The 144,179-nt window shown below is 44.1% G+C and overlaps 1 protein-coding gene, 4 long non-coding RNA genes and 1 pseudogene across 10 annotated transcripts; 2 read left to right on the top strand and 4 right to left on the bottom strand.

Moving 5' to 3' along the window:
• Positions 1-745: 745 nt before the first annotated feature.
• LOC132452566 (uncharacterized) lies at positions 746-13,362 on the bottom strand. Its single transcript, XR_009524407.1, has 2 exons — positions 11,971-13,362; positions 746-938 (listed from the first exon to the last, which is right to left on the bottom strand). It is a non-coding gene; the product is annotated as an uncharacterized LOC132452566 (long non-coding RNA).
• A 55,425-nt stretch (positions 13,363-68,787) lies between these two features.
• LOC132452094 (uncharacterized) lies at positions 68,788-71,177 on the top strand. The gene is made up of 2 exons (XR_009524236.1): positions 68,788-69,293; positions 70,446-71,177. It is a non-coding gene; the product is annotated as an uncharacterized LOC132452094 (long non-coding RNA).
• si:ch211-161h7.4 (zinc finger CCCH domain-containing protein 18) lies at positions 70,172-141,294 on the bottom strand. 6 transcript variants are annotated; one of them, XM_060044443.1, is made up of 17 exons: positions 140,969-141,294; positions 140,436-140,479; positions 140,278-140,342; positions 127,177-127,286; positions 126,511-126,571; positions 126,156-126,354; positions 112,304-112,423; positions 107,871-108,691; positions 104,533-104,649; positions 103,876-104,415; positions 99,714-99,893; positions 98,818-99,376; positions 97,743-97,813; positions 84,399-84,542; positions 84,020-84,183; positions 75,072-75,162; positions 70,172-71,304 (listed from the first exon to the last, which is right to left on the bottom strand). In XM_060044443.1, the coding sequence occupies exons 1-17, from the start codon at positions 140,990-140,992 to the stop codon at positions 71,234-71,236; spliced, it is 3,381 nt and encodes a 1,126-aa protein (XP_059900426.1). In that variant the 5' UTR covers positions 140,993-141,294; the 3' UTR covers positions 70,172-71,233. The 6 variants fall into 6 exon arrangements, with proteins under 6 accessions (XP_059900426.1, XP_059900429.1, XP_059900430.1 ...); XM_060044447.1 differs by having other exon boundaries at positions 71,106-71,304; positions 104,533-104,639; positions 108,647-108,691; positions 140,969-141,185; XM_060044448.1 differs by having other exon boundaries at positions 71,106-71,304; positions 103,876-104,427; positions 104,545-104,639; positions 108,647-108,691; positions 140,969-141,185.
• Positions 82,523-83,363, top strand: LOC132452091 (uncharacterized). The gene is made up of 3 exons (XR_009524233.1): positions 82,523-82,609; positions 82,707-82,887; positions 82,978-83,363. It is a non-coding gene; the product is annotated as an uncharacterized LOC132452091 (long non-coding RNA).
• LOC132452673 (uncharacterized) lies at positions 90,882-92,722 on the bottom strand. Its single transcript, XR_009524462.1, has 3 exons — positions 92,050-92,722; positions 91,837-91,914; positions 90,882-91,753 (listed from the first exon to the last, which is right to left on the bottom strand). It is a non-coding gene; the product is annotated as an uncharacterized LOC132452673 (long non-coding RNA).
• Positions 141,295-143,532: 2,238 nt separating the features above from the next.
• Positions 143,533-143,648, bottom strand: LOC132453016 (5S ribosomal RNA; annotated as a pseudogene).
• Positions 143,649-144,179: the final 531 nt, after the last annotated feature.

The following is a 144,179-nucleotide window of genomic DNA, read 5'->3' as shown; positions in this document are numbered from 1 at the left end:
TCAATGTATTTTCCTTGAATAATTGTATCTTTCCTTCAACTACTACCAGTGTACCGAGTAGAACATTTATTTGATAGAAAAATAGTCTGTAGAAAAACAGTTTGTTTTCAATGGAATTTGGATGTTGATGTGCCTTTGTGCTATTCTGCTATCACATTAAAGGAAGCTATGGTGAGAAGACTTAGGGCCCTATCTTGCATCCGGCGCAAGTGACTTAGTCACTGGCGCATGTGTCGTTGCTAGTTTACAACTGGCGCAGAGCGTTCTTTTCCCACCACCGCCACTCGCCGGTAAATTAGGGATTGATCATGCGCCCCAAGGGGCGGTTCGGCGGAAGGAGGAGGCGTGTTCTGGCGCAAACGGTATTTTGCCGTTTCTGAATACCATTGCGCTACTGACCAGGAAATACCTGGTTTAAAGTCAGTGGCGCGTTGTTCAGATGCTATTTTAAGGGCGCATGCATACATGCGCATGCGATGCATACGGATTGCTTGTGCACCTCGCGCATACACTTTGCCTCTCCCATCTACCTAGCCGCACATTCTTGGTAAATTATTTGGGAAAGAACAGCTGATGCAGCGGTAATAAGTTGTACTTTTAAATCAATGCATCTGCAAACACCGTACAGCAAACACATATTTTCTTGACAGAGACATCGTATTTCTTGACAGAGACACCTACATGCCCATAACTTTTAGGATTGATGAGTATTTGATCGTGAAAAACATTGTTTTACCGCGAGTGAAACCTGTTAAGCCCCGGCAGTATTTTGTTTTTTTTCGCCTATACACATACCCAAATGGAAAAGCTTATAACACAGTAACCCTAAGTCCTAGATGGATGTATGATACTTCATTTGAAAGCTGACAAGCTCTAGTTTCTGGAGATATGTTTATTTGGCATGTATCAAAACCTAAATGACATCAGTTCAAACATGGCTCTAAAGCTATTTTTTTGTCTTCGAAAATAATAGGTCATAATTGAACTACAATAACTAGGATGTGCTTTATGTAAGGCATATGGCAATATGCCAAATACCTTCTACATCATGCCAACTACACCTGGAAGAAATTTTGGAGTTCTAGGCCTAAACCTTTGGGAGTTAATGGAGTTTTTATGGTGTGTTGTCACTGGCGGCACAAACCTCTCCAAAATGTCTCCAAATGGCCAAATTGTGCCAAATGCATTTACTCACTTCTGTGACACTGGAAACATTACTGAAGCATTTTGGTGACTATAAAACCTTTCTCCGTGATTCAAAACATAATTTTTTCACACATTCATTTGATATGGCCATATTGAGATATTGTCATGTGATGAGACACTGTACATAAACAGAATGATTGTATTGCTAGCTTGACGCAGTGTTGACGCAGCTTTATATCTCGGCTCATACGTATCACACCTGGACACGCCTGGCAGCGTTGGAAAGGTAAACTCATTGGCTAGAAGCCCAAGTGATTGATATATCAATAGCCAATACGGTGTCCCTATACTAAAGCCGCGTAACAAAGTAAACAAAGCCCATTGGCCCTTCGAACTGGGAGCGCTCCATCTACTTCACGGGCTGTACCGGGGTGAAAACTGAACAGAAAAAGACGGGGACACTTTTACTTTGTAGCCAGCAAAGTGATGAAAACAAGCATACCCAACAACTCCATACTGGCGGTAGAGAAAATATCGATACGAGTGCGAACGTCTGGATGTTAGTTGACGAACAAAGTTTGGAGATGGTAAACAAATGGACTTTACACGACGATATTCACAAGCTGGAATAATTTTATGAAAAACCATTTGGATGCTTTTGATCAGTGGATTCCCACGGACAATTGGAATATAAATAATTGAGGAATGGACACATATTACGGTTCTCAGATTGCTTCAAAGGTAGGGAGTCGCTCTGTTTTTTGGCATTTACGGTTTACCATGCTGGTAAATATCAATGATTGATGGTTTTGTGCTCATGATTTATAGAAAAAACAACCGGATGAATAAATTGTGGAGATTCTACCCTTTCTAACGACGTATAGAATGTCTGTAATGATGAAAGTTGAAGCGGGTTATGTCGCTCCGTAGTGGAAACATATCGTCAACAAACCAAAATCGCCCACCGGTGGGCGAATGGGGCTTAAGAGGTTAAAAAGAATGAATGAATGCGGGCGCGCGTGTGTGCTCTGTTTAAACACACGCAAACGAAACACGTAACGCATAATACAATCAATGGCAATGTCTATTACCGCGGGGACACATCATGCATATTAGGATAGCATACAATACTGATAAGAAACAGTTTATAATGTATTGCGTATATCATTAAATAGAACCACAGTTACCGCATATCATATGTTATATCATATACGTTTTCTTTGCCGAAATTTATTTGAGGACTCAGTATTTCTGAAGTTGTGGAAGAAAACCCCTTATTCCATGTGTGAATTAGGCCATATTATTTGGCAATAAACTGAGCCATTTGCAGTTTGAAATTCATGTGCATCTGTCTCATCGGAGACTGCAGACGCGCTGTCAAAATATCAACTCGTCCGATTCAAATGCGCTCATGGCTCTTAAAGGGGATGGGAGCTGGCACTCTCATTGGTTTGTTGGACGTTACGCCCAAACCACACCTACGGGTAACTAGGCTGCTTCAGACCAACCCTTTTGACACTCGCGCCGCGACGCAAGTGTCATTTATCCGCCTGTAAAATAGCGATAGCGCGGTAGAACCGCCGACAAAGCTACTTGCGCTTTGCGCTTCCCACTTGCGTTTCAGACCGTTAAAATAGGGCCCTTAATGTATAATGCATTTGCACATGTTTAATTTGGTGCTTTATGTGACTGACTGCTCACAGACTGACTGAAAACCTATTTAAAGTTGCTCATTCAAGACAAACGTGGATCTCTGACACCAAAGGCATACCAAAAAAAGAGGGTGAGCCGAGCTGTCAGTAGAGGGGACATATTGGTGAGGTTATCACTATTAAATACAATCAGATAGGACTTCTACTTTTATGAAAAGGGCTTAATAGAGAGATTACTAAGAGGTTGCAAAGTCTTCTGTTGCTTTTGGCTAATGCTTTGCTGAATGAATGCATAAAATGACATTTTGAAATTATCCAAAAATAAGCGTTAAAAAGAAATGGGAAAGTGTGACATTTAATATAATGTGAAAAATATGTGTGATGTAAGAGTAATTGGTTTTGTCTCCAGCACCCACTGAGTTTGTGGGGAGCTACACCCAGTCTCCTCACCTCTGTAAATCAATACATACACACCTTCTCTCAATTGAACATTGGATATGAATTATTAAATTGTCCTGACAATCTTTTTAGCCAACTTAAAGGGAAAAGACGTTAAACACATCAAAGATCTGTGTGAGCCATGATAGCCTTCACACCCAATTAATTGATTGAAAACTTTATTGAACAACAATTAACAGAAGTAACAGGCTGAGACCGTAGGCTCCTCCATCGTGGCAGGTGAATTCATGGATTTCTTTGAGAATAAGATTCAACCGATTAGAGAGGAAATTGATGCTTGCCGTGCAGCTTGTCCTACACATCCTGCGGGGCAGGATGGGGAACTCTGACGCAACTCTCCTGGAGTTCAAGGCAATTCCTCTGGTGGAACTTGAAAAGGTGATAAAGGCATCGAAACCATAAACTTGTGTGTTGGATCCTCTCCCTTCCAAGGTTCTCAAAGAACTTCTTCCCACGGTGGGGCCTGCAATCCTCTCGCTTATGAATCTCTCGCTTTCAACAGGAATTGTTCCCTCCATTTCAAAGCTACGGTGATAAAACTGCTACTCAAAAAGCCTGGCCCAGTTGCTGAATTAGTAAGGAACTATCGGACTATATCGAACCTTACTTCCTGTCCAAGGCACAGGAAAGGATTGTAGCAAAGCAAATCGTCGATTATCTGACGATGAACAATCTCTTCAGACCTTTCCAGTCGGGGTTCAGGAATTTCCACTCAACTGAAACTGCTGTTACAAGTGTAGCCCTGTACAAAAACCACAAGTTACAGAGCATAAAAAATAATTAACAGTATAATAAAATGCTGTGTTTAATGTTCATAAATAAATAGAGTTCATAATAATAAAATGGGTTAAAATGTGTGCGTGTTAAAAGCATAAATATAATACGTTTAATAAAACTATTTACAGTTAAAAGATAAATTAATGTAAAGGTCTTTAAGTTTATCAAGTCTAAAATATTTGTGAATTCAGGATATAAAAGAGAAAGAAACCTGACCGGACTGAGAGCTAAGAGGAGGCATCGTAGTGTGGGAAGTTGTAGTTTCCTACAACGAGCCCAGGCCCAGTCTTATTGTATTAACCACTCTAGATTTATTATTTAACTACATGGGACAAGGGTTACATAAATGGAGGCCCCGCTGGGATAATATTAAAACTAAAATGAATTAGACAAGCAAAAGTAACATGACCCCACAACTTTAAGAGCATTTATTTAAAGTAACGTGCTAACAGTAACTAGAAGTAATTAAAGTAAAGTACAACAATGGCAGTCCTAGCAAACAGTCCATCACAACGTGAGCTAATTAACTGGTGCAAAGGAGAATCAATAGATTTAAAGCATGCCTTCCTGTTACATGGAGTGCCTGAAGGTGTTTCAAGAGAAGACATTGAAGAAACAGCAGGGACCATCAAAGCTTGGGGAAGAGTTAGAGTTAAGGGAAAAATGTTTCACCATCAACAGCAATCGCTGATGGTCGACCCCTCTAAAATCCCACCTGAGATAATGCCTATAAGTGGAGGAAGTAGTTGGAAAACTGTCTGCTACACAGAGCCTCAGCTTGATAACTTTGAAGAGAAGCTACTTACCTTTTTGCAGAGTGAAGGGAGAACCTTGGAGGACATCCAAGGTCTATGTTCCCCCACCAAAGAAAGTAAAAGCAACCCTGAAGACATCATCCGTGCAGTTGGTGATGTTATGAGCAGAACAAACAAACAACCTGACAGTCACCCATACAGACGTCTGCGGACATTCTCCGGGATCAGTCCCACTCCCACTGGAGAAGAGACCTTAGACAACTGGTTGGAGCAAGCAACACTCTTAGTAGAGGAAGTTGAGTGCTCGGACAAAGAGAAACGACGTCGGATACTGGAAAGTCTCAAAGGGCCCGCCTTTGAGATCATTCAAGCTGTGCGTATGACTCAACCTGATGCTAGCCCACGTGAGTACATAGAGGCTATAGAGAGCATTTTTGGTACAGTAGAGTCCTCAGAAGAACTATATCTGTCGTTCAGAGCCCTCCACCAACAGCCTGGTGAGCGTCTGTCTGAGTTCCTACGAAGAGTAGAGAGATCTCTTGTCAAAGTAGTACAAGGAGGTGGCTTACCTGTTAGCGCTGCCAACAGCACTCGTTTAGAGCAGCTTCTTAGAGGGTCCACCTCTGAACTCATGTTGTTACAGTTGAAAATTAGGGAGCGGAGTAGTAATCCCCCTACATTCTTGAACCTGTTAAGAGAAGTGATGGAAGAGGAAGGTCGCCAGTCAGCCAGACAAAGCCAAGTGTCACACCTGCGTCCTCAGCGTGTACGCACCGTCCAAGCTGAAAAGGAGAAAGAACCTGAATCAGTCTCTAGGAGTGAACTGCAAGCTCGGATTCAAGAATTGAGAGCGCAGTTAGAGCAGAGAAGCAACCCACAACCTCAGCCACCATCTGATGAGTCCTTTAACGGTCTTACAGAGAAACAAAAACAGAGAAATGAGTCACAGAGTGAACTGCAATCACTAAAGAAACAAGTGAAAGCACTAGAAAGTAAAATGAGTGTAATGGCAGTGAATTACACATCAGAACAAACACCCCAGCCACACCGATACAAAGCAGCTACGGGTTACAAGCCCGCTCATTCCAGAGTCTCCTCTCCCCGACAAGACAATGATGAGTTTTTCTGTTATCGGTGTGGGGAAAATGGCCACATAGCCACCAGATGTACTGCCCCTGAGAATCTTCAGAAAGTCATCAGAAAGCTCATACGCTTGGCGCGTGTTTCCCCTCTTTCCCACAAAGAGAACCCGCAGCCTGCAGCTGAAGAACACTGTGTAGCTAGAACCAATAAGGTTGAAGTCCCAGAGAACAACACTGACTTACCTGAAGGTCTTGTAGGTCCATCATTTATTCACACCATCAAAATTAATGATGTAGCCTGCGATGCTCTCATCGACAGTGGGTCTAATGTGACTATCATCTTTGAAAGCTGGTATAACCAACACTTACTTGATGTCCCGATAAAACCCCTCTCTGGCCTTGGACTCTGGGGCCTTGCTGACACTGAGTATCCTTACAAAGGATATGTTGTTGTTGAGATGGAGTTTTCAGAAGAGATCACTGGTGTGACGGGACGAGTAGAAGTGCTCGCCTTGATTTGTCCTGAGCCAAGAAACCAACAACAAACCCCTGTGGTGGTTGGAACCAACACATCTCTGTCCCGCCGCCTATGGGAACTGGCAAAGACAAAAGGTGACGAGAACACTGTGTACTCAATGAGAATTCAGTCTGTTTATGCCCCGGTTAAAGCACAAGAGCAGTCAACAAAAAATGAAGTCTTGGGACAGATAAAGTGGGAAGGACCCGGTTCACTCTCCATTGCTCCAGGTGCAAAGTACTATGCAACGTGCAAAGTGGAAAGACAGAGTGCCCCGTCCAAGGATCTTGTACTGATTGATGCACCCACTGACCAGTTGCTCCCCAACAGTTTGCTGGTACAGCCTGGTGTGCTCTCAGACGCCAACATAGACAACAACAGTTTCACTGTCCTCATTCAAAATGAGTCCAAAAAGACAACTTCAATCCCAGTTGGGACCGTTGTTGCTGAGATGTATGCTGTGGACACAGTTACCCCAGTCAGGCCTTCCGACCTCACAGCTGAAACCATAGACCCAAGTCTCTTTAATTTCGGAGACTCTCCCATTCCCAAAGAGTGGAAGAGTCAGCTTCAGCAGAAGTTAGCTGAGAGGCGGAATGTTTTCTCACTGCATGAGTGGGAGGTTGGTCGTGCAAAGGGTGTTGAACACCACATACGCCTGCATGACCCCAGACCCTTCAGGGAAAGGTCAAGGAGACTAGCCCCTGCAGACATAGACGATGTGCGGCGGCACATACAACAACTGCTGGCAGCTGGAATTATCACAGAGTCCCGTAGCCCATACGCCTCACCGATCGTTGTAGTTCGCAAAAAGAATGGGAGTATAAGAATCTGTATAGACTACAGAACACTCAACAACCGCACCACACCAGACCAGTACACAATGCCACGCATTGACGACGCCTTGGATTCTCTATCCGGCAGCCAATGGTTCTCAGTCCTAGATCTGCGCAGTGGCTATTACCAGATAGAGATGGCTCCGGAGGACAAAGAGAAGACAGCGTTCATTTGCCCTCTTGGTTTCTATCAATTTGAGCGCATGCCACAAGGAATCACAGGAGCGCCGGCAACGTTTCAGCGCTTAATGGAAAAAGCTGTTGGTGATATGCATCTTCTGGAAGCTCTCGTGTACTTGGATGATATCATCATTTTCGGCAAGACACTTGAAGAGCATGAGCAACGTCTTTTCAAGGTACTGGATCGACTAGAGGAGGTCGGATTGAAGGTTTCTATTGACAAATGTCAATTCTGCCAGCCTGAGGTTAGGTATGTGGGTCACATCGTTTCTGCTAATGGAATAGCTACTGATCCAGACAAAGTGGAAGTAGTCAAGCATTGGAAAGAGCCCACTCACCTGAAACCTCTGAAGTCCTTCCTCGGATTTTGCAGTTACTATCGGAGGTTCATTGCAAATTACTCTGCCATTGTCCGTCCTCTTTCTGAGCTCACCAAGGGTTATGCCCCCACTTGGAAAGACCCCAATTTCAAAAAGAGTGTTGACCCAAGCAAAGTCTATTTCAAGCCATCAGAGCTTTTCGGAGAACGGTGGACTCAGGCCTGCCAGGTCGCTTTTGAGCGTATCCGTGACTGTTTGGTCAATGCCCCAGTGTTAGCATTCGCTGACCCCACTAAGACGTACATCTTACATGTGGACGCCAGTATGAATGGCCTAGGCGCTGTCCTGAACCAGGAATATCCTGAGGGCCTCAGACCAGTAGCTTTCGCCAGTCGGAAGCTTAAAGACTCAGAGCACAACTATCCAGTCCATCAATTGGACTTTCTGGCATTAAAATGGGCTGTCGTGGACAAGTTTCACGATTACTTGTATGGAGCTAAGTTTACTGTAAGAACTGACAACAACCCATTAACATATGTGTTGACCTCTGCCAAACTCAGTGCAGTCGGACATCGTTGGCTCGCTGCCCTTGCCACCTACGAGTTCACCATCCAATATCGACCTGGGAGGCAAAATATCGATGCTGACTTGTTGTCTCGACAATACTCTCCAGAGGAGGCTAAAGAGTGGACTAGTGTCCCACCTGCTGGCATCAAAGCCCTCTGCAAGCAAGCCTGCATCAGTGGAGAGGCTGATGTGCCCGACAGATTGGTGGACCAGTTGGGAGCTCCTGCTGCAGCTGTACCAGAAGCTTATGTGTTCCCAGTGAACCTTAGCATGAACGTGCTGGATCAGCTAAGTCCGAAAGATATCCAGGCATCACAAGACATGGACCCAACAATTGGGCCATTAAAGAAGGCACTGGAAAAGAATAAAGGGCTGACACGCTCAAAAAATGATTCACCTGAGACTGTGTTGCTCTTGCGCGAAAGCCGAAAGTTGGAATTAAAGGATGGATTACTCTACAGAGTAAAAGAAAAAACATGCGGAAAACAGATCAAACAACTTGTCTTACCAGCCAGATACCGCCCAATGGTGTTAAGGTCTCTACATGATGAGTGCGGACACATGGGAATGGAACGCACTACCGAACTGATCAAAGACAGATTTTATTGGCCGCGAATGACAGCTGAGGTCGAGCAGTACATTCGAACCTGTGGTAGATGTATCTCCAGGAAGACACTCCCTCAGCATGCCTCGCCTTTGAATCAAATAACAAGTAATGGCCCTTTAGATTTAGTCTGCATTGACTTTTTGCAGATAGAGCCTGACTCTAGAGGTGTTGCTAATGTGTTAGTAGTGACAGACCATTATACACGTTACGCACAAGCATTTGCTACAAAAGATCAAAAGGCTATCACCGTTGCAAAAGTATTGTGGGAGAAGTATTTTGTGCACTACGGCCTACCTGCACGGATACACTCGGATCAAGGACGAGATTTTGAAAGTCGCCTGATCGAAGAACTCTTGTCCATGCTTGGGGTTCGGAAGTCAAGAACATCCCCCTATCACCCACAAGGGGACGCACAACCAGAAAGGTTCAATAGAACACTTTTAGCAATGCTTGGTACCCTGGACACTGTAAAGAAACAAAGTTGGAGTCAACATATCAACCACCTGGTACATGCATACAATTGCACCAAGAATGATTCCACAGGATACTCCCCTTATCATCTCATGTTTGGAAGGGAGGCCAGGTTACCCATTGACATCTGTTTTGGGATCTCGCCAAATGGTGAAAGTGAAACCTCCTACCAACAGTACGTCGCCAGGATGAGGAAAGAGTTACAAAAAGCCTACCAACTGGCATCTGACGCTGCTACAAAGAGTCATCTGAAAAACAAAGCTCGCTATGACCACCGTGTGAGAGATTCACCTTTGGGGAAAGGTGACAGAATTCTCATTCAGAATTTGGGTCTAAAAGGCAAGCATAAACTCCAAGATCGATGGAAATCAACACCATATGTTGTGGTGGAGAAGTTGCCTAATCTGCCTGTTTACAAGGTCAAACCAGAGCATGGTACAGGTGTGGTAAAAACTCTTCATCGAGACCACCTGTTGCCCATCGGGTACATGGTTAGGTTGTCTAACCAATCAGATGATACAAACTCTGCTCGGAGACCTGTAACAAGAGCTCAACTTACCCGGAAACATCTAAAAACCAAGTCTGAAGAAAGTGACACAGAGTCCTCAGGCTCAGAGTTTGAAACTGTCCACAATCCTCCAGATTTTGATGTGGATGAGGTCAGGAAACAATTAAACATGATAAATCAACCTGTGGAGGATGAACAGAGTCAGAGTTCTGAAGAAAGTGAAAACTCTGAAGAGGAAAACTGTGAAGCTGCAGAAAATCAACAACTTACAGAAACAGAGTATGAGGAACCGCCTGAAGGTGCTGCACCTCCTCTGTCACACTCTTATGTCCAAGAGACATATACTGAATCTGCGGAAGATTTGCAAGATTCAGAAGAGGGAGCAAGCTCACCTCTGTTAAACAGAGCCAGACGTGATAAAGTTGCTAAAAGCGCTAGAAGTGAAAGTGAAAGGTCTTCTACAATCCGGAAATCCCTGAGAAAACCAAAGCCATCTATGAGATTCACTTATGAGAAACCTGGTTATCCATCTTGTGAACCAGTTACCATCATGCACCATGTCATGGTCATCCAACTCAAGTTAAACCCTCCAAACCAAGACAACGAATCAAGGAAAAAGTCCAAAACATCCAAAAGCTACATGGAGGAGGAGAACAAAAAACACCCTTCCAAGTTGAAGAGAGACAAAAGGTGTGATGAGGACATCTACACGTTCAGAAGAGGGAGGGTGTAGCTCTGTACAAAAATCTTCCAAGTTAAAGAGAGACAAAAGGTGTGATGAGGACATCTACACGTTCAGAAGAGGGAGGGTGTAGCCCTGTACAAAAACCACAAGTTACAGAGCATAAAAAATAATTAACAGTATAATAAAATGCTGTGTTTAATGTTCATAAATAAATAGAGTTCATAATAATAAAATGGGTTAAAATGTGTGCGTGTTAAAAGCATAAATATAATACGTTTAATAAAACTATTTACAGTTAAAAGATAAATTAATATAAAGGTCTTTAAGTTGATCAAGTCTAAAATATTTGTGAATTCAGGATATAAAAGAGAAAGAAACCTGACCGGACTGAGAGCTAAGAGGAGGCATCGTAGTGTGGGAAGCAGTTAAGTTTTATCGTGAGGTCGACTACTCGTGGTCCTGATTTAAACTTCTTTGTGACCTGCAAAAAGGAGCTGGACGTTGGAGAGAGAGGGGTTTCCAGCAGATGGCCCTGCTGTTTTCTGTGTTTTCTTCCTTGTGACTTCGCCACCGCCATTGCCCACGTGTGTGTTTGGATTGCCACCGCCATTGCCATTATCTTCGTGAGAATATCATCCCCCAATCCCTTTCTGCCCCTACTAATTACACCCTGGATTTCGTGAGTACTGATTTACACATTGCACGTGCTTTTATTTTGAGCTCAACGCTGAGTGAAGCGGCCAGTACAGTTTTTAGGCCCCACCGCACACAAGCTTCAACTAACAGGCCTGCAACGGGTTAACCTCATTTAAAGTGTCTTGTTAATTTGATTGTGTGTGGTACATTGAGTTTGCATTGTTGTAAATTGGAGAATCCCGTGCATCTGATTTTATTTATTTTATTTGTTTATTTGTTTTCTTTTCCTAAAATACATTCGAATAGTATTTCATTTTCTTGAATAAATATGTGATTGAATACTTTTACATTTAAAATACAGTTGTGGTGGTCATTTATTAAAATTATCCAACAGTAACATATGAATCAAAGTTGTAGTTTCCTACAACGAGCCCAGGCCCAGTCTTATTATATTAACCACTCTAGATTTATTATTTAACTACATGGGACAAGGGTTACATAAGAGTTGTAAATGACATCCTTCTTGCTTTGGATAAAAATACAAGCTCAATGCTTGTGCGGCTGGACCTGAGTGCTGCGTTTGACACGATCGACCACAGCACCTTTCTTCACCGTCTTGAGCACTATGTTGGTTTCGGGGGTAAGGCTCTTGGTTGGCTTAAAGGGACTCTCACCTTTGTTGCATTTCAGAATTACGGCACATTCAAATCATCCCGCCTTCCTCCAAGGCCCAACCAACTAAGCGTTATTTTACTAAGAGTACTGTAACGACCTCGCCGGTGACATAATGATGTCGAGTCATTAGTAGTTGAAGGTAGTTTTAATGAACCAAAACCAGGTCACTGAAACCCGTAACATTGTAACCAATGGCAGAAAACCGACACAAAACAAACCCCGGTTACCCCAGCAACCCCCAACACGGTCTCACTCGCGTGCAGGCCCCCACCCTCCTGTTCTTCCAAGGCCCTCCCCCAGCTGACCTAATGATTCGCCCCCACGCTGATTGACAAGAAGAACATTACAATACATGCACATAGAACAACTGGCATAACGGACAACGAAATATAATGTAACACATAACACACAAAGTATTTAACTGTCCCAGGGTCGCTACAGTACAAAAGTTCTAGACTCCCATGGGTTATGTTTAGACTCCCATGGGTTATGTTTAGACTCCCAGGGGTCATAATATCTACCATCCTGGAGCTCCAGATTAGCGGGACAACGTCGCGTCTGAGCCCGAAATGGGTCCCGTAATCGGACTGAGTGTGGCGGTTGGTTGCCAACGGTCTGGAGGTCTTCCTGGAGCTCCAGAGTAGCGGGACAACGTCGCGTCTGAGTCCGAAATGGGTCCCGTAATCGGACTGAGTGTGGCGGTTGGTTGCCAACGGTCTGGAGGTCTTCCTGGAGCTCCAGAGTAGCGGGACAACGTCGCGTCTGAGTCCGAAATGGGTCCCGTAATCGGACTGAGTGTGGCGGTTGGTTGCCAACGGTCTGGAGGTCTTCCTGGAGCTCCAGAGTAGCGGGACAACTTCGCGTCTGAGTCCGAAACGGGTCCCCTAATCGGACTGAGTGGTGCGGTTGGTTGCCAACGGTCTGGAGGTCCTGAGAATCATCCAGGGGAGCGGGACCACTTGGCTTCTGAGGCCGAATCGGGTCCCCTTGTCGGACTGAATGGTGCAGTTGGTGGCCAACAGTCTGGAGGTCTTCCTGAGGCTCCAGGGGAGGGTAACTCTCTGAGTCCGAGTCCGAGATGAGTCCCCTAATCGGACTGAATGGTGCAGTTTCAGTACGCCGTGGACCACTTTGGTCTGCCATCGTCAGTCGCTACGGTCGCTACTCGCTACTGTCTGCCGTGGAATCAAAACAAACCCTCTAGTTGAGGACGCGCCTTGATGACGCGGGCCCGAATGCGCCACAAGAAGCAGACGGAAAACCTTATCTATCCATGCAGCAAACAGACAGGTCTGTCGGCCAATAAGGTAATTCGGTCCGAAGAATTGTATTGGTTGAAGTTTTCACTAAATATTATGAGAGTAAAATAATTGTTTGTTTTTACTCCTGGTGGGTCTGTCTTGCATATTAGAGTGTTATTACCTTATTAATACCAATTTAACCTTATCCAAAAAAAGTGTAAAAATGCAACAAAGGTGAGAGTCCCTTTAAATCGTACATCACAGATAGAACCCAATTTGTGCTCCATGAGGGTTCAGAATCAAAGCACTGCAAACTACGCTTTGGCGTACCACAAGGGTCGGTCCTTGGTCCGTTACTTTTTGCAAACTACATGCTTCCCCCTACAGGCTTCGGAATTAGTTTCCACTGCTACGCGGAAGACACCCAGCTCTTCATTCCTGTAGATTCAGGGGACTCGGCCCAGATCCAGAGGGTTGAGTCCTGTCTGGCTGCGGTGAAGGGCTGGATGTCACAAAGCTTCCTACAGCTTAACACTGGGAAGACAGAGCTGATAATTATCGGCTCGAGGCTGGACCGGAGAGAGTTTGAGGATGTCTCACTGTGGTTGGATGGCCTCGCCATCCCACAGAGTGCATCCTTCAAAAATCTTGGTGTCCTGTTTGACCATCAACTGTGCTTTGCCCTACATGTTAGAAGTATAACTAGAATTGCCTTTTTCCATCTGAGAAACATTACAAGAATTAGACCAATGTTATCTTCAGCGGATGCATAGACACTGATTCATGCATTTCTTTCGTCAAGACTGGATTATTGCAATGCACTGTTCTCGGGACTACCAAACTCCACCACGAAAAGTCTAAAGCTTGTACAGAATTCTGCAGCTAGACTGCTGACCAGAACGAGAAGGTTTGATCATATCACACCTATTCTCGCCTCTCTGCACTGGCTACTAATAACTTTCAGATCGGACTTTAAGGTGCTACTGCTTACCTATAAAGCCTTGCATGGATTATCTCCATCCTACCTGAAGGACCTGATCATTCCTTATAGTCCTTCTCGGTCCCTCCGGTCTTCGGGAGCTGGCTTTCTTTCACTGCCGAAGGTTAAAAAGAAATCGGCTGGACAGAGAGCGTTTGCCTATCGAGCCCCCTTCCTATTGAATAGGCTGCCACCAGTGATCAGGGAAGCTGACTCTGTGGAGCTATTCAAAGGAAAGCTCAAAACGCACCTCTACAATCTTGCATTTGGATCATAGGAGTGTGAAAACGACAGATGCGAAGTGAAGACCACTCTGTGTTTGTTTGTGCTTTTGTTAAAGGCCCACTATGCAACTTTTTTAGCCAAAATTACATTAATTATGCAGGTTGAGGGTTATTCTGATGGTTCTGCAACCATTTCTGGGTCGTTTGGTGGGTGTGTCATTGCCCCTTGTCGCTTCTCCAAGGAAAAAGCGAACATTCTTCTTTTTGTCGGTGGAACAAAAGAAGAATAAAAAGAAGTTGGACCAGAAAAGAGACCAGACATGAGTGAAAGGGGAACTATGCAACTTTTTTGGCTTGATTTACCTTAATATAACAGGCTAAGATTCATTGCGATTGTTCTATTATACATTTTTGTTCGATTGTTCGTTGTTTCGACTCCCCCTTGCGCATCTTGGCGGAGAAAGGGAATATGTTTCTGCCGGCGACCCGGCGCCCACTCTCGCGGGAGTCACGGGTCTCGCAAAGTAACGAATTGCTTTACGGCACAGACCCCCAAACACGGAACCGGCTCGATATAAACACAAGTAACTAAGGGATTGTTACATTCATCATAGATCAGCCGACTAAAAAGAGACAGAGAAACCCAATGTCGGAGGAACAGAAGAGAAAAGGGAGACTGACCGACAGAGAGGCAAGACATGAGTAAACGTTGGGCAAGCTTTTCATGAATAGCGTGAACTGAAAGAAGAAGAAGACAGCAAATCAGACGCCGACTTGGCCGTGTTGCTTTTGAAATTGAAAGTACCCTTGGGTGAACTTTATCTTCGTGATATTCTTGATGTTGATAGTCTCTGTACAAATGTGTTTGCTCAACCATTTTGTTGTGAGCCCTGTAAAAATGTGTTTTCTCGACCGTTTTGTTGTAAGCCCTGTATGTTTCTAGCTTGCTTGGTTGCAACCATGGAAACGCCTTTGTTTCCATGGGTGTTTTGCTGTTCGTCTGTCTCGTCCCCCAGATACAGGCTGAATCCCCGAATCCAGGTTCTTGTTAGTTTAGATTATTATGTTGGCCAACACTCTTACACTGATTGTTCTGTTCAACCTAAGATAAAACATATATATAATATAATATAACATATTATATTATCTAGGATATCAATTCTCCCCGTCAACTATAAAAAAGGATGGATTTCCTCATCTCATCTCATTTTCGTCCGCTTATCCGGGGTCGGGTCGCGGGGGGAGCAGCTCAAGCAGGGGGCCCCAGACTTCCCTTTCCCGGGCCACATTGACCAGCTCTGACGGGGGGATCCCGAGGTGTTCCCAGGCCAGTGTTGAGATATAATCTCTCCACCTAGTCCTGGGTCTTCCCCGAGGTCTCCTCCCCACTGGACGTGCCTCAAACACCTCCCAAGGAAGGCGCCCAGTGGGCATCCTTACCAAATGCCCGAACCACCTCAGCTGACTCCTTTCTAAGTAAAGGAGCAGCGGCTCTAATCCGAGTTCCTCACGGATGGCTGAGCTTCTCACCCTATCCCTAAGGGAGACGCCAGCCACCCTTCTGAGAAAACTCATCTCGGCCGCTTGTACCCGCGAGCTCGTCCTTTCGGTCATCACCCAGCCCTCATGACCATAGGTGAGGATAGGAACGAAGATCGACCGGTAGATCGAGAGCTTTGCCTTGCGGCTCAGCTCTCTTTTCGTTACAACGGTGCGGTAAAGCGAACGCAATACCGCCCCCGCTGCTCCGATTCTCCGGCCAATCTCACGCTCCATAGTACCCTCACTCGCGAACAAGACCCCGAGGTACTTGAACTCCTTCACTTGGGCTAAGGACTCATTTCCTACCCGGAGTAAGCAATCCACCGGTTTCCTGCTAAGAGTCATGGCCTCAGATTTAGCGGTGCTGATCCTCATCCCAGCCGCTTCACACTCGGCCGCCAGCCGATCCAGTGAGTGCTGAAGGTCACAGGCCGATGATCCAATGAGGACCACATCATCTGCAAAAAGCAGTGACGAGATCCTCAGACCACCGAACTGCAACCCCTCCCCACCACGACTACGCCTCGATATCCTGTCCATGTATATCACAAAAAGGATTGGTGACAAGGCGCAGCCCTGGCGGAGACCAGCACCCACTGAGAACGAAACTGACTGGCTGCCGAGGACGCGAACACAGCTCTCGCTTTGGGAGTACAGAGATTGGATGGCCCTGAGGATAGACCCCCTTACCCCATACTCCCGCAGCACCTCCCACAGTTTCTCCCGGGGAACCCGGTCATACGCCTTCTCCAGATCCACAAAACACATGTAGACCGGATGGGCATACTCCCAGGCCCCCTCCAGGTTCCTTGCGAGAGTGAAGAGCTGGTCTGTAGTTCCACGTCCAGGGCGAAAACCGCATTGTTCCTCTTCAATCTGAGGTTTGACGAACGGCCGAACCCTCCTTTCCAGCACCTTGGAGTAGACTTTACCAGGGAGGCTGAGAAGTGTGATACCCCGGTAATTGGCACACACTCTCTGGTCCCTCTTTTTGAAAAGGGGAACCACCACCCCGGTTTGCCACTCCTTTGGCACTGTACCCAACCATGACAGGCTGGATCTCATCAATCTCTGGGGCTTTGCCACTGCGGAGATGTTTGACTACCTCAGTGACCTCCACCAGGGAAATTGACGACGAAACACCATCAACCTCGAGGTCTGCCTCCAACATAGAGGGCGTGTTATTCAGATTCAGATGTTCCTCAAAGTGTTCCTTCCAACGTCCGACGACCTCCTCAGTTGAGGTCAACAGAGTCCCATCCTTACTGTACACAGCTTGGATGGTTCCCCGTTTCCCCCTCCTGAGGTGCCGGATAGTCTTCCAGAAACACTTTGGTGCCGACCGAAAGTCCTTCTCCATGGCCTCTCCGAACTTCTCCCACACCCGCTGCTTAGCCTCCGACACGGCAGCAGCTGCAGCCCTTCGAGCCTGTCGGTACCCTGCAACCGAGTCAGGAGTACTCCAGGATATCATATCCCGGAAGGCCTCCTTCTTCAGGATTCATGTTTATTGCAATACAAATACACCATTTAAAAAATGTATAACCTTGTCTACACTTTATGAACATCTACTTCAGACATGGGTCCACGCATTCTCCGGCTTCTTTGAAAACAAATGCACATGGCTCGCGTAGAAGTGCATGGGGAAGGGTCGTCAAAGAGTTGTTACGACAGTGTTGTAAAATATCTACTACGAATCTGTAGGGGGCGCTGTGTAGAGAAAAGTGCGTGCCAAACCAAGAAAACAGCGAAGAAATGCCCGATCGTGCATAGATTAGATTAGATTAGATTAGGCTTTATTGATCCTTTTGGGATGACTCCCTCAAGGAAATTGATTGTCCAGTAGTTTACAGAAAGAAACACAATATTAAATTATATATATAAAATATATAAGATAAACAATACATAAAAAGTAAAATAAAAAGTAAACAGTAAACAATAATTATAATAATATAAGATAAACAATAAACTCTTAACTAACTACCTAACTATAAAAAGTAAACAAAAAACAGTAAACAATAAACTCTTAGCTAATATAGAAAGTAGAGATAATAATATAAGTAAAACAGGATTCAAGTAAAATAAAAGATAAATGTAGAGAACTGTATAGAGGATTAATATAAATATAAATAAATAAATATCTATAAATAAATATATGTAAACATATATATAATAATAATAATAATAATACATTTAATTTAATTTAGAGGCGCCTTTCAAGACACCCAAGGTATATATATATACATATACACATGCACACACATATACATATATACACATATATATATACATATATACATATACATACACATATATATACATACATACACATACATACACACATACACATACGGCATTGTGGATAAATATCATATCATATATGAAATGACGGTGAGCAAGGGGTGGCTGACAGTTAAATTAAATTAAATAAATTAGAAGTTCAAATTAAGCAGTGGAATAGGTTATATCGCTCCTCTTTACTCTATTACTTCTATTCTATTTCCTCCTACTTCCCTCCGAGTGAGGAGTTGTATAGTGTGATGGCATGAGGGACAAAGGAGTTCTTTAGTCTGTTGGTCCTAACTTTGGGAAGGAGCAGCCTTCCACTGAACAGGCTCCTCTGGTTGCTGATGACAGTGTGCAAGGGGTGGCTGGCATTGTCAATAATGTCCAGCAGTTTGTCCAGTGTCCTCCTCTCTGCCAGCGTCACCAGTGGTTCCAGCTCCATGCCGACCACAGAGCCAGCCCGCCTGATCAGTTTATCCAGTCTGGAGGTGTCCCTCTTGTTTATGCTGCCTCCCCAGCACACCACAGTGTAGAAGAGGACGCTGGCAACCACAGACTGATAAAACATCCACAGCAATTTGCTGCAGATGTTGAATGACCGCAATCTCCTCAGGAAGTACAACCTGCTTTGTGTCTTCCCATACAGGTAGCTGGTGTGTGTTTTCCAGTCCAGTTTGTTATCCAGCCAGACCCCGAGGTATTTGTAGGAATTCACAGCCTCCACCTCAGCTCCGTCTAGCAGGACTGGTCTCGGACTTGGTCTGGATCTTCCAAAGTCAATGACCAGCTCTTTTGTCTTAGAGGTGTTGAGCTGTAGCCGGTTAGTGTGGCACCAGAGAGCAAAGTCCCCCACCAGACTCCGATACTCCTCCTCTCTGTCACCCCTAATACACCCAACGATGGCTGTGTCATCGGCGTACTTCTGTAGATGACACAGCTCAGAGTTGTAGCAAAAGTCTGAGGTGTACAGGGTGAAGAGAAGAGGGGCCAGCACTGTACCCTGGGGGGCTCCAGTGCTGCTGACCACAGTGTCAGACGTGATGTCCTTCAGCCTGACGTATTGTGGCCTGTCAGTGAGGTAATCATCAATCCAGTTCGCCAGATAGGGTTCCACTCCCATCCTGTTCAGTTTGTCGTGAAGCATAGGGGGCTGGATGGTGTTAAAGGCACTGGAGAAGTCCAAGAAGAGAATCCTCACTGTGCCGCTTCCCTTATCCAGATGGGAGTGGACTTGGTGTAGCATGTAGAGGATGGCATCCTCCACACCAACATCTGGCTGGTACGCGAACTGCAGGCGGTCCTGGGCGTGTTGTACCTGGGGTCTGAGGAGGTTGAGGATGAGCCGCTCCAACGTCTTCATCAGGTGTGAAGTGAGTGCCACCGGTCGGAAGTCATTCAGCTCGCTGGTCCTGTTCTTCTTCGGAACCGGAACGATGCAGGATGTCTTCCAGATCGTGGGCACTCTCCCTAGCCGCAGGCTAAGGTTGAAGATCCGTTGTAGCGGCTCTCCCAGTTCTGCAGCGCAGGTCTTCAGCAGTCTCGGACACACTTTGTCTGGTCCTGCTGCTTTCCTGGGCTGGAGCTTCCTCAGCTGTCCTCTGACCTGGTCTATGGTGATGTGAGGCGGGGATTGTGTTGAGGTGGGGGGGGAGGAGGGGGATGTTGTGGTGTCTGGGGGGAGGTGTGTAGAGGGAAGAAGGAGAGATGGCTGTGGTGAGGGTGGGGGTGGTGGTGATGGTGGTGGTGGTGGTGGTGGGGGGGACGAGGGCTGGTTGAACCTGTTGAAGAAGTCATTCAGCTCGTTCGCCCTCTCCGTTGTCTGCATTGTCCCCCCTGTAGCTCTGGTCTTTGTGTTGTGACCTGTGATGGTCCTCACACCTTCCCAGACCTCCCTCATGTTGTTCTCCCTCAGCTTCTGCTCCACCTTTCTCCTATAGCTGTCCCAGCTTCCCTCACACAGTGTTTCACCTCCTTCTGTGCTGCCTTCATGGCCTCCCTGTCCCTGCTCCTGAAGGCAGCCTTCTTCTTGTTGAGGACAGCCTTGACTTCCCGCGTTACCCATGGCTTGTTATTAGGGTAGCAGCGGACAGTCCTGACAGGGGAGACCACGTCTGCGCAGAAGTTGAGGTACTCCGTCAGACAGTGTGTCATCACCTCTATGTCCTCACCATGCGGGTCGATCAACACATCCCATACTGTGGTATCGAAACAGTCTCTCAGGGCACTTTCCATCTCAGGGGACCACCTCCTGATGGTGCGAGTTGTCACCGGCTGTCTTTGGACCAGTGGGATGTACAGTGGCTGTAGGTGAACCAGGTTGTGATCAGACTTCCCTAGTGGGGGGAGGGGAGTCGCTCTATATGCATCCCTCAAATTAGCATAGAGGAGATCAATTGTCCTGTTGTTTCTGGTAGTACAGTCTACAACCTGGTGAAAAACTGCCAAAGTAGAATCCAAAGTTACGTGATTAAAGTCCCCAGAGATGATCATAAATGCCTCAGGGTGCTGTGTCTGCAGCCTTGCTGTGACGGAGTGTATCTTCTCACAGGCAGTGGCTGCGTCCGCTCTCGGAGGAATGTAAACACAGACGGTGATCACATGACTAAAATCCCTCGGCAGATAATATGGCCGCAGGCTAACAGCAAGCAGCTCGAGGTCCCGGCAACATGAGACTGTCTTTACGGAGATATGTCCTGGGTTACACCAGCGGTTGTTGACATACATGATGAGACCCCCACCTTTGCTTTTTCCGCTCGCTTTAGTGTCTCTGTCGGCTCTCACGGCAGTGAATCCCAGCAGGTCCACGTTAGCATCCGGTACAAGGTGGTTGAGCCATGTCTCCGTAAAGATGAACAAGCTGCTGTCACGGTAGATCCGTTGGTTGTTCAGCGCGGACAGCTCGTCGATCTTGTTCGGCAGCGAGTTCACATTCCCCATGATTACGGAGGGAATAGATGGTTTGTAGCGCCTACGATTATCCGCTAGCTCAGCCTTCAGGCATAGTGGGCCTTTAAGACAGTATACATTCCCACTGTAACGCCCATTGAAATACCCGAGGCTCCGGCTCCTTTTACTGATGGTTTAATCACACCGTAGAACTACAATACAATACAGACATGAAATTAGTTTAACACACAAACAATTACCCAAGAGCATACAAATCCTTCACGGCAAACAAAAGGTAACAAAAACACAACACTCACCACTTTGCCTGCTTGTAGCCAATGGGGTTAACTTAAATCTTTCTTGTTGCCTGCTTGAAACATAAAACCTTAGAACGTTTATAGAACGTGACTTGTCTGCAGCTGCGACACTAGCTTCTCGAAGCTTCTCGACAAAACCAACGAACCAGAAATAGCATGGATACATTTACAAGAAATAACACGAGTCCACCTTGAGGTCAAAGACCGAATTACATATAATACCCCACAGAGCAGGAAAACACTGCCTGCAGTTACACCCACTATGTAGTCTTCCGTTTTAATTCACTATTCTGTCTGTTCTAGCGTGTTGCGGTGACTGGACTGGATGCCTGGATTCTCCTCATGGTTAACCGGCCAGCACCACATCACCAATTTAATATGATGTGCATGTATTTACCTGTATGTCAATTATAGCACCCACTGCACTCCTGACCATCCCTGGAAGAAAGGATCCCCTACTATTCGTTTCTTCTCAAGATTTCTTCCTTGCTAATTTCAAAGGAGTTTTTTCTTGCCCTTGTGGGGGCTTGGGTAAAGGGGGGTGTCATTTGGCCTGTTAAGCCCTTTGAGACTGTAATGGTGATTATGGGCTATACAAATAAAATTGAATTGAATTGAAGCATTCAAAAGGATTAAAAAACACAATAAAGCCCGAAGGCTTGTTTCCATTGTGGTCCTTTAGATGGGAAGGGAGAAATAACAAATGGACTAAAACATGGAGAAAGAACACACAGCACATGGACTACAACGTTGAGGAAAACAGGGAAAGTAAATAAATAAACCAAGGGATAAGTTCCCAGACAGACAAGCAGACACACAGACAGTACAATATTCCTAGTACTTTAGGGATCTTTTGATTTTGTTCATGAGTTAAATCAGCGGTTCCCAAACTGGGGGTCGCGACCCCCCGGGGGGTCGCGGAGCACCGTCAGGGGGGTCACGGAGAGATGGGCCAGTTTGCATATTAAAAAAAAATATATATATATATATATATATACGAATAATTATATGAAACATTATATTAAAATACTGGCGTCAGAATAGGCTTTTAATGCACAGCCACTTTTGCACTTTGGTTTTGGGGTGGGCCAGGGAGGAGGTATTGATTTAAAAAAATATATATATATTAATATACCGGTATATATTGCTACAAGGTGAAAAATATTATATGTTCTGGGATGGGTTGTGGGGGTACTGTTTATCATTGACTGTCATGAATAATTTTTTTATTGTTTTATAATAAAACTTAAGCCAAAAGGCTATATTTGCATATTTACATGGCTGTCTCTGAAGATTTATATTACATAGTAATAATAACATTATTAAAAATAACAATAATAATAATGGTGATGATTACTACTGCAAAATAATAATGATAATAATAACAATAATAATAATAATGATTTTGAACATTATTATTATGCATAGTAACATTAATGCACTAAGTTGGGGGGGGGGGGGGGGGGTGCTGTCGCGCGGGGTGGGGGGTCGCGAAAACAGTCTCAAATCCAAAAGGGGGTCCCCTGAAAAAAAGTTTGGGAACCACTGAGTTAAATAACCATTTTTTTATTCAAGATTTAATGAAAGTAGGAGGAGCTCAACAATTTAAGGTTTAAAGGTAGGCCATTCCACAAGACAGCTGTCGAGTATAGGAAAGAGACCTTTCCCATACAGCTCTTAAAACGGCAGAGCCTGAAATCAGTGGCACACCCCCTGGTGGAGTAATTGTGTGTGTCACTTATTTTAGAAAAGTAATGTTGGGTGCCAGGTTATTTCTTATCTTGTAGACTAAACACAGTTTGAGTTGGGAAACTCTCTCCTCCACTCTGCGCCACCTAAGACTGGAGAGGTGGTTAGGAAGATCTGGGATGGAGTTTGAGGACCACTCTGATCAGTTTATTTTGACAGATCTGTAGCTTGTCTTTGAGGCCTTTAGTAGTGCCAGTGTACCAATATGTACAGGCATAGTCAAAATGGCATTGAACAAGGGCATTGGCTAGGGTTTTCAAGATTCAAGATGCTTTATTTATCCCGAGGAAAATGACTGTGCAACAGTTACAATACAAAGGTGGGAAAGTAATACAGGGTTGGGGTCAAAATAGATCAAATAGATGGAAATAAAATAAGTACAAACTAAATAAGTGAAAATGAACGATTGGATAAAGTGGTATTAGTGGGAAAAGTGGTAAAGTGATAAAGTGATAAATATTATAGCAGCAATTGTTGGCAGCATAAATTAACTAAAGTGATGAAGTGAAAATTGGGTAAAAATAAATAAATAAATTGGGTAAAAATAAATGGATAAAGTGACATTGGTCTCAGGGCATAGTGTCTCCACGGTCCCTTCTGCAGCCGGAGGTAAATGCGTTGAACAGTCTGATGGCCACAGGAAGAAAATACTTCCTCTGGCGTTCTGTGTTACACCGGGGGAGGATTAGTCTGTTGCTGAAGGTGCTTCTGCTCGAGGTCAGCACCTGGTGGAGAGGGTGAGCATTGTTGACCAGGATATTGTGCAGCATACACAGCATCCTCCTCTCAGAACCCACCACCAAAGAGTCCAGCTGGACCCCCAGGATGGAGCCAGCCTTCCTGATGATCTTACTGATCTTCCTGGTATCTGCTGCCCTCAGCCTGCTGCCCCAGCACACAACTGCAAAAAAGATGGCACTGGTTATCATCGACTGGTAGAACATCCTCAGCATGATGTTACATACTTTGAATGACCGGATCTTCCTCAAGAAATAGAGTAGACTCTGGTCCTTCTTGTAAACAGCCTCGGTCTTCTTGGCCCAGTCCAGTTTGTTATCCAGGTATACTCCAAGGTATTTGTAATCCTGGACAACATCCACAATCACACCGTTGATGGAGATGGGTGTAGGGGCAGATTTCCTCCTGCGGAAATCCACCACCAGCTCCTTAGTCTTGGTGGGGTTGATAAGCAGATGGTTAGTTGCACACCACTCGATAAAGGAGTCCACAACGCTCCTGTACTCCTCCTTCCCCTCACTAACACAGCCAACAATTGCAGAGTCGTCCGCAAACTTCTGCAGGTGGCAGGACTCAGAGAGGAACTCCAATGTGTTACTATCCAAGAGGCTGGATATTCTTGACAGGAACTTTGTCCTTTGGCTCACCTTTGAGATAACTTATTGGGCTGTAAACACCCCTGATAATTTGTTGTCTAATATAAAGCCTAAGTAAGTGACCACTTCCTTGGCCGTAATTTCCACATCTCTGGACCCAAAAAGAATGGCTCTGTTTTGCCAAGTCGGAGAGTCAACTTGTTATCTGTCAACCAAGCACTGAGGTTAAGGAGTTCTACGCTAAGCAGACTTATCACCTCTGATTTCTCCTTATGAGAGACTAGAATAGCAGTCATCTGCAAATAAAAACAGATTGCAATCTATGGCTGACGGCATATCATTCACATATAACAAAAAGAAAAGAGGACCTAAATTACTCCCCTGGGACTCCACATGTTAATTTAAGTGGACAAAGTCCCTTCCACATCCAACACCTGTTCGCTGCCAATCCAAGGGCTTTGACTTTGTTCATGAGGATATCATACTGGACTGTGTCAAACGCCTTTTGAAGGTCTATTAACACCACCCCACAAAAAATCCTTGCCGTCCCTGATGAAGTCTGTAAGATGGAGCAGACAGATATCAGTGGAATGGGCTTTTCTAAAGCCTGATTCAAAGTCAAATAAGAGGTTCTGCTCTGCTAAATACCCGTATATAAGGATTCACGACTTTGAGGTTTTTTTTGTACCAACTCCTCTGTTACTTGTATGAAATAAAAGTGTTAAGGGGTGCTGTGGGGGTGCAGGCAGGCAGGTAGGACCCAGACGCAGACGGTTTCAGGAAAACGGCACTTTATTCTCGCCTAAAGGCTAAGGCACAGGAATCAGGGAACTCAGGAGACAACAGGGAACACGCAGGACTAACAACCACAACTAACCACAGCAAACCACAATGACAGCACAAGGAACAAAGGAAAGACGAGGGCTTAAATAACAAACACAACGAGGAACAGCTGAGACACATTAGGGGAGGGAACAGTAATCAACACAGGAGGGAAACACACACACCCTGACAGTACCCCCCCCTTAAGGGTCGACTCCCAGGCGACCCACGACAAGCAAAACAAAGAAGAAAGTCAAACCCAAAACGGGTGGGTGGAGGGGTGCCAGGAGGGGGGAATCAAAAAAATATAAGTGGACTGGGGCAGAGCCGAGGGACGTCAGGCGGGCGGCCAGAAAACTGCCCCAGGGTAAGGCAGGGAGCCTCAGGCGGACGGCCTGGGGGGCAAGCAGAGGCAGAGGGAAGGCAGACCCCTTCAGGAGGCCTGCGGCAAGGACGATGAGAGCTCAGTCCCTCAGGAGGAAGGCGAGCTGGAGGGCGGGTCCCCTCTGGAGGAAGGAGAGGTAGAGGGCGGATCCCCTCTAGTGGAAGGCCAGGTAGAGGGCGGGTCCCCTCTAGTGGAAGGCCAGGTAGAGGGCGGGTCCCCTCTGGTGGAAGGCCAGGTAGAGGGCGGGTCCCCTCTGGTGGAAGGCCAGGTAGAGGGCGGGTCCCCTCTGGTGGAAGGCCAGGTCGGGGGCGGGTCCCCTCTGGTGGAAGGCCAGGCAGAGGGCGGGTCCCCTCTGGTGGAAGGCCAGGCAGAGGGCGGGTCCCCTCTGGTGGAAGGCCAGGCAGAGGGCGGGTCCCCTCTGGTGGAAGGCCAGGCAGAGGGCGGGTCCCCTCTGGTGGAAGGCCTTGAAGGGGAACCCCTCTCGGGAGGGTGTGGAGGAGGGCCCCCACAGGCAGGAGCGGAGGGTGTGCCTCCCCTGGACGGTCTGGAGGGCGGACCCCCTCCGGCAGGAGCAGAGACCGGTCCCCCTCTGGAAGGAGCAGGGGGCGGGCCCCCTCAGGCAGGAGCAGGGGGCGGGCCCCCTCAGGCAGGAGCGGAGGGCGGGCCCCCTCAGGCAGGAGCAGGGGGCGGGCCCCCTCAGGCAGGAGCGGAGGCCGGTCCCCCTCAGGCAGGAGCAGGGGGAGGGCCCCCTCAGGCAGGAGCGGAGGGCGGACCACCTCAAGCCGGCGAAGAGGCCGGTCCCCCTCTGGAAGGCTAGGAGTGGGCTCAGGAACCGGACAGGGCTCGGGGACCGAAGTCAGTGCGGGAGCTGGAGTGCCAGGAGGAACCGGGTGGTACCCCAAACCCTCCCAGCGATCTATTGCCTTATTTAAGAAGACTAATAAATCCTCCCACTCACGGCTAACTGGATCGTCCGCTGGGTCCAATGTTGGTGCTGTCATTCTGTTAGGGTAGCTGGTGGTGTAGGCAGGCAGGTAGGACCCAGACGCAGACGGTTTCAGGAAAACGGCACTTTATTCTCGCCTAAAGGCTAAGGCACAGGAATCAGGGAACTCGGGAGACAACAGGGAACTCGGGAGACAACAGGGAACACGGAACACGCAGGACTAACAACCACAACTAACCACAGCAAACCACAATGACAGCACAAGGAACAAAGGAAAGACGAGGGCTTAAATAACAAACACAACGAGGAACAGCTGAGACACATTAGGGGAGGGAACAGTAATCAACACAGGAGGGAAACACAGGGAAACACAACCACCCTGACAGGTGGTTGGCTGGACTCCCTTTTCTTCATAAAACGTGTGCACCTTCTGTGGATAAAATAAATGCCAGAAGTAGAGGGAAGCTTCTGCACCAGGTTACTTGCAATTGTTGCGAAGAACCTTTTAAAGGTATTTGCCACAATTTTTTTTATCATATGATATGGAACCATTTATAGCTAGGCCTATTTTACTTTGTTTTTTCTTAGGGTATTCTTTCGTCTCAAAAGGCCTAAGAGTTGCCCACAATTTCTTGAGATCCTTTTTATGCTCCTCAATTTTAGACCTAAACAAATATAATTGTTCGCCTCATCCACCATTAGCTGTACCTTATTTCTAAGTGTTTTATACTCTTTAAAAAGGCATTTTGGTTGTTTTAAATTCACTTAAGATTTTATCTCTCAAGTGAATGGTGTCCAAGATATCATTATTTATCCAAGGCTGATATCTCTGTTTAATCCTGGTCTCTTTTAATGGGGCTTTCTTGTCAAGTACTTCCAAGAAAGTAGTTTGAAGTTATCCCATGCTATATCAACATCACATACGTTGGTAATTTCAATCCAGTCAATATTATTAAGTATGTCCTGAAATTGTGAAAATCATACAGTTTTAAACTTCTGCTCTTCAGAGATTTGTGACATTTCATCCGAGCCCTCTTAATTCCATACACAATGAAACCACTTTGTAGGATTTTACATGTGTCAGATACCATAATATGATCAATAACAGTTTGGCTATGTTCAGTTATTCTGGTTCGAATATTAATTAATTGGGTTGGACCATGCGTTTTTAAGAAGTCACAAGAGCCATTGTACAGTGGACCTTCAGTTTATACAGTGGACCTTCAGTATAAGGCCACGTTCACATCTAGCGTTTTTTGTAATAGGGATAAGTTGAGCTGACCGTTATAAAAAAAAAAAAAAAAGCTGGCAGCGTTTTTTGTCCTAAAAGCACCAAGAGCGTTTTTTCTATCGCCTAGCAACGAACCCAGGCTACCCACTGTTCTGCTACAAAATGGCAAGAAACAGGCTATTGGCACTTGCATTGGCCCTAGCTGACGACGAGGAGAAGCATGTACCTACACGTTTGTGGTTGCACGATATCACTCCGGGAAGGCAGCAGCAAGGTGCCTACCATAATTTAGTCCAGGAGCTTCGTTTCGATGATGCGCGATTTGCGGCGTACTTTAGACTGAACAAATGTCAGTTTGAACAGCTGTTGCGGACCGTTGCGCCATCCATCGCGAAGCTGGACACCAAGTTCAGACAGGCCATTAGCCCAGAAGAACGGCTCTGCATTTGTCTACGGTGAGTTGTACTTGCTAACTTCCCTCTTTGATCTAGCCTACCATGTCATGATTATAGTGAAGTCAGTATCATTTTACAAGCTGCCCAAAACTGTACAGTAGCCTATAGGCCTAAAGTCAAATCTGAAATGCACAGCCTAGATTTACAAGGGCGTTTAAAATGTAAGTGTATTTAGTCTTTAAAATGTAAGAGAAATCATTACGTCAATACATGGTCAAGTACATATATAACAGAATTGCTTTTACTGTACAGGTACTTGGCAACATGAGATTCATTCAGGTCTGTTGACTTTTGCTTCAGGGTGGGTGCCAGCACTGCGGCTGAAATAGTGAACGAGGTGTATGCGGCGATTTGGAACTCTCTCCTGGCTGATTACATGCCCAGGCCAGATGCAGCAGAGTGGAGGAAGATAGCTGCTGAGTTCAGCCACCTTGCTTTTCCCAATTGCCTTGGTGCAATAGAATAGGATCGGCAGTAGCTCAGGAGGTAGAGGGGGTTGGCTGGTAACCTGCAGGTTGCTGGTTCGATCCCCGGCTTCTCCTAGCTGAGTGTCGAGGTGTCCTTGACAAGGTACCTAACCCTGACTGATGTCGTGATGTCGAAGACAGACATCCTGTCTGTCTTCGACAGCTGCTGCTGGAACAGAGACTTCCAACTCTCCAGCAGTAGCGCCCCAAGGCCAGATATGCTCCCAGCGGGAAAAACTGATGATGATGAATGGATGGGAAACACGTCGTCATCAAAGCTCCTCCATCCAGTGGTTCTTTGTATTACAACTACAAAGGAACATTTTCCATCGTGCTCCTTGCAGCAGTAGATGCAAAGTACCGATACAGGGTGGTGGATATCGGTGCCTATGGGAGGAACAGCGATGGGGGCACACTGTCGGCCTCAACCTTTTGGTACTGCCCTGGCTCAGAACACCCTGGGGATTCCTGCAGACTCCCCTCTCCCAGGCGCAGAACATCTTGGGCCAATGCCATATGTGTTCCTGGCAGATGAGGCATTTCCATTGCGCCAAAACATCATGCGCCCTTACCCAGGCCACAACACTGGGGAGAAGAACGTTTTTAATTCACGTCTTTCCCACGTGCGGAGGATGGTGGAGGGTGTATCGGAGGGTGCTGGGCGTGTCTCCTGAGGTAGCGGAGAACATCGTGAAGGCCACCATCTTTAGGCCTTCAGAGTGCACCCCGGTTTGGTACTAACAATGCCACCAGAGATGCAGTGGCTGTGAGAGAGAAATTTGCTGCATATTTCATGTCTCCAGCTGGGCGAGTACACTGGCAGGATCGCTGAGGCACACCAACAGCTTCTGCAAACCAACAGCTCTTTTAAGAGCTACCAAAAACCAATAAAGCTATTCCATTCCATCACCATCTAACACTTACACAAACATTTCACAATGTATTATTTTCTTTAATGCAGCTTGACAATTTATCCAATCTGAATTTACCTCATGTTTCCGCTTGTTGTTTGTCTCTGCAGGTTACAGAGGTTCTGACTGCACTGGAAGATAACCTGAAGACTACAAGCCGACCCTCTGATTCCTTGCCACAGCCCCTAGACCCCATCATGCTTACAATTGAGTTATTGGCATAATAAAATAGTGTTGCAATCTCAAAATGTTTGAAATAGTGTGATTCATATGGATACCATAATAGGTAGTTAAAAATCTATAAAATGTCTTGGGACAAAAGGAAGCAAATACATATATTACAGTGTTTTGATTTATTGCGATCGATGAATTAAACAATGTATAAATATTAACTTCATTGGAAAAATGTGGATGTTATTAATTTAATTCATTTATTTACAGCTATTTCATTACAACTAACTATTACTACTAATAAAATAGGGTTTGCATCCTCAGCCTTGGCATTGCCTGTCTGCGAAAATCAAGCCTTCGCAGTGCAGGGGCAAAACTTAATAAAAATTGCTTTTGCTCGTCCTGCTCCCTGTTAATAGCCTCCAGCACCCGTTGCTGGTATGGCGTCACAGTGCTCTCCTGCGACCTCCTCCTCCCTGGGACTCGTGTAGCTCCTCTTGGTGGTGGTGGTGGTGGTGGTGGTTGGGGCCTAGGACTTGCACTGCTGTGCACAGAGTCATCCTTTGCAGCCTGTCAGGGACCAGAAAACACAATTAAATAAATTAACCTTCACGGCTCATACTATTACCATACCAGGTGAGACTTGTTAACAGATATAACCCTTCAGTCATAGCATCACAGCAGGCTACTGTCTTAAAATCACCTACTGCAATATCCTACAGCTTCAGCTACATTTGACATCATGACTCTTGATTTAACCTACTTTACCTCACTCTCTCCTGCTGTTCCTTCTCCTCCACTCTCGTATATGGAATTTAATAAACTCTCTGCTGTCTCTGTAATTTCTTCCTGAAGTTTAGAGTAGTTAGAAGTTGTTTCTCTGTCCTGGACGTGGGGTTCCAAGAAAGACAGGATCCCCATATACTTCCACGGACGTTTGGTGCCTCCCTCTGATCCACTTTTTCTTTCTTTTTGCTCTTTTCTCTGCCCCCGGTACATGTCCCTCAAATACTTCCATTTAGCCTGACAGGCCTCCCCTATGTAGATAGGTAAACAACAGTTAGCTACGTCTGGGTCTAGGTCTGCTTGTTGTGCACTGTAATCAGATAAACTTTATTTCTTTAAACTATCTCCCAGAACACATTTATCAACATTCTCCAACGACATAACCTACCACTCTAAACGGCTGTCTAAGCTACCAACCGGAATAGTTGAAAATACTTTTTATACTTACATGGACATTCATGGATCAACCCGATCTGCTTCCATATCGACTTTTGTGGTGGGTGTCATGGTAGAGCCCATTAGACATGTCGTATATCTCGATATGTTATTACAACTATTAACCGCTCCACCGGCACTTTCCCGACTGATATTTCCGCCATTGTTTCTTGTTTTGACAGTTGAGTTTCCTTCGTGACAAAGTATCAATGTTCCGCTTGTGATTGGTCAGTTGCCCAAAAGACGCCTGACGTCAGCCGCTTTCTTCCTGAAAGTTGAACTTTTTTCAACGCTCCGTATGGCTCCGTACGCTGGGAGAGGCGTTTAATAAAACGGCTGGGACTTTTTCCAGAGGAATATAATGTCAAACAAGCGCTGGCAGATTAAAAAAAAACGCTAGATGTGAATGCGGCCTAACACATTAACACATTATCAAATCAATACATCTGGCTGTCGGGCTAATATAATATAACGTAACAACACAATGTCTTTACAATTACCGGTTCATACCCTCTAAATATCTATATGACCGTAGTTACTCTATGTGTTACCGTATAACAACTCATCACAACCACCATCCAAAGTGACTCTGAAGGTCACTTTGTAAAGTCAACGTGGTACGACCCGCTCACAGCAGGCTAACAGCCAACCAGTTTGAATCCTTGTTTTGTGCGTGTGCTCGGTCGTAGGAATGTGCAGTAGAACAGTGAACTCAGTGAACACATGATTGCAAGATGCCCCTCTTCGTGACCCCCATGGTGAGGGTGAGCGGCCCCAACTCCGCCCAGAGGCCTGGAAACGCTCCAGCCCTCTGTCACATTAATCAGGTGTTCCCACCAGGCTGTTTGGCTTCTTCCCTCTACTGCACATATGTCAATATCAAGGCCCCCGGGCCAGACACGGCCCTCCGCGACTTTTCATCAGGCCCGCCAATAAATTCTGACAATTAATCTAATGTGGCCGGTGTTTAGATTTGCGTCCATGACAATACAACATTTTTCTAAACACGCAGCATCTTGTTACGTATTTTAAGAATCTAAGCTACCCACACATAGACCCAATGATGCAGGACCAAACATATTAGCCGTAAATACCATACATAGCCACAAGGGGAGCAAGACCTTATTGGAGGCTGCTCCAGCCACAGATAGCAGCGCTTTTATATATACGAAGAAGCCGAAGCCAGTACGGCACCCCGGCCACGCCCACTAGGCCACGCCCACTTAACGGTCTCTTACCTGTGCACCCAGTGTGAAGAGACCAGAGATTTGCAGCAACACCCGCGAAGGGTCACGGGCCTTTGCCCGTGGCCCATAGTAGCCAGAGTTATTATCTCTCACACGTGTTCCACTCTTTAGCTACAATTCCCTCCGTATAGCTTCACTTACCATGCCGAAACATGCCGACAACTTTATAATAAATGAAGTGAGTTTAAAGCAACCCGGGATTGGACAACTTTCTTCGAGAATATGCAATAGATGGTGACCCCGACGTTTGGAAGGAAGTCCCGAGAAATCCCGGCGGCCGCGACACTAAAACAACTTCAACAGGCCCGCACGTCTGAGGTAAGTAGAACTCTTGGTCTTAAAGATTTAATCTGAAATAGGATTGGTTATAAGAACATTTAGGTGTAAGTTTGTTTTAGCCACCGTCCGGTCATGCTGCTCCAGAGGCTTAGACCTCGACTTAACAAAACATTTTACATTCAAGTCTGTTGGTATTTTGTTATTAAAGACGATGAATTATTAAAAGCCCCCCTGACCCCCTACACACGTGAAGTCCCCACCCCCCCCCCCCCCCCACCCTCTCTCTCTCTCCCTCTTCTACCCCCCCTCTCCCCACCCCCCCTGTTTACCTGGGCTCTCCTGGCTGTTTGATAAGGCAATGGTAGCCTGCACAAAGGGACCCCCGGTGTGTTATGCTGTCTGTCTGTCTCTGTCTCTGTCTCTGTCTGTCTCTGTCTCTGTCTCTGTGTCTGTCTGTGACGTATTACCTGTGGTTTTTGTGTTACATGATGAATGTCTCGAAGTTAAGCCGAGACCATCATAAGGTAATTGGTGAATGTCTCGAAGTTAAGCCGAGACCATCATAAGGTAATTGGTGAATGTCTCGAAGTTAAGCCGAGACCATCATAAGGTAAATAGTGAAAGCGCCGAAGTTAAGCCGGGCCACTATAAGGTTTATTTATTACCGACCATAAACTTCCAAACTCTTTACGGTGGGGGGAGGAAAGGTCAGGTTTTTAACGTTAATCTAGCTTAGTTGCATATTAAAACGGAGGCTTGGCCAAGGAGTTCAAATTGGATTGATTCCTCCCGGTTCAGTTAAGTCTAATGTGCAATTTTGATTAGTATAGAACGCAGCCGTAGAGTGTAACCATGTGGTGTTAAAGAGACGGCACGTCTTCGTGACGTGGGTTTCCTTTGTCCAGACGTCCGCCATCTTGGGTCTTGCAGAGACCAAGAGCAGCGGGGAGCCCAACTACAGTGTTACATTCTCTCCCTCTCTCCCCCCCCCCCTCTCTCTCTCTCTCTCCTCTTCCCCCCCCCCCCCCCTTCTCTCTCCCTCTCCACCCCCCCCCCTCTCTCTCTCCCTCCCCCTCCACCCCCCCCCCTCCCCAGAAGATCCTATCATGAAACCCCCCCACTCCCCTTGCCCCAGTCTTCCAGGTCCGGTAGTCAGACCCCCCCCCCCCCATCCCCCTGTCCACAGGTCCAGTCGTCAGATCCCCCCCTCCCCACCCTTTGTCCCTGCAAACATTCTCTTCCCCTACCCTTCCTTATTCATATTGCTTAGAGAAGATCGGGAGCGGTGGGACGGGGGCTTCGATTTAACTAACAATAGAGAGGCAAGTGGCCTCGCTGTTGTTGGTTGGGTTGAGGTTCTTGTCTTATTGTTTTCTTCCCCTTGCCCCCTCCCACCCTCACACCTAGCCATGTGTTGAAACCAACATGTAAATTGAGTTAAGTGTTTGTATATTTGAGGGTCTGTGTGTCTGGATGCTGAAATGCAGAGAGCCACTCCCTAGTTGATATCGGCAAAACACGCAAATATTTGTGTAGATTGTAATCAATGTTTTTTGATTCACCAACATTAATAGTTTAAACGATCTGTAAATGTTCACATTTGTACTAAATTTGTTCTTCCTCTTCAGGCCTTTGCAACCCAAGCAGTGATGGATGCCCGGCATTCATGGTTTTAACCGGTGCACAAGGCAGGAGTTAGCTCAACTGCTGTAGTTCAATTACAATAACATTTGTTTCAACCGATAACTTCTGAATTTTTCTTTTAGGTTCAGTTTTTGTTTAGTTTGTAGAATATCACCATATATTTAATACCCAGATGTGCATAATTGTTGTAAGTTTGAATGACTCTTTATTCTAACTAGTTTAGACGGTTTTGATTGACCTAGCTGAAGGTTCACCAGGTGTCAAGACGTAGGATTGTGGCACTTCCTGGGAGCCTCCGGGCCACACGTTAATCGACTAATCGTTCCTGCAGTGTTCTGAGGTGGTAACGGTGGGGCTCATGGGGAGGCCCCGGGAGAGTTGTCATTCGCGGGCTCACACAGGGAGAAATCGGGTAGGTCGGTAAGTCAGAAGGTTTAATTAATGTATCGATTTGATGTTGACCAACAAAAAACTAGATAATTATAATAATAAATACTGTTCATGTAATGGTATAGTTAGGTCTGGGACCTGCGTAGCTAAAAAAACTGTTTTGGAAATAGTAATGAACGTGTCCGGGACATGTATAGCTATAAAATAAGTCACTTTGCTAAGACATATTCACGTTTGATGTGGTATGCAGAAAGTGGCGATTTAATAAGGCATATTCACGTTTGATGTGGTATGCGATGTACATAGGAATGAATCAAAGTGTGGACAACATCAAATGCGAGCAATAGGTAGAATAAATGAAGATTAGGTCATCCAATATACATAGTTAGTGTAGGACAATCGGGTAGTATGATGAAGGTAACTGTTATTATGAGATACGGTTAACACAGAAGTGATGTTGCACATGCAAATTTTAACATTGTTATTTCCCTTTTACATCTTTCAATGCGCATGGCTGAAGCAATGCGCAAGGAGGGATGTAGTGTGAAATTAAATCAAAGTAGATACTGTAAAACAATTAAAATTAGAATTCATGGAAATATGTTTTTGAACAACTAACTGCTGTACATGAGTTTGTATTTCTGCAATAGAAGAAAAAAAGTTCCAGAACCAGATGCAGACACACCTGGAGCCTACAAACTACCACCGCCGAGCAAGGACCAACATTCACATGAGGAGATCAAATAACAGCAGGATTTGAATCGCTCCGGATGGGTTGGTGGCCAGGGCGCTAGTATGATTACAATCCCTCAGATTAGAATTGGCAGAGAACTCCGGCATTAATGACCCTTTCACAGGATGGATGGAGAATATGTTTGGGAGGTGGAAAGGCAGAATCCAGTAAGTGCCCGTCGCGGGAATAAATGCAGAGACCGTGTTAATTGTCACCGGCTGCCGTTGTATTCCCTGCGCACGAGGGCTACTGCATCTGCTGATCACCACAGCAATGGGCGCTACAGAAGTGCCAAGTGCCATTCAGGCTTACATTACCTGAGGGGCCCGACCCTATCCAGCTGTAATATCTAGAATAGTCACACCTATACTATTCTAGTAGAATCAACTGTATTTAAGATAATCAATATCCCGGATTTACTTGAATAACACATTTTAAAACAACCATACCAGACTATGTTTGTTATTGTGTAGTGTTGCTTGGTTGCCAGTGCAACCCGTTATTTCTGAATCGCTGCATTGATAATGGTACTGTTGATCTTCCTTGAGACGGTTGTTTTACAGGCCACCTGTTACTGACACGACGACGACGGAGAACCTGTTTGGAGGCTCCAATGATGTAGGAGTAACCTCTCTGAGTTGAGCCCTTGACAAGGAGGGACGAGTCTTGGGTTCATGAATTACAGGCCCGACGGCGTCAGAAGAAACAATGGCTACGATAATAACAACGCCCAAAACCACCCACATGCAACAGCGAACCAATGCACGAAGATCACATGAACCACCCGAATCCATGCTAGGCTATCAATAATCTTGAATTTTTTTAATTGTATTATGACTACCAATTTTTACTTTACTTTTGCACATGATGAAAATTGTATGACCTTGTAGCACATGACCAAAAGTATTAGCTCAGGATTTCTATGAATGGTTTTGTTTGTGTGCTGTTTGGCCATGCGATTGTATGATAACAAGATTTATGTTCATTGTTGTATTGTTAAATAATGACCTGTATTCCCAATGAGACCCACAAGGTGAATGACGTCTCAGTATTATGAGCGCATTGTGGTTTTTTTCCTCTATTCAAGAGTTTTCCACACAGTTGATGGTGTTGATGATTGATCCTAATTTGACTATGTTTTCGGTGTGGTAAATGGTGTTTATGATTTAAAATATTATTGTATGGTCATCTAAGATGACCAAGGAGGGATTGTTACGTATTTTAAGAATCTAAGCTACCCACACATAGACCCAATGATGCAGGACCAAACATATTAGCCGTAAATACCATACATAGCCACAAGGGGAGCAAGACCTTATTGGAGGCTGCTCCAGCCACAGATAGCAGCGCTTTTATATATACGAAGAAGCCGAAGCCAGTACGGCACCCCGGCCACGCCCACTAGGCCACGCCCACTTAACGGTCTCTTACCTGTGCACCCAGTGTGAAGAGACCAGAGATTTGCAGCGACACCCGCGAAGGGTCACGGGCCTTTGCCCGTGGCCCATAGTAGCCAGAGTTATTATCTCTCACACGTGTTCCACTCTTTAGCTACAATTCCCTCCGTATAGCTTCACTTACCATGCCGAAACATGCCGACGACTTTATAATAAATGAAGTGAGTTTAAAGCAACCCGGGATTGGACAACTTTCTTCGAGAATATGCAATAATCTCAAACGCTGGGTCCAGCTTTACATGGTGCATCCTCCTCTGCAGCGTGCAGATGTTAGGCATTGGAATCTGCATTTGCTGGAGGGTTTTATAACAAGTGGTCCATTTTACTTGTATTGCTTTTTTAATTGTCTCCTTTCCTCACCGTATTCCTCTCTTGTTAACACTTATATATACAATATTTATCCCCGTTCCTTCACTTTCTTCTTGTTTTTCAAGTTGGATACACACACACACATTCTTGTTGTCTTACCCATTGTTTAATAAAAAAATACTATTTCATTCATCCAAGCGTAATGATTTGTTATTCTTTAATATATGTGATACTTTGTGTAAGGCTTAGTCTTAAAAGTATCATGGTTGTGTGGTCAGCTCCTGGCTCATCAGAAGAAGTTGACTGGAAACTAAATTCTAAATGGACCGTTGCTACTCTGCTTTCTCAATCACTCTCTGACCACGGGTAAGTGAATAGGAATTACAAGCAAAATCAAGGAAATCCAATAGTCCAGTTAAATAATGAACGTCTTGAATCGTCTTTGATTTCAGAACAGATGTAAGGTAAAAGTTATGGTTAAGCCACTAAAGTCATTAGCCTAGTGCTACCCATGCAAACACAAACATGAAGCTTTCCCTAACACTTAAAAACGTATCTAAGTAGCTTGCAGTTGTCACCCTACCACTCCAAATGTAAAACTGACATTTACAAATATGCAACAATAGTCAGAAAAGTACTTGGGTATGTGTTTTTTAATTTATATTTACCATTCAATATTGCAATCGCTGCTGTCAGTCCCATAGAAGAACATGGCAGCGCGGCGTGTTTTGGAACTATACAGGCTATATATACATGAACAACGTGACCACCCTGCCGGCGAGACCTGAGTGACGCAACTCTTCTCTCTCTATGGCTCTGGGTCATTCCATCTAGCCTTGGCCAAGAAATTTCCCCCGATGGTAGTGGTATGGCCCAACTGGCCTTGATGGATCCAATTTCCTGTCCTTATTTAAGGGGTGTCTCATTTTATTGTTGCTCTCCTAAAGTATGCTATGCTAATTTATGCTGTGATTATGCCAAGCTTTTGAGCCGTGGATTTATTTTAGGTTTTGTTTGAAGGAAATTAAACTTCACTCTTTCCAAACGGAATTTCCACCCCTCGCTTTTCTATCCCAGATACTCGGGGTGAACACGTCGGTCCCTCACAGGGTCGTTGAAACTATGCTTTCAATGTAGATACTATTTATTTACTCATGACAAATCCTTTGCAAATTAGATGATGCATTCTGAATGCATTCCTTAAATATGAATTCAACATAATGTTAACTAAACCAATTAAAAATAGGTGATATAAGATAGATGCAACCCAGCCCATGGCAGTTTTAATTACATTCTTTGAAGAAATATTTGATCAAATCAATGGCAGATAAAGTGATAAAGTGGTTAAAGCCCTCTGAAGAAGCACCCTAAAGAACAGAGGAAACCAGTTTCCTCTGTTCATCCCCATCTCCTTATCTTTTTCCATCAATTCCTCTGACCACATCTTGTCTGTTTACAGCAATGTGTCAACAACACAGATTATTCATTACAGCCAATGATCTTTCAGGTCCACTGAAGTCTCAGAAGTGGAAGCTGTGCCAACACAAAGAGCAACACAAGGACCCCAGAGAGGAGCCTGCAGCAGGTGCACCCCTCTCCTCTAGCAGCCCCTCCACCCCTCTGACAAGGCCATCCTATAGCGAGCGTTCAACATAGTCACGTGGCGAAGATCTTTCTGGGATTGTTTCTTGTTAAGATCGTGACGTGGAGAGACGCACGTTCTCTCAGGCTCTTTAGTGCTTTTGTTTCTCCCAGGACATTTCACGCCAGGGGGCCAGTGGCCGACTTTGATTGGGGACTAAAATAAGAACCGTCCTTCCTGGACCTCAAGGAGAGGAAACTCAGGGAAGTGGTCAATAAATTGACGTGAGATAATCAGGGGGACAGACTGTTTAACAGACCCTAAGAGTCAATTCATGATTTAATGGAATCATCAAGAAAAATCAAAATGGTGTACAATATGGTTTTAACTGAATACTGGTGAAAGGAAACCCCCACTGGTTCCCTCACCAAAGCTTGGGTAACTCTCAAGTATTATGAATGGCAGGGAAGATAAGCCAATCAGCTTGTTCTAGGAGTAGTATCTGAGGGGATCTGGTCCATAGAGGACACACCAGGTGTCAGGAGAGTAGGGGCCAAGCGATGGGACATCATGGGTCAGCTGAACTCATGGAGCGATGGCCAAGGCCATGCTTCTGTTGAGTCCCTTTATACAGTTACCCTGTACAATTGAATACGATATTATACAGTTACCTTGTATAATATATGAACAGAAGCTGCTTTAATTCAAATAATTCCATTTTTCTGTCCGCCGGTATTGTTGAAGAAGACATGGATAGCCGTTTATTATATATTTCATACATAATGATGATATATATATATATAATGATGTGGCCCAGGCCTCCCTTCCCTCTTGATGAAGAGCTCATTATTTTGGTGTGGTGCTGTGTTATATACACAGCAGAAATATTCACCGCAAAATTGCAGTAAAGTACTGGCACCAGTTTCGCCAGTATGTTACCGTTTATCTACAGTAGTACTACTGTATCATATAAATATAGCTAGATTGCTGCAATCTAAATAAATAGCATGCCTCTGTAGTATTACAATAATTACAGCGGCCTCCTTGGAATTTTGCGCCCTCCATGGTCCTTTAGTCAAAAGGACCCAGGGGGGCGCTTAAAGACCAAGTAGGCCGCTAAAGGACCCAGGCATAGGCGTCGATTACGGGGGGGGACGGGGGGGACATGTCCCCCCCACTATTTGAAATACGAATTCTGTCCCCACCACTTTTAAAAATGTGCAAACCAATTGGAACTGAAAAAATCCCCACATACTCAACCAAAATCGTCGAGTCTAAAATCATGCGATAGGCGCGCACGAAGACATCATTTATTAAATAGGCCTACCTAATAAACCGTTGGAACACACAAGACCGGAACCCATAGCAACGCTATTATATATAGAGCTCCGAGAGTCCCAAACGGCAACAATCACTTTCTCCTCCATGCTGAAGTTCACCCCGGACGGCACTGCACTGAGTTTGACGGTTGAACGCTGATTGGCTGTTACGTTACACATGTCACTCAGTGGCCACGCTGTTGAACGCTGATTGGCTGTCATCACGCGAAATTCTTGTCAAAGTTGTAATATTTCAACTCGAGCGAATTTGTCGCACCACAAATCCTTGTGAACGCGCTCGCCTGTGCACGGCGAAAGTGTGGCGCGACAAATCAAAACAATTCGCCCGATACGCGTCTATAAGTTCACTTTGTATGGGATCTTGTCGCCCCGTTGCGTTTGGTGTGAACGCACGGGAGAAGTTTCAAGACAGACAACCAAAATTGTCATTTTTATTCAGAAAATAGCCGGTCCTTTTGCTTCCTATAAAAAGCATGTTTGAGACACTGGATAACGATATGGATACATCATCTAGCCTGCATGTGGAGGGCCACATAAGGTAAGAAATTGGTTTACGTAAACTTTGCTGCTGGTTCTGTTTGCTCGTGATGACCTGGCCAAAGGTTACCCACGGTCCTAAGAGATTGTGATCTGATTCTGGTTGGTGCTCCAGCTAGTATGCATTGTATATATAGATTGCAGCTAGTAGCAGCTACCAGTGGCGTCTTTGCATTAGGGGCCAGTGGGGCACGGCCCCACCAGAGAACGCTGCCGTGCAGGGCACGATTATACTTTTCATTTTTTTTTTCAAAAATGTCATTGAGCATAAGTTAATGATACATTAATTGTTAATAATTAATTACATGTCCGCAGTTTTAATTTGATGAACGCAATTGTTGTAGTGTAGTAGTTGTGTGTGAAATTGTTCGTTGCTCCGTCTCGTCATTTCCGCTCGGTGGGGCACAGCCGAGATGGCCCCGTCTGCTGCAGTGTAGAAAACTGGTGCTGTTGCGCGAGCAAGCGCGTGCGCAGCGCCCGCTTCTGTTTCGGCGGTGGGGCCAGAAGTTTAGTGCCCCAAGGCTCTTCTCATTGGCTGATTTGTAGAAAGGGCGGGGTTTACGGCGGGAGCCGATCAGATCTTGCTAGCTGGCTAACGTAGTTACTGTTACAGTAAATAACAACAAATGGACGTTTCATTCATTAAATGATGAATCGTGTTGAGTATCTGTCATGTGAGATTTAGCACTTGAACAGAAGTTGGAGATAAAACGTTTGGGACCACATCGCCGGACGGATTTAATCATTATTCAAGAGGGAAAGGACAAGAGTAGATCGTTCAACCAGGAGTTGTTCAAGTGGAAAAAAATGCTTGTGTTTCACCTCAGCCACACAAAGGAGACCAGACAGCACTGTCCTTAAAGCACAGGTAATTACCATCTTAGCCCAAACTTACTTAAATTTTCACCCAGGATTATCCAGGTCTGAATAGGCAACCACTCTATCAGGCTAGATTCATTGTTAATTGTACAGTATGGTGGCCTGCAAACTTAATGCAACTTAAACCATACTTCTTATTTTTTTGGTATATTGTCAGGGGCGTTGCTAGACCTAGAGTTTTACTGGGGCACAGGCCCCCAACTGCCAATACTTATTTTATTTTATTTTATTACGTGGGCACAATATGAAATAGATGGATACAGAAGGGTATGTACGAGCTTCAAAATCATTGTCACTGTCATACTGTAGGCTATATTAAAGCACTGGTAAAGGTAAAGATTCAAAGATAGATTCATGAGTACCGTACAATGATATGTATTTAAACACATACACATCTCAAAGATTTACAAATAAGGTAACTGACAAATAAACAAAAAGTCTCTTTATGACCTTCACCTCTTTATCAGGAGAAGTCTACACATCTATATTTATTTAGAAGCTGTGTGGAAACAGCATAATTTTGCCAGAACGACATGGACTATAAAGGCCAGAAACAAGGTTTAAAATATAATTTCTGACTTAAGGTGAGGTGGCTCATTGTCACCAATCAACCTGGAAAATGTTATAGAACATCAAAGATCTTAAATTTAACTAAATAAGGCCATACACTGCTGCATAGAGCCTTTTTAAATTATTATTTTTTCACTATTAAGCTGTATCGCCACGCCTTCATGGTGGCAAAGCGGTCAATAATTTGGCTTAGACTCACTTTGCATAGTTGCTCCCTTTCAATGGACAAAAGAGAAAGTTGGTGATGCCTTCCTTGCCCCATGGTTGACCTAAGCCAGGTGTGGAGCCTTCTCAACACACTGAAAGATTGCTCACAACTACAACTGTTAACAGGAATTGTGAGTGCAATCTGAATTATCTGTTTCAGTGTTGGGAACATTGTTGGATCCAGTATGTTAAAAACACCCTGTATATCCATAATTTCCTTTTTAGTGTTAAGGAAATTTTTGGCCACTAAAACTTCCTCAAATTTTGAAGATTATTCATTTTCCGTGTGTGTGTGTGTGTGCGTGCGCGTGCGTGCGTGTGCGTGTGTGTGTTATAAAACGACAGGCTACAGACGCTCAGTATTGAAAAACTGGTGCTATTTATGTGGGCAACATTCTCTAACAGCAATCAAGTTGTCATTGTTTGTGTCAAACAAGTTGTGCATTTGTTGTAACGTTAAATCAGGAGATGACTATACTCTGCGCTGTTTCCAGCTCCCGTGGTTTCCAACTAAACATTCAGAAGAGTCACGTGGACGAATCCGGAAATAACTGATTTTTTTCATTGGTTGTTGCGTTAAATCTTACCCAGATACAGTAGTGCTATTTTCTGATTGGCTTTTATGTGGCCCCTTTCGTTTTTTGATTGGCTGGTAAGTGGCAGGCTCGACTGAAGACTCCCGAGGCAGCAGGAGATGCACTTGATGAATCCTGCCGATTCCATAGCGAGAGCGGCGCTTCTGCAGATTAATTTAATGATGATCAATGGAATTTTACTGGGGCACTGGAGACTTTTACTGGGGCACGTGCCCCAGTAAAAAGGGCCTGACGACGCCTCTGGTTTGTGCGCCACCCTAAGGCGCACAAAAGCCTCCGTTTGCTGGGCTGACCCTAAAAAAAACGATTCAACACAAACATAAATAGGTATACATAAATAATTTAATCTTGTGAGCGAGTAAATTGACATTGGTGACAGTGGTGTTTAACACCAGCTACGTCCATGCAAAATATAGCAACGTATCATTAAGTTGCAAAAACGTTTGAAAAGTGGCACAGGTCTTTAGGCTTGATTATTTGCATTAACATGATGAATCTATAAAAAGCAATACGGCACAAAATATTTCTGAAAACTAATATAACTTCACTTCGTTTAACGTGTACTGCTCTGCCATTTTCAAGAACCCGCCCAGTGAACGCAGAGGATTGTGGGTCGTTTTGGCTCGTCTAGGATGCAGCGATGCATCCTTGAAAAATCTCGGAATTCTCAAAAACAAAGGACGCAAAAATGGCGCGGCTTTCGAGTGTCCTCAACATTGGAACAGTGCTTGTCGGCGTTCTATGACGTAGCATCCTTAAAAGGGCGGCCGTTGAGCATGCTTCCTTGACATTGGGAAACAGTACATACGATGTTCCCTACATGTTACTCCCGTATACCACAATGCAATGCGGTTGTATTTTTCCAGGGGAGAAGAAGCTGAATAACCGCGAAAACGAATACATTTACATCCGGCTTGTGTTTAGAAATGTCAACAATTTATTTGGGATTTAACATAGAATATTTAACATTCAAAATTCATTTAAAAAAACTTGAACAAGGAAATGTAACATTCAACATCAATACAACCTCCAGCCCGGTTTTTTTAGATGATGTCGGCGCATCAATTCACACAAATACCCGGCGCATTTACTGAGGCAAATGACGTTTAGAAATGTTCAGCGTAGTGTCCGAATTCTCGTTCCCTATTCCCTATATAGTGTGCACTATATCATGTACACTATATAGGGAATAGGGAACGAGTTTTCGCGGTTATTCAGCTTCTTCTTCTCCCCTGGAAAAATACAACCGCATTGCATTGTGGTATACGGAGGTAACATAATAATAATAATAATAATAATAATAATACATTTAATTTAGAGGCGCCTTTCAAGACACCCAAGGTCACCTTACAGAGCATATAGTCATCATTCAAAACTATGTAAAACAGACTAGGAATAAAAGGAAAACAGGTTAAACATAACACTCAAAGACGCCTAAAGTGTAGGGATGTAGGGAACATGTAGGGAACATCGTATGTACCCTATTTTAAGTCCACTATATAGTGCCCTATATAGTGGACCACTGAGAATTCGAACACCCTACAAAATGCTGTGCACCCTATTTAGTGCACTACATCCATGATAGGGAACGATTTCGTCCCGCTTTTCGTTTGTCTTGTCCTGCTTCTTCGCTTGTGTTCCCGCGTGTGCGTCAAGTACGTCTGGCGTCGAGCGCGCCCTCACGTGGACGGTTGGGGAATTACGGGTTAAAAATGCGATTAATTGCAAGTAATTTATTTTAATCGAGTAATCTCTTATCGACAATTAATCGATAATCGATTAATTGTTTGCATCCCTACTCTATGCTGCTCTGACACTATATAATTCATGTACAAACTGCACCTCACTGCTCTTTTGCACTTCTGGTTGGTCACAAAACCTAATTTTGTTGTACTCTGCACAATGACAATAAAGTCAATCCAATCCAAGGTACAAGGTAGGTACGGGGCAGGCCGTAATCTAAAGCAGTGTTAGTTCCCAGTTGTTACGTTTATTTACCTCCGACCAAAGTGGAGTCCAAAGGAAAAGCTCCACGCCTGGCTAAACTTAACAAGTTTAATTGGAAAGAGAGGGCGAGATAGGTGGCAAGAGGGGGTGAATAATGTATTCGCACATCAAGTTTATCTCTGCTCTTGCTAACGAAATGCACTTCTCTGCTCGCTGCTGCCTCTTTATGCAATTGAGCATTACTTTTTAAACCAGTATGTCCCATTATGCTAACTTATTTAGCTGCCATCCACTGAACACTGAATAGTTTTAAAGGGCAACATTTTTGCCCTTACAATTGTTCAGCTCACGAAGAGTTTAAACAGCTGAAAAATTCAGAGCATAAAATATGTAAAGATTTCTGTAAATACAAATAAGAGATGGTCAGGTGATGTGAATAATGTGATCTGAGGAGCAGATGACTCATCAGCCTGACCTGCAGTTGGTGTCATGGTTAACTCTGAAAACTTGTGGGGAGACCATGCTAGAGGTCAAAGTTATAGAATTCTCAGATAAATCCTTTGAAATACTTTATGTGCCTCATTGAAACTGACATATTTTTTTCACTTTGTGATCGAAAGTAAAGCAATATGCCATTAACGGGAAAGAAACACATTTACAAGTGAGGCTGATTGAAAAATTAAACATGTATGATGGATTAATTGAAAAGACAAGCGTGCCAGGGCACAGTGCCCAGTGCCCAGGCTGCCTTCCATCCTAATGTACCAGTGAGGGTCTCGATGATTTAGTAAGCACAGCGACAGCCCAGTGGTCTCAACTGAGACGTCTGATAGGACGGCTGTGTGCTGGGGACTCAAACAGGAAGGAGAGGGAACTCTGTGGTATCACACTGTATCCATTCTATGATACAAAGGTATATTCTATGTTCTGTGATGTATGATCCTACACTGTAACACTGTCATCTACTTTCATCTACTGTATTTAGGTTTTAAAGTACAATGCTGTGAAACACAGTGCATTGTGGTGGGAGTCTCAATGATCGTTCAAGCGATTCATCGGTCAATGTTTACTTTAACAGCAATATACTGCCAAGAGCAAAGAGTCTTGGGAAAATAACGTTTGCCTCAAATGTCGCCCCTTTGATTAAACTAATTTGGCGATAAGGGTTAGCTAATATTTCATATATAATTAGGTGAGTGCTGCAAGCAGTGCTCAACTATTGTTATTCTTAGGCTTTGTTCTCTTTCTTTCTTGCTTCATTATACCCTACACATTTTGATAGCTAACTACTATTTCCACAAGAGACTCCATTCCACTTTACACATTTTCTCGATTGTAAACACAAAAAATGGAACTATGCGCACAAATCTGAAAACTTGAAGCTCATCTATCAACTACAAGACTCCCGACTGCTATACTCTAAGTACTATACCACTGTTTTCACACATATAGAAATTCTAAATCACATTTTTGCTAAACTCTAAGCACAATTCTCATCATTTGGCACACTTGGTTCACCTGGAAACAATGACCTTCAAAACGCAACAACTAATTACCAATAAGTCTAACTCACTTCTCACATGTTCAAACTCAACTGGCAAACATATTTAAATAGCATTTAGATAGAAATGTTTTGAAATGATCACACCAGTCTTTAATTGATGCTCACTAAGAGATATTCATTGGATAGCTGTGTTTACTGTTTGGTAAACACAGCTATCTGTGTTTACTGTTTGGCTGTGTTTCTCGGTTTTGAGAAGAATTTGTTCTTTTTTGACAAAAAGATTAACCCTTCTCAGGTTTGTGTTTTGAGATATTGAGCTATAGTTTCAGAAAACGTGTTTAAACGATTGAGAGAAACTGCAAACTTTTCATATTTACTTTTAAAATTGTGGCCACCATGGGAGTGGATGCGGGTTCTGAGTGCCACAAAGGATCCTGGGAGGGTTCGGACTATTATTAGTCAGACCTCCTGGGTCCTGGGTCCTTCAGCTTTCTCCTGGGACCTTTAGCGCCTTCCTGGGTCATTGGTCTTTTAGCGTCCTCCTGGGTCCTTTAGCGCCCTCCTTGGTCTTTTAGCGCCCTCCTGTGTCCTTTAGCGCCCTCCTGGGTCCCGGATCCTTTAGCGCCCTCCTGGGTCCTGGGTAATTTAGGGTCCTCCTGGGTCCTTTAATGCCTTCCTGAAACCTTTAGCGTTCTCCTGGGTCCAAGGGCGTCAGTTTGTTTTTAGAAGTGGTGGGGACAATAACCATAAGCTTGAGTTTGGTTTGAAAAGTGCTGGGTACCCTTATGTAAGCTATTCATCCATTCAACGCTGCATTACAGTGTATTGTCAGGTGATGAAAATCCTATTCGAACAATAAAAGTTGAAAACCACAGTTTGTGTTTTGGCTTGTTTTGCAAAACGGCGTTGGAAACACCAGGGTATTGGATCGGGATATGTAATACTAATACACACAGGACAAAGAACAGTGTTGATGTCAACACTTATCTTGACATCAACAAAGTTTACCTGACAAACAATGCCAGACTGTAAAGGGGGTACGAAATGAAACGAGGTACTGAGCATCAGCCTTTTGAAGACGAGCAAGGGCTGCTGGTAGCATATGTTATGCTGCATTAAAAAAAGAAGCGCCCAGAGGAGAATTGCATCTGCCAAATCCTGACCACCAGTAAACACTTGCGAAGGACCGATGTAGACTTCACTCGTTACAACATGATAAGCAAATTGCCCGCAAATAAAATCCCCTACAGTTTAGGATAATCACACAGGTTATGCGAGAACATATTTATGTCAGGATAGGCCTACCAGGCTCCAAGTCGTCTCAATCAGACAAAACAACTATAACCGCATTGGCATAGCAATCGCACCATGTGTAGCTGCCAGTGGCGATTTTGGTTTGGAAACTCTGGTGGGGCCCATGCAGGAAAATATTATAACGCAATCCAGAAATACCACATATTACTACCATCACAAAAAAAACAGTAGCAAGTGACAGAGGGGACCAAAATTGCAGCTGAATAATGCCATCACTCAAACGCGAATCTGACAACATATATTAGGCTATTATAGCAATAGCACCACCAAATGGCAGCGTTCAAGATCTCACAATATCAAAACTCAAGAAAACAACAACGTGGCAACAATAAAAACACAACGGCGCACACCCTTTACACAGCAATCAATATACAAAGCCACCACTCACAATATACAGAGGCGTCGTCAGGCCCTTTTTACTGGGGCACGTGCCCCAGTAAAAGTCTCCAGTGCCCCAGTAAAATTCCATTGATCATCATTAAATTAATCTGCAGAAGCGCCGCTCTCGCTATGGAATCGGCAGGATTCATCAAGTGCATCTCCTGCTGCCTCGGGAGTCTTCAGTCGAGCCTGCCACTTACCAGCCAATCAAAAAACGAAAGGGGCCACATAAAAGCCAATCAGAAAATAGCACTACTGTATCTGGGTAAGATTTAACGCAACAACCAATGAAAAAAATCAGTTATTTCCGGATTCGTCCACGTGACTCTTCTGAATGTTTAGTTGGAAACCACGGGAGCTGGAAACAGCGCAGAGTATAGTCATCTCCTGATTTAACGTTACAACAAATGCACAACTTGTTTGACACAAACAATGACAACTTGATTGCTGTTAGAGAATGTTGCCCACATAAATAGCACCAGTTTTTCAATACTGAGCGTCTGTAGCCTGTCGTTTTATAACACACACACGCACACGCACGCACGCGCACGCACACACACACACACACGGAAAATGAATAATCTTCAAAATTTGAGGAAGTTTTAGTGGCCAAAAATTTCCTTAACACTAAAAAGGAAATTATGGATATACAGGGTGTTTTTAACATACTGGATCCAACAATGTTCCCAACACTGAAACAGATAATTCAGATTGCACTCACAATTCCTGTTAACAGTTGTAGTTGTGAGCAATCTTTCAGTGTGTTGAGAAGGCTCCACACCTGGCTTAGGTCAACCATGGGGCAAGGAAGGCATCACCAACTTTCTCTTTTGTCCATTGAAAGGGAGCAACTATGCAAAGTGAGTCTAAGCCAAATTATTGACCGCTTTGCCACCATGAAGGCGTGGCGATACAGCTTAATAGTGAAAAAATAATAATTTAAAAAGGCTCTATGCAGCAGTGTATGGCCTTATTTAGTTAAATTTAAGATCTTTGATGTTCTATAACATTTTCCAGGTTGATTGGTGACAATGAGCCACCTCACCTTAAGTCAGAAATTATATTTTAAACCTTGTTTCTGGCCTTTATAGTCCATGTCGTTCTGGCAAAATTATGCTGTTTCCACACAGCTTCTAAATAAATATAGATGTGTAGACTTCTCCTGATAAAGAGGTGAAGGTCATAAAGAGACTTTTTGTTTATTTGTCAGTTACCTTATTTGTAAATCTTTGAGATGTGTATGTGTTTAAATACATATCATTGTACGGTACTCATGAATCTATCTTTGAATCTTTACCTTTACCAGTGCTTTAATATAGCCTACAGTATGACAGTGACAATGATTTTGAAGCTCGTACATACCCTTCTGTATCCATCTATTTCATATTGTGCCCACGTAATAAAATAAAATAAAATAAGTATTGGCAGTTGGGGGCCTGTGCCCCAGTAAAACTCTAGGTCTAGCAACGCCCCTGGCACAAACATTTGTTTACCGGTGGAAGGGATAGTGCCACTATCCAATGTTGTAAAATTAATGCACAACCGATCATTTGCAATGTTTGTAATTTTTAATGAACGTATTTAATTGTATTTTATATGATATACATATGTGTTCAATGCACTGGTAGATTGTAGGCATATATGAATGAATGAATCAGATCAGTTATATAATATATCCAAATAAATATCATCGTACGTTTATCATCTCTTTCTTTGTCTTTTTCCCCCTGCATAATAGTAATCAACCGTACTGTAAATGTGATGCATGAATTAAGTTCTCAGACAATTTCACTTAGTTTTATAAAAATTGAATGGATTTTCCTTTTAATAAAGACAATTCGATCAACCACAACAAAGCTTTTGTGACTTCCCCAAAGAGGCTCCATGCGAAGGAGACATGACCGCATTCATAACAGACAAAAGTCAAATAAATATCGATCAGCTTGATTGCTGCCATGTTTTATTCATAAGCGCACATGTGTTTACAAGCGGACACGCAGTATTAAAAAGCGGAAGCGGAAGCGCTTCCACACTACCAAGTCGTTCCCAAAGTCCGACGTTACAAACGCTAGGAAGCACTCGAGCTAGCACTCTCGTCTCATCTCCATAGGACGCGACTAGCAAGGACGCGTCCTAGCAAGGCTGCAGCCTTCACTTTGGGAAACAGCCCTAGTATGTACTAGAGCCCGACCGATATAGGATTTTTAAGGCCGATACCGATACGAATATTTTGTGATTAAAAAATCCGATATGCCGATATATCGGCCGATATATATAAAAAAAAAAAAATCCAGAAACGCGCAACAAAACAAACAGATTTCCCTAACATTGGTTATTTGTAGTTATCCTTTAAATCCTTTTCACTCTCAACTAACACGTAGCAACAGCAAAACTGGACATGGTAGTCATGAATTAAGTCATGCTTATCGACTTTAGAGAATTGATGGGGATGTTCTTTTAATTGTTATTCAAGCAATGTATGTCTTGTGACAGTTGCCAACTTACCATGAACACACTTGCACACATGAGCTGTATTGGAAATCATTCCCTATTCACTCCCTCACTATTCCCTATATAGTGTTTATGATATAGTGCACACTATATAGGGAACAAACAAACGAGAATTCGGACACTACGCTGAACATTTCTAAGCGTCATTTGCGTCAGTAAATGCGCCGGGTATTTGTGTGACGCAGACAGATGCTCCCACATCATGTTAACAAACCGGGCAATCCCGAGGAAAGCTGGAGCTTGTATTGATGTTGAATGCAACATTTCCTTGATCAAGTTTTTTTTATTAATTTTGAATATTACATTTTCTATGTTAACTCCCAATTAAATTGTTGACATCTCTAAACGAAAGCCGGAAACTCCATCATTAAATGTATTAGTTTTCGCGGTTATTCAGCTTCTTCTTCTCCTCCGGAAGAACACTACCGCATTGCATTGTGGTATACGGAGTAACAATCCCACACAGCAGTAGACTCCTATGCGGATCCGCATAGGAGTCACCAAACCCGCGTTACTGTCACATCCGTTTTGGCGCCGCCTAGAGGACCCGTGTCGGATCCGCGAACCATAACGTTTGAAAGCCTATCACCAAGAGCCGAGACGATCATATCATTTGAGATTTTCTTTGCTGGAACACAGTTGCGTAAGTATGATTTATTATTGATTTATTATTATTATTTGATTTATTTGTTGATATATTGTGGATCCTGAGCGGACCCGTGTCGGACCCGTGTCTGATCCGCGAACGCGGACGCGCCAACACGTTGAAAGCCTATAAAGAGCAGATCATTCAGTTGAGATTTTCTTTCTTTGCTGGAACACGGTTGCGTTACGTAAGCATGATTTATTATTGATTTTGATTTATTTATGTAGGCCTAATTATTTATTGATAGGCCTATATTGCGACATTCACAGTAAACATTGGCCTTTGTGTTTTTGTAATCATCATTTAGACTACGTATGATTGTAATGACGTTGTTTGATATTAGGACTAGCAGTAGGCCTAAATAATTTTTCAATTAGGCTATCATTTTTTGCACCAGGCTATTGTTAGCTGAGAGGCGATAATCATGTCAGTCTGTAGCCTATTTGATTTAAAATGGAATAGCAATTTCGGCAGAATATGTTATGGTAGTTAAGTTAAGTTATCCTTCATTGGGTTAGGGTTAGGGTTGGTCTGTTCTGTTTTAATGTGTCGCTGTAATGTATAAAACGCCGGTCATCGGGAAAATAAGCCCCGACAGGGCGAACCGGCTTGCTTCACCCTGAAGGTGGTGCTTGTGGCTTATTTTCGATAATGACCGGTGACGTTCTATACATTATCCCGCTTATTACATGGCTACTTGCCAAAACGAAAAAAATAACTTCACACGGTGTGTCTTTTTACAATTTATCTGTTACCAGCATTCGTAGTGTTGATTAGCAGAGAAATAGTCCGCCAAAGACCAACGTCTTTGGCGTCGCCTAGCAACCGAGTACGCTTGGGTCACCGAGTACGCTGGGATAAAAAATATATATATCCCCTGTCCTTGACAGCGGTCAATTATACTTAAGATCGTAAGCGTTTCTGAATAAAATAGCTTTTGAGTAGCTTAGCTCTTTTATTGACCAAGTAGGCCTAATGCGGTATCTCCATAAAAGTTACATTTTTTCAAGCATTTCTGGACAAATAAAACTGCTTGTCCCCCAGTGTTGATAGATTGGGCCGGAATCTTGCAACACTGGCGACCCCCATGACGGCAGAGGGAGAGTTATTATCATTTTGAAATAATGTTAATTATGTGTAATTAAAAAATATATATTACTTAATTCTAATTCTAATCTTATAGACAATAATACAGTTTTAACGTTTAACAAAATTAAACAAATTCAACTCTTTCCTTTCAAAAAAGATTTGAAGAATTATCACAAAAGTGCTCTTCAAGATGCAGAAGTGTTAGACTGTTAACAAGGCGTTAATGCTTTGAGAAATGCATTTGTCTATTAGTGAAATCAAAATCATGTTATGGCCTTGATGCCCTGGCATGTGGCCTTTGTGCCCTCAAAAAAATTGCCCCGCTGCAGGCCAAGTGGCCTTGCCCCTCATATCACGAAATTCCAGGCATGCGTACCATACAAATAGATCGCAGCAAGTTAACATTTTGGCAAGTTTGGTCTCATATGTAGTGGTTATCTGCCATCCTCTTTATAATGAAAATTTGCCATTTTAATCACTGTTTAAGTCGGTTCAGACAACTAATGGGTATTTGCGCCTGTTTCTGATTTCCTATGCTACTGTATGGAACTTGGTCCCCATCTTCTATTTTGTGTGTTCTGCAGCATCTGGATTTGACTGTTGCCCATCCCCTACAATTGCCTCTGCTGGGTTCGCTTCATTAAGTAAGATACTTTCTGGTTTCTTGAAATGTAATGTTGCAGACACATTTTCTAGCAGTTGGAGCATTTCTTGCAGAAAATGCGGTTAAATGGCTTAAATCAAGTGAAGGGATTCGGTTCATACAACAAATGGGTATTTGCGCCCGTTTCTGATTTCTTATGCTACTATGGTACTTGGTCCCCATCTTCTATTTTGTGTTTTCTGCAGCATCTGGATTTGACTGTTGCCCGTCCCCTACAATTGCCTCTGCTGGGTTCGCTTCATCAAGTAAGATACTTTTTTGTTTGTTAAAATGTAATGTTGCTTACATATTTTCTAGCAGTTGGAGCGCTTGGCCATAGAACAAATAATGATACTACAACCCGTGGATTATCCACGGTGTCCGTGGGTATGAATGCACAACCGCGCATCTCTACTAGTCTTTACTTTAGGCTAGCGCGTTTCCACTGCAGGGTGCGGAACGGATCGGATCGCAAAGGTGCGGGTCGGGTCGCGTTTCCACCGCCAAAAGTGGGCGTGACCCGGACTTTGCCGTACCCGTTCCGGCCCCATTCTCGGGACTCCTCCGTTGCGGTACCCAAAACGAGACCAGACGCCTGAAAGGGTCCCGTGAAATTCTAGCTACACCCCCCCTCCGTTGATTGGTCGAAAGAATCGTCACTTCCGGGTGACGCGGGGATAAAAACAAACAAACAGTTGCCTCGAGGTATTATTCTGTACAATTAACATGTCGCGTAAAAAGCTTGCTTGGGCGAACAAGCAGGTGGAGACGTTCGTCTGCATTCTTGGGGAGGAAGACGTTGTTTACGATGTTTACGTAGCTGCCGCGGCGATCGACATCCGGCCTACCACCAAGGGTACTGTCGGCAGTGGAAACGCGACCTCGGAACTGAGCTGGGCTATACCGCCCCCTCCCTACCGCACCTTTGCGATCCGATCCGTTCCGCACCCTGCAGTGGAAACGCGGCACTACTAGTTTCTTTACTAGTTAGTAACACTTGATGCCCGTGAGCTCCAGCTGTTCACGGGATTCCCTCAAAGTCAACAATCATGTCAAGAGAAACGCACCCCAGGTGTGGGAAACAGGCCCATCATGTTATCGAAGTAAACGCACGCAAACGTATTGGCTGCCTGGTGGTTGCGATAGATTTCAATAATAATTCTCTGCCGTATCGATACACAAATACCAGCTGCGCTTTCTCGCTCTCTTCTCTCGGACAGAGTTAACAGACACACATCAGCGCCAACATAACCCCGCCTCCCCTCACTCCGGTCTCTGGCAGTAATTACTAGTCTCAATGCTGTGTGTTAGCTAAAGGTTAGCCAACAGAGCTAGAATGTCAAGTGCAGTGCCTCCGCGACCAGTTTAAGTAGAGAAGGAAAACGGCAGGAGTGCTGTTTAGAAATACTTTGGATTTTAGGCAAATTACCAAAAGACGCATGGGGGCGGCGGCTAAGGATCATCCTCTACATTAGGGCTCGTCTTATACAGTTTTAAATTATCAAATTATACCGGCTGCGGTTGTTCAGCTGGTTCTATTTGCCGTTTATTGCTTTGTTTTCGAAATGTTTCAAGGTGCTTGCTCCAGTAGTCTTCTCCTTGCTGCTACAGTAGGCCCAAAACAAAATACTCGGTTTATCGAAGCACTTTGCATGTTTGCATGCCTAACAGTTGCCATTAATGCACCCTGTAGTTCACCAAATGTGTGCATTCTTCTTAAAGTTAGTAAAAACCTATTACATAAAATCTGTCTGTTTGATTACAGGTGCTGTGAGGAAAAACGTGGTGATACGGTCAGCCACGGACGCGGAGGTCACCAAACACGCCATCAGGTGGTTCAACCTGGCGGCGGATCGGGCGGCGAGGAGACGTGTCCCTCCTCCATCCACTCCTCCACCCGAATAACAATTAAACAATCTTTTGATTGAACTTCTTGTCGTTCACCAGTTATTCATTTTCTGATATTTTAGCCGTATATAGCGCAGCATTTCATGTTGTAGCCTAATAGATAACATATTTTATGTCTGCACCGACCTATGCCTATAAAGCACTAAATTAGGTCCACAAAATGAATGTAAAGTAGCCTAGCCAACGTAGACTACTTACAGAATAGGCTATAACCTATAATTTTCCATAAATGTAAATGTCAGTTTTCTATTTTTCTATAGAGTAGTGATTACTTTTGTGCAGTAAATTGATGTCTTGACTTGAAGCTTTTCTGTTATTGTTATGCCTATTGACAATATTGTTAGGTAAAACATACAAGGCAATGCATATTTAAACGTATAGGCCTATATTGCTGTAGCCTAGGCTAGGAATGATAGTTTTGAGTTTTATCCTATAGTTTAGTTTATCCTATTTTATCCTACAGCAAGAACAGAAGGGATTTTGAAAATAAGATAAACGGGTCCAAAATGGACCCGGGCCAGATGAGCCAGGATCTTTATGAGTCCGTTGCGGTTCCGCGGCGGATGTCTGTATACATTTGCGGGTCCCAAACGGACCCCCAACGGACCCCCAGCGGGTCCCAAACGGACCCACCACGGAGGTAAGGTTTTAATCGCGGATCCGGAGCGGATGCGGCGCGGAGCCACTGCGGATCCGCGATCCGCCTTCGTAGCGGATCCGTCCCTGAGTGCAAGTGAACTCCGATACGGGTCCGTTTCGCGGGTCCGTTCCGGAAGCCGCAATACCTCCGCGGCGGATCCGCCGCGGAGTCCTTTTGCTGTGTGGGAAGTAGGGAACATCGTATGTACACTCAAATTTTAGTGCATGAAATTAACCACTGAGAATTCGAACACCACTGCAAAATGGCGAGCACCCTATACAGTGCACTATATCCGTGATAGGGAATGATTTCGAACACAGCTATGAACAATGATCTCCGTCGATCTCCGTCATTCACTCTGCCTGAATCAGCGGGTTTGGGGCGTTAGAGCGCCCTCTGGTGGACAAACTTTTTGTTTTTTTTATATTCATTTATCGGCCATTATAATGCCGATACCGAATAGTTTGAAAAATGCCTAATATCGGCCGATAATATCGGCCTGCCGATATATCGGTCGGGCTCTAGTATGTACCCTATTTTAAGTCCACTATATAGTGCCCTATATAGTGGACCACTGAGAATTCGAACACCCTACAAAATGGCGTGCACCCTATTTAGTGCACTACATCCATGATAGGGAACGATTTCGAACACAGCTACTGACACGATGAAGAGGGCAAAACGGAGTGCAGTATGGAGCCACTTTAAGTTGGTTAATGACGACAAAGACGCCAAATGCACAATATATATATATATTTTAAAGTACAACTAAACGACTTCGTTGAATTACCACCTAAATGTGTCACATTCAGAAGGAAATTCAGCTTCTCAGAAGAATTAACGCTTATCAATTAATCGATCATCGATCGATAAGATGAAACAACTATCGATTAATGAATTACTCGATAATTTGCATCCCTAGCATAGAGGTACAGTAAGTGCAGTATATATAAATATAATATAATAAAATAAATAGAGTACTATGGGTGTTGATACAGGGGGTGGGGGGGTAGAGTTTAGAAGGGTGACAGCCACAGGGAAAAAGCTTCCCCATAACCTGCTAGTCCGGGTTCGGAGAGACCTGTCTGTGGTTTGGGTGAGAACAGTCCTTGCAGATGCCGCGCGCCTTTCGCAGGCATCGCTTGCTCTGGACAGTCTCGATGGAGGGGAGTGAGGAACCGATGATGCGTTGGGCAGTTTTCACCACCCTCTGCAGTGCTTTCCGTTCAGATACAGAGCAGTTACCATACCATACTGTGACACACTTGGTAAGGATGCTCTCGATGATGCATCGGTAGAAGTTCACCAGGACCTTTACCACCTTGTACCCAGTATTACCCTGTAACTTGTACTACCCTGTACCCTGTACTACCCTGTACCACCCTGTATTACCAAGTAATAACCTGTACCCTTTACTACCCTTGGGTTTCCTGAAAGGCAGACAGCCCAAAATGACCCGGCTATTAAGCCACCCTTTCCCTCGTCACAGATTCATAACCGAACATGAAACCTGTTCAATCAACAATAAGAGTCCCAGTTGTGGCATGTGTAGGAATCCCTTCCACCTATGTAATCTCCATGTGCCCAGGACCTCCACCTCCACACTGCAGCCACACTGCCCTGCACCTAAGAAGTTCTCCAGCTACACAATGCACACTTCTTCTTCCTCTTGGATTCTTCTCTTTTTCTGTGGGCTGAATCTTGGTTTTCTGAACACCTTTCTTTGTGGTTTTCTTTTGTCAGATTCTTTTTTTGCCTTATGCAGCAGAGTTATCTCAAGTGCCTCCTTCTCAGGAGTGTCTGTAAGGATGACAGTGGAGGATAGATTTGTGGCCCTGTCGGAGGAGGTGGAGCAGGAGGTGGAAGAGGACAGTGCAAAGTCACATTCCTGGAATATCTGCCTATTAAATGGCCATATCCCTGTGCTTCTAAATCCTGCCTGTCCATGTTGCTGCCTGGGGCGGAAACACACTGACAATGCCGGCAATGTCATAAATAAAAATCGTCGACCCATGATCGGTTGACAATTTCATCAATCCCGGATGCAATGTGATTTTGTGAAGTCGTTCTGACGAGGAATTAGACGAGCTAACTGAACCTTCAGCTATGGTTACACCGCAAGCTAGCTTAGAATTGGCAAGCAAATCCAAGCCATGCAAAAAGAGCTGAAAATTGACCTGAAAACTGTCAAAGACGACATCACTACTCAAGTGAAAAACGAACTGGCTGAGTTTAAGGAGGACAATAACCAGAAACTTGTCAAAATAAACGCATGTAAAAGAGCAAAATGATAAGAGTAGTGGAGTACTGAAGCAAAACGTGCACTGAAGGACATACTAAAGGAACTGAAAATAATGATGGATAAGCTAGATGACTTAGAATCGAGATCCAGGGGGAACAACCTGCGAATATACGGCATTCTAGAAGATGCGGAGCTGAGAAGTGATTCAGTCGTGGTATTTATTGAAAAATGGTTAAAAGACAAGCTTTCAATTGAAACACACCTCCAGATTCAACGAGCCCCCCGAGCCCTGGCTCCGAAGCCGAAGAAAGGACAACCACCAAGGTCGATTGTCCTCAACTTTCAACAGTTTAATGTGAAGGAGATGGTTTTGAAAGAGGCGTGGGGAAAGAAAACGGTCAAGCTCGGAGAAAGTAGGATTTATTTTGATCATGACTACTCTGTGAGGATGCTGCAACAACGCAAAGCGTACGCGAACGTGAAGAAGATTCTAAAGGGGGAAGGCATCCGCTTTCAGACACTCCTCAACAAGATGCGTATCTACTGGGCTAGTGGAATGAAGGCGAGGAAGCAGTTGGTGACATGAGAAAAAGATATGAAGTGGATGACATCAGCCATACCAGAGGCGCTACAGCCCGTGATAGGCTCCAGCCAAGTGGAAATGGTGCCTTGGGCACTCGTCGGGAGGGAACGAGACCGAACCTCGCAGGCAGGCATACGAGCGAAAGGACGGCTGCAAGAATTCCAACGCGAGGACAACAACGCGAGACGAATACCTGACTCTAAGTATAAATGTGAATAACATATCCTTAAAGTTTAATAAGGTAAAAAAAAGAAAAAGGTTGGTGTTTAATTCGATGTGACCTTAAGGGATTTAATGACAGAATTGTTGGCTCAAAGGGACAATCCCTTTTTTTTGTAGGCACAGCTGCCTACAAAATCAAATCAAATCAAATCAAATTTATTGTCATTTTGTTGATTGAACAAAAAAACGAGAAGGCGTTTCTCAGGGATCAAGATCAAGAACACATACATTACAAACAAACGTCCCAATGATGAATAAATAAATAATAAATAAAGTCCAGTGGGAAGATTTAGGACGCTGCTGTATTGAGCATCCTGACAGCTTGAGGCAGGAAGCTGTTCCGCAGCCTGGTGGTGGAGCATTTTAAGCTGGTCAACATAGTCTAGTATGGGCAGATCTACCCCTTATGTGTTACATCTTACTACTCGCTGGGGGCCTGTCACAACTTCAGCAAGGCTGTAGTTTTTCATTTGTCTGTTCCCTGTTTTGCCACACTAAAGGCTCGATTCCACCGGACGCGTTACGGCCTGATTCCACCGGACGCGTTAAGGCTCGATTCCACCGGACGCGTTACGGCAACGTAACGGCAGCGGCACGTCTTGGCCGCGGTCACCGCAGCAGATAGGTTCCACTCTAATCAATGAGACCATTTCCACAGGGCGCGGCTGCGGAACGTCTCAGCAACGTCCCAGGAGCGGCTCGCCGTGCCGCAGCGCTATCATTCCGTAGCATTTCTATTTTTGCCGCAAGCCGTTGCTGAACCGCGTCAATTTCAACAGAGCAGATCGATCAGGGCAGGAAGTGAAAAAGTAAAAGCCATAGAGCATTCCGGTCAATTTTCAACATAAAACACAATAAATAAAACACCAACATAATTACGTCATGACCGGTGGCACCAGGTCAGCAGTCAATCAATCAAAGGGTCTCAAATCATCCTTTTTATAAGAACAATGTCAGAAAGGACTAGGGATGGGAATTGATAAGAATTTCACGATTCCGATTCTGATTCTGCTTATCGATCCGATTCCTTATCGATTCTCTTATCGATTCTCATTGGGTGAGAAAATAAGTATAAATGTGTTTGTTTGCATTACATCTCTTTAATATCTGATCAGAAGTGCTTCTAGTATTAGGAAATTGTACATTTTCAAATCAATTGGTCTAGACGAAAAAATATATCGCTTTTTAAGCCCAAATGCCATCATTATGTGCCATACAACTAAAAACACAGACTGAAAACAGCCAAGTAAGAGCTTGTGCCTTTTGGAATTCTAACAGTGCTCATTTGCATTCAACTTGTAACAAAATTAAACTGACATAAACAAAATGAAGCATTGATTAGACAGAGATTTATTAGATGGGCCTACCTAATAAACCGTTGGAACACACAAGACCGGAAACCATAGCAATGCCGGTAAACAAACCCCGAGAAGCCCAATCCCTATGAGAGCTCCCCACGCTACGGCCATCCGGAGGCGACAGAGCTGTTGGCCGTGATATTATATATACAATTATAATATAGTATATAATATATTATATACTATTATATATAGAGATCCGGGAGTCGCAAACTGCAACAATCACTTTCTCCTCCATTCCGCGGTTCACCCGGACTGCACTGCACTGAGTTTGACGGCTGAACGCTGATTGGCTGTTACGTTACACATGTCACTCAGTTATCACGCTGTTGAACGCTGATTGGCTGTCATCACGACAAAAACTTGTCGCCGGTTTTCTCCCGCGACAAACTCGCCCTTATACGCGTCTCTACGTTCACTTTGTATGGGATCTTGTCGCCCCGTCGCGTTTGGTTTGAACGCACAATGCGATTCTTCCTCGGCGGCGACATGTTTGCTGCGTTCTGAACCAAATCAAAGCAGCGTGTGTGTGACGTCACGACGCATTTGCCGCGACCGGAACCGATAAGCGGAATCGTTAAGCAGGCTTGCTAACGATTCCAAGGAATCGGTTGACTCGGAACCGGTTCTGAACAAGAACCGGTTCTCGATTCCCATCCCTAGAAAGGACAAAGCCTGGCATTTAATTGCAGTAGTTTTGGGAGTGGAAGGTGAGTACATTAGGTTTAGGATTATCGCGGGATCTCGTGATCTCGCGGGAATACGGCTGGCTCGCAAGGCAGCGTTGCGCTGCCGTAACGCGCCCGGTGGAAATGCAAGCAGGGCAAAGTCGCGGCCAAGACGTGCCGCAGCCGTAACGTTGCCGTAACGCGTCCGGTGGAATCCCCGGGTTACGGCAACGTAACGGCAGCGGCACGTCTTGGCCGCGGTCACCGCAGCAGATAGGTTCCACTCTAATCAATGAGACCATTTCCACAGGGCGCGGCTGCGGAACGTCTCAGCAACGTCCCAGGAGCGGCTCGCCGTGCCGCAGCGCTATCATTCCGTAGCATTTCTATTTTTGCCGCAAGCCGTTGCTGAACCGCGTCAATTTCAACAGAGCAGATCGATCAGGGCAGGAAGTGAAAAAGTAAAAGCCCTAGAGCATTCCGGTCAATTTTCAAAATAAAACACCATAAATAAAACACCAACATTATTACGGCATGACCGGTGGCACCAGGTCAGCAGTCAATCAATCAAAGGGCCTCAAATCATCCTTTTTATAAGAACAATGTCAGAAAGGACAAAGCCTGGCATTTAATTGCAGTAGTTTTGGGAGTGGAAGGTGAGTACATTAGGTTTAGGATTATCGCGGGATCTCGTGATCTCGTGGGAATACGGCTGGCTCGCAAGGCAGCGTTGCGCTGCCGTAACTCGCCCGGTGGAAATGCAAGCAGGGCAAAGTCGCGGCCAAGACGTGCCGCAGCCGTAACGTTGCCGTAACGCGTCCGGTGGAATCCCCGGGTAACACATGTCATTTCAGACTCTGCCACTCCCCCCTGCTCTGCATTACCTGCTGTTCCCATTCACCTGTCAGCCACCCTGATCTCTCCTAATTAACCAACCACCGTCACCTGTGCTCCCCCTATATCAGTCCTCTCCTCCCAAACATTCCCTGCCAGATTGTCTAGTGTGTAAACCTAGCTCTCCTGCGTCTTCTGATCCTGATCCTGAACCTGCCTGCCTGTGTATCGACCTGCCCTTTTGGACTTTGGACCTTCCTTTTGCCTGCTCCTACCGGATTGACCTGCCTGCTTGGACTTTGGACCTTCCCTGTTGCCTGCCCCTTGGAATAAACACTATTTCTTCACCTGAACTGTTTCCCGTGTCGTGCTATTGGGTTCTCGTCTGCCATTTGGTGAAACCTGACGGGGCCCTTCTCTTGTGGAAGGCATTTTCCCTCAAAACTAAATGAGGGTCAACATATGAGGGTTGTTGACATCTCTTTTTGGAGGTCGCTTTTTCTGTTTATAGTTATGTTACGTTATTTTTTCATATGTTTGTTTCATATGATGTTAAGTGCCTATGGTTATTGCACTGTTAGCCGGAGCGGGAGACACCACAATGTGAACAGACCAAAAACAGCCTATGAATACCAAACAAGAATGTATTAAACGTATGTCTCTAAATGATAAAGGCTTAAGAAACCCCCAAAAAATTATAGTTTAAATTAAAAAGGAGAGGACGCAGATTAACTTTCTGCAAGAAACCCACCTTTCACAAACAGTACATGAAAAGTTGAAAAGATTTGGATTTAAAAACACTTTCTATAGCTCCCATTCTTAAAACCGCAAAAGAGGTGTTGCAATACTAATTCCTAATGGCAGCAAATTTGAATGTCAAAAATAATTAAAAGATAAAGAGGGACGTTATATTATTGTAAAAGGAACAATTTACCAAGCTATGGTTACAATGGTGAACATATATATAAGCAGCAGGCAGGAATTACAGTCAATAAACTACGTGATCCTAATACCAACCAAATTAAATATGAACCAAAAGAAACTAAAAATATGTTCAGGGATTATATGTTTACGCCCAAACATCGACAACAAATCATAAGGATACCAAAAAATGTCTATACTCCTTGGATCTGCCCTCTATAGGTAAAGTGCAAAATGACCGCATAACAGCAAAGATATCTACAGATGAAATCCAAAAGGCAATAATAAAATTGAAAACAAACAAGACTCCCGGTAGTGACGGATTTCCATCTGAATGGTACAAAAAACTTGAAAAATAACTGTTGCCAGTATTACTTAGAGCCTTTAATTGGACCATTACCAAAGATAACCAGTGGCGTTTCTACATGTAAAAAACAGGTGGGGCGAGGCTAATATTTTTTATTCTTTTCAATGACGAACCAGTGTTCGCGACGTCACCCGTTTACTTTCACAGTCGTGGCGATCACACACACAAACACATATTTACAACAAGAACCACACAATCCCACTCGATAGCCTTCACCATCTTCATCATTTGTTTCCTCATTCCCTTCAGTCTCATCTTCTTGGTATTTTTGGGTATGTACATGTATTGTGAATGGGTTGCAGCAGCAGACCTCACCCCCTTCACACTTGCAGTAGTCAGTGCAACTGATACTACAGTTTCCTTTGCTGCAGGCCTTCAATGTGCTGCAGCTACAGCTGGTGACATCAAGCAGATTTATTGGAGCCACTGCCTGGATGGCAAGAGCGGGCATGACAGCCCCTTCTTTAGCAACCTCCAACCAAAACTTACTGATGTCTCTGGCCCCTGCAGGAGGCTCTCTCTGACCTGCAGCCTTCCACAACATGACCTGAAGATGAGCACGCAGTATGTGCAGCATCAGGTTGGCATCAGTTGGAGGAAGCTTCTTAAGTTTGGGAGGCTTTTTGCTGCGACTGTAGATCTGGTAGTGAGTGTTATTCATCGACTTGGCCTGCTTCTGCCCATACAGTGCGATAAAGAACTCGGTCCCAGTATCTTTTAGGTCACGATGAGTGGCATCAGGTTCCCCAAGCGATGTATTGAGACCAGGAATGTTTTTTCCTAGGAGTACTTTCAGCACAGATGTCTTGCCCTTCCCACAGGGATAGGAAGCAGTGTCACATCCCGACAGCGCATGCATCCCCAGGAGACCTTGACATCTGTCACCCAATCCTCTGATGGTGGCATTTATATCCAGGATGGTGCCATTCCACTTCTCCATCTGCACTGTTGATTGAACATTGGCCTTCCATGCCCAGTACACCAACAGAACAAATACGTCAGTGTCATCATTTAGGATACGTATTGTCAGAGCCCCTGCTTCAGCTGCTTGCAGCATGTAGCTAATGCGGTTGATGTCAGCCTCCTCATGCTTCACAATGCAGTGTGTGGTTCACAAATAAAATGTTAGTAGTGGTGAGGTCAAATGTGCACCGAAGGCGCGATAACTGTGTCTTAGTTGATGTGCTCTTCATCACAGCTTCTCGACAAGGAAGGGGTGTGTTGACTGTCAGCTTATAATCAATTGCACCAATTCCTCCTCGCCTTCTCCTCTCATGATCCTTAGCAGTGGGTTCATTGTACCGGTCAAAGATGACGAGGGTCTCATTAACTCCAACTGCAGTATAGGCATTGGAGAGTATTGATGCTTGAGGTAATGTCCTTAATCGTACCTGCCACTGGCCAGACAATGTGATAGAGCAACTGACTTCCATCAACTAGAACAACATTGGGAAGTGGAGCATTTTCATCAGGTACTCCCAATCTTTTGACAAGGACAGACTTGTCACCCTTCCTCAGGCAACCAAATTCATCAATGAGTGATGGTGGAACTGGACTGTGCTCATGATCAAAAACATATTTCAACTCTATGCCATGCTGCTGCCCCACGACTAAGAGTCGAGCAAAGAGGGCCTCCATGTATGTAATGTAGGTCTGCTCACCAAACTGGTCAGCAGGTACAGCAGTTCCACCATCAGAATGGCGACAGACGTGAGCCCCTGCTAAGAGGTTATCCTTGGCATCATGTGGAAGGTTCTTCGCCATCCTTAGGTACCAAGTGATATACCACCCATAATTATGGTGCCCAGCAGCAAAGAAGTACGGGATCATCTGCCCGAGACAGTGCTGCTGTAGGAAGAAGTCTCCCTGTCTCTCTGCACGAAGGAAATTAAGTGCGATGGAGGTGGGACGAATCAGGCAGTCCACCCAAAGCCTGCCTGTGGGGTGATCACGTGCCTTGTCCAGATATTCTGTGATAGCAGCATCAGTCTCTGGTCCATCTTGCAGAAGATCTTGCAGGAGTACAGCCATAAGCATCCGATATGCACGCTAGGGGTGGGAATCTCTTGGCACATTACGATTCGATTCCGATTATGAGGTCAACGATTCGATTCTGATGCGATTATCGATGCATCTCGATGAAACAATTTTTTTTATGTACATTTCCATGCGTGATTTTCAAAAATATATACATCTGGGTTTGCTACTCAGAGTTTGCTAATCACTTCCTACTTTTGTGATGATCATTAAAGACAACAGATGAATTAACTTATCTAATATTTCATAAGAGAGAAAGCTTTTGTCGTAAATATGACTTTCTATGAACAATGCAATAATCAATGCAGCTTGCATTATAACACAATATGGAAGCATGCAAAAAATAGGGTTCCGTTTTATTTTATTTCTAATCTTTCTTTTCTATGTCATTAAAGGAAAAGCTGCTCTTGAATTAGAAGGAGTTTTTGTGTCTGGCTGTGAGTTTGCGCGCATGCTATGCGTAGGCTGAATCGCAATCGTGTCAAGACAAATCAGATTGGCCAATACAGACTGAAGATAAATTCAATAATTTAAAAATTACAAAAATTACCCCTCTCTGGTGCAGCAGGCAAAAAAATAAATAAAATCTGATCATTAATTTATCTGCATCGAAGAATCGATTATTTTCCCCACCCCTAATGCACGCAGTGCATTTGTCCAGGATTTTCCATTGAGAATGTTGGCGATGCCACCAAATGCCACGGCAAGCAGTTGTTCCATGCCAGAACCCTTCATCAAGAATCCAATGCAGCCAAGGAATCACATCAGAGTGTGCATCATTCCGTTCATATTAAAAGATCCAGTAAACTCCTTTATGAAACTTATTCAAATTTTAGAACATTCGGGTGTACTCGGGTTACAAAATAAACATATCTAAAACTCAAAATGTATGTTTTACTGCTCTCCAAATGAAGAACTTGAAGAATTAAAATTAAATTGGAAAGCTAAATCAATTCAGCCTTACCGACAGGATGAATGCAGTGAAAATGACAACCCCCCCTTGCAAAAAAAGACAAGGGGGGGGGGGGGTTGGCACTTCCTAACTTCAGGGAGGACTTTATCGCAGCACAATTTCGGCCGCTTATTTACTGACGTAATGTTGATTATGTAGCTTGTTGCAAAGATATTGAAATGCCTACATCTGGGCCCCTGGTTTAGCCACACATAGGGCAAAGAGAAATTCCCGCCCATACTAAAGAAGAGGAGGAATTAGACCCAATAACAACTTTTACCTTAAATACATGGGTTATCAAACCACTTTTATCAAACTACTTAAAGTGGGAAGGGAACTTGGTCTATTAAAATGGGTAGCTTTTGATAAAGAATTCACACCGGGAACTTCTGATACAAGATTCAAACAGTGGACTGAGATGGGTATAACCGTGATGTGCAAGGTTATCCAAAAGGGTGAAATGAGAAACTTTCAAGATTTAAAAGAGACTTATGGCCTAAAAAATCAGGACTTATTCAGATTCTTACAAATGAGGGATTACTATATAAAAATAATTAAGAAGCATGCTGATGAGATACATCCTATGGTAAAAGTGGTTGTTCAATCCTACAATGGTGTCACTCCCAGAGCTGTGTCAACTCTTTATTCTTGTTTGATGGAAGCTAAGAAAGATTCAACATTATATGTCAAAGCTAAATGGGGAAAAGAACTGAGTGAAGAGATCCCGGACACCATGTGGAATGATATGTGGAAAATACACCAGACAACTACACAGTCACATGGATGGGGAGAATTCACTCGGAAAAAACAAATTTGTTTCTTTATTACGCCCAAGATTACTAGCAAACAAATGAATTCACAACAACCGTGCTGGAGACTGTGCAACTTTATGGATCCTAACCATACACATGTGTTTTGTAGCTGCAGTAAAATTCAACCATTCTGGGAACATATCCATGTCGTGCTGTGCGAGGTTCTAGGATACAAAATCCCCCGAACTTGTCTTGTCCTATACCTGGGACATATGGAAGGAACTGTGCACAAAGGTGACGAATATTTGATTAAGATTCTTCTTGCTGCAGAAAAAAAAGGTAATCACTAAGAACTGGCTCCAGTCGGTTGCACCTGACTGCAGACAATGGCTCAACATTATCGGTGACATTCAAACAAGAGACTCACATATAGACTAAAAACTAAGGAAGACTCATTTTCTAAAGGCTGGGATAAATGGTTAATGTACATTTAAAAAAATAAAGACATGTAAAATATTGTTTGTATGTACTGTGGATTGTCCCCATACAGGCACTGTTCCCCTTTAATTTCCCCACTTTATATCTTTCTCTCTAACTTTCTTTCTCTTTGACTATACTCTTCAAAAATAAAATAAAAAAAGGGTTATGATACACCCAATGATTCAAACTATTTCAGTTTTTTTCTTAATCTTACAATAGGTCAGGACAGTATGACTGTTACGTCCCCCTGGTAACTCATACCATGGCGGCGCTGTTTTCCCACTTGGGCCATTTGGCTCTTCCCTTTTATGCAGGAGGTGCGCCTGATTTGCCTGATTGGCCTATAAAGGAGGAAGACATCCAGCCTTTCGGTCTCTCGCTGCCTGGGTGAGAGCAGCTGCTGTTGCCAAACCCTCTTCTTTATTTTGGTTTTGTTGCACATTCTCACTACACCAGTCCATAACACACTACATATAGTTAAGCTGCCATCTACACTGATACTTAATTTCCTTGTTAGGGCTTATATTCTGAATAAATGTACAGAAACTTGTTCACTGCGTGTCTCCCTATTTGTTATGTCATGCTTGAGCCATGCGGTCATAACAAATTGGGGGCTGGTCTGGGATAGGACTTGGTAAGGTTTTTTTCATATTACACCAAAGCCCGTATAGTTAGTTTGAGAGTGATATTGTTGGGAGACTCGCAGTGTTTGAGTAGTTGGTTAATTGTTTTGCTTGGTTGCATATTTGGTTAATTGGTAGTTTTGATCTTTTGTTTGTTTGAATATGGGTTATTGAGTTGGCCTGTTTGTTTGCATTACTATTGATTTAACTAATTGATTTGTTTGGCTTGCGGATTGCAAAAAGGGAGAGCTTGTGGGAAGGATTGGTGGGAGTTTTCCTTCCTTTCTGGTGACCTGGTTACTGGTTATGATCCTCGGCTGGTCGGTGAGTGGCATGGGATTGTTTTGTTAAACGTCACTGAAGCGAGTTGGTTAGATACGAGCTAAGTGAACCCCCGTGTAGGAGTAGAGCGCTTAACGCTGTTTTTGTTTTGTTTGTTATTAGGTGTGTAAAACGCGCTGGGGTTGCTAGTAGGGGTGTAACGGTACACAAAAATCTCGGTTCGGTACGTACCTCGGTTTTGAGGTCACGGTTCGGTTCATTTTCGGTACAGTAAGAAATCTAAATGCTAAATAATAGAAATGTGCTTCATAACATGTGCTTCAAGTTGTTCATAACACACTTTTGTGCTTTTTACAATAGGAACATTAGACAATACAAAAATATAATTCTGCTCAAAAATATAAAGATTCTGAAATGTAGAAATAAAAATAAATAACATTGGCTCAGACTGTTTTTTTTTTTAAATATATTATCTAATGTGCAACAATGAACAATTGCAACACTAAACAGTTTCAATTTGTTGCTCAGATTAAATAACATGAATAAGGCTCAGACTGTTTCTTTAAAAACAAATCTTTTCTCAATCCAATGTGCAACAATGAACAATTGCAACACTAAACAGTTTCCAGTTGTTGCTCAAATTATTTTTTACTCCCCCCAATCTTTAGCCCTGATGACTTTCTATCAGTTTTTTGCCAGAAAAATCTCCTTATCCACATTATCTGCAGGATAATGATACCCAAAATTTGAGTGTACATACGATGTACCCTACATGTTGCTCCCGTATACCACAATGCAATGCAGTCGTGTTTTTCCGGAGGAGAAGAAGCTGAATAACCGAAAACGAATAAATGTAATGATGGAGTCTCCGGCTTTCGTTTAGAAATGTCAACAATTTATTTGGGATTTAACATAGAATATTTAACATTTAAAATTAATTAAAAAAAAACTTGAACAAGGAAATGTAAGATTCAACATCAATACAACATCCAGCTTTCCTCGTGAGTGCCCGGTTTGATTACATGACGTGGGCGCATCTGTCTGCGTCACACAAATACCCGGCGCAATACTGACGCAAATGACGTTTAGAAATGTTCAGCGTAGTATCCGAATTCTCGTTTGTTCGTTCCCTAAATAGTGCACTATATCATGAACACTACATAGGGAATAGTGAGTGAGTGAATAGGGAACGATTTCAAACACAGCTACGGTGTGCGCAACTGTGCATGTGCGGCCGCAGCATGTTCCACACATGCGGTCCTCTACTTAATATGTCCGTATTGAAACTCTTTCGGTACGCCTCTGCACCGAACCGAGCACCCCGTACCGAAACGGTTCAATACAAATACATGTACCGTTACACCCCGAGTTGCTAGCAATCAAATTGCATGAGGGCACACCGAAGACTAGTTGGTAGCTAGATAGGGACTTCTACTTCCAGTTAGATACGGTGCAGCTCTGATAGTTATCCCTCACTGTTCTGAGTCGAGGCATTATAGCTGATAATAGGTTATTGGTTACTGTTATTGGATGTTATTGTCAGTATAGGCCTCTAAATGATTATTTTGATTGCTTTGAAGTTTGTGGCCTGTCAAGTGGTGGTTATTGGTACTATTGATCAAGCATTTGTGGACCGTTGATGTGTTTGGCTTACAGTAGAGAATGGTATGGAAAAGAGTTGGTTGGTTGGTATGGAAAAGAGTTGGTTGGTTGGTAGGGAAAAGAGTTGGTTGGTTGGTATGGAAAAGTGATGGTTGGTTGGTATGGAAAAGAGATGGTTGGTTGGTATGGAAAAGAGATGGTTGGTTGGTAGGGAAAAGAGATGGTTGGTTGGTATGGAAAAGAGATGGTTGGTTGGTATGTATGGGAAAGAGTTGGTATGTATGGGAAAGAGTTGGTATGTATGGTGATGAGTTTTGTTAGATTTCAGCTTATTTCTAAACTGTTCAGACAGACTCTGCGTTGTGTATTTTTCGTCGTGGTAGTAATTCTTGAAGTCGAAATCAAAGCAACTTGACAGGTTGGATCAGAGGGTTGAATAGATGGTTTATTCCAGGATGTAATACAGCGAGATACAGACTTAGGTTGAATAATCTATAGTGGACCCATTGAGGAGCCGTTTGATGACTTGTTCCTTGGCTGTCGAACCCTCTTCTCGTCGAACCAAAGGGTTGGGGCGAGTATTATACAAAAAGGGGATATATGAATAACACGAAAACAGACGCACTCTCAGCATTGATAAGGTATCTGGCCCTGGCTATGTCCCGGAGGACCAGGTCGGTTCAACCTTGTTGAGACATAACAATGGCAGAATGTTGAGGAACACCTTGTATCAGTAAGAGAGGCCCTGGCCTGTCCCTAGACTAGAAATGTGAACAACAGAGAGACACTAAAATACACCAACATTCTACAGTATGGAAAAGTGATGGTTGGTTGGTATGGAAAAGAGTTGGTTGGTTGGTATGGAAAAGAGATGGTTGGTTGGTATGGAAAAGAGATGGTTGGTTGGTATGGAAAAGAGATGGTTGGTTGGTAGGGAAAAGAGATAGTTGGTTGGTAGGGAAAAGAGATGGTTGGTTGGTATGGAAAAGAGATGGTTGGTTGGTATGTATGGGAAAGAGTTGGTATGTATGGGAAAGAGTTGGTATGTATGGTGATGAGTTGGTATGTATGGTGATGAGTTTTAACTAGGTATTTTGATTTAAAATATTTATATTTTAAAATCTACAAGCACATTGGTAGCCACCAGCTACTATTGCTTGCTAAGAGACTTGGATGATGTAGGTGTTGTTCTTGCAGCCATTTAGTCTGGATATTCGCCATATAAAAGGCTCTGAGGATATAATGGCTGACGCTTCATCTTGCGCGTCTTACTTCAGTTTTACTGTACATGCTTATATATGTTTCCTGTCTGTCTTAGTTGTTTGTCCTGATCTCTCTTAAATGCTTCTAGGTACCAAGTTGCTGAGGGGTTGAGATGAGGAACATGAGGGATTGGTATAGGGCTTGTACACAACAGATGCCACATATATTGAGCCTCTGTTTTAAGGGGGAGGGTGTTACGTCCCCCTGGTACCTCATACCATGTGTGGCGGTCCCCCACCACACCCTGTGGGGTGGGGGATGCAGCAGGTGCACCTGATTGGCCTATAAGAGGAAGACATCCAGCCTTTCGGTCTCTCGCTGCCTGGGTGAGCAGCTGCTGTTGCCAAACCCTCTTCTTCTTTATTTTAGTTTTGTTGCACATTCTCACTACACCAGTCCATAACACACTACTATTTGTTATGTCATGCTTGAGCCATGCGGTCATAACAATGACAAAAATACAACTCATACAAAAATGTACCTTCATTCCTTGATAACAAATGTTTCTCAATAAATGTAGCAGCACTTGTTCTGGACTTGAATCTGATTTTATTTATAAGAAGGGGTAAACATTGCCACCTAGAGGCAAACTGCTAAATACTTAACTAAACATAACCTGTGTGTGTGTCCTGGACCACACGGCCACCCCGGGCTCTAGACCTGTACCCGTGAGAAGAAGAGGAGAGCAGGCTCGTCTCCCGAGTTCTCAAGGCTGTAGGCTTGTCCTGTACACAACAAAACAACACGTCAACACAAGACAGCAGAGAAACATCATCACAACACAACTGAACAACATCAACACATCAAGACCAGTGTTTCCGCTAGGATGGAGTTGCAGCAGCAACTCCATTTTCCCGCTCGCAAATTCTTTGGTGCGCTCACAAAGCGCACCCTGCCGGGAGGTGTCTATGCATCTGCCGGCACCAGAAGGGCTCTTGAGGCCAAGTACTTACAAGACATTTATGCACACTAATGAGCAGGAGAAATATGCAGAGATTGAACAAGTATAATCTTTAAAACAATTTAAATTTATTTAACAAATATATTATATCAACAACCACCCTATACAGTAAAACCCCAACAATCAAACGTCTGTGCCACAAACCCATGCATCTTCCAACTCTCTCCACTCTCCCCATAACAAAGGTTGTATAGTAGGACCATAAAGAGGCCATGCCCATATCGAACAAGTTTTGGGTCTCGAGTCAATGGCGACACTATTGAAATTGTTGCTAAAGAAAAATGTTTGACATTTCTTTAAAAATAAATTCCTTAAAAATAAGTTGAGATATATTTTTCAAAACTAAAGGTTGCAGTAAGACCACAAAGAGCCCATGCCTACATTGAAAACGTTTTTGGGCTCTAGAGTCAATAATGGCAACGCTATTGAAATTGTTCCTAAATAAAAAAAACTCATAAGAAAATATATATTTTATAAAACTAAAGGTTGTAGGAACATAAAGAGGCCATCCCTCTATGGAACGAGTTCGGGGCTCTAGCGTCAATAATGGCGACGCTATTGAATATTCAGTTTTGCTATTTGCAGACGGTCCCTAAGCTCTTGTCTGAAAGCCGACAGCTCATAGAGCCAATGCAATTCACTGATCGCTAAAGACGCCTCGTTTGGATAAAAACAAGATTGTAACTGGTTCTCTAGGTTACTACATTTAGCTAGAGGTGTCAATTGTTTCGCAACGATGTTTCACTGATCTATTGAACCGCAAACTCAGAATCTGCCAATTTATTTCCAACCTTACAGATGTTCCTCTCCGTTTATATGCTTTAATCACAGGTGTGTGAATTGACCTGGATATGAAGCGTCTGTAGCGCATAATAATATTTGTTTCTGAAGAGAAGACGGAGCTCTCCTCTCTTCTCCATTCATATGCTTTACTACCAAGTGTGAGTTGACCTGGATATGAAGTGTCCGAAGCGCAAAATAATATAACATTTGTTTTTTAAAGAGATAAGACGGAGCTCTCCTCTCCGTTTATATGCTTTACTCACTAGTGTGTGAATTGACCTGGATATGAAGCGTCCATAGCGCAAAATAATATAACATTTGTTTTTTAAAGAGATAAGTTGAAGCTCTCCTCTCCGCTCAGTAGTTGCGGCATGTAGGCGGCCTATATTCACTTAGCAAGTGCATATTAGGGGAAACACTGGACCAACATCGACACAGCAAAACAAACGAACAACACAAAAAGACAACAGACCTAGGGGGTATTCCATCAAAGTCGCTAACGAAAGCAGCGCTTAGTTGATTAAGCCCGGTTAGAACCAACGCCAACTTCCACTTGAGGCTAAATCTGTTCCATCAACCCAGTTCAGCTTGCTCAGGTTAGTTCAAGCCAGGCTTACGTTATCGTGGATTACGCTCGCTCACGAGATATGTAACCAGCCAAGAACCGTGAATGTCGAATCATGGATCATGCTGCAATTTCCCATGCAGCAGTGTCTTTGTCATTGTGGCAAAGGCTTATCAGTAACATTAATATTAACATTAACTTTAGCATGGGTTTTTGCAAGTTATATTTGGGTTCTAGGGATATTGTAAGACATATTTATTATATAAAAAGTCAATTGTTGGGCCTAATTTCTCTGATATAAAGAAAATTACAAAACACCGCTCAAGTAAGCCAGGCAGTGGTTCTCAACCTTTTTTGAGCAAATGCCCCCCTGACCTTACCCTGATCCTCTGGCGCCCCACCCCCCCTCCAATAAAAAAATAAAAAATAAACTAACAACCCCACTCACACTCGTGTTATATTGCTTAAAGTTGTCAGTGCATCGTTTTTCATTGATCACTAATAGCAGTGAATGCCCTCTGAGTCGGTTTTGGTGCAAAAATTATTAATGAATGTTCATGACATGCAATTAAACTTTGAGAGAGAGAGAGAGAGAGAGAGAGAGAGAGAGAGAGAGAGAGAGAGAGAGAGAGAGAGAGAGAGAGAGAGAGAGAGAGAGAGAGAGAGAGAGAGAGAGAGAGAGAGAGAGAGAGAGAGATGGTTGGACTCCCGCAATGCCACTCCACAAAAACAGATCGCACGCAGAGGCCTAATAAGGCCTATATATTTTGTATTTGAAATGCAACAGCCTTTTCGTGGAGACTACGCTCAGAGCAGCTGGAACTGAACAAGAGGAAGAAAAACGGGCTATGAAACTAAATTTGATATTTTTTCTTGCTATCGGCCATGTTTGTGTTGTGTTGGTTATTGACCTGTTAACCCTCAAACTTGGGTTATGTTTATCAGCGTTACTATAGAGATCATGACGATACCTCGCTGTATTATCAATGTTCCACTGCGCATAGACAGTAAAAAGTAGCTGAGACGGTAGCGGGGTTAGAAACCAATAAATGAAAATAGGCTATTTATTTCAGGTAGCCTATTTCACCAAAAAAAAAAAAAAAAAAAAAAAAGTTTCAAACCCCCCCCGAAAATTGGAATCACGTTCCCAGCACCCCCCTAGGTTGTGCGAACGCCCCCATGGGAGCGGTACCGCCCCCGTTGAGAAACCATGATTTAAGGCAAGCCCACACCGGACCGAAAATCAGCGTTGGTGAGAAAATCGGCGTCGGTGACATGAGTCTATTTGGTGTGGTCGCTCAAATCGGCCACGTCGGCTTTCATTTCAGCCGATTCAACATGTGTAATCGGCCATTCTAGTCGGTCATTCTTTTACCATTCTGATTGGTGGAGGGCTAGCAGCTTGACTAGCAAATCAGTGAAGCCCGGAAGTGAGGATGGTAAACATACCAGATAAAAAGTGTAATCGAAGAAGATGTCGACACACTCTCTCAACGCATTGTTTGGCATCGTTTTATTGTTGACCTTGGATTGAATAATGTGGATCGAAGAGCTCGAGAAACAATTCATCGCCATGGTGGAGGATAGACCGTCGCTGTGCTCTGTGTTTTGGTCTAGAGAGGACCTGCTATTTCCGGTTTTCGTGTTTTTTGGCCCACAATACAGATTATCGCCGCCTGTTTTGGAGATATTACATCTTGCGCAACCGCGGAACGTACGGTTTCGGCTGTAATCCCGTAGGTGTGTGCCGCCCATGTCGGTGTTCGAGTCGGCCAGATTAAATAGCCCGACTTCATTTACCGACGCGATTTGGGCAGTTGGTCCGGTGTGTGGTTGCCTTTAGTCCGACAAATTGCCATTGTTACTTAGCGGAGATTCCCTTAAGTCACGTTGATGGATCAGGTCAGCCTGAGCCTCTCCGAACCTCTGCCAGACCATTCTATATTGCAAACAAAAATTTATAATGCAATATATCGCAATTTCATATTGCAAAATATTGCAATCTATTTTATAATTTTGTTTTGCTTGCACAAGTACAGGGAGAACACTGGATGGAATACGGCCTCACTGGAAAGCGGTGATAGGAAAAACTTGTGTGTGGTGGGCTGCCAAAGTCCAGTTTATCCACACTGATGGCTGGAGCTGCAACCAGGAGGTGATCATGCAGGAGACAAGACACTTACCACATGGGACCACGAAGGATTGGCCGCCCTTGTAGCGGAAGTCCACCGCGTTCAGGGTCAGAAGCACGTGGCTGGTCGACACGTAGAAGACCTGGAAAACACACAACAGAAATGTTGACAAGGGGCCAGAATTCAGATCAACAACCGAAATGCAAACAAAGAGTTATAATTTGAACGGTAATTAATGTTCTCCACTGAGGCCATTTTAAAACTTCTGCTACGGACCGTAATGTTATGCTGATTCTGCCACTGAGGAATTTCAACAGCAGCTGCAATCCAAGCATAAAAACCAGGGGGTTCCTGACCAAAGAATCCTGAAAACAACTATAAAGAGATGTCAGCGGACCAAACCAACTACAAAGAGAGGTCTGTAGACCAAACCAACTTTAAAGAGGTCTGCACACCATCATCAGCTACAAAGAGAGGTCAAACCAACTACAGAGAGGTCCTTAGACCAAACCAACTACAGAGAGGTCTGTAGACCAAACCAACTACAGAGAGGTCTGTAGACCAAACCAACTACAGAGAGGTCTGCAAGCCACACCAACTACAAAGAGGTCTGCAGACGAAACCAACTACAGAGCGGTCTGTAGACCAAACCAACTACAGAGAGGTCTGCAGACCACACCAACTACAGAGCGGTTTGCAGACCAAACCAACTACAAAGAGAGGTCTGCAGAACAAACCAACTTCGAAGAGGTCTGCACGCCATCATCAACTACAAAGAGAAGTCTGCAGACCAAACCAACTACAGAGAGGTCTGTAGACCAAACCAACTACAGAGGTCTGTAGACCAAACCAACTACAGAGAGGTCTGCAAACCAAACCAACTACAGAGAGGTCTGCAAACCAAACCAACTACAAAGCGGTTTGCAGACCAAACCAACTACAGAGAGGTCTGCAGACCAAACCAACTACAGAGAGGTCTGTAGACCAAACCAACTACAGAGAGGTCTGCAGACCACACCAACTACAAAGCAGTTTGCAGACCAAACCAACTACAAAGAGAGGTCTGCAGACCAAACCAACTTCGAAGAGGTCTGCACGCCATCATCAACTACAAAGAGAGGTCTGTAGACCAAACCAACTACAGAGAGGTCTGTAGACCAAACCAACTACAAAGAGGTCTGCAGACCAAACCAAATACAGAGAGCTCTTCAAACCAAACCAACTACAAAGAGGTCTGCAGACCAAACCAACTACACAGAGGTCTGCAGACCAAACCAACTACAGAGGTCTGTAGACCAAACCAACTACAGAGAGGTCTGCAAACCAAACTAAATACAGAGAAGTCTGCAAACCAAACCAACTACAAAGTGGTCTGAAAACCAAACCAACTACAAAGAGGTCTGCAAACCAACTACAAAGCGGTTTGCAGACCAAACCAACTACTAAGAGAGGTCTGCAGACCAAACCAACTACAAAGAGGTCTGCAGACGAAACCAACTACAGAGAGGTCTGTAGACCAAACCAACTAGAGAGGTCTGCAAACCAAACCAACTACAGAGAGGTCTGTAGACCAAACCAACTACTAAGAGAGGTCTGCAGACCAAAACCAACTAGAGAGGTCTGCAGACCAAACCAACTACAGAGAGGTCTGCAGACCAAAGAAACTAGAGAGGTCTGTAGACAAACCATCTCCAAAGAGGTTTGTAGACCAAACCAACTCTAAAGAGGTCTGCAGACCAAACCAAAAGCAAAGTGGTCTGTAGACCAAACAACTACAAAGAGGTCTGCATTTGTGTACCACCTAGTGATCTTGGCCCCCATGGCATTCCATCCAGAGGCTTAAACAGCCTGGCTACCCAGCTGGCTCCTGTCTCCTGAGACATTTTTATTACATCACTGACCCAGATGACTGGACCTCCTGCAATGATCCCTCTGAATTTGCCTTAAAGGCGGGAGGTGTCATGGTGTATGGTAAACTACCTATCCCTGAACGTCAGCACGTCAAAAGAGATGATGGGTTATATCAATAAAGGAACAAGGAGTCACTCCCTGATCTCAATTCATGGTAGAGGACCTCAGCTGCTTCAGTTTCCTATGGATGCAGCTCTCAGGCGACCTACCCTGGAACCACAATACAGAGGCCTCCTGAAGAAAAGAACGCCACTGCTCTCTAAGGGCTTAGGAAGATGGGGCTTGAGCACACTAACACTTAGGAACTCATACCGCAGCATCATTGCATGCGTACTGACCGGAGTCATCCAAGTCTGGGGCGGCAACAGAACAGCCCAGGACAGGGAGGCAATCCAGAGGGTTATCCTTTACCTCTCCCATGGCCACATGGGAGAGGCAAACAAACCACCCCAGCGGCATCTCGCCTTCCCAGTTTCTAGGACAGTTTCTTCCCCAGGTGCAGCAGTCTTCTGCAGAAGCTCACCTGCCCCATTGTTAGACTAGTTTCCCCATACCCTTGCATATCCACTCCACCCCTTCAACAACTTTACTCTGCCATGCCCACTTACTAAGACTGTCAATAGGACAGTAGCACAGACAATGACTATTCTCTGCCACGCCCACTTACTAAGGCCCAATCCCAATTCACCCCTTGGCCCTACCCCACACTTTTGAGTGAGCCCTCGCTTTTGAATGGGAATTCTTCCCCTACGAAATGCAACAACCCTTCAAGACCCAGTTACGTCAGTAGTCGTCTATGAAGTTATCGTAAATACACGCAATGAGTTTGTGGCGGTTGTTTTGAGTTTCACAATACCGGCTTCATTAACAAAGAAGCCGGTCTTTGTATTAAAACTTATTTTGGCAGTTGCGAATCTGAGAAATGTGAAGAAAAATTGGGAAAAAATCCTGTTCTCGGATTCAATATAACAGGTGGTCCTACTGGAGTTGACAGTTCCCTGGGAGGATCGCATGGAAGAAGCCAATGAGTAAGCATGCCAGGTATGCCAACTTAGTGGAGGTGTGCCGCCACCGGGGGTGGCGTGCCCGGTGTGTGCCATTAGAGGTGGGCTGTAGAGGAATCGCAGCGCGATCTCGCTGCAAAGCAAACAGCCTGCTTGGAATCACAGGTGCACGCAAGAGAAAGGCCTCGAAGAACACCACAGAGACAGCGGAGAAGGCCTTTAGATTGCTGTGGATCAAGAGGGGCGATCTGTGGGTACAAGCTTCTAAGACACAACCTGAGGCCCGCAAACGGGTTTAATCCGGCCCGCGAGATGATTTTGTGAAGTACAGTATTGTTAAAAAAAAAAAAAAAAAAAAAAAATGTTTTTTATAAAAATCCTTCCTAGCATTACATGGATTGCATTGACTGGCACTGATTAATTTGTTGTACATTGAACTACTGGACAATTGTGTGTAACTGGAAGTCGCTTTGGAATGTAACGTAAAATGATCTGCTATTTTTCAATGAAGGAAACTGCTGTTCTTAATGTGTCCACTAGAAGTCGCAATAGCAATTATGTTAAGCAAGCAAACTTTATACCGGGGCTGAGCAGGGAGCAAGTATAAACAGGTAGTGCAGCTAGCCCGGAGCTACCTTGTCGTTTTGCCTTATACTTTCAACATTATGCGCTTTGGCACTCTCATTGCCCCAAAATGTCTCTGTCAAAAAGACGAAAAGTGGACACAGAGTGCAGTGTTTTCTAAGAAAAATGGTCATCGTCCTTTTTATTCACGGAAGTAAATGGGAAACCTGTGTTTGGTGTGCTCACAGCATGTTTAATTTTACATAATTATGCCATATTTTTACCGGTCCGGCCCACTTGGGAATAGATTATCCTCCATGTGGCCCCTGAGCTAAAATGAGTTTGACACCCCTGTGCTAGATGTTGTAATGTTTCAGAAATATGTTTAAAAAATATGTTAAAAAAATTGTTTCAAATGTTTCAAAAATATGTTCCAAATGTTTTAAAATTATGATCGGAGATGTTTGAAATGTGTAAAATAATTAAAATAGCTTTCAAAACACAGGTATTTAGAAAAAAAAATTGGGGGGGGGGGGGGGGGGGGCTCAGCTGAATTTTTTTCTCTGAGGGGGGGCTCACTCTCTCACACTTTGAAAACCCCTGCTCTAATCCAACCTGTCAAGCTGCTTTGATTTCGACTTCAAGAATTACTACTACGACTGAAACTACACAACGCAGAGTCTGTCTGAACAGTTTAGAAATAAGCTGAAATCTAACACCTGCATACGTTCATTTATCACATAATTACTTTCTACTAACAATTCGATAAAAACATCTGCTAAATAACTTCATAACCAAATAGGATATGATTGATATGATGATATATTTGCAAATGGCTTCTTGTATGTGTGATGGGTAACAAAGGTTTACTCTGCAGTGTTACTCCAATACCAAGGAAAAAACAACAGCTAAATTATTATTTCCAGTTTCTAATACGATTTGTTTCTGTTATTTGTAGCGATGCAGACACAGGTGTCTCCGGTCAGTGCAGACTTCGGAAAAAACGCTCATTTGCCAGACTCACTGCTGACTTCAACACCAATAAAGGGCCCAGGCTGGCGACCTAGCAAGAGACCACGGCTTGAGTTGGAGGAAGGGGAGGAGTGACTCCTCAAATGAATCACATAAAGAACCGCTGGACTCGGCATACAACCCTGGAGACTCTGTTCTTACAGAGGAAACTGACGTCTCGTAAATTTTTAGCATTGGCTGCATCGTACTAAAAGCAGCATTGAATAGGGATTGGTAGTATGGCTTCCAGTTTTACAGTATTTCTAACATTATTCTGCCTTATGTTTTCTGCCTTATGTTAGGTATGAGACACAGCCCACACCGAATGAGGTATATTGTCTTTGAAAGTTGCCTCAAACAGCTGTTAGAAAACTGTCCCGTGTGTAAGGGAGGCTGCGAAGGATCGGTACCTACTGTATGTGGCTTTTACTCAGCAATGTCTAAACTGCAGTTACTTCAGACATTGGGAGAGTCAGCCCATGGTTGGAAATACCCCCATCGGCAACCTGCAACTTTCGGCTGCTACCTACTTCACAGGGTCCTCCTTCATCCAACTGCAAAAGGTAAACATTTTACAATTATACAAATATGTGAAACTCACTACTGGACTTTTCTTAAACACCGCTTATGTGCCTTTCATGTAAAGGTGTGTGAGGCCATGCAACTCCAGATATTTCAGTATGACACCTTCAGGAGGCATGCAAGGAATTACATGGAACCGGCTATTGTTATCACTAACTGTAGAGCCCTGACCCATCACTGTGAATTGTATTCTCGAGTGGGTTGGCCCTCTTTGTCCACCAGGAGGCTGGGACATTGGTGCACTTTTATTTATAAGGCCATGCTTGGGCTACTGCCATCATATATTTGTAATTTAATAACACAGAAAAGTATTGGTTCTTACAGTCTGCGCTCAAACAATCAGATGCTTCTGTTAGTTCCATTTGCCCGCACTGAATCAGGAAAAAGGGCATTCGTCCACTCTGCTCCCACCACATGGAACTGGCTGCAAAAAGATTTTAAATTAACCGAAATGATTTCTTTGAACGCTTTTAAATCTACGATGAGAGCATTTCAGACCACTTATTTTACTTGTAGATGTTTTTTATGAATTTTAATTTACTTGTAACTGTTTTTTATCATTTTAATTTCTGTCTATATGTTGTGAGTAGGGCTGGGCGATTTGGCCTAAAAATAAAATCTCGATTTTTTCTAACTAATGGACGATTTTCGATTTAAACCTTGATTTTTTTTTTCTGTTTTTCTCTAAACAAATTCCATTGAAACCCATGTACGTGTGTGGCGCTTATGGGGTGTCGCACCACACTCACCAACGCAGGGGTCTACAACCCGCTGATTTAAGAGTATAGCGATTATCAACAATCATGGAAAGCTGAGTAGGTTTATCAGTTTTAATAACAGTATGAACAAATAGAACACAAAAATGACAAGTTGTCCTTTGTATATCTATAGTAGCAATAGCACATGCTAAACAAGGACAAAATCTACTCAGAATAATTGAATGAACTGTTTACATCCATGGCTAACCAGTGCATGAGAAGGAGATGACAGGAGACTAATGTTTCACTCTTTCAATTGCTCTAATTTGAGCTCTTACTGTTGTTATCTAACATACCATACAGTAATTTAATTGTGTAAAAGTGTGAAATTACTGCACCTTAAAAATGACCATGAATTAGCTATACTCTCATTTGCATAGTGATTAACATTATGAATTTCAATTGTGTATACCAACTGTATGTTGGCTGACATTTACCTATAACTTTTTTTCCCTCCACTCTAACCAAGGATGCCTGTTTTTAAATTCCCTAGCCTGACACCCAGTCTGAAAGGCTGGCCAGGGGTTCTCATCTAAAAGTAACGAGGAGATATAAAGTGGGATTAAAACATTGTCTTCTGTTGACTACTTATTATGTGGTTTACACATTAATATGGGAGGACTGGACACACACACACACACACACACACGCACGCACGCACGCACACACACGCGAGAAGGAGGGGCTCGGCCCGCCAACTAACGTGCAGAGATGCAGGGGCAGCTTCGCGCTTCGTAACAGAGACGGCAGAGCGCGAGCGCACAGCGGGAATTTTATGAATGGTGAATGTAGGAGATAACTTCCCCTGCTTAAAGTATTTTATTGCAGTTATTATACCAACCGATATTTCCGAAAAATAAACACAGAAGTGAAAGATCTGTCACAAGACGATTGATACGTATCCGTGCACATTTTTAAGTGGGTATACGCAAATCCTGGTGCGTTCCTAGTGGGTATACGGCGTATACCTGCGTATCACGTAGACTACACCACTGCTTGTAACTAAGAGAACACACATGTGAGTTGTTGATCACAAATTATTTGTATACATAACGTCATCTTTGCAAAAGACGTTTAACTGAAAAGTGTTTCAATCGACCCGGCTCTCCCCCAAGTCTGTCGGGGGCGAGGTGAATGTGATTGCAGTAGGCTGAGTTTTGCGCGCGTTCTGGAAAGTGAGAGAGGAGGCTACTACAGAGTCTATTCAGCAAAACAAATCGGAAGAGTCTAGAACTGTTTTTAAATCGCGATTTTTCGGTTCAGCCATTTCACAAACCGTAGGAAAGAAAAAATGCAAATTAATCGATTAAACCGAAAAAATCGCCCAGCCCTAGTTGTGAGTGTAATATTGTGAGTGTATATATGTTATTTGTTGCTGCCTCTTGGCCAGGACTCCCTCGAAAAAGAGGTTTTTAATCTCAATGGGACTTTCCTGGTTAAATAAAGGTCAAATAAAAAAGAAAAAAAAATTGTTCACAAGTGGAAGATGGATCAGCAGCATCATTTCCAGCAACAGTTGCGCCTTGGTGGGTCAGTTGCAGTGGGAGGAGATATGAGGGTGGTTCTCCAGGTTTGTAGAAATGGGAAAGTCTGACAATTGAATTAGTAGTTTACACTCTGAAACCTATGTTGTCCCTTGAACGTGTGCTGTAAAGCATTCTGTAATAATTTTTTTTTTTTAGGGCACTCAGCTAAGTTTGGCAGCTACTCATTAATGAATCTGGAGAGCAACACCATTATGGACATTCAACTTGTTCAGGTCTTTCTCTGACATAAATATATTTGTATTATTTGAACATTACACGTGTGTGATTTGTCTCGTATTTTTTGTGTTTGTGATGCCCACTCACTACCAGAGCAATGAAGTAGGCGGCAGTTACCACATGGAGAAGGAGTGACTCAAAAGATGCCTAGATCATCTGGAGGCAAACGGATTTAAGGCGGATTACATTGTTACGGACCGCCATCCACAGATCCAGAAATATCAGAGGGAACGGAACATCACGCAGTTCTATGACGTCTGGCACTTTGAGAAAGGTAAAGTGTTTCACTAATTCATAGCCTACACTTTTAGTTAGTTACTTACAAATCTTCTAGGAACATGATTGTGTTGCGTGTTGTAAAAAGGTTTGTCTAAGAAACTGGAGAAAGCATCGCACAAAGAAGACATTCTTAAGAAATGGCTGCAGAGCATCAAGAACCATGTGTACTGGTGCGCTACGTCATAAACCACTGGACCGGAAAAAGTGACGAAGTGGACATCGCTGCTAAATCACTTGCAAAATATTCATGATCATGAAGACCCCCTTTTCCCCAAATGTCTGCATCCTGAACGAGCCTCGAGGGACCCCAACAAATGGCTACAACCTGGTATGTGCCAAATTAACATTACTCAGAAAATCCACAGTGCTAAAATTATGCCACTGATATTTCACCATGTGTTATTTTTTCACTCAAGGGTCAGTTGCACTTCACAACGCTGAGAAACTACTGCTTAACAAACAAGTCCTGAAGGATGCAGCCCCCTTACCAAGGCTGTCGATAGGACCGTAGCATGGACAATGACTTAAATCTGCCAAGCCCCCTTAGACTCTCAATAGGACCGTAGCACGAATAATGACTTAACAACTAGGGATGTGAATAACTCTAATTTTTCATGGTTGAATAATCGGTGGGTGGTATGAACGAATAATCGATTATTCGATGTGTGCCGACACATCGAATAATTACCATCCGCCGCTAATTACCACCGCAACTGCAAATTAACCACACGGAGATAACCATGGCAACTGGTCAAACAAATTCTCTTTTTGCGGTCATTCTGCGCACGCATCCGCCGTGTTGATAAACAAATAATCCCCCTATAAATGAATGGTCTTCATTTATTTGGAAAAAATGTTAACGGTCCAAATGTTAAAAATCGACTTTGACCCTCGGGAACGAATAATCGAATATTCTGACCCATCCCTATTAACAACTGACCAGAGAACATGGTGGCTCCTTACGGGGGTAATAGTGCACTAGAACCTGGCACCAACCACAGAACATGGTGGCTCCTTACGGTGATACTAGTGCACGAGAACCTGCCACCAACCAGCAGAGAGAACATGGTGGCTCCTTACGGTGGTGCTAGTGCACCAGAACCTGGAACCAGAAGAGGACTCCTTACGGTAGTGGCGCAGTGGTCCACCCAGAGGGGCTTCTTCATGGAGGAGGACAGGATGATCTCTCCGTTGCACATGGACTCTGACCACATGTCCATCCGGAGGCCAATGACCCGGCCTTGATGGCAGAACCACTCAAAGGCCTCCGAGCCCGCCTGGCTCGACAGCTCTGAAAGCAGAGAAGAAGAAAGCAGATTTAGTCCTCAGCAGACGCTTTAAAAAGAAAGATGGTATTTAAGGCCTCAACATGATTCTGTTTGTGTGCATATGCCCATAGCAACAGAGGTCACACCTGGTAATCAACAAATGTTTTTTTAAATTGTAAAGCACTTGGTGGCAGTAGGTTGTGATGCTAGTGAGTCGGTAGATAGGCGGGTCCCTCACCCTGGGCGGGGGCGGGCCACAGCATGGCCAGCCACTCCTCCAGGTTGGCCGCATCTTGGTCCTGCAGGACCATGGGAACCAAAGGGGCCGCGTAGAGCCCCAAGGACAGCCAGTAGGAGGACTGGGTTCTGGTCCACTGGGGAGCTGCAATACAACAGCACCCTTGGTGTCAAGCTGACCTTGAAGCACAGCACTAGGAAACTTCAACAAGGGTTCAGGTCAATGGATGGTGTACCATGTGGTTTTGCAAGAGACAAGTTGCTAATGGTTATTGATCAGTTACTGAGTATTATCTCAATAAGGGATAATGTAAGGGATAATGCCCGACGAGGTGTCCATTATCAGGAATTAATGGACGATGGACTTCGGAGGACACTGTCCTCCGCTGCGCTTCGGACGGTTCACGCCTCCGCGAAGACCATTAATTCCTGATAATGGACACCTCGAAGGGCATTATCCCGCTTATACCACGGCCACTAGCCAAAGAAAATAAAATTAAGACCATTCATTTATTTTCATGCTGTTACGGCCACTGTTCGTTTGTTGCTGCCTTCTTGTTTCCCCCTCTGTTATGTGCAGGTGCGAGTCATTAACAACTCATCATCATCCCGCCTCTACCAACCAGCTTCCAACAATCACCTCATCAGTTTCCAGCCAGGGGAGGCATGCCACACACATAAAAGCCGGTTTAACTTGTCCCTTATCCTCTCTCCTTTTTGTCTCGTTCGTGGTTCGTGGACTGGTTTTGCTGTGGCATGGTTAGAACATTTAGATTATATACATATCTAAGAGATATACATATATTGTCCCCTAGTTTTCCTTTCTCCCCCTGCTTGCACCAATTGTGAGCCCCTTTGTTAGCTTCCCCATGTTTTTTTGTCTTTGTGGTTACCTTGCGGCCTTGGGACAGGTAAGACAGAGGCCTCTATACATTTACACGTAGTGCTCTTCTTTGTTAGTAACACTAGGCTAGGAGTGTTGCTACCCACTGTACTTTTGGCTTAGTTTAGTTAGGTTAGCGGGCGTGTGGTCCGCTGTATTAGCTGTTAGCTTAGCTTGCATTGTTGGGTTCTTTTCTTTGGCAACACTCAAGTCCCAAGTTCCGCTGGTTGTGTCATATGTTACTGTTGTGTTTTTGTAATCAGCCCCATTAAACCTATGTTCAACCTTATCCGTTGCTGTTGTCATTCCTTTATTGTTTCACTCACCAATTGTTTCTTCATCTACACCCATAACCCGGTTAATTTTAACATCCGTTACCTCCCCTGCTACCCCTAGACATTGGGAGTTTTAACATATTTTGGGGGCTCGTCCGGGATTTGAAGAACAATTGGAGTGTGGGACAATATCGTGTCTGTAAACAGAATAGGTTAGCTGCTAGCTAGAGCGTAATGGCTACCTTTGAGCTAGAAGAGTTCATCAAGGAACCTTCCATTATTGTTTTTGACCTCTGCAGGAAGGCAGATTTGTTGGAAATTGCAGAGCATTTTGGTGTGGTTGTGTCGAGGTCTCGCACAAAAAAAGAGATCAAGGCAGCGGTGTGGGAGAGGCTGATAACAATCAAGGTCTTTCGACCTGAGTCACCTGTTCATTCCCTTGGGGATGAACCCAAGTCCCCAGTAGTTGCCGGTATTTACGAGGGGAAGGCAAAGGCCCCGGCTACCCTGCCAAGGTTTGAGGCTTTCACCCCAAGCTCCTCTGGGTTGTTGGGTGACGCCAGATTGAAGGTCCGGCTAGCCCGTCGTCAATTGGAAGCACAGGAGAAGGCTCAATTATTTGAAGCACAGGAGAAGGCTTGATTGTTTGAAGCACAGGAGAGGACTGAGAGGTTGGCACACGAGTTAGCTCTGCGAAAGCTTGAGATTGAGGCGGAGATGGTGAAGCTGAGGCAGATGGAGCTGCAGAGTGCTGAAGTGCGCGCCACTCGAATATCTTCTCCGGGTACGCACACACACCCGCTACCTAGTGACTATGATGTCAGGAGTTGATGCCTATTTCACTACATTTAAGCGTCTTGCTGCTGCGCTTCAATGGCCCAAGGACATTTGGACCTTATTGTTATAATGCAAGTTTACTGGCAAAGCACAAGATGTGATAGCTTCTCTTTCTCTAGAGGAGCTATCTTTTTTTAAAAAAGTAAAAAAAAAAAAATAATAATAATAATAATAATAAATCGAGTTACAGAAAACTCCGTCAAAAAAGATCCGAAGAATTCATAGAATTCAAAGGCAAACCCATGCGTCTAGTTTGCTTAGAAACGATATCAGTCATTAAGATTTTTTAGGTAGTGGCCATCCCCAAAATGCACCAGAATACAGGAATCGTATCTACCAAATTCAAAAGTGTAGCTTCTCTCAGCTCAAGTTTGGTTGAAGTGTGCCCTCTGATGGTTATGATGAAAAATGTGTCCCTCTTTATCATGAAAGTTGCCCATCCATGGTCTAGATTATGATTTGGTGAAAACTGCTGTTATGCAGGCTTATGAGTCGGTGCCAGAAGCCTATAGACAGAAATTTAGGAACCACAGGAAGGTCTCATCCCAGACCTATGTTGAGTTTGCGAATGAGAAGAGCACTCTATTTGACAAGTGGTGTTCTGCTAGCAAGGCTACAGCTTATGATACTCTTCTGAGTTAGTCCTTCTTGAGGAGTTTAAGAAGTGTGTTCCTGAGCGTGTTGTGTATTTAAACCACTCATACATTTCACTTCATAGATATATATTTGCACAATTTTAAAAACTTTTAACTTATCCTTAACATTTCTTTTTAACTTATTCTCTATTCACACTTAAATTGCTGCTAGCCCTTCTACTGTGCTCTAATTGTTGAATGTTAATGTTATATGTTATATTGTTATGTCATAGTGCTATAGAGTTTCATGTTATTTTTGTTATATGTATGACGTCTACTGCGTAGATGAATGATGCTTGCCAAGTCGTAAGAATTTTGCTGTGCTGAAGCAATTTGGTACATGCAATAATAAACACACTTTGACTTTGACTGACTAAATGAACAGAAGATTGCAGACATGGGGGACTCGAGTCACATGACTTGACTCGAGTCAGACTCGAGTCGCAAATTTGAGGACTTGAGACTTGCTTGACGAACACTGATAAAAGACTTGACTTTGACTTGGTCTTCATGACTTGAGACTTGACTTAGACTTGAGACAGATGACTCGAAATGACTTTTCTAAAGTTAGATTATAGGTTGGATATGTGATTTGCGATACGCCAGCAGATTTTGAAAAGACGCAACTCAAATGGTCCTACCCCCTCTCCTTCAACGCTGACTCTGACTCCACCCATTCCAAGTACATGGACGCGCAATCACAGATGCGTGAGAGTGGGCCAGGGTAGCTAGCTAGGTTGGAGTTTAGGGTTGTATTCTAGCACTAAATCCAAATGTGGATTAGCAAGTAAACTAGCTCCAGTAGCTACCGCAGGATAACAACAAACAGAAGCTTGCTCTGGCACGAGCTTTGAGTACGTGCACGTGCACGTGCACGAAGAGGTCACGCGCGGGGGGAGGGGGAGTGCAGTACGACCGTTTGATTGACTTACTTACTGTCCAATGCCACTCGGTGTTTCTGAAAATCATTGGCTGGAGTTTTTCGAGCCCTGCCCGTTCCACAGATGATTAACTTGTTTAATTTTCATGTCAGTAGGCTACTTCTAACTCAGTGGTTTTAAGTGTCTTTTTGTTCAAGGTGGAGGTACGAGTTATAGCAGTCCCTGCATCAAGTGCACCTCTTGAACGTGTGTTCAGCCATGGTGGGGTGATAATGTGACCGCATCATTCAGACCTCAGTTACAAAGTACTGTCAATTTATTTTTTTTGCAAATGCAATGCATTGTAAGTCGATGTATGTTGCAAGGCAGCAAGATTGCTGCCAGCTTTCAGGCTTGTGTATTACTATTTCCCCTTCCTACAGTATGTGTATGATATTACTTTTGAAATATTCTTTTTTTTCATGTCTGATGCCATGTGTTGCAAATAATATTCTACAACATGTAGGGAGATTGAGTGATTGACTTGAACTGTTGTCGTATACAGCTACCTAGAGGTTATATTTGATTCTGTTCATAGGTTGGAGGTAATGATCATAAAAAACATTTTCAAACTATGCACATAATGGTTTTGGAATGTTTTGAATAGTTTGAGTTATAGTTATTGTTAAGACATTGTTATTGTTAATGTTAAAATAAAACTCAACTTATGAACCACTCTCTTTACCGATTTTTAAATGTGGAAACTGGGTTAGATCATCAGATTTTTGTATGACTTGCTTGTGACTTGCTTGACCTGAGCAATGACTTGAATTGTGACTTGCTTGATTCTCACCACAGTGACTTGGAACTTGCTTGAGACTTGAAGGTTATGACTTGAGACTTGCTTGTGACTTGCACATGAATGACTTACCCCCACCTCTGGAAGATTGTGTCAATGACCAAGGCTGCTGTTTTTGCGGAAGAGTACACCCTTACCCATAAAACTGCATTTATGTCCCCCCGTAGTGAAAAACAAACTGGTTCACTGCCTGCTGACTCTTCCTCTGTAACCCAGTATCAGACTAGGAAGATGTCTCCCACACATCACAAGGAACAGCGGGAGTGCTACTACTGCCATAAGGGAGGTCATGTGATGGCTGATTGCTATGCTCTGAAGAGAAAGCATTCAAGTCAGAGCCCACCAAAGCCAACCACTTTTATCAGGTCTGTTCCGCAGACATCCCAGTCTGTGGGACGTCCTGGTCCTGCAGTTAAAACTGGTTATGAGCCATTCATTTTTAATGGTTTGGTTTCGCTCACTGGTCAGCCGAATGACCAGAAGTCTGTTCGGATGTTGAGGGATACTGGTGCATCCCAGTCGTTTCTGCTGACCGATGCATTACAATTATCTAAGGCTACTTCATGTGGATCTAATGTGTTGGTGCAAGGTATTGAAATGGGGTTTCTCACTGTTCCATTGCACCGGGTGCACGTCCAGACTGATCTAGTTTCAGTTTGTTTTTAGGTAGCTGTCCGCCCTGCGTTACCTGTGCCAGGCATAGTATTTATCATGGGAAATTATGTAGCAGGTGGTAAGGTACGACCGGTACTTGCTGAATCAGCCCGAATATTCAACAACGCCGGAGATGCCTCATTCAGTCCACATTGTGTTCCCTGCATGTGTGCTTACTCGAGCCCAGACAAGAAAGTGGGGTGAAGCAGTAGATCTCTCAGAGTCTGTCCTAGGTTCCTTGCTTGCCTCTGATGAGGCTGAGGTCTCTAAAGGCCCTCTTGGCCTGAAAGTGGAGGTAAAGAATAACGAAACACTAGTTGATCTGGACCCGATTAAGTTGCCCATTACCCGTGAGCAGCTTATTAGCACCCAAAGAGGTGACCCGTCACTGGAACCATACTTTGATCTAGTTGCCAATACTGAAGCTTCTAAGACAAAGTCTGTGGTTTTCTTTTTAGATAATGGCTTGTTAATGCGAAAGTGGTCTTGTCCTGCTGCTGATGGAATGGATTGGGGTGTGGTTAACCAGGTAGTGGTTCCAGCAGCTTACCGCAACCAGGTGCTGGCTTTAGCCCATGAGAACCCTTGGTCTGGTCACCTAGGTATCAGAAAAACCTATGATAGGATTCTGAAACACTTCTTCTGGCCTAGACTAAAGACCTCTGTGGCACAGTATTGCCAAACTTGTCACACCTGCCAGGTTACTTGGAAACTGAACCAGGTCATTCCTCCTGCCCCTCTCTGTCATGGATGAACCATTTTCCCATGTGATTGTAGACTGCGTGGGCCCACTTCCCAAGTCATAGACTGGCAACCAATTTGTACTCGCCAACATGTGTGCGGCCACTTGGTTCCCTGAGGCGATTCCCTTGCGGACGATAACCTCAAAGTCAGTGATCAGAGCTCTGACTAAGTTCTTCTCTACCTTTGGGTTCCCCAAAAGTTTGCAGACGGACCAAGGCACAAATTTTCTTTCTCGAATATTTAAGCAAGTGTTGCAGTCACTGGCTATAACCCACAAGGTCTCAAGTGCTTACCACCCAGAGTCACAAGGCGCCCTTGAGCGCTGGCACCAGACCTTTAAGTCAGTCCTGAGGAAGTATTGTTTAGAAACAGGCAAATGTTGGGATGAGGGGGTCCCGTTTGCCTTGTTTGCCCTACAGGAGTCACTTGGTTTCAGCCCTGCAGAGTTGATTTTTGGGCATACTGTGAGAGGTCCCCTGAAGGTGCTCAAGGAGCAGTTTTTGGCTGAGGTTCTTCCTCCCAAAGTAAAAGTGCTGGACTACGTTCGCCAGTTTCGAGAGCGCTTACAACAAGCTGGCTCCCTTGCTAAGAAAGCTCTTGCCTCAACCCAGAAGACAATGAAGCGTTATGACCAGAAAGCTGTCGTTCGCTCTTTTGAGCCAGGAGATCAAGTTTTGGTTTTGTTACCCATCCCTGGTTCAGCTCTGTCAGCTCGCTTTGCTGGTCCTTATTAGGGATGGGTATCGTTTGGGTTTCATCCGATTCCGGTGCCTATTCGATACTTTTTAAACGATTCCGGTGCTAAAACGGTTCTCGAACCGATACTTACAAAAACAAAACTGCACACACTTTGTCAAAAAAAATACCCTTTTATTTCCAGGGCCAAATTAAACACAATATTACTTTAAATCTTTAAACAATATAAATACAAGTAACATTTGGTAATAATAAATAAAGCAATATAAAATAAAGATTCACATTTACATCAAATAAAACAATATTGTATCAAACAATATAAATACTGGAGATTAATAGAGATACTACCAGGGTAATCTAATCTCCATTTTCTCCTCCTAATGACCTGAACTGAACACGAACAGTGCAACACCTTAAATATTAAAATAGATACATAACACAAGTATAGAACAAGATATTGCACAATTAAAGTAGCTTTTGTGACTGGTGAGGACACTTTACAGTATATTTCTTAAAAACAATTTCTTATTTCTTAACATTTCTTTCTCTAACAATTCTTCTGCAGGAATATCACCATATTGGCCTTCTCTGGTAATATTCGACATCTTTCCTTACTTATTGCATGCCCAGCACACGAGAAAACCCTCTCAGAGGGGGTTGATGAGGCCTGCACACACAAGTAATTCTCTGACAGGAGAGACAAATTAGGGAGGGTATCCCTCTTACCCCCCCACCAGGCCACAGGGTCTTGTCCAGATGGGATCGCTGGCAGGCCTTTGTAGATCTGTAGCTCTTTCTGGACTTCTTCTCTAATGGAGAGGGCACTGCTTGTGGTCAGAGTTGCATGGAGAAGTTCTCGGTCTTCATCCTCAAACAACTGCTCCAAGGCTGACATCTTGTGAGCTCTTCTTGGCTGGAAAATACAAACAGGTTTAGTTTAGCACAAAAAACAACTATTCATTGTAGACTAGATAGATAGTATGTGGTTGAACTTACATTTCTGCCTGCTTGGTCCTCCTCCACCTCATTACCCTCACCTTCTACCTCACTCTGAAGAGGGTCCTCTTTTGGAAGCTGTAGACACAAACAGATTGTCCATACAACAGCAATACTTAATTACAGAAACTGTAGCTTAGGCATGGACATAATGCACATGAAAAAAGATGAGGAATTTAGTACACTGTCCCTGACAAACATGCAGTATAGTACCTGAACTGCCATGGCATTGTCAATCCCTGCTTTCTCAAGCCTGTCCCAAGCTTCCGCAACACCAACTTACAGCCTGCCTTTAAAGCGAGGGTCCATCAAGGTGACCTCTCTAAGGAAGTTCTGAATGTCTTGAGCCTGTAAAGAAAACATGGTTTAGTGTCTAATAGTGTAAATGGTGTAGTTTGCCTTCTTTCTTTGTGAACATGGATATTGGCTGTAGATGGATAGTACCTGGTATCTTTTTTCAAGATCTTGCCAGACCTTCTCTTTTATAGCAGCCATAAATGGATTGTCATCATCGGAGGTCGAATAGTGTGCCTCCAGCTTCGTGAGGATCGGGATGATTTGGCTGCATGTGGGGGTCTTGTCGCTTGACACGCAGAGGGTTGAGGTGTACAACACTTTCATGGCTTTCATGAATTCCTCTGCCTTCTCAAAATCTGTCTCGGTGAGCCTTTGTAGTCTGTGGAAAATAAACAATAATGTTAAGAACAAAAGGTAAATTGACATTATTACAAATTACCCTCTTGTCCATCAACTCACCTGTCTCTCTCCCTTGGCTTCCTTAGCCTCTGATCGAGGCAGGCTGCCTGGATTGCAGGGAATTGCTCTACAAAGCGCTCCACCATAAGGTATAGAGAATTCCAGCGAGTCCTCACGTCCAGGATAACATTATGCTCTGGCAAATCTAAAGTACAGACATTAGAATTACAATAAACAATTGCTTACATTTAAAAGTATTACTTTTCAAGATTTATATGGTATTTACTGAGGAGTCGCTGCTTCTCTCTTAGAACCGTTTTGCTCATAGTGGAGCGCTTCAGCCACACCACCACTGAGCGAATCTTTGCACAACAGTTGGTCACAGCTGGAATGCCATACACCTTCTGTGCCGCCAGGTTGAGTGTGTGGGCAAAGCACCCAACTTTCAAAAAATGCAGGTTCTTCAGGGCAACGTCCATGTTGCTTGCATTGTCTACTGTGGCAGCTATGACTTTTCCAGTCAACTTGAACTCCTCAAGAATACTGTGGATTTCTTCTGCCACCACTGGCCCTGTCTGGGACTCGTACACTGCTTCAGTGCTTAGCACTTTCTGCTGTATGCTGCCCTCGTAAATGTAATGGGCAGTTAGTGTTAGATAGTGGTCCTGGGCAACGCTGGTCCATCCATCGCAAGTTATTGCAATTTTGTTGACCTGCGCCAGCTGCTGGATGAAATTCTGTTTTGAAACAGAATACCACGCAGGTATCAAGTTATTGGAGAGGTCATCCCTGGATGGTGGCCGGTATCTAGGATTGAGGGCAGTGATCATCTCCCTTTATAAAAAAATATAAAATACATACGATATTAGTCTTGTACACAGAATGTCTTCATGGTACAGAGGTGTGGCCTACACATCCATCTAGGAAATTATATTTTGATAGCATAGCCGCTACACATTTTCACCTGAAAAATGGCGATTCCACTGTGGCAAACGGATGAAGCCCCTTCACCACAAATTTGGTGACTGCCCTGTGGATTTCCTCCACCTTCTCTTGGGTTATTTCAGACCTCTTAGCCAGGGTGAAAGGTGTCACTGTGGTAACTTGAAAGGCAGAAATAAAAGTACTACAACATACAACTTATTCAGGTCACTAGCCTATTCTGCTCAACAGCTCATTCCCCCCACTCCCCCTCCCCCTCTGGATATATAGTAGAGTAGTGGCCTCAAACAACTGTTGTCCCCATCCCCCTCTAGAAATAGCCTCAAACACAGGTATAGCTATACGTTTCTGATTAAATGGGCGATTGCGCCGTTTAATACTTATGTAAAAAAACATTTAAGTTCAACATTTTATCTTCACATATTATGACTTTTACTTTAAGCAGAGAAATATCTTCCATACAATCTTAAGCTTACCTATCTGTTTGCGTCCCTGTGTAATTGCAAAATTGCGCATTCTGAATCTAGTGTTGACATTTATTTTAAAGATTTGAATACTTGGTATGAGTTTTACATTAAGCAGAAAGTCAGCAGACACCGAGTTCAAGTTTAGGACATAGCACACGTTGTCACAAACGCTGTTGAATGGCAAAGTGGTTTATATTAGCCTACTTTATATTCAAGATTTGCGGTTGTCATTAAATTACTCGACTTACCCGAAGTGGAAAGGCTGCTGTGAGTGCTGTTACTGTCAGATTCATCATCGTCTGTGTTGTCCACCACCACACCGGCAGGGCTGGGAGTCTTTATTTGTCCGGCTTGTGCTGCTGAAGTGCTTGGCCTTGCGTAACGTAAATGATCGAACACGGTGCATTTTTCGGCTTTTAAATAAACACTGAGTCGTCAGATGTTTTGTAAGATTTGTCGTGTTACCTCCTTTGCTTGATATTACTTTATTGCATCTGTTGCAAGTCGCAGAGTTTAAATCTTTGGATGTAAAATGTAGCCAAACCTTGGAACGTTTTGCCTTCGGCATCTTCATTGATCAACAAGATCGCACTCAGTAGCGTCACTGACGTCACGCAAATTGACGCAACAACATAAGGGCGGGGGAGGGATAAAAAAAATATATAATAATTCAGGAACCGTTATGAGGAACCGAAATGTGCGTTCTCATTCGATCTCGTTAGAACCGTTTACGTCGGAACCGGTTCCCTACTGGAACCGAGTTTCGGTGCTCAACCCTAGTCCTTATGCAGTGGAGGAGAAGCTTTCTGCAGCAATTATGTGATTCGCACCCCAGATCGCAGACGTCAAACACGGGTATGTCATGTAAATATGTTGAAACTGTATCATGTCAGGGAAGCAGACATTAAGTTGCCAGAGGAGAAAAGTCTCCCTGTTTCTACTGTGGGATTGTTCTCGATGGTTTCAAGTACTGGTGATGATGGCCTAGAGCTTAGAAATGCCCCACAACAATGTGCTCGGTTGTCTAATTCAGAAACCATGTCTAACCTGCCTTCTCTTCTTGTCCACTTGACAGATGGACAGTGTTCTGATATTGTCCAGTTCATTTCTGATTTCCCGAATCTATTCAGTGACACCCCTACTCAAACAACTGTCCTGACCCATGACATAGATGTAGGTCAGTCGCCACCCATTAGGCAACATCCCTACTGGGTCAATGCTATGAAACGGACTGCCATGATAAGGGAAGTAGAGTACCTTTTGGGTAATGGGTTAGCTAAGCCAAGCTGTAGTCCCTGGAGTTCTCCCTGTTTACTTGTGCCTAAGTCTGATGGAACACTTAGATTTTGTACTGACTTTAGAAAAGTTAATGCAGTAACTGTTCCTGACTCCTACCCCCTGCCGAGGATGGAGGATTGTATTGACAGTCTGGGGTCAGCCACACATGCAAGTAAACTTGATTTGTTGAAAGGCTACTGGCAGGTCCCGTTAACCCCACGTGCATCAGAGATTTCGGCTTTTGTGACACCAGATGATTGTTTACAATCATCTGGTGTGATTGTAAACAAGGTTGGTTAATGTGGTTTTATCCGGCATCCCTAATTGCACCGCTTATCTGGATGATTTGGTGGTGTATTCTAGCACTTGGTCAGAGCATATGCAGATTCTGACGTTGGTGTTCGAGAGGTTGGCGAAGGCCTCTTTGACTCTCAATCTGGCCAAATGTGACTTTGGGAAAGCGACTGTCACCTACTTGGGTAAGCAGGTGGGTCATGGTCAGGTTCGGCCAGTTGAAGCCAAAGTCATGGCCATCACAGGTTTCCCTGCACCCACTACCAAACGTGAGTTGCGCCGGTTTCTTGGCATGGCTGCCTACTACAGAAGCTTTCGTCGGAACTTCTCCACAGTGGTGGCCCCATTGACCAGTTTGCTCAGTGCTGCTAGACAGTTTGTTTGGTCGGTGGATTGCCAGCATGCCTTTGATTGCATTAAAGCTTTAATGTGCAGTGCCCCAGTGCTCGCCGCTCCTGACTTTGCGGTACCGTTTAAGTTAGAGGTAGATGCAAGCGCCCTGGGAGCTGGTGCTGTTCTCTTGCAGGAAAGTGGGGATGGGATTGATCACCCCGTTTGTTTCTTTTCTCGTAAATTTTCAACTAAATGATTCTACCATTGAGAAGGAGGCATTAGCCATATTATTGGCTTTGCAATATTTTGAAGTTTATGTTGGCTCTAGCTCCGTTCCTGTCACTGTTTATACTGATCACAATCCGCTAGTTTTTCTGTCACGGATGTACAATTAGAACCAGCGGCTGATGCGCTGGTCCTTGATTGCCCAGAACTACAACCTGCAAATCAAACACAAGGGTACGGATAATGTATTGGCCGATGCCTTGTCTCGTGCCAATAACCCTGACGCTTAGTTCCAGGGGGGGTTATAACAGTGTCGTTGAAATGTCGTTAACAAACTTGCCAAGTTTGTTCTTATGGGTGGGAGTGTTATGGCCACTGTTTGTTTGTTGCTGCCTTCTTGTTTCCCCCTTCTGTTATGTGCAGGTGCGAGTCATTAACAACTCATCATCCCGCCTCTACCAACCAGCTTCCACCAATCACCTCATCAGTTTCCAGCCAGGGGAGGCCTGCCACACACATAAAAGCCAGTTTAACTTGTCCCTTATCCTCTCTCCTTGTTGTCCCGTTCGGTGGTTCGTGGACTGGTTTTGCTGTGGCATGGTTAGAACATTTTGATTATATACATATCTTGTCCCCTAGTTTTCCTTTCTCCCCCTGCTTGCACCAATTGTGACCCCCTTTGTTAGTTTCCCCATGTTCTTTTGTCTTTGTGGTTACCTTGCGGCCTTGGGACAGGTAAGACAGAGGCCTCTATACATTTACACGTAGTGCTCTTCTTTGTTAGTAACACTAGGCTAGGAGTGTTGCTACCCACTGTACTTTTGGCTTAGTTTAGTTAGGTTAGCGGACGTGTGGTCCGCTGTATTAGCTGTTAGCTTAGCTTGTTTTGTTGGGTTCTTTTCTTTGGCAACACTCAAGTCCCAAGGTCCGCTGCTTTTGTCGTATGTTACTGTTGTGTTCTTGTAATCAGCCCCATTAAACCTATGTTTAACCTTATCCGTTGCTGTTGTCATTCCTTTATTGTTTCACTCACCAATTGTTTCTTCATCTACACCCATAACCCGGTTAATTTTAACATCCGTTACCTCCCCCGCTACCCCTAGACAGTGGGAGTTGTAACACATGCGTTTTACAATCCAAATATAAAGTTTTTCACAAGCCATAACTTTGTTTCCCTGGTAATGACTGTGGCTTTGACTAATTCCTGGAACAACCATTACCATCCCGTAAGGCTCTTATGCTACGGATCTTTGTTCACTACTCCAGTAATTAGGACGAACCCTAGCTACGACCTGGCAACGGGAGGTATTGTAGTCCGTCGGCTTTGACTGCGTTCCCGTTGCTATGGTTACACATTTTTGAGACAGGCTGATACGATACGCCAGCTAGCGCATTAATTAAGAACGGTGAACAGACAATTTGACTGGAACTACTTAGTAGGTGTCCGTATATCAGGAGTTAATACACAGTGCACACCATGCAGCCAATCAGAATCTAGCATTCCCCCAGGCCGTGGTATAAAGTTCATTAAGGTGCAGGTAGGGTGAGGGCATCTTTCTACAGGAAGCTGGTGGACTTTGTGGAAGAAATACATTTTCAACTACTAAAGGACAAAATACATAGAAAAAGGGATTGTATATCATATGTATAAATATCCTGAATAAAACCTACATGCGAGTTCATCCTCTTCATGCTGTTCCAGGTCTACGAAGGAGGACGGGCCGCTCTGGAAACCCTTCAACCTGCCCAAAAACACACAAATCAGACCCATCAGCGCCAGTTAAAGGAGCATTTCACCGTAGGAAACGTGAATCTTTATTGAAAGTCAGTCATTTATGCAGTCGAATAGTGACTACTAGTTTCTATTTCTTCTCGACCGAGAAAGGCAGAGTGACATTTTTGGCGCTTGTGGATTCAAGACAACAACTCCCACAATGCACCACAATGGGGCTGCTCCGCCGGAGCGCCGCAGCGGGGGCTTCGGGAGCTCTGCTCCAGGAGAATTTTGGTCCATATCGTCCAGCCCTAAGATCGAGTACCTTCCCCTATTGTCGATACATGTTAGGTTCTGCAGGTTTCTGCAAGTGAAGTCCCACCCACTGGCACTATAGATCTGTAGCGTCAGTGGGTCCCACCCCATATAGGCGGGTTTGAAAATTAGGAACTATGTGCTTGTAGTCTTACTAGAATCCCCACCTCTTACACAAGTGTTAGAGGTAGATACGGATCTCTCCCGGCTCAGGGGAAAATTAGGGAATAATGCATTACCATTCAAAATTATGAAAATTATATAAAAGTTTCTTACGATACACAGCTTAATGCAAATGGATGAAGTGTTCCTTTAAAGGGTACATGGGGAAGAAGCAGGAATTCATCTCAATATTGGCCCCTCTGGCCGCTAAGATAACAGCAGCCTGCTAGAGCTTGTGCTTCAGAGCACTGGAGCGAGGTACCAACCCCTACCCCCCTGTGTCGGAACCAGGCTGGCTGAGGGTCCACCCCTACCCCCCTTTGTCTGAACCCGGCTGGCTGAGGGTCCACCCCTACCCCCCTGTGTCTGAACCCGGCTGGCTGAGGGTCCACCCCTACCCCCCCCTGTGTCTGAACCCGGCTGGCTGAGGGTCCACCCCTACCCCCCTGTGTCTGAACCCGGCTGGCTGAGGGTCCACCCCTACCCCCCCTGTGTCTGGACCCGGCTGGCTGAGGGTCCACCCCTACCCCCCCCTGCGTTTGAACCCCTGCTTACATGCTGGATGAGGGCCTCTTGGTGGGCTGGGGGGGTGCGATATTGGGGGGCCAACTAAGCCTGGTGCTGCAGCTGGGGCCTGCAGGGGCCTCTATGATCAGCGGTGGCCCGCTGCTGTTCAGGGCATCCAAGGGCCCGATGGGGGAGTCCCCCATGGGCCTCTTCCTCCGGCTCCTCTTGCCGCCCTCAGCCTCTTCCCGGGTGTTGTCCGGAGGAGAAACCACCGCTGACTGGCTAAAGATGTCGTGGAACGTGGCCAGAGAGCGCCGGATGGTCTTTGGAGCCGAAAACATTTTGCCCTGTTTGAAGGGCTTGGACTCAGCCGTGGTGGAGGATTCTGGGGCCTTTGGCGGTGTGGGAGGGTTGAGAGATTTCCTCTGCTTGGACTGCGGTCTGCCTCGCTGCTTGGACTGAGGTCTGCCGGGTGGTGGTGGTAGTGGTACTGGTGGCAGGATATCCCCGTCTGGGAGAGCGTCGGAGACCTTCCACAATTCCCCAGGACAGTTTCTGATCCTGGGGAACCTCCCAGTCCCGCAGTCTGGAGCCGGTTCAGGGGAGCCTTCAAAAGACCACATGAAGAATGATTCAGTGGCTCAGCTGAAAGGCACTCTTTTATATACAGTTCAATATACATGTTGCATGTCAACATGTGTGGACCTTATGCACCATGCTGCCCACCATACATTTATTACATCCGCTAAATCAAATGTATCTCCCTGTCATCAAGCCACTTTAGAGAGAAACTAGGCAGGTTGAAGTACAGCAAATAAATAATAAGTAGGGTTAGTTTAATATGAATGAATAATGATGAATAATGATTTATTCTGGTCATCTGAGGGGTGGAGGTCCACATACACTTGTTCTTCTCCTCGGGGCGCAATCTTTGGGGATTTTACCTAGGAGGGGTTTGGGTCTCCTGGGGTTCTGCTTGTGGGCCTGCTTTTTTAGAGCGGGCAGTCCCCCTGGCTCCTCTGGGCTGGAGGGGAGGCTAAGGCCCCGCTCCCAAGGCCTCTTCCTACAGGGATGGCTGGAGACTTCAGAGGTCAGCAGGGGTCCAACCTTAGGGATTGCCAGACCTTATGAGGGTAAAATAAGTTAGAGTACCGCCATCACTAAGACCAACCAAAGGTCGAACAACAAAGTCACAACTCTTCTCTAATTTGGCACCGCAATGGTGGAACGAGCGCCCTGCCGATGTCAGGACCGCAGAGTGGCTCACCAGCTCCTGCAAGAGCCTCAAGACTCACTCGTTCAGAGTTCACCTGGTTTCGCCCCCCACCGCCCCTTCTTCTCCCTTACTCCTTAAAACACCCCTCTTACGCACTTATTGTATGTTGCATGTTCTGAGGGGTTGATAATAAATGGTCCCCAATCGTATTTTTTTTTATATTCATGACAATAATTATAACATCATCATGATAGTATTATCATCATCATGATCATTGAGAATAAATTAAAATCAGGAAAGTTAAAGATTTAGGGATGAAAACCCTTAAGAAACTGAATGGATGTAATAATTATTATTATTATTAATTAGTTGTTATGGTGATGGCGCCTCGTATGGCTGCTTCGGTGTGTTGGTGCACACTTCTGTGTTTGTTTTTAGTCTTTAATAGTGTTTAATTTAGTTTATTGCGAATCAAACCGGATTATTTTGTTCAATTGTCTTATTGTCACAGACTGTTAGTTTTAATTCTGTTTATTACGGATCAACTCAGACTTTTTTAGGTTTTTCCATTTTTGTTATTGTGTTGCTATGGCCATGTCACGGATAATTTTTACGAGAGATGAGATCCTTAACATCAGGGACTCAACACCATCGGATTTATGTCCCAACTTTCTCGCCTCTCCCGTGGACTTACAAGACCTACCTATCCAAGGCCCTGGTCTCACAGTGAGACGGAGAAAGATAGGAAAGCGCGCAGGAGCCCTGGTGCGATTTAGGAAGAGAGGAATGCGGTCGCCTTTACCGAGTATAATCCTCTCCAACGTCCGCTCACTCTGCAACAAAATTGATGAACTACGTCTTCTCATCAGGACTAATAGGGACTTTTCTCTATCTTCTGTAATGTGTTTTACGGAATCCTGGCTGACTGAATCTACACCGGACTCTGCAGCACAGCTGACTGGCTTTCAGCTGTTACGTGCAGACCGCGATCCAACTCTTTCAGGCAAATCAAAAGGCGGAGGTATTTGTTTCTATATAAACCAGTGCTGGTGCAGTGACGTGAAAGTGATCTTACAATCCTGTTCTACCGACTTGGAATCTTTTTTTTATCACCTGCAAACCGTTTTACTCCCCCCGTGAATTCACTTCTTTTATTCTTGCTGGAGTTTACATCCCACCGCAAGCTGACGTGCGAGAGGCTCAACGTCAACTCGCTGATCAGATATTAGGAGTGGAGAGTAGGAGAGAGAATACATATTCTCCGATTATTGTCATTGGAGATTTTAATAAGGGCAACCTCACTCACGAACTCCCGAAATACAAACAGTTAGTCAAATGCCCGACCAGGGAGGAGAATACTTTGGACCACTGCTACAGCACCATCAGCAGGGCTTATCATGCAGTTTCACACGCTGCTCTGGGGCTATCCGACCATGCTCTTATTCATCTGATCCCAGCTTATAAACAAAAACTTAAAATTTCGAAACCTGCTGTGCGGACTACAAAAAACTGGAACAACAGAGAAGCTGTGGATGAGCTGCGGGACTGCCTGGATGACACAGACTGGGACCTTTTTAGAACTTCTTCCAGCAGTCTGGATGAATATACAGATGCTGTGATGTCATACATCAGCTTCTGCGAGGACGTATGTATTCCAACACGCACCAGGGTGAGCTACAACAACGACAAGCCCTGGTTCACTGCAAGACTCAAACAGCTTCGTTTGGAGAAGGAGGAGGCTTTCAAGAGTGGGGACAAGGATAGGTTCAGACTGGCGAAATACTCTTTTGGCAAGGAGATAAAGGAGGCAAAACGACAGTACTCTAAAAAGCTGGAACATCAATTTGCAGCCAATGACTCCTCGTCAGACTGGAAAGGCCTTCAGGTGATCACAGGCTGCAAAACCAAATCCCCCCACTCTATGGAAGATCTTAGACTGGCAAATGACCTGAACGACTTCTACTGCAGATTTGACAGACAATGGACTGGTCCTAACCCTGTCCCCACCACAGCTATCACACCTACTCTTCCCAGCCTGGACATAGACACCACCCTCTCCAACAAAATGGTCCCAGACAGCCCTCTCCCCCCCATCAAACCTCTCTCCATTCAGGAGAGGGATGTCAACAGGCTGTTAAAAAGACAGAACCCCCGCAAAGCAGCTGGACCAGATGCTGTCTCTCCCTCGACAATAAGGTACTGTGCTGACCAGCTGTCTCCAGTGTTCACAAGCATCTTTAACACCTCACTGGCTGAATGTGTGGTACCTGCCTGCTTTAAAACATCCACCATCATCCCCGTTCCGAAAAAGCAGAGGATCTCAGGCCTTAATGACTACAGACCAGTCGCCCTGACCTCTGTGGTAATGAAGACCTTCGAGCGCCTCGTGCTGACCCACCTCAAGGCCATCACCAACCATCTCCTTGACCCACTGCAGTTTGCCTACAGAGCCAACAGGTCTGTTGATGACGCAATCAACATGGGACTCCACTACATCCTCCAACACCTTGATTCCCCGGGCACCTATGCTAGGATCCTGTTTGTTGATTTCAGCTCGGCATTTAACACCATCGCCCCAGCTCTCCTCCAAGACAAGCTAACACAGCTGAACGTGCCTGAGCCCACCTGCAGGTGGATCACTGACTTCCTGTCAGACAGGAAGCAACGAGTGAGGCTGGGCAAGCTTGTCTCGGAGCCTCGGACCATCAGCACTGGAGCCCCCCAAGGCTGTGTGCTCTCTCCTTTACTTTTCTCCCTCTACACCAACAACTGCACCTCCAGCCACCCCTCTGTCAAACTCATAAAATTTGCGGATGACACCACCCTCATTGGATTAATCTCAAATGTGGATGAGGCCGCCTACAGAAATGAAGTCGACAGTCTGGCTTTCTGGTGCAGCCAGAACCACCTGGAGCTGAATGCTTTAAAAACTGTAGAGATGGTAGCAGATTTCAGGAGGAGCCCAGCCCCAACCATCCCCCTCATCATGTGTGACTCCCCAGTTAAAATGGTGGAGTCTTTCAGATTCCTGGGAACAGTCATGGCACAAGACCTAAGGTGGGCGGAGAACATCACCTCCAAAATCAAGAAGGCCCAGCAGAGGATGTTCTTCCTTCGACAGCTAAAGAGATTCAACATGCCGAAGAAAGTGATGGTGGAATTCTACACAGCCATCATTGAATCCATCCTCACCTCTTCTATAACCATCTGGTTCGCTGCCTCTACTGCAAAGGATAAAAGCCGACTGCAGCGGATCATTCGGTCAGCCGAGAAGGTAATCGGCTGCGACCTGCCATCTCTTCTAGACCTGTTTCAGTTAAGGACCAGCAAGAGAGCCGGGAAGATCATCGCTGATCCTTCTCATCCCGGTCACCACCTATTTCTGCGTCTCCCATCCGGCAGAAGGTTCCGGGCTATTAAGACCAAAACCTCTCGCCACTTGAACAGTTTTTTCCCCACGGCAGTTGGGCTCACAAACAAGCCCCCTGCATCACAATGACTCTGGGTTTACGTACTCAAACTAACTTGCCCTTCTATGCCCAATTATTTATTATTATTTATTATTATCTTAAAAAACATTTGTCCTTTGTTCTTGTTTATGTTTTTTTGTTATGTTATGTCTCATGTCTTATGTACCAACCACACCAAGTCAATTTCCTGTATGTGTGAATATACTTGGCCATTAAAAGAATTCTGATTCTGATTCTGATAATGATAGATAATACCGAAGTCTTTAACTTGGCTGTAACATCACCTGACACAACACGCGTAACAGCAACAGCTGACGCTTCTGAAGAAGACTGCAGGAAGTAGTCGAAACATATCGGGTACAAACAAATGAATACTAGTCTGTTTACATGAACATACAAGTTAATACCGAAGTGTCTTACCAATACTGACATATTCTGCCTCATTGTTCATGCCCTCCTGCTGGATCTGCTCCTCCTGAGTGCTTCTGGCAGGAGACTCAGACAACAGCATCTCTTCCATCTTCCTCCTCTTGACAAACTTCCCTGCCTTTGTCTTATTTTTTCTCTTCTCCATCTCTTGTTGGGGGCCCTTGGTAGATTTGGACTTCTTCAGGGCAGAAGAAGAACTTTGCTCCTTGTTTTCCCAGGTCTGAGCCGTTTTTAATTTGACTGCTTGGCTCGGGCTGCTGTGATGTGGGGGTTGAACCTTTGGCCTGTTGTGAGATGGCACGCTCTCCTTGGTCACCTTCTTCCTACCCGGCTTCTTTTTATCACAGTCCTCTACGTTGTTCACCACATCCCTCAAGGGCGAGGGCTCCTGCTCTACCATCTCCGTTGGGCTGTCTGTCCCCTTTGACTTAGCCCTCTTCCAAGCGCTCTTCTTAGGTGAAGGCTGTGATGGAGCAGCAGCTTTCTCCTTCTTCTCCTTCTTCTTGTTCCGAGCCCTGCCCTCCTCCAACCCAGCGGGTTCCCCTCCGAGTTCGGGGGCCCGTGTCTCGTCCTTCTGCCCTGTCTTGCTCTCCAGTGCCCAGTCCGGAGAGGACGGCTGGCCAACGCCGTAGTCGTTCCTACCTGGTCGAGCGTCTGGACATTTCTGTTTGTAGCTGCTTGGATTCTTCTTCCTGAGGAGGGTGATCCAGGCAGGGGGGTCCTCTTCACGGATCAGGAACTCCTCCTCTGGCTCCCAGGGAGGTTCTGAGGGGTTGATAATAAATGGTCCCCGATCTTATTTTGTTTTTATATTCAAGACAATAATTATAACATCATCATGATAGTATTATTATCATCATCGAGAATAAATTAAAATCAGGAAAGTTAAAGATTTAGGGATGAAAACCCTTAACCCATTTAGGCCTAAAACGCCTGCTAAAAAAGGCCTTTTTATGCCTAAGAACTTTTCTGTAAACCCCCTCTCAAAACCTGAGGGTTTTCAGAACAATATTCAAAATTTGTCGACGCCTACTAAAACCTTAATTTCTCAGGCTCTATAGCAGATACAGGCAATTGAGAGATTAATTCTTTGGCTGTCAGCTTGACTGACTTGCTTGGCCATAAACGTCAACTGCATATTTTTTAAAAAATCAATAAACATCAAAAACATAAAAAGAAATTGAAAATCAATACAGATTTTATTTCATCCTTTTAAGGAACCAAAGTGACAAGTGATAGACGCTGAAACACAGAACATAGAACAAAACAAAACAGAGGGTTACTTCTTCTTTACCTAATCATTTCAGAAACCATATAATCATAACTTCTTGAGTGTACAGATGAACAGAACGGTACAGTCAAGTCTAAACACAACTCATAAATTTACTTTCGAGTGCTGCGGTAATGCTTTCCAAAGCACTCAATGTGCAGTGGCACATTGCACTTTCTGCAGCCATACACTGTTGCACCAGGACGGGCCTCAGTGCCACTCTTCGACAGTGAACATTCCCTGCAGATCTTTCTCTTCTCGAAGATCTTTTCACAGTCGTGCTTGGCTGAGGCTGTCACAGGTGCTGCAGCGCACTGAGGAGCACTCTTTGCTGTCACAGGGGTGACCAGTTCCTGTGCAAGGTCCTCCTGCCACTCTTTGTAGCAACCCTTGTAGGCTCCAGCACTCCTTGCAGCAATGTAAGAATTGTAGCAGCTGACTGACAGGAAAAAGAAAAAAAGCCTCCGCCACCATTTCTTGGACCGGTGCTGGAACTGATAATAGCTTACCATCTGATCCAGTAGATCGACCCCCTTCATGTGCTTCTGATAATCAGAGACGCACGCTGGCACTCTGACCTCTCTCTGGATGTCTTCTCCTGACAGACCCTTCTGCCATGGGCTCATGGTAGTTTGACAGTACCAAAACAACCTTTGTATCCTGCCAAGCACAGAAGGTCAGGTCATCCTTCTGAGACACTTGGTACCGATGCTTCTCCATGGCAGGCGGTTTTGGGGGGATTCCCTTTCTGTTGGATCGAACAGTGCCACTTGATTCAGACCATGAGCCTTCAACTCTTCAAAAAGCGGCACCCCAGAAAAAAAGTTATCCATAAAAATGGAGAGATGGGACCCGAAGTATGGTCCAGCCAGATCCATCACTATGCAAGGCCCTTTTCACTACTCCCTCCCTCACGTCCGGTGTAGACTTGGAAGTTTGATACATACCCGGTGGTGCTCTCAGCCATCACCCACACCTTGATGCCCCACTTGGTAGGTTTCAGAGGAAGATATTGTCGGAAAGCGAGTCTCCCCTTGAATTTCACCATACTATCGTCGACACTCACGAACCCATCCACCTCATACAATTCCTGGAATCGATCTTTCAGGTACCATCTGACTTTCCAAAGCTTGTCTGACTGCTTCACATCATTGCTTTCGTTGTCTTGCAAGTGGAGATACCTGAAAATACACATAGCAAGTCGGACAGTGAATTACACATTATTATCATCATGAGCTTTCATTGTCATGCGTTTGTATAATTACACTTTATCAGTTCAAACATCATAATTATTACTGTCATCCATCATGAGGTATTATTTTCATTTGTATTTATGTATGTTTTATGTATTATTATCTATCATCAGACATCATCATTATTAATGTCATCCATCATAAGCTAGCATTGTCTATTGCATATTACATTTTTATTGTTGCTATCCATAATCATCAATTATCAATCATCACCTTTAGACATTTATTTATTGGCATTAGTATCAGCAACAAATCATTATTACCGTTGCAATCATCGTTGCAATCATATCCTGTGACATTCCCATCATCATTACAAAAAGCTAGTTGGCTAGTCATCTCCACAATCAGTATAATAAATTATTCTTGTCATTGATATTGATAGTATTACGAGCCTACCTCCAGATGATGTCAAATCTGTCTCTTGAAATGGCTTGGGGGATGGTCGTTCAAAAAAGCCACTTTTTCTGACGCCAGAAATCTCTACGTGATGGCAGTCTTAGGATGCCCATGGCAAGACACAGTCCTACGAAGGTCTTAATTTCTTTAACTGACGGGTACCCACTTGCTGTTTGATGGAGTTGCGCTCCGTGTTTGATCCGCATACAGATTTTTTTCGGTTACAAGTCGCATCCACAACTCTTCCGTGAAAATATGGGAGAATACCTGTATTGGTGTAACAACATCTGGAATTTCTATCTTGGCACCTGGTTTGCGATTATACGGGATCTTCTCACGTGAGTGAAAGTTGTTTGTTTTCCATTCTTCTTGGAAGCCAACGAAATCACGCATTTCCCCCTCTTCCTCTCGAAACATCGCTTGGATCCACTGCTCTCTAACTACGCGATCGGCTGGTACATCTACATCATCTGGGATATCATTTAATTCATTAAAATCATCCTGCCTAATTTCATTAAAATCTGAATAAATGACTTCGTCAATATCGCTTCCTTCACTTGAGTCAGACATGACAGATCGCTCGCAGTGTTTACAATTTCGAACCAAAACATTCTCCACGTGTATGCTAATTTCGACCAATTTCAGAGCATTTTATTAGTCAGTTAAAAATCCCTAATCATCTCTGTAACTCATCCCAAGAGTATTTCAGCCAATCACAGTGCATATTATTGGCCACTTGTCTCGGAAAAGACGACATCGCTCCAAATGACACAGACGCGTTTGCCGGCATTAATGGTAAATACGCATTGATGCGTGATCCGGTCTTAAAGGTAAACACGCACACATGCGTGATCCGGTCTGAATGGGTTAAACTGAATGGATGAAATAATGATAGATAATACCGGAGTCTATAACTTGTCTGTAACATCACCTGACACAACACGCGTCACAGCAACAGCTGACGCTTCTGAAGAAGACTGCAGGAAGTAGTCGAAACATATCCGGTACAAACAAATGAATACTAGTCTTTTTACATCAACATACAAGTTAATACCGAAGTATCTTACCAATACTGACATGTTCTGCCTCATTGTTCATGCTCTCCTGCTGGATCTGCTCCTCCTGAGTGCTTCTGGCAGGAGACTCAGAGAACAGCATCTCTTCCCTCTTCCTCATCTTGACAGCCTTCCCTGCCTTTGTCTTCTTTTTTCTCTCCTCCATCTCTTGTTGGGGGCCCTTGGTAGATTTGGACTTCCTCAGGACAGAAGAAGAACTTTGCTCCTTGTTTTCCCAGGTCGGAGCCGTTTTTAATTTGACCGCTTGGCTGGGGCTGCTTTGATGTGGGGGTTGAAACTTTGGCCTGTTGTGAGCTGGCACGCTCTCCTTGGTCACCTTCTTCCTACCCGGCTTCTTTTTATCACAGTCCTCTACGTTGTTCACCACATCCATCAAGGGCGAGGGCTCCTGCTCTACCATCTCCGTTGGGCTGTCTGTCCCCTTTGACTTAGCCCTCTTCCAAGCGCTCTTCTTAGGTGAAGGCTGTGATGGAGCGGCAGCTTTCTCCTTCTTCTCCTTCTTCTTGTTCCGAGCCCTGCCCACCTCCAACCCGGCGGGTTCCCCTCCGCGCTCGGGGGCCCGTGTCTCGTCCTTCTGCCCTGTCTCGCTCTCCAGTGCCCAGTTCGGAGAGGACGGCTGGCCAACGCCGTAGTCGTTCCTACCCGGTAGAGCATCTGGATATTTCTGTTTGTAGCTGCTTGGATTCTTCTTCCTGAGGAGGGTGATCCAGGCAGGGGGGTCATCTTCACTGATCAGGAACTCCTCTTCTGGCTCCTCTTCTGGCTCCTCCTCTGGCTCCCAGGGAGGTTCTGGCTCCTTGACCGGAGACTCCCTGAGAAGTGAGAAGTGGCATAATAATGATGATAAATAAGTGGTCTTCCTGATAATAATCATCATTAGAAGGACTTTATTACCACGATTAATTATCTGATTTCTTGATAAAAGGATCTGCAGTAAAGTAAAAAGAGATCAAATACAACTGCAGGGAAACTAAATACAAAGATTAAGCCTGCACTAGGGATGAAATGGTTAACGGTTCCATGATCAACCATGGTAAAACTCACAACGGTTATTATTACCGTGTAAAATCGAATTATCATTAAATCCATGGTAATAATCCAACTGCGGTTTACCGTTGAAACTGTACTGTAACCTTTTCATCCCTCATCCCCTTCAACCAAAGTTAGCCAGTGTCCCGGAAACTGGCACAGCACGGAACGCCAGGCTATTTGCATTCAATGAAAAACATGGCCGAAGGTGGTGACAGCACTACAGGGATTTATCAGCCTTCCAGAAGGCCCTCTTATCTGTAATGTGCACCAAGTGTAGCTACCTTAAGGACACATGTGGCACATTGTGCCAGATCTCATGTTTAATTCATCCCAAAGTGTCCGGGTAGAGCGCAAAGACGATTTAAGGTATTTAAACACATGAGAAGGTTGTGTGAGACACCCCTAGAAAGCTTAGATTATCAACTTTGCGCCTATCAAAGCCAGTGTAAGCTACACAAAAAGACAATTCCAACCCGAAACAAAAAGTAATTGTGTAACAAAAATGTCATAACTTCATGCAGAGAGCAATATTCATGTGATTTGAGCTACACCAATCATGTGAAATATCATATATATATACATTATAAAAGCTGAGACGCCGAACTAGAAGCAAAAAACAATTAAGAACAATTGTGTCTTTTTCTTTACACAAACAAAGCTATGTCCTGCATTTGTTATTTTTGTCCTCAAAATGTGTCTGATCACATAAAACCACCATAAACAATTTTACAACTGAACATGGTGATTACAAACAATGTTCAGTAGCTAACAGAGGGTTTCAAGGGAAATAGGTACATTTACTTAAAAAAATAACACATACATTGGGTTCTCAATATATCTACAAGTCTACCTTTTGTCAAAATCTTTTTTTTTTTTTTTTGGATTGTCTGTATGTATTCCTTTCTTACTTGTGAAGCATCTTTGAATACTTAGAAAAGCAATATAAAAAACTGATCAATTATTATTAAATGTTAGGGGTGTGAATCTTTGGCTTCAGACGATTCGATTCGATTAACGATTCAGTAGTTGGCGATTCGATTCAAGGACAATTTTTTTTTTTTGGAACGATTCGATTATGTAAACCACGATTCGATTCAGTAACTTTAAACCAAAATTCTATATCCGTGAAATAAACATGCAATAATGTGACACCCCTTGTCAATTTTACCATTATTCTTTGCAAAGCCAAATTGCTGCCACACTTTGGATTTCAAGTTTGCTGGTGCATTAACAATCTCGCTGCCGCTCTCTGCCATGTTTGAAATGCACCAGTAGAGGGTGAGGGAGAAAAAAAACTCTTGTGGGACTTCCTTGCAAGCTGACTAGCTGATGACAGAGTTACAGATTACCGAGCTGCACTTCACAAAATAAACGTGTAAACTAAGTCTTAAAACATTACCGTATTTTCCGCACTATAAGGCGCACCGGAGTATAAGCCGCAGCAGCTAAATTGAATGATGTGTACATATACAAGCCGCACTGGACTATAAGCCGCAGGTGTTTTAATGTTTAATTACCATTAGGAATTTTTCTGGCTTTGAATACTCGTTGGTTTTTCCAAGCGAATATTCGAATACTCGTTCCAGAAAAAAACACCATCAAAAACATTAATAATCCCTATATACTCTGGAACCGATTTTGACAGTATCTGCATATTTTGTTGAATATTTAATAGCTTTTGAACGTTAATTAGTAGGCCTAAGTAGGTTGAAGTTCCTTAGTTTTTCCCCGTGAAAGCGAACAGCTGTTGTTCCGTTCAAAATCAGCGGTCCTCTGCCATCTCAGCCCTTACGGGAGCTTTTCAATTCATCCTGGAAAGTGCATCTTTTCAGGGAATTTGTACAATAAATCCATAACAAATACCGAATATTGATTGTCTTATGTGTCCATATTATATCCATTATATTGTCTGGGTATTCCCAAGGCGCTCACGCTCTGCAGCAAGCCAGTCACAGTTGATTGGCGCGGCGCTGTACAGCGAACGTAAACAAACAACTAAGCTAAGGTTAGCATTACGTGGGAGCGTGTCTATGTTCCCCGGGTCCTATGTTCCCGGGTCCTATGTTCCCGGGTCCTATGTTCCCGGGTCCTATGTTCCCGGGTCCTATGTTCCCCTCTTCGTATGAGACTGGGGAACATAGGACCCTTTTTTAAAAAAAGGGTCCTATATTCCCCGCTTTTCCCAAAAAGGGTCCTATGTTCCCCAATATGTATGTGACCAGGGAACATAGGACCCTTATTCAAAAAAAGGGTTCTATGTTCCCCAGTCTGTTACTTTTTCCACCATTACTGCCAAATTCCGGCCGAGATAACTACCATTGCATGTCTTTACCTTTTGTGGAAGAGGGAGAGACGTCGGAGAACCTGACACAGTCTATTCATACGCCGGTAAACAAACCCCGAGAAGCCCAATCCCTACGAGAGCTCCCCGCACTACGGCCATCCGGAGGCGCACAGAGCTTTTGGCCGTGATATTATTATACAATTATATTATATTATATAGGCCTACTATTATATAAAGAGCTCCGGGAGTTGCAAACGGCAACAATCAGTTTCTCCTCCATGCTGCAGTTCACCCCGGACTGCACTGCACTGAGTTGGCCGGTTGAACGCTGATTGGCTGTTACGTTACACATGTCACTCAGTGGCCACGCTGTTGAACGCCAATTGGCTGTCATCACGCGAATGTCGCGTCAAAGTTTAAATATTTTTAAGGATCGAAAAATGGGGAAAAAGGCGCGGCTTATAGTCCGAAAATTACGGTAATCATAATCGATTCATACGATTTAAAGCATTTATATCGATTATTGGTGAAGCCAAAGCGATTCATTCTATTTATTTATTTTAGCAGATCGATTTAGTTGAATCGGTAGGACTGACAATCGATTCATCGATGCATCGCATGAATCGTTACACCCCTATTAAATGTGCATGGGTTTGCATTGGATTTATTTTGATATGTCACCTAAACCTACTAAAACCCCTTTCTTTACTCTACTTCACTTTATTGGCATCAAATAAGATATACTGTATTCAGTATTCACTTTGGGTGTGTTAATCAGTTATTTTTAGAAATGTCAGAACATTTGAACAATACCGGAATAATACTGATATCATGACCATTTTGGTCCCGTTAATCGTGATATGAAATTGTCATACTGTTACAACGCCATCCCTCATTATGCAAGTCTCCCATTAGCAGCCTCTGGTGGCTGGCATTTGAGCTGCAGTTACAGCCATATCATTTTTCAGGTGACAGTCACTGCTTCCCTGCGCTGGGAGTATACTCCAAAAGATATGGAGAGCAATACCATGGATGGATTGTTTCGTGGACAGGCGGAAAAAATGAAAGGAGTCTGAATCTGAATCAAAGAGCTGATCAGTGAGCTCACCGCGGTGCTCTAGAGAGGCCGGTGGCTCTGAGCTTCTGGATGAAGGAGGCCCTGGACCCCGAGGAGGTGGACGGGAGATTAGGCCCCGGTCTCCACACTGGCGGCTCTGAACTGGCTGCTCTAGATGTGGTTTGAGATGGAGGAAGGAGAGCGGTAAGAGCATCGAGGCACACTCGAACACAGTTGTAATTAAAAGTGGACCTTGTTTATAGTGTTGACCATACACAAACAGACAAAGTACGTTCACAGAAAAACAGTGCTAAGTAGACAATATAATGTGGGTTTTTTTTATAAGAAAAAAAACATAAAAAAGAAATGTTAACTAGTAGCCAAGCTAAATCTACTGTTGAATCTTATGAATGATGAATTATTTTTTTATTCATTATACTACCGGTACTTAATTATATTCATTATATAATCTCCTCAGGTTAGGTGCACCCTCAGTTATCAACACACTGAAAACACAAATGTTTAAAACCTTCTTATGAAACAATCATACACGTTCCAAATAGACATTTTATAATTTACTAGGTTTCTCAGGAAAAATGCATCTGTTCAATTAATTAGGGGTCCAAGCCAACAGGTTGGATCCCTATTGTTTTTGTAAGGATTTTTAGGGGTCCAAGCCAACAGGTTGGATCCCTATTGTTTTTGTAAGGATTTTTAGGGGTCCAAGCCAACAGGTTGGATCCCTATTGTTTTTGTAAGGATTTTTAGGGGTCCAAGCCAACAGGTTGGAACCCTATTGTTTTTGTAAGGATTATTAGGGGTCCAAGCCAACAGGTTGGATCCCTATTGTTTTTGTAAGGATTTTTCTTATTAGGGGTCCAAGCCAACAGGTTGGATCCCTATTGTTTTTGTAAGGATTTTTCTTATTATTATTCCCCCCTAGAAGTGGGCCCACAGCCCAAACCGTAAATGGTGCCGACACGCCAATTGCATGACTAGATCCAGGTCCCTGAGTTCTAGGCAGACGACAAAATCCAGACACGCCGGCCACTAGGTGGCGCTATACCAAGGAAAGACGCGTTTGGGGCTATAACTCCCACACCGAACCTCCCACATTCAAAAACTTGTACCCACATATCCACTGGAGTCTGCTGCATCTTTTGGCATAGGCCACGCCCATTTGCGTCTATGAATATTTTTCGCAAAATCGCGAAAACCGCAAAACTGTTTTTTCGCTACTCCTCCCACATTTCTTGACCAATCAACACCAAACTTTGCACACAACATCTTCAGACGCACACGCAAAGAAATCCTCGGAGACTTTTTTGATCCGACCTTCGACGACGAAACGGTAGCGTTTTGAATATTGGTTTATTAGCTAAATTAGACGTGAAAAATCCAAAATCCAGAAAAAATCCAAAACTACACATCGGATCGAGTCCAAATGTTACACAGATGTTGGTGCTAACCATAAAGACGTTCGATAAAAAATTTGGAAAATTTCGCCATTAGGGGGCGCAATAAACGAGGAAATTGTATATCTTCTAATTGGCCTAAGGAATGTTGTTCAAACTCGAGGGAAACCATCAAGGGGCAATCTCGAGTCTATATAGAAAATATGGCCAAGAATTATTAATGTGGGCGGGAGTTATTTGGCAAAGGAAAATTGTCTTCGGAAATTTCGCCACAAGGCGGCGCCAAAAAACTAAGACATTGTATGTCTCTTAATTTGCCAATGGAATGTTCTGAAAACGCGTTTTGGGCTATAACTCCCACACCGAACCTCCCAGAGTCCAAAAACTTGTACACACAGATGCACTGGAGTCTGCTGCATCTTTTGGCCTAGGCCACGCCCATTTGCGTCTATGAATATTTTTCGCTAAATCGCGAAAACCGCAAAACAGTTTTTTCCCTACTCCTCCCACATTTCTCGCCCAATCAACACCAAACTTTGCACACGACATCTTCAGACACACACGAAAAGGAATCGTATACAGTTTTTTGATCCGACCTTCGACGACGAAACGGTAGCGTTTTGAATATTGGTTTATGAGCTAAATTAGACGTGGAAAATCAAAAATCCAAAGAAATCCAAAATTAGACATCGGAACGAGTCCAAATTGTACACACATGTTGTAGATAACCTTATTGTCGTACGATAAAAAAATCGGAAAATTTCGCCATTAGGGGGCGCAATAAACGAGGAAATTGTATTTCTTCTACAAAATCTCGCCGCGAAAACGCTACACTGACTTCTCGCTACTCCTACCACAGTCAAATCCTTTGTATCCACAGGTTCAGGGTAGCGTTTTCAACACATGCTTCGCGTTGTGCCGGCGAAATGCACATTTCTTGTCGCGTTGTGCCGGCGAAATGCACACTTCTTGGACCCCTGCATAACTGCTTGCAGTTCTAGTTATTATTATTCCCCCCTTGAAGTGGGCCCACACCCCAAACCGTAAATGGTGCCGACACGCCAATTGCATGACTAGATCCAGGTCCGTGAGTTCTAGGCAGACGACAAAATCCAGACATGCCGGCCACTAGGTGGCGCTATACCAAGGAATACGCGTTTGGGGCTATAACTCCCACACCGAACGTCCCAGAGTCCAATAACTTGTACACACAGATGCACTGGAGTCTGCTGCATCTTTTGGCCTAGGCCACGCCCATTTGCGTCCATGAATATTTTTCGCTAAATCGCGAAAACCGCAAAACCGCCTTTTCCCTACTCCTCCCACATTTCTTGACCAATCGATACCAAACTTTGCGCACGACATCTTCAGACGCACACGAAAATAAATCATGAAACACTTTTTTTATCCGACCATCGATGACGAAACGGTAGCGTTTTGAATATTTGGCCCTTAGCTAAGTTTTAAGTCGAAAATCTAAAATACAGAAAAAAAAGAGATTAGACATCGGATTGAGTCCAAATCTTAGACACATGTTAGTGGTACCCTTACTGACATTCAAAAAGAAAATCGGAATATTTCGCCATTAGGGGGCGCAATAAACGAGGAAATTGTATATCATCTAATTGGCAAAAGGAATGTTCTTCAAACTCAAGGGAAACCATCAAGGGGTAATCCCGAGTATATATAGAAAATATGGCCAAGAATTATTAATGTGGGCGGGAGTTATTTGGAAAAGGAAAATTGTCTTCGGAAAATTTCGCCACAAGGCGGCGCCAAAAAACTACGACATTGTATGTCTCCTAATTTGCCAATGGAATGTTCTGAAAACGCGTTTTGGGCTATAACTCCCACACCGAACCTCCCACAGTCAAAACCTTTATATCCACAGATTCACTGGAGTCAGCTGCAACTTTTGGCACACGCCGTGCCCATTTGTTTTGAACACATGCTTCGCGTTGTGCCGGCGAAATGCACACTTCTTGGACCCCTGCATAACTGCTTGCAGTTCTAGTTAGGGGTCCAAGCCAACAGGTTGGATCCCTATTGTTTTTGTAAGGATTTTTCTTATTATTATACTATACGCCTTAGAAGTGGGCCCACAGCCCAAACCGTAAATGGTGCCGACACGCCAATTGCATGACTAGATCCAGGTCCGGCACCGCTACTCAGATAACAAAATCCAGACATGCCGGCCACTAGGTGGCGCTATACCAAGGAGAAAAACGTTTGGGGCTATAGCTCCCACACCGAACCTCCCACAGTCAAAGACTTGTACCCACATATTCACTGGAGTCTGCTGCATCTTTTGGCATAGGCCACGCCCATTTGCGTCTATGAATATTTTTCGCTAAATCGCGAAAACCGCAAAACTGTTTTTTCCCTACTCCTCCCACATTTCTTGACCAATCAACACCAACCTTTGCACACGACATCGTCAGACGCACACAAATAATAAAATTCGGACATTTTTTTGATCCGACCTTCGACGACGAAACGGTAGCGTTTGGAATATTGGTATATTAGCTAAATTAGACGTGGAAAATCCAAAATCCAAAAAAATAAAAAATCAGACATCGGATCGAGTCCAAATTGTACACACATGTCGGTGCTAACCTTAATGTCGTTCGATAAAAAAATCGTACATTTTCGCCACGAGAAAAATTCTCTTCGGAAAATTTCGCCACAAGGCGGCGCCAAAAAACGACGACATTGTATGTCTCCTAATTTGCCAATGGAATGTTCTGAAAACGCGTTTGGGGCTATAACTCCCACACCGAACCTCCCACAGTCAAAACCTTTATATCCACAGATTCACTGGAGTCAGCTGCAACTTTTGGCACACGCCGTGCCCATTTGTTTTGCACACATGCTTCGCGTTGTGCCGGCGAAATGCACACTTCTTGTTATACTTACCTCCTTGAAAGTGGTACCACAGCCCATACCGTAAATGGTGCACACACGCCAATTGCATGACTAGATCCAGATCCGTGTAGACTACGCAGACGACAAAATCCAGACATGCCGGCCACTAGGTGGCGCTATAACTAGAAAATCGCGTTTGGGGCTATAACTCCCACACCGAACCTCCCAGAGTCCAAAAACTTGTACACACAGATGCACTGGAGTCTGCTGCATCTTTTGGCCTAGGCCACGCCCATTTGCGTCTATGAATATTTTTCGCTAAATCGCGAAAACCGCAAAACTGTTTTTTCCCTACTCCTCCCACATTTCTTGACCAATTGACACAGAACTTTGCCCACGGCATCGTCAGACGCACACAAAAAATAAAATTCGAACACTTTTTTGATCCGACCTTCGACGACGAAACGGTAGCGTTTGGAATATTAGTATATTAGCTAAATTAGACGTAGAAAATCCAAAATCCAAAAAAATCTAAAAGTACACATCGGATCGAGTCCAAATTTTACACACATGTCGGTGCTAACCTTAATGTCGTTCCATAAAAAAATCGGAAAATTTCGCCATTAGGGGGCGCAATAAACGAGGAAATTGTATATCTTCTACAAAATTTCGCCGCGAAAACGCTACACTGACTTCTCGCTACTCCTACCACAGTCAAATCCTTTGTATCCACAGGTTCAGGGTAGAGTTTTGAACACATGCTTCGCGTTGTGCCGGCGAAATGCACATTTCTTGTCGCGTTGTGCCGGCGAAATGCACACTTCTTGGACCCCTGCATAACTGCTTGCAGTTCTAGTTATACTTACCTCCTTGAAAGTGGTACCACAGCCCATACCGTAAATGGTGCACACACGCCAATTGCATGACTAGATCCAGATCCGTGTAGACTACGCAGATGACAAAATCCAGACATGCCGGCCACTAGGTGGCGCTATAACTAGAAAATCGCGTTTGGGGCTATAACTCCCACACCGAACCTCCCAGAGTCCAAAAACTTGTACACACAGATGCACTGGAGTCTGCTGCATCTTTTGGCCTAGGCCACGCCCATTTGCGTCTATGAATATTTTTCGCCAAATCGCGAAAACCGCAAAACTGTTTTTTCCCTACTCCTCCCACATTTCTTGACCAATTGACACAGAACTTTGCACACGGCATCTTCAGATGCACACGCACAGAAATCCTCGGACACTTTTTTGATCCGACCTTCGACGACGAAACGGTAGCGTTTTGAATATTGGTTTATTAGCTAAATTAGACGTGAAAAATCAAAAATCTAAAAAACCCAAAAATTAGATATCCCATCGAGTCCAAATTTGACACACATGTCGGTGCTAACCTTAATGACGTTCGATAAAAATTTCGGAAAATTTCGCCATTAGGGGGCGCAATAAACGAGGAAATTGTATATCTTCGACAAAATCTCGCCGCGAAAACGCTGCACTGACTTCTCGCTACTCCTACCACAGTCAAATCCTTTGTATCCACAGGTTCAGGGTAGCGTTTTGAACACATGCTTCGCGTTGTGCCGGCGAAATGCACATTTCTTGTCGCGTTGTGCCGGCGAAATGCACACTTCTTGGACCCCTGCATAACTGCTTGCAGTTCTAGTTTTTATTATTATTTGGCTCCCCCTAGAAGTGGTACCACAGCCCAAACCGTAAATGGTGCGGACACGCCAATTGCATGACTAGAACCAGGTCCGGCACCGCTACTCAGATAACCAAATCCAGACACGCCGGTCCCTAGGTGGCGCTATACCAAGGAATACGCGTTTGGGGCTATAACTCCCACACCGAACCTCCCAGAGTCCAAAAACTTGTACACACAGATGCACTGGAGTCTGCTGCATCTTTTGGCCTAGGCCACGCCCATTTGCGTCTATGAATATTTTTCGCTAAATCGCGAAAACCGCAAAACTGTCTTTTCCCTACTCCTCCCACATTTCTTGACCAATCAACACCAAACTTTGCACACGACATCGTCAGACGCACACAAAAAATAAAATTCGAACACTTTTTTGATCCGACCTTCGACGACGAAACGGTAGCGTTTGGAATATTGGTATATTAGCTAAATTAGACGTGGAAAATCAAAAATCCCAAAAAAACTAAAAGTAGACATCGGATCGAGTCCAAATTCTACACACATGTCGGTGCTAACCTTAATGTCGTTCGATAAAAAATTCGGGAAATTTCGCCATTAGGGGGCGCAATAAACGACGAAATTGTATATCTTCTACAAAATTTCGCCGCGAAAACGCTACACTGACTTCTCGCTACTCCTACCACAGTCAAATCCTTTGTATCCACAGGTTCAGGGTAGCGTTTTGAACACATGCTTCGCGTTGTGCCGGCGAAATGCACATTTCTTGTCGCGTTGTGCCGGCGAAATGCACACTTCTTGGACCCCTGCATAACTGCTTGCAGTTCTAGTTAGGGGTCCAAGCCAACAGGTTGGAACCCTATTGTTTTTGTAAGGATTTTTCTTATTAGGGGTCCAAGCCAACAGGTTGGATCCCTATTGTTTTTGTAAGGATTATTATTCTACCTCCCCCTGAAAGTGGAACCACAGCCCAAACCGTAAATGGTGCACACGCGCCAATTACATGACTAGATCCAGAATCGGCACCGCTACTCAGATAACAAAATCCAGACACGCCGGTCACTAGGTGGCGCTATACCAAGGAATACGCGTTTGGGGGTATAACTCCCACACTGAACCTCCCACAGTCAAAGAATTAGACATCGGATCGAGTCCAAATTTTACACACATGTCGGTGCTAACCTTAACAGCGTTTGCTAAAAACATCGGAAAATTACGCCCTAAGGGGGCGCAATAAACGAGGAAATTGTATATCTTCTAATTTTCCAGAGGAATGTTCTTCAAACTCAAGGGAAACCATCAAGGGGCAATCCCGAGTCTATATACAAAATATGGCCAAGAATTATTAATGTGGGTGGGAGTTATTTGGCAAAGGAAAATTGTCTTTGGAAAATTTCGCCACAAGGGGTCGCAAAAAAACGACGAAATAATATATCTCCTAACTGGCCAATGGAATGTTCTGAAAACGCGTTTTGGGCTATAACTCCCACACCGAACCTCCCACAGTCAAAACCTTTATATCCACAGATTCACTGGAGTCAGCTGCATCTTCTGGCATAGGCCAGGCCCATTTGCGTCAGTATTTTCTTTATGTAATGTAATGTAATATGTGTGTAATGCTGGAGGTTGTATGTATAGCCAGATGAAATAGTCTGATGACTAGTTGAAAATTTCGCCGCAAAAACGCTACACTGACTTCTCGCTACTCCTACCACAGTCAAATCCTTTGTATCCACAGGTTCAGGGTAGCGTTTTGAACACACGGTAGCATTTTGAACACATGCTTCGCGTTGTGCCGGCGAAATGCACATTTCTTGTCGCGTTGTGCCGGCGAAATGCACACTTCTTGGACCCCTGCATAACTGCTTGCAGTTCTAGTTAGGGGTCCAAGCCAACAGGTTGGATCCCTATTGTTTTTGTAAGGATTTTTCCTATTATTATTATTTCCCCCTAGAAGTGGTACCACAGCCCAAACCGTAAATGGTGCCGACACGCGAATTGCATGACTAGATCCAGGTCCGTGAGTTCTAGGCAGACGACAAAATCCAGACATGCCGGCCACTAGGTGGCGCTATACCAAGGAATACGCGTTTGGGGCTATAACTCCCACACCGAACCTCCCAGAGTCCAATAACTTGTACACACAGATGCACTGGAGTCTGCTGCATCTTTTGGCCTAGGCCACGCCCATTTGCGTCTATGAATATTTTTCGCTAAATCGCGAAAACCGCAAAACTGTATTTTCGCTACTCCTCCCACATTTCTTGACCAATCAACACCAAACTTTGCACACGGCATCTTCAGACGCACACGCAAAGAAATCTTAGACAGTTTTTTGATCCGACCTTTGACGACGAAACGGTACAGTTTTGAATATTTGTTTATTAGCTAAATTAGACGTGGAAAATCAAAAATCCAAAAAAAAATCCAGAATTAGACATCGGATCGAGTCCAAATTGTACACACATGTTGGTGCTAACCTTAATGATGTTCGATAAAAATTACGGAAAATTTCGCCATTAGGGGGCGCAATAAACGAGGAAATTGTATATCTTCGACAAAATCTCGCCGCGAAAACGCTACACTGACTTCTCGCTACTCCTACCACAGTCAAATCCTTTGTATCCACAGGTTCAGGGTAGCGTTTTGAACACATGCTTCGCGTTGTGCCGGCGAAATGCACATTTCTTGTCGCGTTGTGCCGGCGAAATGCACACTTCTTGGACCCCTGCATAACTGCTTGCAGTTCTAGTTAGGGGTCCAAGCCAACAGGTTGGATCCCTATTGTTTTTGTAAGGATTTTTCTTATTATTCTAACCCCCCTAAAAGTCCGACCACAGCCCAAACCGTAAATGGTGCCGACACGCCAATTGCATGACTAGATCCAGATCTGTTCGGACTCAGCAGACGACAAAATCCAGACACGCCGGTCACTAGGTGGCGCTATACTAAGGAATACGCGTTTGGGGCTATAACTCCCACACCGAACCTCCCAGAGTCTAAAACCTTGTACACACAGATGCACTGGAGTCTGCAGCATCTTTTGGCATAGGCCACGCCCATTTGCGTCTATGAATATTTTTTGCTATATCGCGAAAACCGCAAAACTGTTTTTTCCCTACTCCTCACACATTTCTTGACCAATCAACACCAAACTTTGCCCACGGCATCGTCAGACGCACACAAAAAATAAAATTCAAACACTTTTTTGATCCGACCTTCGACGACGAAACGGTAGCGTTTGGAATATTGGTATATTAGCTAAATTAGACGTGGAAAATCAAAAATCAAAAAAAATCCAGAATTAGACATCGGATCGAGTCCAAATTTTACACACATGTTGGTGCTAACCATAATGACGTTAGATAAAAATTTTGGAAAATGTCGCCATTAGGGGGCGCAATAAACGAGGAAATTGTATATCTTCTAATTGGCCAAGGGAATGTTCTTCAAACTATGAGGGAACTATCAAGGGGCAAACCCGAGTCTATATAAAAATTATGGCCAAGAATTATTAATGTGGGCGGGAGTTATTTGGAAAAGGAAAATTGTCTTCGGAAAATTTCGCCACAAGGCGGCGCCAAAAAACTACGACATTGTATGTCTCCTAATTTGCCAATGGAATGTTCTGAAAACGCGTTTTGGGCTATAACTCCCACACCGAACCTCCCACAGTCAAAACCTTTATATCCACAGATTCACTGGAGTCAGCTGCATCTTTTGGCACACGCCGTGCCCATTTGTTTTGAACACATGCTTCGCGTTGTGCCGGCGAAATGCACACTTCTTGTTATTCTTACCCCCCTGAAAGTGGTACTACAGCCCAAACCGTAAATGGTGCCGACACGCGAATTGCATGACTAGATCCAGATCTGTTCGGACTCAGCAGACGACAAAATCCAGACACGCCGGTCACTAGGTGGCGCTATACCCAGGAATACGCGTTTGGGGCTTTAACTCCCACACCGAACCTCCCACAGTCAAAAACTTGTACGCACATATTCACTGGAGTCTGCTGCATCTTTTGGCATAGGCCACGCCCATTTGCGTCTATAATTTTTTTTCGCAAAATCGCGAAAACCGCAAAACTGTTTTTTCGCTACTCCTCCCACATTTCTTGACCAATCAACACCAAACTTTGCACACAACATCTTCAGACGCACACGCAAAGAAATCGTAGAACAGTTTTTTGATCCGACCTTCGACGACGAAACGGTAGCGTTTTGAATATTTGTTTATTAGCTACGTTTTATGTCGAATAGCAAAAAATTTAAGAAATACCAAAACTCGACATCGGGTCAAGTCCAGATTTTAGACACATGTCGGTGCCAACCTTAATGGCGTTCAATAAAAACTTCGGAATATTTCGCCATTAGGGGGCGCAATAAACGAGGAAATTGTATATCTTCTAATTGGCCAAAGGAATGTTCTTCAAACTCGAGGGAAACCATCAAGGGGCAATCCCGAGTCTATATAGAAAATATGGCCAAGAATTATTAATGTGGGCGGGAGTTATTTGGAAAAGGAAAATTGTCTTCGGAAATTTCGCCACAAGGCGGCGCCAAAAAACTAAGACATTGTATGTCTCTTAATTTGCCAATGGAATGTTCTGAAAACGCGTTTTGGGCTATAACTCCCACACCGAACCTCCCACAGTCAAAACCTTTATATCCACAGATTCACTGGAGTCAGCTGCATCTTTTGGCACACGCCGTGCCCATTTGTTTTGAACACATGCTTCGCGTTGTGCCGGCGAAATGCACACTTCTTGGACCCCTGCATAACTGCTTGCAGTTCTAGTTATACTTACCCCCCTAAAAGTGGTACTACAGCCCGAACCGTAAATGGTGCAGACACGCCAATTGCATGACTAGATCCAGGTCTCTTCGGACTACGCAGACGACAAAATCCAGACACGCCGGTCACTAGGTGGCGCTATACTTAGGAAAGACGCGTTTGGGGCTATAACTCCCACACCGAACCTCCCACAGTCAAAAACTTGTACCCACATATCCACTGGAGTCTGCTGCATCTTTTTGCATAGGCCACGCCCATTTGCGTCCATGATTTTTTTTCGCTAGATCGCGAAAACCGCAAAACCGCCTTTTCCCTACTCCTCCCACATTTCTTGACCAAGTGACACAAAACTTTGCACAAGACATCTTCAGACGCACACGAAAAGAAGTATTCAAACACTCTTTGGATCCGACCATCGATGACGAAACGGTAGCGTTTTCAATATTTGTCGCTTAGCTACGTTTTAAGTCGAAAATCTAAAATCCAGAAAAAAAAGATATTAGACATCGGATCGAGTCCAAATCTTAGACACATGTTAGCGCTACCCTTAATGGCGTTCGAAAAAAAAAATCGGAAAATTATGCCCTAAGGGGGCGCAATAAACGAGGAAATTGTATATCTTCTAATTGGCCAAAGGAATGTTCTTCAAACTATAAGGGAACCATCAAGGGGCAAACCGGAGTCTATATAAAAAATATGGCCAAGAATTATTAATGTGGGCGGGAGTTCTTTGGCAAAGGAAAATTGTCTTTGGAAAATTTCGCCACAAGGCGGCGCCAAAAAACGAAGACATTGTTTGTCTCCTAATTTGCCAATGGAATGTTCTGAAAACGCGTTTTGGGCTATAACTCCCACACCGAACCTCCCACAGTCAAAACCTTTATATCCACAGATTCACTGGAGTCAGCTGCAACTTTTGGCACACGCCGTGCCCATTTGTTTTGCACACATGCTTCGCGTTGTGCCGGCGAAATGCACACTTCTTGGACCCCTGCATAACTGCTTGCAGTTCTAGTTTTTATTATTATTTGGCTCCCCCTAGAAGTGGTACCACAGCCCAAACCGTAAATGGTGCGGACACGCCAATTGCATGACTAGATCCAGGTCCGTCACCGCTACTCAGATAACCAAATCCAGACACGCCGGTCACTAGGTGGCGCTATACCAAGGAATACGCGTTTGGGGCTATAACTCCCACACCGAACCTCCCACAGTCAAAAACTTGTACGCACATATTCACTGGAGTCTGCTGCATCTTTTGGCATAGGCCACGCCCATTTGCGTCTATAATTCTTTTTCGCAAAATCGCGAAAACCGCAAAACTGTTTTTTCGCTACTCCTCCCACATTTCTTGACCAATCAACACCAAACTTTGCACACAACATCTTCAGACGCACACGCAAAGAAATCCTCGGACACTTTTTTGATCCGACCTTCGACGACGAAACGGTAGCGTTTTGAATATTGGTTTATTAGCTAAATTAGACGTGAAAAATCAAAAATCCAAAAAAATTCAAAACTACACATCGGATCGAGTCCAAATGTTACACAGATGTTGGTGCTAACCATAAAGACGTTCGATAACAACTTTGGACAATTTCGCCTTTAGGGGGCGCAATAAAAGAGGAAATTGTATATTTTCTAATTGGCCAAAGGAATGTTCTTCAAACTATGAGGAAACCATCAAGGGGCAAACCCGAGTCTATATAAAAAATATGGCCAAGAATTATTAATGTGGGCGGGAGTTATTTGGAAAAGGAAAATTGTCTTCGGAAAATTTCGCCACAAGGCGGCGCCAAAAAACTACGACATTGTATGTCTCCTAATTTGCCAATGGAATGTTCTGAAAACGCGTTTTGGGCTATAACTCCCACACCGAACCTCCCACAGTCAAAACCTTTATATCCACAGATTCACTGGAGTCAGCTGCATCTTTTGGCACACGCCGTGCCCATTTGTTTTGAACACATGCTTCGCGTTGTGCCGGCGAAATGCACACATCTTGTTCTTATTATACTTCCTACCAAGAAAGTGGTACCACAGCCCAAACCGTAAATGGTGCCGACATGCCAATTGCATGACTAGATCCAGGTTCGTGAAGACTATTCAGACCACAAAATCCAGACACGCCGGCCACTAGGTGGCGCTATACCAAGGAATACGCGTTTGGGGCTATAACTCCCACATCGAACCTCCCAGAGTCCAAAAACTTGTACACACAGATGCACTGGAGTCTGCTGCATCTTTTGGCCTAGGCCACGCCCATTTGCGTCTATGAATATTTTTCGCTAAATCGCGAAAACCGCAAAACTGTTTTTTCCCTACTCCTCCCACATTTCTTGACCAATCAACACCAACCTTTGCACACGACATCGTCAGACGCACACAAATAATAAAATTCGGACATTTTTTTGATCCGACCTTCGACGACGAAACGGTAGCGTTTGGAATATTGGTATATTAGCTAAATTAGACGTGGAAAATCCAAAATCCAAAAAAATAAAAAATCAGACATCGGATCAAGTCCAAATTGTACACACATGTTGGTGCTAACCATAATGACGTTAGATAAAAATTTTGGAAAATGTCGCCATTAGGGGGCGCAATAAACGAGGAAATTGTATATCTTCTAATTGGCCAAAGGAATGTTCTTCAAACTATGAGAGAACCATCAAGGGGCAAACCCGAGTCTATATGAAAATTATGGCCAAGAATTATTAATGTGGGCGGGAGTTATTTGGAAAAGGAATATTGTCTTTGCAAAATTTCGCCACAAGAGGGCGCAAAAAAACGACGAAATAATACATCTCCTAATTGGCCAATGGAATGTTCTGAAAACGCGTTTTGGGCTATAACTCCCACACCGAACCTCCCACAGTCAAAACCTTTATATCCACAGATTCACTGGAGTCAGCTGCATCTTTTGGCATGCGCTGTTTCTCAATTTCGAACACATGCTTCGCGTTGTGCCGGCGAAATGCACACTTCTTGGACCCCTGCATAACTGCTTGCAGTTCTAGTTAATATTTATTATTACTAACAAATCCTTTTTTTAAAAAACAATGGTTTTGCTAAAAAAATTAAACTGATTTTGTTTAATACCTCCAGTGCCCAATCCAACACAGTGAAAACCCCAATGCCGAACCCAACATGCTGCTTACGGTTGCTGGAAAGGCTCAGAGGAGTGGTCCCTTGCCATGGAGGGCCTGCTGGTCTTTGGCTGGTCTTCAGGGTCTCCCTCATGGTCCCAGAGGAAGCGATCGGGGGAAGCCTCCATGACCCTTTGGTGCTTCGCCTCTAAGGGACTGGAGGTGTTGATCGGGTAGTGCTCTACCAACAGACTGCTGGCCTCTAGACCAACTAGGGGAAGAGCAATTCAATACAACACTGAAGACAGCTTCCATCCACATACTAGACAATAATCAGTAGAAGACACATGCTCTGTTCTGCCATGTGCAATTGCTTCATAAGAAAAAGTAAAACATTACCAACAGTGTTAGTAATGTAACTTCCTACCCAAGTTATGTTCTTTGTTCTTCACCGGTCCCGCTGGTGGTTGAGGTTCTCCTTTGGGACCCTATAAAGACCACAACAACAGGTCACAGAAATGAAATCAGACAGCGCAGCACATGAAGGCTAGTATAGGGCTGTAGTCAACCAAAGAAGATCTTGGTTAACTCACATTCTACCAACATATTCATCCAACCCATTGGTCGATGGGGGTGAGTCCAGCTGGGTTCAGACCCACTCTGGGTCTTAGTCCAGCTGGGTTCAGACTCATTCTGGGTCTGAGTCTAGCTGGGTTCAGACCACCTCTGGCTCTGAGTCCAGCTGGGTTCAGATCATCTCTGGCTCTGAGTCCAGCTGGGATCAGATCACCTCTGGCTCTGAGTCCAGCTGGGTTAGGGCAGAGCTTCAGTGTGAAGCAGCTCCCAGAACCAGAGGAAGAGCACTGAGCCGGACAGTGTGGTGGACGGACATGTGAGACTCTGGTTACCAGATGCCCGAACCACCTCATAAAATATATATGTCTGCATATTTCCCTCCAATTGTCCAAACAATGTGATTTGGTCGAACAAGTGCATAACGGTCAACAACGTATATTCACACATTTCGAAAGCTCTCAGATAGGAACATAAAATACGCTTTTTTCTCCAGACTGCTGTGTGGACAGTGTCCTACCACGGAGAAAGGTTGGATATTTCCTGAAGAAGGGGCCTCCTCTTTCTCTTCCGCTCCAGAAGTGGTGATGGGCATCGGAATTATGATATTGAAGCCATCCAAGGAGGAATCTGAAGAATGGCAGAAAGTCAGGCAGGGGTGAGTAAAACTGTTAATGCAGTGACTCCCCATGGCCCATCAATCAAATAGGTTGTGCAGTAAAATAAGTCCTTACTACCACTTAGTCTTCGGGCCATTTTTTTGTTTTTGCACTGCGCCTACTCTAGAGAGCACTGCTCCTAAATAGTATGACCTCTAATCACATGCTTGGTCACTTTGGAAAGCTGAGAACCTGTAGAATTTTATGACATTATCAGAATAACTATCATGTACTCTCACAGTGCTGGGAAGACCACAATATTGTTTTTCCTCCCGGCCGCATACACACAACTCCAAAACCAAGCTGATTGTAGTACCCTGGGTAACTCCATATCCCTTGGAAACACTACTGAGCCCTAGCCCTAGGTCTTGTGATGCTGTGTGTAAAAGCAGATCAACAAAGCATAAAAGATGAAGTCTCCAGCTCCTTTTATGTAATGATATGTCCATTCGTTCTGTTCAGGGTCCTTTTGGAGACTCCAAAAAAGGGCTTTGGCTACCCAAAATGCATACTGTAAACAAAAGTGAACCCAAAGATGTAGAGGCATAATCTTGGTCTAAAATGAAAGGTTACCCTGTGGGCTTTCTTGTGAACCATTTAAATATCATACCAAATGTTCTGATATGTAATGAGACAGGTATAATCAGACAAAAATTCACAACGCGAAGCGAGTGTGGATACCGTGAACCTGTGGATATAAAGGTTTTTACTGTGGGAGGTTCGGTGTGGGAGATATATCCCCAAACGCGTTTTCAGAACATTCCTTTGGCCAGTTAGGAGATGAACAATTCCCTCGTTTATGGCGGCCCCTAAAGGCGAAATTTTGTAGAAGATATACAATTTCCTCGTTTATTGCGCCCCCTAATGGCGAAATTTTCCGAAATTCTTATCGAACGACAATAAGGTTAGCACCGACATGCGTGTACACTTTGGACTCGATCCGATGTCTAATTTTTTATTTTCCACGTCTAATTTAGCTAATAAACCAATATTCAAAACGCTACCGTTTCGTCGTCGAAGGTCGGATCAAAAAAGTGTTCGATAATTTCTTTGCGTGTGCGTCTGAAGATGTCGTGTGCAAAGTTTGGTGTCGATTGGTCAAGAAATGTGGGAGGAGTAGGGAAAAAACAGTTTAGCGGTTTTCGCGCAAAAAAAATATTATAGCCCCAAACGCGTTTTCCCTTGGTATAGCGCCACCTAGTGGCCGGCGTGTCTGGATTTGGTTATCTGAGTAGCGGTGCCGGACCTGGTTCTAGTCATGCAATTGGCGCGTGTGCACCATTTACGGTTTGGGCTGTGGTTCCACTTTCACGGGGAGGTAGAATAATAATCCTTACAAAAACAATAGGGATCCAACCTGTTGGCTTGGACCCCTAAAAATCCTTACAAAAACAATAGGGATCCAACCTGTTGGCTTGGACCCCTAAATAAAACCACACACGAGTGCGCAAATCAACCACTTGCTTCACACTCGCACTCTGGGGAAGAGCCTGCTAGTTTACGCACACCCCTTGCGCATTTGTTTTCACAACCACACGTGAGACGTGGTTTGACATGCTGGATATCGTCAGAAAGGTCTTTTCATTGGCTATTAGGATATCTAAGGCCCGTCCCCGACCCTTGCTGTCTGCTGGTGAAGCTGTCAATCAAAGTATACATGCCCCGTGTTGATAGTGATCGCCTCATTGGCTTGTAAGGCTTGTAAACAAGGAAGTATTACAGACATGTGGGAGGGCTCCATGCAGTGTTAATTTCGTTAACGAAAAATATGACGAAAAATGTTCGTCAACTACCTTTTTTCCGTGACTAAGACGAGACGTTGACGAGCTAAAAATAGATCTGTGATAATAAAAACGATGACGAAATGTCATTTTGTTTTCGTTGACGAGACGAGACAGGACGAAAACGTTATTGGTGTGCTATTTGGACATTCAAAATGCATGATATTTTCCAATCAGTACACTCCCGTAAGGTTCTTATGCAACTGTTCACTCCTCCAGTAAATAGGACGGACCTTAGCTACGACTTGGCAACGGGAGGTATGGTCCACTCAGCTATGAGCTAACGTTATGCATTGTACATGATTCGAAATTCTTCCCAGCTTTTATTCCACAGATACTAGGGTCTATAGCATATAACCGTTGTCTGATTACAGTTTAATTAATTTTTCACAATTTACCGGCTCTCGTTTTGAAGAAAATCACCGCGCCATTCGTTTCAATGGGAATCGCCACGGTCTATACTTCAACATAAGGTGGACTTTGACATTCGTCCCAGCCTTTATACCCAAGATACTATAGGGTTTATAGCATATAACCGCGTTTTCTGATTACAGTTTAATGCATTTTTCACAATTTACCAGCTATCGTTTTGAAGGCTGAACAGACAAGAGTACTAAAGTGTGACGTCACGTTTCGAGAGCAACAGATTTTCGGTTCTACACAAACCAAATTAAAAAGGGGAAATCCTATGCCACACAAACCTTTTATAGAAAAGGAACAATCTTTTTGCGAATTGATTTGTGAGTTTGCTTTACCAATGATGTAAGTAATATTGAGAATAGATTGTCTTCATATTAAAAAAATAACTAAACTAAACTAACGTTTGCAAACTTTTCCTTTTAATACCCCAGGGGAATACATGAACGCCTCGACATTTTTCGATTGGTAGTGATTTTCACCTCTTGAAATTGATTTATTTTAATTTTGAAAGAAACAACACATGGAAGCAATGGAGAACGCCATCTCTCATTCGGTTGTTTAGAACTGAAAATCTGGTTGCCAGGACAACGTAAAGTTTTCACTTTAGTACTCTATTTGAGTGGAACAACTTAGCATATAGCCATATAGCCTATATAGGGTTAGCCTAATTGAACTAGTTTAAAAAGAGAAAACATTTTGACTAAAAGTAATGACTAAAAAGTTGACTAAAATGTAAGGACTTTTCGTCGACTAAAACTAGACTAAAACTACAAAGGAAAACAATGACTAAAATGTGACTAAATATACTAAGCATTTTCGTCAAAAGACTAAGACTAAGACTAAATCTAAAATAGCTGACAAAATTAACACTGGCTCCATGTCACCGCGAGACCCTGGCGAACACAGTGGATTCAATGAATCAGACGACAATAGCTGAATGAATTCAAACCCTGAATCGCAGTTTTCTACAAAAAAACATTGCAGCGTTTCGGTTTTCTATTTTTCGGCTGCTTTGTATAAGATGGCTTGTGCATATACATAATGTAATTAGACTAAAATAATATTGATATTCGATTTCTGCGGACTCTTATGAACATTTCAAGACCCAACATGAAGTATCAACTCATTGCTAAGGATATCCACAACGACGATAAAGTTAGAATGCACCAAGGGAGGAGGAGGGTGAGGGGGGCTATTTTGACCTAACTGTACGTCCACACCAGAAGCGAATTGAGCGACCAAATCGCCGGAAGTCATTCACTTTCTATGGGCAAGAGCGACCAAAGCGACCAACGCTACCAGCGGCCAAAGTTGAGCGACCAGAGCGTCAAAGAAAAGTTGAAAACGTTTTAACTTTATGCAAATGACTATGACGCGCTTCAGCGGCCAAACACTGACAGCCAATCGGAATGTAGACGCTCTTCGCTTGCGTGGATCCCAGGGAACACCGGCAGGCACATTGGTTCCTACCTACCTTTATTCACTCACTGAACAAAATGTCGGCTGAAGTATTAATCGCGGCTGTAACTGGGCACCCGGTGTTGTACGACCCAACCCTTTTTCAGTTCAGAGATCGAAACGCCATAGTGGTTTGGATACCAAGTGATGATAAGCGGGAGTATTTATACATCTAGAACGTTCGTATTTAAGCGGGAATCATTTTCATTTGCTTTCCATGCCACCAATCTAACCAACCAATCCCGTGTAGCATGCTTTAAACAAAACCCAAAAAGTTTTTGAAATCGTCACATAAACAAACTAATCGACAAGACGAGGGATAAATGACAATATATCTCTTGTCTTTTATCCCTCTATTCCCCACTATTCACGGAGCCTGAGGTGAATAATTCTTAATTAAATAGTCTAGATAGATAGATAGCCTAGTCAAGTCTTTATTAATACCAAACGACACAAATCGTCGGGAATCCATTTAGGTGGTTCGACCCACACAGGACAGTAGCCTACAAGACCACACAGAACAAGTCTGACTGGACATACACACAATACATCACATTTAAAATAGACACGCGTTGATAGATAGATAGATATTAGAGCCCGACCGATATAGAATTTTTAAGGCCGATACCGATACGAATATTTTTTGATTTAAAAATCCGATATGCCGATATATCGGCCGATATATATACTGTATATATATATATTTTAAAAAAAATCCAGAAACGCGCAGCAAAACAAACACATTTCCCTAACATTGGTTATTTGTAGTTATCCTTTAAATCCTTTTCACTCTCAGCTAACACGTAACAACAGCAAAACTGGACATGGTAGTCATGAATTAAGTCATGCTTATCGACTTTAGAGAATTGATGGGGATGTTCTTTTAATTGTTATTCAAGCAATGTACAGTGTTTCCCGCAGGATTTTTTTCAGCAGCGGTGGTGTGGTCCCCGATATCCCTAGGGGGGTCCGGGGGCATGCCCCCCCTGCCGAAATTTTTTTGTACCCTTTACATTGGAAAGCATGAATCTGGTGCACTTTGAGAGGAGAATATGCACTTAAATCCTATTCAAACAGTCCTGTGTATTACTGTAGATGGGATTATTGGTGTTGTAACTTTGCCTTTTGTGTCTTCATTTACAGATTTTTATATTTTTGTATAGTAATATTTAAACAAAAAATGCCACAACGCAAATATAATTTGCACAATTTATTTACAGATTTTTGCCTAATGCTTAAACACTAAACATGGTTGCTATGCCCAAAGCATAACTGTTTTTTACATAAGACACTTTGTTCAAAAATGAAATCCCCTGCAACAATGGGCAAAACACATCTTTTTAAATTATAAACCTAACTAAAATTTGAAAAGAACACAGACTCACACACATGAAAAATAAAAAATAAAGCTAATTGAATACCAATCAGTGTGAGCCTTAGCACTACAAATAGACCTCAGGTGAGCTCAGCTCCTTTGTGAGACAGTGAGAGTCAGGGGAAGAGGACAAGAGAGCGATGATAAGCTTGTTATTGCTTAAAACACTTCTTCTTAGTCTTGGGAGTCAAAAAGTGATGAGAAAATTATAAAATAAATATAAGTTATACATAATAGAAACTATTCATGATCTTTTAAGAAGTCCTTAGGTTTTTTCCCTGCATTTATGCTAATGACCACATGCTTACAGGCGATTAGCCTAAATCCCTAACTAAAATACGCGATGAAAACAGATTTTATATGGCAATAAAGAACAACATCGGATCCAACAGTATGGATTCATTTTTCAAAGTTCCCGAAAATACCTAGGCTATAAATTCCTGACTGGATATAAGCTCCTGTAAAGGCTATGAGTGATCCCAAAAAGAGCGACAACACGCACACACATAGGCCTAAGCACACACACACAATACTAGAGGAAAAACGGCACGGAGGTTGCGGTTTATAGATACAATAAAATGATTGGGCTCAGAGGGTTTTTAACACTGGTGGTCATGTAGCGACACATTTTAGCGACTGACTGACTGACTGACTGACTGACTGACTGACTGACTCTTTCCTTCTTTCTTCGATCTTCCGCTTCACTCGCTACTGCTAGAATCAATGTAACTTTGCAACCGTGTAGGGTAGCCTACTGCCAACAACTGCCACACTCGCTGTGTATTTTCCTTCTTTGATGTTGGTTACGTGACGATGTGCCGCGTGCTGCGCAATTGACGTTACGCGCTGTACATTTTCTAAAAGGAGCTACGTAAAAAAAAAAAAAATGAGGAGAAGGATTTTTATTGCAGCGGCGGAGAAAATTCAGCAGCGGCAGCGCGCCGCTGCTGTGTGAACGTGGGGGAAACACTGATGTATGTCTCGTGACAGTTGCCAACTTACCATGAACACACTCGCACACATGAACAACACCGATGATCTCCGTCGATCTCCGTCATTCACTCTGCCTAACTCTGGCTGAATCAGCGGGTTTGGGCGTTAGAGCGCCCTCTGGTGGACCAATTTTTTATTTATTTTTTATATTCATTTATCGGCCATTATAAATGCCGATACCGAATAGTTTGAAAAATGCCTAATATCGGCCAATAATATCGGCCTGCCGATATATCGGTCGGGCTCTAATAGATATGTTCCATTATTTGCTTTGCGGAGCCAACCAGTCCTGTGCACTAGGGCTGTAACGATACGCGTATCAAACCGAAAATCGCGATACTCAAAGCCACGAACCTGTCTCGCGTGTGAGAAGGCAGAAGCGCGATATGCCCTTTCTAACTCTTCGGTCAAATTGTCCGATTGAAATTTGCTAATAATTTGTCTAAATAATAGTCTGCTGACAGCGCCCCCTCCTATCGATGCCGTAAATATGTGACGAGATGCCCTCTCTGTGATCACAGCTCTCCGTGGCTACGGAGGATTGCATTTCTCCACAGCCGTCGAAGTCCTCATATGCGATATGAATGACATTTATCCAGAGTGGGCCAAGCGCGAAAAAAATTGCCTGTGTGATCCTGTCTCTATTGTTTTGTGTGATTTCACTGGCAGTTTGTCTATAGGTCGGAATGAAGCGGCCACCGATTATTGACAGGATGGGTACTTTATTCTACCGGACTCGTTCGCTTCTTCACTAGACACACGGGCTGTTTCCCAATGTCAAGGAAGCATGCTCAACGGCCACCCTTTTAAGGACGCTACGTCATAGAACGCCGACAAGCACTGTTCCAATGTTGAGGACACTCGAAAGCCGCGCCATTTTTGCGTCCTTTGTTTTTGAGAATTCCGAGATTTTTCAAGGCTGCATCGCTGCATCCTAGACGAGCCAAAACTACCCACAATCCTCTGCGTTCACTGGGCGGGTTCTTGAAAATGGCAGAGCAGTACACGTTCAAACGAAGTGAAGTTATATTAGTTTTCAGAAATATTTTGTGCCGTATTGCTTTTTATAGATTTATCATGTTAATGCAAATAATCAAGCCTAAAGACCTGTGCCACTTTTCAAAGTTTTTGCAACTTAATGATACGTTGCTATATTTTGCATGGACGTAGCTGGTGTTAAACACCACTGTCACCAATGTCAATTTACTCGCTCACAAGATTACATTATTTATGTATACCTATTTATGTTTGTGTTGAATTGTTTTTTTTAGGGTCAGCCCAGCAAACGGAGGCTTTTGTGCGCCTTAGGGTGGCGCACAAACATTTGTTTACCGGTGGAAGGGATAGTGCCACTATCCAATGTTGTAAAATTAATGCACAACCGATCATTTGCAATGTTTGTCATTTTTAATGAACGTATTTAATTGTATTTTATATGATATACTTATGTGTTCAAAGCACTGGTAGATTGTAGGCATATATGAATGAATGAATCAGATCAGTTAAATAATATATCCAAATAAATACACGTTTATCATGTCTTTCTTTGTCTTTTCCCCCTGCATAATAGTAATCAACCGTACTGTAAATGTGATGCATGAATTAAGTTCTCAGACAATTTCACTAATGCCACTTTTCCACTGCATGGTACCAGCTCGACACGACTCGACTCGCATTTTTTGCGTTTCCACCGCGGTACCATGGTATCTGGTACCTGAAGTGGCTGCTTTTTCTAGTACCTACTCGCTCTAGGTTCCAAGCGAGCTGAGCCGATGCTAAAAGGTGACGTCGGCAGACGGCCGGCGACTGATTGGCCAGAGAGTGTGACGAAGTCACGAGAGCGACATGGCAACCATGCTGGTAACATCCATAGCAGCGCCGCAGCCAACATGTTCCACTTCTCCAACTTCTTCAACATGCCAGCTAATAATAGTAATGCGATCGATGTCCTCCATTGTTGTTATGTGGGTTCTGTCCATGTGTGGGTTGCGTATGTGTTGTTTGCGTCGCGTACACAAATACGTCACGGCCCTTTCGCGCAGCCGACCCCGCCCACGTCCAGGAGGTACTATTTGCGGTGGAAAAGCACCCGTGCTGCTACCGTGTCGAGTCGTGTCGTGTCGAGCTACATGGGCGGTGGAAAAGCGGCATTAGTTTTATAAAAATTGAATGGATTTTCCTTTAAATAAAGACAATTCGAACAACAACAACAAAGCTTTTGTGACTTCCCCAAAGAGGCTCCATGCGAAGGAGACATGACCGCATTCATAACAGACAAAAGTCAAATAAATATCGATCGGCTTGATTGCTGCCATGTTTTATTCATAAGCACACATGTGTTTACAAGCGGACACGCAGTATTAAAAAGCGGAAGCGGAAGCGCTTCCACACTACCAAGTCGTTCCCAAAGTCCGACGTTACAAACGCTAGGAAGCACTCGAGCTAGCACTCTAGTCTCATCTCCATAGGACGCGACTAGCAAGGACGCGTCCTAGCAAGGCTGCAGCCTTCACTTTGGGAAACAGCCACGCGCTACCGCTCGCTCTCCTCGCTCGTCCACTCACTCGCTGACGTCACTCACACACGCATACGCACACTGCCATTCTCCCGCACACACATATGCTACTCGTAACACTATGCCTCGTTATTGCGACGTTCATGTTTTTCCTCATCTATTGAAAGGTAGGCTATTAAACATGTTGCATTCTATACGGCCTGATTATGTCATTATTTAAGCTACATAGCCTAATAAGAAGCACTAATAAGGATATTTGAATAAACCAACCAAACAGTTAAAGGGGCCCTATTATGCCTACCAGCAAAAAGCATCCTCCAACTGCAATCTTTGGTTATTTCTTTATTAATTTAGCTATACTTTAATAGTATTCATTCGGTTCAAATCTGTTCAGTGTTCCAAATTATTTGTTATTAAATGTTACATTAAGATAATTGGTATTTAAGTGTTGTTTAAATAAAATGCTTTTTAAATTTAAAAGAATCGTGGGATGTATCGAACCGTGGGTCAAAAATCGTGATACAAACCGAATCGTGAATTTGTGTATCGTTACAGCCCTACTGTGCACGTATGCAAATTAGCCATGTGCGCCAATGTCTATTTGTTTTGAGTGCGACGAATGAGTGCAGATGGAGATCAGTGAAACATATTTTAACTAGCCTACTACAGCACGCAGGTTTTTTTTGTTCTCGGTTGTAATTAGCCTACATTTTAGGAGTTTTTTTATATTGGGGGGAATCACTGTTGTCGAAGCACTTTATCCAACAAGCAAAACCGTCTCGGCAATATGGCCAAAGTGTATGGGAGTTAACTCTTTGATATGGCTGTCTGTACTAAAAGCAGATGGCTCCTTTAAATGCGTCTGCATAATTGAATTGTACGTCATGAGCGACTTGAGCGACCAAAGCGAACAGAAATATTCGCAGCGAAACATTGTGAGTGTCGCTCCTGGTGTGGACGTACGGTAAGACACTAGGATATTTTTGATCTATATTCGCTAAACATATTTATTCCACCACATGGTTGACATTGGATGACTTTCCTGAGATTCTAAGCTTTCAAACGGTGTATGAAATGACTATACTTTGCTCTCTAGTACTTTGTTTGTTTTTGTCCGTTTATTATGCTTTCGGTGGTATTTCACCAGCAACTTTTTCCAGAGAGGAGCTCTTAATCATCCGGCATACCTCTACAGGATTTTTTTCTCCAGTTTTTACTAACTCAGCAAGTTTTATTGAAATCCTGGTCGGAGGAGCAACGGTTCTCCTTGGAATCTGCCGGAGACGCAGACGGGGGATACGAGCAGGAGCGCTTGTGAAATTAAGGAAGCGGGGACTACGCACCTCGCTTCCAGCCATTCACCTGGCAAACGTCTGGTCCCTGGTAAATAAGATGGATGAGCTGTTGCTTCTCAATCAAACCAACTCGGACTTTTACAGATCCGCTGCCCTGTGTTTCACCGAAACCTGGCTCTGTGAACGCATCCCGGAAAGCTCACTTCAGCTGCCCGGTTTCCAACTCATCCGGGCGGACCGCAACACAGAGCTTTCGGGGAAAACGAAAGGCGGAGGAATCTGCTTCTACTTAAACGTTGGTTGGTGTACAGATGTTACAGTGCTGGAAAAGACGTGTAGCCCTCACTTAGAGTCTCTTCATAAACTGTAAACCCTTCTATTCTCCGCGGGAGTTCTCCTCATTTGTTATGGTTGGTGTTTACATACCACCACAAGCGTGCGTCGCAGACGCGCTGCAACAGCTGGCCGACCAGATAACGGACAGAGAAAAAACACCCGGACTCTCTCGTTATTATTGTTGGGGATTTTAACAACGCCAAACTCAACCAGGAACTCCCTAAATACAGACAGCATATCAAGATTCCCACCAGAGACAAAAACACGTGACTGGACCACTGTTACACAGTCTTGAAGGACGCCTATCACGCTGTTTCCCGGGCAGCTCTAGGACTGTCCGACCACTGTCTGCTTCATCTCATCCCAACCTACAGGCAGAAACTAAAAACTTCTAAACCTGTGGCAAAGACTTTAAAAAAATGGACAAGGGAATCAAAGCTGGAGTTGCAGGCTTGCTTTGACTGCACCAACTGGAGCGTTTTTGAAGCTGCAGCTACAGACCTAAACTACCTCACAGACACTGTAACATCTTACATCCGTTTTTGCGAGGACCTCTGTGTGCAGACCAAGACCTTCTGCACATACAACAACAGCAAACCTTGGTTCACTCCTAATCTTAGGAAGCTGCGTCAAGCTAAAGAGGAGGCCCATAGTAGTGGGGACCGGGACCTATATAAGCAGGCCCGGAACAAGTTGACAAAGGAGATCAAGGTAGCCAAAATAAGCTACAGTGAGAAACTAAGATATAGCCTCTCCGCGAATGACCCTGCATCAGTTTGGAAAGGCCTGCAACAAATTACAAACTACAAGAGACCATCCCCCCACCCTGCAGGAAATCCCAGACTGGCAGACGACCTGAATGACTTTTACTGCAGGTTTGAAGAGCACCCTTTGTCACACCCCTCACGCACAAAAGGTTTTCCCTCATCACCCATCCCCCTCCCCCCACCTGCACTAACTATCTGCGAGAAGGATGTGTGCCGGCTCTTTCAGAAGCAGAAGATCAAGAAGGCTCCAGGACCTGATGGTGTGTCCCCCTCTTGTCTGCAAGTCTGTGCTGAACAGCTGGCGCCAATCTTCACGCGGATCTTTAACTGGTCCCTGGAGCTGTGTGAAGTGCCCTCCTGCTTTAAATGCTCCTCCATCATCCCAGTCCCCAAAAAAACCTCCATCACAGGACTAAATGACTACAGGCCTGTCGCCCTGACGTCTGTGGTCATGAAATCCTTTGAGAGACTGGTGTTGAGCCACCTGAAGGACATTATAGGTCCCCTGCTGGACCCCCTGCAGTTTGCCTACAGGGCAAACAGGTCGGCGGATGATGCTGTCAACATGGGACTACAATACATACTGCACCACCTCGACTACCCAGGGACGTATGCCAGGATCCTGTTTGTGGACTTCAGCTCGGCGTTCAACACCATCGTCCCTGAAATCCTTCATCAGAAGCTCACCCAGTTCGAAGTGCCTGTCACCACCTGTCAGTGGATCATCAGCTTCCTGATTGACAGGCAGCAGCATGTCAGACTGGGGAGCATCTCTTCCAAAACCCGGTCCATCAGCACTGGCGCCCCACAGGGGTGTGTCCTCTCCCCGCTGCTCTTCTCCATCTACACCAATGACTGCACCTCAAAGAACCCGTGTGTAAAACTCCTGAAGTTTGCAGATGACACCACCATCATTGGTTTGATCCAGGATGGTGATGAGTCTGCTTACAGACAGGAGGTGGAACAGCTGGTCCAATGGTGCAGTCAGCACCACCTGGTGTTAAACCACAACAAGACTGTGGAGATGACAGTGGACTTTCGGAGAAGTCCCCCCCCACTCCCCCCCCTCACCATCCAGAACGACGTCAACTGTCGATTCCTTTAGGTTCCTAGGTACAACCATTTCACAGGACCTAAAATGGTGTCCCCACATTTACTCTGTCCAGAAAAAGGCCCAGCAGAGGTTATACTTCCTGCGACAACTAAGGAAGTTTAATCTGCCTAAAGAGCTGCTGACCACCTTCTACTCAGCCATCATCCAGTCTGTCATCTGCACCTCGATCACTGTCTGGTTTGGGTCAGCCACCAAACGGGACAGGGCCAGACTGCAACGGACAATACGGGCTGCGGAGAAGATCATTGCAGCTGACCTTCCCACCATTGAGGACCTGTACCAGTCCAGGGTCAGGAAAAGGGCAACAAGAATCGCCCTAGATCCCTCACATCCTGGTCACAAAATGTTCAACCTCCTACCCTCGGGCAGGCGATACAGGGCACTGTTTGCCAAAACCAGCCGACACAAAGTCAGCTTCTTTCCCCAAGCAGTCTCTCTGTTGAATGCTCAGAATTAGCCCCCACCCTCTATTTTATTATATTATTATAATTATTGTTATTTATTGTATTGTATTGTTATTCTGTATACTTAACCATTTATATTTATTTATTTTTTGTACTGTTTTCTGTTTTGTACTGTTTTCTGTTTTTTTTAGATATTAACAATAGGTTAAATGTTGTGTGTTGTGTAGGTTAAGTGTTGTACATAGAGAGCTAAGGGACCGAAGTCAAATTCCTCGTTTGTTCGCAAACCTGGCCAATAAAGCCGAATCTGAATCTGAATAACACTCAACTGTATGTAAATTGACCCAGCATGTTGGGGGGGAAGGGCTGGTGTAACGAAAACTTGACCGCCGGCGGGATTTGACGATTAAGTGGTTAAAACGGTACGGTCGTCAGTTTGAAAACCACTGCAATTCTAAAGGACCGCTGGTCTGGTGTAAGTGCACACACACACACCACACTTACCCAGATTGTCAAGCAGCCCATCTAACGCGTCCAGAGGGACTCCCCTCCCCCGTTGCTTGGGTGATCTGAAAGCCAGGTGGGGAATTAGGAAAGCCCAATTACTAGGACGGCCTGAAATTACATTTGACCAGAACACAAGGAAGCAAATCAAAGCATACATTTCCTTGTTGGGCAGGAAGTTGAGTTTCCTAGATGCTCCGCTCTGTGAACACACATGTGTAGAGAGATGAGACACAGGGTATGATAGTGAACTGAGTTGACCCTTCATTGCGGTCGTGATGCTGGACCGTCAGCACGTTTAAAATGTTCGACTGAAGACCCTCCCATTCACTGTTGTGGTGAAGTTCACAGAATAGTCCTGCAAAGACCCTTTCGTCTCGTTTCGTTGTCATATAGTCCCAATTTAAGTCCGTTTTGCCAAATTAGGGCAAGGCTGATAACAATCCAATTTAAAACAGTAAGTAGAAAGGCATGTTGAGGTTTCCATAGCTGTTGTGGTTAAAGTTTGTTAGTTCAAGCGGTACCGTAATGACGGTAATCACAACAGAGGACATGCTTTTGGTGTTCAACCAGTACCGTTATGACGTTAAACACAACAGAGGACATGCTTTTAGTGTGGATGAGCCACCTCACATAGTCCTTCTTTCCTACACGTACAAAAAGGTGACGCACACATTGCACATTTACTTACCGATTTGAGGTGCTTCGAATCCATGAGTTTAACGGCTTAAAGTGAGCCGCCGCACCAGCACACTGCTGAAGGGCTGTGGATCCATCCGTTTACCCTCATACACGTTACACTGAAACAAAGCTACTCATCGACGTTCACGTTGTAAACGGATCCACTTGTTGTTAACTTTTGCGATTAATGTTTACGAAACACAAAAAACCCGCCCATTCGACACCAGTGTCTCTATGGTGGTCGAGTAATTTTAGAACAGTGCGGTTGGTTCTCTGCCCCCTAGCGGTCAGGAGTTTGGAGCCTCCTAATGGTTCTCTGCCCCCTAGCGGTCAGGAGTTTAGAGCCTCCTGATGATTCTGTGCCCCCTAGCGGTCAGGTGTTTAGAGCCTCCTGTTGGATCGCCTGCCCCCACATGCGTCCATCGACGGATCTCATTAGGCGTAGCCTATTTCAGATCGTCTGCATTGGAGCGCATGCATGCATGAGACTTCAGAACATCTGCCGGAACTGGTCAGAAACACATCAAGTTGTAATTCCAACCGGGCAATGTTTTGATATGTTGTGGGGAGTGTCTTATGTCCGCTTTTATTTGAGACCGGCAGAGCCCGTGTACGGAGAGCCTTGGCACTCACTATAGAGTACTAAAGTGTAAAATCACGTTCCATGGCAACCGATTTTCGGTTCTACACAAACCTAATTATCAAGGGGAAATCCTATGCCACACGAACATTTTAAAAAAGGGACGATATTTTTGCAAATTGATTTGCGAGTTTGCTTTACCAATGATGTAAGTAAAATTGAGAATAGATTGTCTTCATACATGTAACGGGTACAAATAGACTGCGCCTTTTAGGCGCATGACGGACACGGAAAAGGATAGAGGTGGGAGAGACAACGAGCAGAAAGGGGTGAGCAGAAGATATGGGATCATAGGATCATAGACATCTTATAGCATAAGTATAAGATGTAGCATAAGATGTCTATGGGAAGGATCCCGGCGGTATGCAAGGTGAAGGAATATGGAAGTAAATCTGTGCCATCGGATTTTGAAAATAAAAAGCCATTGAATTCTAAGCACTGAATATTTATGCATTGAAATAACGTATCTGGATGTTTTGCCTCTGAATTTAACTCCTAATTTTTTTTAATAAATCATATTCTGCTTTATTTTTCAATGTTAAAAATTCATAATCAAATATTCAACTCATCCGAGTGATCGATGAGTGACATGCAAACGTTAAGTTTTAAGCTTGGGCATGTTTCCAGGCATGAACAACTTCATGCCTGTCTACGCTTCAAACTCATGCATGTTGCAGAAAATGTGCAACAGTGCCCCCGGGTGACACTTTTTGGTGTCTTATCTCCCCATAAAAAGCTACAGTCAGTGTTTAATGACGTTGATTTACCTTTGAGCATTTCCTATTATAGGCTTCTGGGTAAAATGCTGTTTAGAATTAACGTTTAATATCAAGAAAGAAGAATCGAGTGACGCTCTTATTCCCGCTCGCCTTGCATGACGCAATCTAGCATTTAGGAACGATTGCTCTTCCTTGGGTCCCCGGATGTTAACGCTGAATTTTCCGACATTGAATTTTGCAGCTGAATTTGGCATGTTGAATTTGGGGATGTTGAAAATATGAATATTTGATTTTGAATTTTTTAACAATTCAAAAAGCTATTTTTTAGCTGAATATGATTTATTGAGTTAAATTCAGAGGCAAAAAATCCAGATATGTCATTTCCATGCATAAGTATTCAGTGCTTAGAAATCAATGACTTTTTATTTTCAAAATCCGATTTACTTCCATAAAGGAAGGCGGTTGCATGCAGGTTTTTCGTTTTGTTTTATTAGTGCTGAGTTAGGTCTGGTACGGTTTTGCTTCAACTCGGTCGCTGGGAGTGCATGGTGCGGCGGTTTTGAGCGTTCGTTGTGGAGTGAGGCTGGACGTCGGTGGAGGCGACGGGGGAAAGAGGCTCTCCACCAGTGGCGACTCACCTATAGAGGGCGCCCGGGCACCGCCCTCCCACCGACCTGCCTCCCTGTTATTTTTTTTCCGTTTTTCTTTTCATTTTTATTTTTAATAATCTTTCTCATTTTGAGAAAGAATCTATGTTAATTGCATTCCAATAATGCATTTACTTTAGAATATCTTTAATAATAGTAATAATGGATTGAATTTATATAGCGCTTTTCTTGACACTCAAAGACGCTTTAACAGGGAAGGGGGAACCTCACTAACCACCACCAGTGTGTAACACCCACTTGGGTGATGCACGGCAGCCCATCTGCACCAGAACGCTCACCACACACCAGCTTGAGGTGGAGAGTGAGGGAATTAATGAGTCAACCAATTATACAGGAGGGTGATTAGGGTGCCAGATTGAATGAGCCCGGACAACGGGGAAACCCCGACTCTTTGCGATAAGTGCCCTGGGATCTTTTTATGACCTCAGTGAGTCAGGACCTCGGTTTTACGTCTCCTCCGAAGGACGGTGTCCCCGTCACTGCACTGGGGCATCGGGATTGATGAGTGAAGGGGCCAGAGGGAAGAGTACCACCTAAAGGCCACCACTTACAGCACCTGCTATTCCCAGGCGGTCTCCCATCCAGGTACTAACCAGGCCCGACCATGCTTAGCTTCCGAGATCAGACGAGATCAGGCGTGTCCATGTTGGTAAGGCAACCTCAATAATTCAGAATCCTCCATAATTATATCTTCATTCACTTTCATGTTCAACTTAGCATTTTGGTGAAGTAGGTGTCTTCCCTAGGGTGCTGTCACACCAAAATTGTGCCGGGGGCGAAAATTGTACCGCCTACGTAATCTGCGTTCGAAAATTCCAAACCTGCCTGGCAACAGACGATCGCGTCGAACGTTGCCTAGCAACGGACGATCGCGTCGAACGTTGCCTGGCAACGGACGTTCGCGTCTTCGTGAGCGTCACAAGACGAAATAACATTACACAGATTAAACTTATTTTACAAATTACATTTATTAGCGTTGCTAATTTTATATTTGTATTGTATTTAATTGTCGCATTTAGCTAGACTATGATACACTTTAAACACTCAGTTTACTAGTTAAATTCAATACAATACAAATATAAAGTAAAAACAAGTGTTATCAGTATTACGTTATTTCTTCGTTGGCAACATTAGCGTTAATGTTTTTTGAAACCTGCCTGGCAACTATGAAGGTATTATATGAAGGTATGATTG

The sequence above is a fragment of the Gadus macrocephalus genome, chromosome 23 (genome assembly GCF_031168955.1).
Source record: "Gadus macrocephalus chromosome 23, ASM3116895v1".
Taxonomy (NCBI): Eukaryota; Metazoa; Chordata; class Actinopteri; order Gadiformes; family Gadidae; genus Gadus; species Gadus macrocephalus.
This window is presented reverse-complemented; position numbering and strand designations above follow the sequence as displayed.

Excerpts from the sequence above, each read along its gene's own strand:
- si:ch211-161h7.4 (XM_060044443.1), bottom strand. The coding sequence starts at position 140,992 with ATGGATTCGAAGCACCTCAAATCG. Across the intron at positions 127,287-140,277 it reads TGGGCTGCTTGACAATCTGG|ATTCCTCCTTGGATGGCTTC; the intron begins GTAAGTGTGGTG and ends GCCATTCTTCAG. Across the intron at positions 126,355-126,510 it reads GAACAAAGAACATAACTTGG|TTGGTCTAGAGGCCAGCAGT; the intron begins GTAGGAAGTTAC and ends CTCTTCCCCTAG.